Source organism: Mesoplodon densirostris, chromosome 10 (genome assembly GCF_025265405.1).
Source record: "Mesoplodon densirostris isolate mMesDen1 chromosome 10, mMesDen1 primary haplotype, whole genome shotgun sequence".
Classification (NCBI taxonomy): domain Eukaryota; kingdom Metazoa; phylum Chordata; class Mammalia; order Artiodactyla; family Ziphiidae; genus Mesoplodon; species Mesoplodon densirostris.
Window position 1 is genome coordinate 59,924,594 of NC_082670.1, and position 138,656 is coordinate 60,063,249.

General features: G+C 40.4%; 1 protein-coding gene across 15 annotated transcripts; it reads left to right on the forward strand.

The window, feature by feature from the left end:
• The first annotated feature begins 5,529 nt into the window (after positions 1-5,529).
• ARPP21 (cAMP regulated phosphoprotein 21) lies at positions 5,530-121,632 on the forward strand. Of its 15 annotated transcripts, none has more exons than XM_060109398.1 (19): positions 5,530-5,658; positions 6,652-6,693; positions 7,685-7,774; positions 11,679-11,823; positions 13,285-13,363; positions 14,033-14,092; positions 14,816-14,956; positions 27,933-28,041; positions 29,921-30,022; positions 36,003-36,040; positions 38,168-38,227; positions 42,041-42,273; positions 52,056-52,289; positions 59,623-59,804; positions 60,820-60,924; positions 61,859-62,119; positions 65,244-65,370; positions 120,073-120,221; positions 121,375-121,632. In XM_060109398.1, exons 1-19 carry the CDS (start codon positions 5,530-5,532, stop codon positions 121,630-121,632), a joined length of 2,544 nt encoding a protein of 847 aa, XP_059965381.1. The 15 variants fall into 15 exon arrangements, with proteins under 15 accessions (XP_059965381.1, XP_059965382.1, XP_059965383.1 ...); XM_060109399.1 differs by having other exon boundaries at positions 42,041-42,270; XM_060109400.1 differs by having other exon boundaries at positions 38,171-38,227.
• Positions 121,633-138,656: the final 17,024 nt, after the last annotated feature.

Below are 138,656 nucleotides of genomic sequence, written 5' to 3' on the forward strand. Positions count from 1 at the left end.
TTGACATCAGTTTTTTCCATTACTGAAGTCTGCCAAATGTTGATGTAGGTTATGTTAGTGCCCAATTTGCTATAATAATAAAGAAGAAAAAGTGATATTCTATGTATGAACTACTGTATGTTTATAAACTGCCTAGCTATCAAAGTTGAAATAAGAATATTCATGTAAAATACTTCTACCTTTAAACCCCTAGTATGAAAATTCCTTTTCTTAAATATCCTCCTAGGTTCTTCCTCCAAAACAGTTGTCTGATCACTTTGGCATTTGCATGGTGGTTCAAGAATTTTACAGAATGCCTGTGCATTGAGTTGACCAAAAAGAGTTTAATGAAAGGGTAGAACTCCTGGTTGAGTATTTCTTATACATGTATTGAAGAAGACATTTTTCTTTGGAAAGTAAACTTATGTGAAATTCTCTTATTGATGTTTTTCTTTCTTTCTTTCTTTCTTTCTTTCTTTCTTTCCTTCCTTCCTTCCTTCCTTTCTTTCTTTCTGGCTGCATTTTGGGTCTTTGTTGCTGCGTGCAGGCTTTCTCTAGTTGTGTTGAGCGGGGGCTACTCTTCACTGCAGTGCGCAGGCTTCTCATTCCGGTGGCCTCTCTTGTTGCAGAGCCACTAGGGAAGCCCTCCAATTACTTTTCTTCTCTCTTTTTTTTGTTTTTTAAGTCTTTAAACTTAATCTTACACGTTCAAACTAACTCTTTTTACTTTAACAGAATAACTGCTTTGAGACTAGGATGTGTCTTTGGTTGATAAGGGGTTGCAGCATTTAAATACCTTATGCAGCAAATTGACAGATCACTAATATCACAGTTTGCTAGTGGCTTACATTTGCAGAACTGCGACTAGCTAAAAGAAGAAGGAACAGTGCATAAGGGAAAAACATTTCAATTGTTCAAATAAGTAAATCTTGATTGTGTTGTCTCATCATAAAGTACCTATACTGATTGAGGGTAAGATTAGTCATCCTCTGCTAATTTTGAGTAGAAGGATTGTGACAAAAGTGACTAATAAAGTGGCCCTCCCAACTTGCTAATAGAATTTCATGTCTCATTTTAGATATCCTCTGAGAACTAAATGACTGCTGGAATTTGAATTAAACCCCAAGCTTTCTTTCTCCACATGACAGCCCAGTGATTAATATATGTAACACACACACACAGGTGTGCGCACACAATTAGGACATGCCTCTTTTGTTGGTGATGATGAAAGACAGAATATTTGGTCTTTTGCACGGTGCTTCTCTCCTCTCACCCTCTCTTTCTCATCCCCACAAACCCAGTTGCTACTACATGCAACTCTAAAGTCAACCAAAAAAATAAGAAACAACATAATCTAAAATGGTCATTATTTTACTCATTTTCCTCACTGTAAATAGCTGACGACACCATTGATCAATTTCCTATAGCTTACTTATTGCCTGCCTTTCCTCAATATCACCCCCTAAACTGTGGTTAAAATATTATTTCCACTGAAAGAACTGCAGTGACTTTTATTTTGTGCGTTTGTATAGTCTCCTTTTTCTCCCTCTCCACCTCCAACCATAACAATTGACACTTGGCCAGGATATCTATTAACCAAATGTTGGATAAAACATATTTGTTAGACATGATTTTGCTTCTTTGTGAAAAATGGGAGAAATTGGGACAAATGAAGATTAAATAGCAGTGGAAGAGTCAGGTTAGTTTGGGGAACAGAAAGCTGGACAAGGGTTGATTTCCTGGCACTGCTTTCTTAGCAAAGAGAACAGTTTTAATCAGTTACAAAAATATTTGTGATCCATATGTTCCTCCCTGCTCGCTCCCATATGCCCATATTCTCTTTTATCTTGGTGGATGATGACTTTATGATTCAGGGATGCAAGAATAATACCTCGCTGGCTTTAGAGCACAGTGCTATTTCCAAACGTGTCCTGGTAATTACGCACGCACATATATCCAGGCTGTTCATGCTTTGAGATGGTTACGTGAATATCAGTTTGTTCTTTCTTCGTGGAAAGAATTATATCTTGCATCCACCTACTGGGGCTGGAATAAGGCATCTAAGGCTTAGATTTGAAAACTGCCTGGCCATTTCACTTGCTGGATTAACCACCACTGTACAAATAGGAGCATCAGGAAAAGGAGACAGGAAGGCTGCGGTGATCGTTGATAACTTCATTTTCTTTGGGAAAAGGAAAACAGAATCCAAAAATCATTTGGTAAATCCATCCATCACAGGTGCCTATTCTAAGACTTGTTAGATATTGAGCTGGTTACTTAAATAGATCCTAATTTTAAGGCATGTTGACTTCTATTTAGTATCAAGTTTTCATTATGTGAAACTGATAAAAATTGAGAAATTAAAATTACTGTTGATGAGCAATGCATTTGATCCCTAAATTCATGTTTCCTTCGCAATAGTTATATAATTTTTAATGACAAAAGAAACACTTTTTACAGCCAAAGTATCCATTTTAATAAGACATAAATAAAGCTAGAAATGATTGACTGTATAAGTGATTGAATTTTCAACAGTTGTTTTCCTCTTACACAACAAATGGTGTCGTAACCCAATAGGCTGTTAATAAAGCTGCAGTAAAATCCGATGAGGAGCCAGCTGTGCTCATGTCAACTTGGGAGGGGGCAGCGAGGGGGAGGCAGAGAGAGTTTCTAAACTTCAGAGTAAATAACTGAGATGCATTTAGTGTTTTCAAAGTCGGGTATATGGTGGAACACGTGCACAAGCTGTTGGATTTAGCAGATGTGCGCCAGGGTAGAGTTGCAGCAAAGGGAGAGAGATACAGCTTGGTTTTGGCAAACGTTATTAGGAATCCGTCTCTCTCTTTGCATTCAAGCTGTATTTGCCGCTGCTCCTGTAGGAGTTGTAAGAAAAAGAAAGTACAGGTTATAGCAGGGGTTGTTTTCAACAGGCTCAAAGTTTGCAAATCTGTTGAATCCCTCTGACAGTGTTGCTTTGGTTTCAAACAGAATGCCCAGCTGACGGTGGCAGTCCTGATTGGGAGGGGCCAGTAGGTGGCGGGTAAATGATGCTCACACAGCAAAGAGAATATTCGGAATTCTTCTCAGACTGTCAGTGGAGAGGAAAGAGCTCTCTCAACAATACCGCCGTGAAAGTTTTCTTTTTTCTTTCTTTGTTTTTTTTCACTTTTATAGCTAATGCCTCATTAAGTCAAAAATCTTTCAGCCTTCTTAGGATAACTTTCAGAAGAAAAGAGTCACAGGAACAGCACTCAAGTAGATTATATTGATCTATAATTAAGACAAAAGCTTTCGTTAAAAACGGAGGCAAGACTTTTGCTCAGAGGTGATCTGGATTGCCATTGAGGCAAACACACAAGCTTGTTTTTTTTTTTTAATATAAAGTGCGAGATTTCACTAAAAAAGGTTAAAATTGAAGTGAGTAATCTTCGGTGCATAATGCAATTGTTAATTTTAGCTCGTTGCGTGGGTGCCGCTCTGACTTGAACAGCCGGCTGTAGCCTTCATTAGAGAAGAAGCAGGCAGCTCGGGACAGGTGGAGTGGATCAAGCCGTGAACGTGATTTGCTGGAGGCCGGTCATTAGTGTTAGAAACTCAGTCTTGTTTATTTCGTCCCTCACCCTTACCATGGTTATTGCAATTATTGTGACTGTTGACTTTTCGTCTTTTTTCAGGTGGATGATGTGTCAGGCTGTGTAAGGGAATCGCACGGAGATGGGCGTTTTGAACTGTTAATGGGGACATGGGACTCCCGCTGTCCCTGATCCCTCGTGTGGATTTTCCCGGCGTAGAAGGACAGAAGCCGCTCGTAAGTCACCAAGACCGACAGCAGAAATTCTGCGCAAAAGGTAAAGGGCTATCATCAGATGGCTGTCATCTCATCTGTATATTTTTCTCATTCTATAAATATGCCTGTTTGCATAAAACAGTTCATGAAAGGCAACCAAAACAGACAGGATCTGTATCAGGGATTCATCTGCCTTAGTGTTTGTAAAATTAGAACTCAATTTGTTCTTTTTTTTTTTAAAGCTGGCCACAATCTGTTTTTTATTGAAACCCTCTGGAAAAAAAGTTAGGGCAACAGAAGTCCCATCTCCTCCCCCCACTCAGTACATTGAGAAACAAACTGTTTGCTACTGGGAAACAGAACTTTTTGTTTGGTTAACTACACACATCCCCGGTGTCACTGAAATACAAGAGATCTGTCAGCTACACTGAATGGATATCCTCAAACCTCCCCAAACATAAGAGCCTTGCTCACCAGGCCCTCACAGACTCCCAAGTACCATCCTTGAGGAAAACTTCCTTTTCCATTCCCACAATCCTTTGTCAAGTGAGCTTGTCCTGTCATGGTAGGTCTTAGCAAATTTGCAACAGATATTACTGCGTTTTAGATTTTTCTTGTGCTTCCTATGTCCAGTTGGAAATAAAGTTACTGAACTAGTAAATGATAAACACTCCAGAGAAACATATCAAGACACTGATTTGTCCAGTAATAGTTACCATTGTAACGACTAGGAGCAGGGCAGTCATTACTTGGGAATTTTTGTGAAAAAACTGACTTTCTAGGCTACAAGGTCTTTCTCTATTTTTCTTTCTCCTTCCTTCCTCTTTTCTTCTTTCTTTTCCTCCTTCCTTCTTGTTTTTCTTAAAAAAAATGGAGGAGGAAGTAAATGCTAAATTATTCAGGAGCCCCCTTTGACAGCACATCAGAAGGGGAAGTGTCAGGGCTTTATGGAAGAAGGGAGAAAAAAGTACTAATAACAGGCTTACACTTTGAAAAGCCATTTCCAGTGTCTGTGTAGTCGTCTCTTGTGAGCCTGGAACATCGGAGTTCAGTTGTGATAGCTTCCTTCTGCAGAATCTCTGCAACATCAGCCACCGACAGGGCTTGGGGAGGGCTTCTGCTTTTAATAATGTCACTGTCACTTTGAAGCCTGAAACTGTTGTCCCTGAAAGGTTTATTTCCAAATTTAGATCCTATATGTATACTGAATTATTACCTCTTACTTTGACTTCTGCCCCTTGGAGAGTGTACTGAATCCTTTATACCCAGGAAGGTATGTCTGTGGTTGAAATTTGCAAATGATTTATGAGTCATCTTAGAGATGCTGCAGAACCCAGTACCACCTCCCGACTCAGAAGTGGAGGAAGAGTTGGAGAGATACTCTCCTTTTGCTTCTACTTTGTAGAGGAGCATAGGGACCGGGAGACGTGTGGGACTTTCATGTCTCATTTTAAGATGTATTGACCCACCTTGACAGCAAGGTGCATTCACAAGAGCATGTGTATGTGTTTGGAGGGGCGTGGACAGGGCAACTGAATCTGCCTTTTGTGTTTGTCTTGGGTACTTGATTTGATCTTGTTTTATTCTCCTTTTGTGTAAAATTGTCAGGGAGGCTGGAGTTGCTTATTTGAATTTGAGTACAAAGGGAGAAATCAAATATCTCAAGAATAATGGTCAAGACTTCACCCTGTGCTGACATTACTTTCTGATGTCTTAACCTTGTAGGGTGTCAAATCTTGTTATTTTAATTTGCATCTGGGAGAATGTCTGAGCCAGGAGACCTGAGTCAGACCATAGTGGAGGAAGGCGGGCCTGAGCAGGAGACGGCCACTCCAGAGAATGGCGTGGTTAAATCCGAAAGTCTGGACGAGGAGGAGAAACTGGAATTACAGGTGAGCCTGGAGAAATCCCATTTCTCATACCACTGTGTGCATCCCTTTCTTTCATTTTGAAGATACTCTGAAGGTTTGGGGTTTTTTTTGCTTGTAAAGAGTTTGACTAGTAAAATAAATAGGAAATCCATAAAACGAATCTTCTCCTTTCCCAATTATTAGTCTTCTTTTTTTTTTTTTTTTTCTGACCAAACAGTGCATTCTGGTCAAAATGCCCTTTGAAATGAAAAAAAAAAAAAAAATCCGAAGAACATATTTCATGACTGAATTTGCCCACAGCTTCTCCATATTAATTTCCAGATTACCTCAAGGAGTTTGTGGAGGACTTCTCCTGAGACAGCTTTACACTAGCTGAGTTATAAAGATGGGTTTGTAGTCCATGGAATACAGCTCATGACAGACTAAGAAAAATCAAAGACATGAGCTCTGTTGACCTTCCTGGGCAGGCTAAGCTTCAATTCTTATTAGCAGAAAAGCCTAGAATTCCCAGCCAGAGAGAGAGAGAGAGAGAAAAAGAATGCTCTAGAAGGGGTAGAGGGAAGTTTGGGAGTGATTGACGGTACTGAAAAAGTGTTATGATTAAATACTCATGATTTATGAGAGAAGGAGGTTTGGTAGAAGGAAAACAAACTGTACTTGCAAGTAACCTGTATCGATTCTCTCTAAACCAAACTACAAAAGTGTTAACTCTTTTTATATAAAAAGGGAACAGAGGCTGATAACAGCATAATGGCCAAAAGCCTTCAAGGCCGGCTTTTCCCCTCCCCAGGAACTGCTGTAAGGAGGGAATGAGAAAAGCTAAATGGTCAAAAGTTTGGGGAAGCAAGAGCTGGGGGAGCCCTCCCTGATGGTTATAATACCTTGTTGATGTTGTTATTGATTTTTCAACTCTGGTGACATCTTTTTCTCTCCTTCTCCCCTGTCCCCTCTCCTGGTTGTTGGTGGACTGTTTGTTTCTTTGTTTGTTTGCTTTATTTTGTTTCTAACATACAGAGGCAACTGGCGGCTCAGAACCAAGAGAGAAGAAAATCCAAGGTAGGGTTCTGGACTTCTACATTGACCTGATATCATGGTTGCATGTGGATTCACATCAGGGTTAGAGGATTTGCCAACGATTCACATGGCTGTATGTGGATCTTGGCTGCACCGGTGCTGCCTGCATTTAATGGGGTCGTGTTGATGTCTCTCTTTCTTTCCCGCTCTATGTGCTTTTTTTTTTTTTTTTTTTTTTTTGATGTGGACCATTTTTAAAGTCTTTATTGAATTCTGTTTTATGTTTTGGTTTTTTGGCCACAAGGTATGTGGGATCTTAGCTCCCTGACCAAGGAACAAACCTGTACCCCCTACATTGGAAGGTGAAGACTTAACCACTGGACTGCCAGGGAAGTCCCTCTATAGGCTTTTTAATTAGAGCATTTAGGGTTCACATAGCTGCAGTGTATATATTTGATCCTGGCAGACTTGACAGTGCTTTACAAACAAATAGCTGCTTGTTTTCTTTTCATTTTAAATCAAGTTTGGGGGAAATGTTTTAGTCTGTCTAATTAGTTTCTGCCTTGAAGTAAACAGGTTCTGGTGTTTAGTGCACAATCTTCAACTTTTAAAACATCTTCTCAGTCAAATCACTTCTAAACCCAGTTTTAGTAGAAATTAATTTGTGTTGTCTTTTCCTCCTTGTACTTTCGTGAAAAGGCAGCAATTCGTTCTTTGTACGTTTCCAGTGTGATGGGCACAGTTTGCTAGGCATGTTCCTTAAATTCATCCTTCCACATTCTCCTCCACCTGCATCTCCATCAACACAGGGGTCCGATGCTTTAAGCCAGTGTAGACACTACATCCCCATCAACACAGGGGTGTGATGCTTGGAGCCATTGTAGACAGCACTGAGCAGTGGATTTGAAGCTTGCTTTTAAAACTCTGATTTGAGAATGTCCAGAGAAAGTGGAGATGTTTCGACAGCCTGAGGATATTTCCTGGGTTTTTTTTCTTTATTTTCCTTTCCTTCTCGTTTCTTTTCCCTTCCCAGTCAGGAGCAGGGAAAGGTAAACTGACTCGCAGCCTTGCTGTCTGTGAAGAATCCTCGGCCAGACCAGGAGGGGAAAGTCTTCAGGACCAGGTATACCCCCTGTCATTATGGATCATTGCATGAACGGGATCTACCTTTGTGTGCATGAGTATTAATTTGGCATTAAATAGTGTTTTGGGGGAGCAAAAAACAGTTCAAGAAGGAGAAAGTCTTATGGCTTCATCCTCTGTTTCTGAGACATTCTATATTAGTTGAACAGTTTGTCACAAAGTATTACGTTTGTTTTTTTCCAGACCCTCTGAAAACTGCAAATGGAAAGGAATTCAAAAGAATTTAGATTAAAACTTAAAATGTAAGCACAGTCGTGCTGATATTCCTCAAAGGCTCTCTCTTGATAAAACTGAACCAAATATAGTTCCAAGTATCCCATCTCCTTCCTTATTGGAGATTCTTACCTCCCCAAAATGCACTTGCCTATAAAAACACAAATCTTGGCTTTTATGAAACTTCAGAAATAGTGAATAAGGTGCATTGAGCTTTGGAGACATACTTTTATGGCCTTTGGTGGAGATTTCTCACTACTGGAAAAATTGTCCAGAAATAAATCTGAGATGATGGTGAATTTGAGTTAATATTATTAATACATTGCTGCATATCCTTATACCTGTTTTTGCTCCTTATAGCAAGACTATTAAGCTCTAAAATTTCAAATTCCAACAAAACCCTTCTGTGACAAAATGGGAAACTTCACATCATATTTATTTTTGTTTGCCTTTCAGGCATCATATTCATTTTTATAAAAAATGGTCTTGCTGCTAAAAAATTTTCCTTATTTTATCAGAGCCTGAGAGCAGTCAAGACAAGTAAAATGATTTATCTGAGCCCAGAGGAGGAAAAATTGATTAAGATAGCATTATTTTTGTTGGGCCTTGTTTTGCTTTGCTCTTTTTACTTTAATTAAAATAGTCTAAATTCTCCTCATGGGTACAGAGAGCATTGAGCGCACTTTCTTTAAAAGGACCAAAAATAAATTCCTTATGGATTTTGTCCTAAGAGTATTTTTTTTCCCTAGCCTCATTTCCTTAATATGCTGCCCATGTCGTAAGGCATGGTCAGGCTAGCTTTCAGTAGCCATCCCTATGTTTCATACACAGGCTTTATTTTACTTGGGCTCTGAGAAATATGTGGCTTTTGTTCAGCATTTTATTTGTGCTTCTTCTTTTAAGGGAGATTGAAAAGGGGGAATAATGTGAATATCACAGCTTATATTATTCAACATTGATTGATGGCTTGTGATGTAATGCACACAATATATGTTAACTCTGCAGAATGACAGACTCTGGGAGAAGTAATGCCCCAGTGGTCCCCCACTTCTAAGGCCAGGCAGAGGAGGACAGCCTTTATAGATTTCATCTGCTTTTTATCCTATTTGACAAGTACCAGGAGGAAATTTTTTAAGAGATCATCTGTATCATTGTGCCCATCCTGGACCTAAGTCTAGGTTCTCCATACAATTGGTGCAGAGAAATAATGAGGCAAACGGTGCTTTGTTCCTGCTGGTTCCAAGCTGAGTAACTAAGACTAGCTTTGTAGAAATTAGAGCTTGCAAGCCTCTCTTTGGACTGGCTGAGGTGTGGTGGAAGCAGGGGGGCTGATAGACACACAAATAAGCGAGTGGCCGTGCTACTTTTTTTTAGAAAATAAAGAAGCAGACCTTTGAGCTTGAATGCAATGCCTTCATTAGGTACTACCGGCACTTAAACAAAATGTGGGAACTGAATCCCTGAGAACACTGGCCGAAGTATACAGTATACGGATTGTATTGCTTCCCCAATGTTTGTATATTCACAGTATTTGGAAAACTGCCTTCATTTTCCTGCGTGGGAAAAACTCTTGCTACCTGTATTACTTGATCTCAGACCCATAGCTGATGGTTCAGCCTGTCCTTAAGTTAAAGGAGTTTTGCTTTTCTAATGTTATACTATTTACCTATCAGTGTATTACTGCAACTTGAATCATTCTTTTCCTGTTGTTGGATATAAACTTATCCTGTACCGATGTATTTATTAATACTTGTATTTTATTATTGAGCATATCAATAAAAATATTAAAAAAGAACAGATTGTTTTTTACCAACTCTATAGCACTTTTGTGTGTTCTTTCAACACCAGAATGTGTAGAAAAGACAGATATTTTTCTGAGTATGGGATTTGTCAACACACGGCATGAGTTTGTACATTTTTTTGGTAAATGATGTCCTTTAGCCTGTGCTCTTACATTTATATTTCCAAGCCTCTTTGATTTTAGATTCAAACTTACCGAGGCTGGATGGTTCAATCGGTTTTGAAGAAGCAATGAGACCACTGCCATGGCCTGGTACCATCACTTTCCTCCCCTGATCCACTGTCGAATGGCTTCTTCCCCACTCAGAGCCAGAAATGTTCCAGCTGTTTCCTTAACAAGTGGAAGCAAACCGTAACCCCAAAGTCTGCCTCAATCTTTGCAGACTGAGACATTTCTGTCCCAAGTCCGGTGATAAAAGACCTTACAATCAAATTACACTCAGTTTTACATAATTTGTATATGTCCATCCCGAGGATAAACATGTGGATATCAGGAAACCCAGCTAAGATAAATATTTACCATGAGAAGTTGTTTTATTTCATCCTCTGTATCATGCATCTTTCCAAACATGGTGACTTTTTATTCCAGCCTGGAATACACAATGGAGCCCCTCCCAAAAAAGAAATTTGGCTTTGGAGGACTTTTGTTTTCTGCTTGTTAGATTAGCTAGATTTACCAAGAACCATTAAGAATCCCAGATTGACCATAATTTGAGGATGTAGGGGCATAGTTTAGTCACATGTAGAGGAGCATTAGTTTAGTTATCAGTGAGAAACACTATTAGTCATTGGGATTTTTTTTTTCCTACATCATAAATGTTAATGTCGCTAGTAGAAGAAAGCTTTCCTATCAAATCATCTCTTACATAAGAGCCAGTGGGCTTAATGTTGGTTCATTTGTCATAGTTTTAATCATAGTGTAGTTTTTTCATAAAACTGAAGAACATAATTTGGCTCATTCTTCTTCAAAACAGTGAACATACTATCAACCAAATGGCTGATATATGAGTTAATACAAAATGATCTGTTTTCAGTGAAAAATCAATAAATATAAAAGTGGATCCAGTCCCAATACTGTAAATGGTCAACCAAGCATCAGTTCAAGAGAATCTTACATCTTGGAAAGGATTAACTGATGCTAGAATTAAAATAATATTAAATATGTATCTATAACTGATGGAAAATATAGTCCTATTTTCTACCTTTTCTAAAAGGCAGTGCTTATTGTAGCCATATATTACGATGATTTGTTAGTAGCCTTTGTAAACAATGTATGATAATAACCCATACCTAGGATTCCTGCAATTCTATATCTTGAGTTTTCATAGTGATAGAAATCATTATTGATATGGTTCTAAAACAGATTTTTAATTGTAAGTTGGCTGTCATGGCCTTTATTTATGTCTGTTTTCTCTGTAATTATGATTCATAGTATCTGTCTGTCTGTGTTTGTGCCAATTTTTCCTTACAAGGAATTATAGAAAAGCACTGCAGAAGCCTCTTTTTTTTGAGACATAACAGGAGCTGTGATGCAAGCTTATTGATAAAGAAATTTTTTCCTAGGTGTTTAAAAATAAACCTGTAGAGAAAATAAGTGTTGTTATCTACGGGAATTTAACTTGCTTATGGTTAATATTCATGAGGCAAAGTTTTAGTACTATATACTTCTCATGACCTTCCATTGACTTCTGAAGTTTAATTCACCTTAAAGGGCAATTATTTTTCTGACAGGTTTAATTTTTTACCATTTAAGAAAAAAAAAATCTGCACCTGGCTTTCATTTTCCTGTTCTTAATAATCTCTATGCAAAATGGAAACCAGACAGAGATTCTTAAATCTGGCCCTAAATTATTATATTTTTTCCCCAACAGGAATCAATTCATTTACAGCTTTCCAGTTTTCCCAGCCTGCAAGAGGATGATAAATCTAGGAAAGATGACTCTGAAAGAGAAAAAGAAAAGGATAAAAACAAAGATAAAACCTGTGAAAAACCCAAGATCAGAATGTTATCAAAAGGTGAATGTGAAAATGTTTCCTTAACTTAATTTGGACGCATAAATAGTCACAGAATACATTATAGATTTTACACACATGTCACCTCCCACCAAATTCTGCATATAATTTTATATGTGTACGTATGTGTGTGTGTAAAAGGTGATGTGACCTTGATTTTTTTTTTCTGTTCATGGTGTCATTTTTGTGTATCTAGAAAGGTTATTTTTAGGATCACATATTTCTTTGGATATTCGTTTGGATATCCTATTTTCAATGAGAAGTTTGTACAGGGGAGTGAATATAAATATGTTCTTAATTCAGGTTTATTAGTCCAGTTAACTCGAACTGATGAACAGTAATAGTACCCAGTTTTATATCTTAACTTTCATGTTTATCTTAAAAGACAGATAGTGGATTAGCAGTTCTCAGTCAATAAGTGGTAAGTGTTGTTATCCCCAAAGCACAGATGTATATACCAATGTCAATGGAACACATATTAATATTTTATCTGGCACAGGTAAATTTGGTCTCTGCAACCCATATACTGCTCCATAATGTCTCATTTAAAATATACACACTTCTACTTCAATAAAAATTCTTCCCCAAAAGTTATTCCTTCTAAAACCCCAAATCTACAATCCGGGCTTTTCAAATTGTTGCCTTACATATAACTGCACAAAACTAAAACCAAAAAGAGAGAGAGAGAGAGAGAGAAACAAAACTAAGTTGAAATGAAGAATACCATGAATAAATAGCTTGGCAGTAGACTATTTTTTTAAAAAATAACTGAGAGAGCATAGGGCATCTGATCAGCTGAGAAATGACAACTACTTCTCATATTATGCTCTATAACCACATATCTGCCTATAATGATTATCTCTGCTGCTGAATATCTAAAATCGAGGTGTATCCAAGAGTAAAGAAGTACAGCTTCCTAAGATGGCTTTAGAAATTAAGCTTTAGCCAGCATCAAAAGACTTGAAAGACTTGGAAATATTTAGTGCCCTCCTATACTTTGTATTGATTATTATTTAGACAGTCTTATAACAGAACTTTCAGTTTTTGCCTTCTCTGTTTTAAGAGAAAGAGAGTTCCACGGTATCTCAAACTCTTGAGAGCTCTCTCTGTGGGTTGGGATTACCCCTCACTGTCACGGGGAGGTCGTGCCCTTGCTGATTGACAGCACAGAATGAACACATGACATTTGACTCCACCCACCCACCCAGACTGTGCCCACTTCCTCTCCTATGACAGTTGGGTCTTTCCACACTGGGAATTTACTGGGTGTTCTCAATCCCCAAATCTAATTTTCATCCTGATGTAATATTACCAGGTTGCTAGTTTTGTAACATGTATCTTTCACACCAATAGCTTCACCTAAAGTTTACTTGAGCAAAAGGGATCGGGAAAGGTTGGGAAAACCTTTTCCACCCCACCTCCCCATCAGCCTTTCTGACAACTCCATCCTGCTATTTGTTTCAGATTGCAGCCAAGAATATACGGATTCTACAGGCATAGACTTACACGAGTTTCTGATTAACACATTAAAGAATAATTCCAGGTAAATTATTAAGTAAACCTCTCATTTCTAGAAGAGTCAAGTAGAATATTACAATCAAACTCATTAATCCAAACACTTCTAAGAAGAGAGTTGTAAAAGGCAGGCTTCTTCTCTGATGTCTTAAACTGTCTCTTGTATTTTCTTTTTTCTGCAAATAGTTTGCATGTTTACTGTTTATAAATAGTCTTAATTCCTGGGTACTTATCCAATGAATAAATTACAGTTTACAAGTTCTGCTTTTCTGGTCACAAAGAGATACTGATTAAGGGGAAAAAATAGAGAATGAGAATCAATGTCAAATAAACCAAATATGCTTCAGTACAGCAATAGAACCAACTACTTAGGCTTAGCTTTGTTCCAGTTTTCCTATCAATTTAAAATATAAAATTTACTTGATGTGTTTTATGGGCCTAATACCTTGCATGCCTTAATTAATATTAAAAACTACAGGAGTTTCAATATTACAAAATACTTAACAAGTGAGATGAGAAATAATCTTAAACAGAATGGAATTACAGGTATTTGGACAGCATATTCCAGAGAAGAGTTAGATACTGATTTGTAGCCACATAGATTTAAACAATCTTTTCCATACATATACATGAAATTGTTAAGTCTTTGGGAATGGAAAGTACATAAAGCCTTTTCATTTTAACATTTATTTTGCAGAGACAGGATGATACTCTTGAAAATGGAGCAGGAAATTATTGATTTCATTGGTGACAACAAGTATGTTAAATTGCAATGCCGGTTAATTAATCTGATGTGTCTTAGTTTGGTATTTGGGTTTAATTATTCATTCTGGAAAGATTTAGGGATAGATAAAACATTATTTCATGTGTTTGCTGACTCATTAAATAGAGATGCTATTGGAGTTAGGAGCTATGTGCTGATGGGAATTGTTGCTTGGACCATGTGTGCTCCTGCTTGTTAAATTCCTGACAAAATGGCTATAAACAGGGGGCCACTGATTAGCATAGAGTAGCAGTAACAAGAAGCGACCCTTTTCATTTTTATTATAGTTTTTTAATGGGCGCCAGCTGGCTGTAGTCAGTTATGCCTGGAAATAATTGTACTGCTTTCAGTGTCAACCATGTAATGACATATCTCCAGATAGGCATCTGCAGTCCCGTATTATGTCATGTCATTTGTCCTGTGCCTGGCTCTGTTGATAAGGTATCCTGGACCAAAACAGAACACTTCCCAGTGGACATTAAGTTCTCTGTGGTCTGAGAAATGTGCAACTATAAAACAAAAACACTTATTGTAACTTAATCAATACATCTGTAAGTGGAAAATGTGTCTGGAAATGAGGACATCAAGTGATGCCAGAAATGAAACAAGCTTAATGGTTTGGATGAAAAAGAAATGGTTTTGTGTGCGTACCTCTAAAATGTACTACAGGCCAGAAACGAATATGCTGATTCTGCTGTTTCTTGTATTCCTTTCCAGTAATCATTATAAAAAGTTTCCTCAGATGTCGTCCTATCAGAGGATGCTTGTCCATCGAGTGGCAGCTTACTTTGGGTTGGATCACAACGTGGATCAAACAGGGAAATCTGTCATCATCAACAAAACCAGCAACACAAGAATGTAAGCCCCACCACTATATTTATTTAGCATTTGCTTTTTCTCTTGTGGATTCATTTATAAGAGCACAGTATAAAATTCAAAGTACATGGCATTTAAAATGTGCAGTGTTATTTATCTCTTGCTCTTATCAACAGTAGTGGCATTTATCTATAGAAGATTATCTGAGGACCAGGAAAGTTGATAAAATTTAGGCCATACTGTGTATTTATTGCCTGATTTTTTACATAACTCGTGAAACACAATTTTCTTCCTTCCATCAGTAATCCCTGTGATTACATGCAAAACATGGAACGTGTTATGTCAAATATACCTCCAATGAAAAATAACAGACATTTTAAAACAATAATGACACACATAGGATAATTGTCCTTTTCTTTGTTTTTCTGGTTTATAGACATCGACCTTACTGTGATTTTTAGAATAACAAAAAATTCCAAACCTGGAGACAAAAGTCCTGCCTCTAAGACCCAATTCTTTTACTTACTAGCTGTGTGACTTGAAACAAGTCATTTAAAATCTGCCACCTCAGTTTTTTCACCTGTAAAATGAGAGTTTTTGAGCTGGCTAATATCTAAGTTCTAGATCTAAAAGGAGGTTGCTTGTTTGGTTTTGCTCCTTTCAGTAATTGTTTGCTTCTATCTTAATGACTTTTCATGGTGCCACTGAGTCACCAAAAAGCATAAGATGAGTAGTTATTTGCTTTGGTAATGTGGCACTGTCTCTCTTGAACTCATGTCTCCTTTAAGTACAGCACAAACCACTTTCATAGCAAAAATACACATTAAACTCAAAAACTGTCCCTATATAAAGCATTCTCTTAAGACATCTGTGTATTATAATTTCTTTTTTCACAGTGTTTGGTAAATTGTGTAAACCGCCTGGTTTTTAGGAATGCCGTGTTGGTGAAGGGAACTTTTGTATCAAGCACAGCAGCATGGTTAAAACATTATTTTCTACTCACCGGAGGTTGGGACTTGTTGGGATGGAGATGAGACTCTTTCTCTGCTCAAGACTCAGTCTGTGTTCAGCAGACTGAGCGTGAAAGTCATAGTGGAGAGAACTCAGACTAGGAGATCTGGGACTGAGATTGGCTATTATCTCAGGAACACTGAACACTTCACTTCTCTGGGCTTCAAATTACTTATTTATCTGCAGGAGAGTTTGAAATGGATAATGTTTAAAGGCCCTTGGAGCTTCAGAATTCTTGGGTCCTATGGTTGCATTCTACTGTGCTGGCAAAATACATCTTAAAATGTATTAGCTTTCCACTTTATCTGATTGTTGGCACATGGACCTCCTATTCTGAACAGTAGTAGGAGTGAAAGATTACTGTCCTTTAATCCTTTACATCTTCCCTCTCCATCAAATACTCCTGGTTGTTGCTGCTGTTTTTCACTCTCCATTCTGGTTTTTCTTTTTTTTTCTTTTTTTTTTTTTTTTTTTTTTTGCGGTATGCAGGCCTCTCACTGTTGTGGCCTCCCCCGTTGCGGAGCACAGGCTCCGGACGCGCAGGCTCCGGACGCGCAGGCTCAGCGGCCATGGCTCACGGGCCCAGCCGCTCCGCGGCATATGGGATCCTCCCAGACCGGGGCACGAACCCGTATCCCCTGCATCGGCAGGCGGACTCTCAACCACTTGCGCCACCAGGGAGGCCCATCCATTCTGGTTTTTCTTATGACTTTCTGATACTAATGCAGGGACACACTGATTGCAAAATAGGCAAGCAAGTGCCTCTTTCCTTCTAATTTCACCTCTTTCTCTGTAAGGCCATAACAGACACGGAAAAAGCCCATAGGTCAAGTAGATTGGTACAGTTTCAACTAGTAGAGATAGTGCATTTATGTTTAATTCACTGTGATTTTGCAATCGCATCATCATAAATATTAATACACACGTTTGAGACCTGTTTCCTTGTATGATAGTTTTTGAGAAAATAAACCAGTGTATAAAGGCTCTCGGTAAACTCTGAGTGATGACTCTGAACTTGCTCAGTTTGATGTAGTAGTCGCTACTTATGTATGACTATTTACATTTTAAATTAAGTTAATTAAATTTAAATAAAATTTGAGTGTTAAGATTCAGTTCCTCAGTCAGGCTAGCCGCATTTCAAGTGCACCTGTTAGAGCATATATAGAACATTCCCATTTCTTCAGAAAGTTCTATCGGTCAGCTCTTTTCGAAATCCTTATGATTCTTGCAAGTTTCCTTATACCACTAAAGGACATAATTTGTCCCTTAAACCTTTTATTTTCTGCCAATGAGCATCATATTTTCATAATATCAGACTTCTTCCCTTCCAAAAGAGCACTAGATTTTCTTTTTCTTTTTTTTTTAAATGGCCAGTTTCCAATAGACCCCATGTGTTCATGCCTCCAGGAAGAGCAGAAGGAGAGTTTATGCAGGGTACACCTTTAGGTATTGCTGCTACAACAAAATGCCCAGGCTGCTAGACATTTTGCCTGGTTCCTGCTCTTGATCCTTACCTCTTGATCCTCACTCTGTGAGTCCTAAATAAAAAGAAATGACCGTATGTCATGGACAATCAAGATATTTTCTTAAGAGCCGAGCTTAATAATCTTTCATCCACAGTTGTCAAGGCCTACTGTCCTATTCCAGACACCTTTCTGACCGTCCTCGATTTGAGTGGCTCTTGCCAGGGTTGAGATGGGGATGGGGGAGGTTAATATCTTTTAGGACAAGAGAAAAGGATGAATTAAATGTCCTTTTACAAATGTCCTTAACAAGTCACATTTCCAGGACCTGAATCACTTTGGGCAGTTTCAGCAAAGGAGAAAGAAATATTGTTCTGTGGGAAATGATACATTTGATGTTTGAAGTCTGTTGCCATGTTCTCATGGAGTTGAAGTTTGAATGGGAACATCTCTTCAAGTTCTAGGTGTCTTGCATTTCTTTGACTCTGAAAATTTCAAGAGTTGTGCCATCAGCACAATTGGCATGTGATGGTCGTGGGAACCGTATTGATTTAGATATATTATTAGATGAAAATGTTTCCATTTCTATAAAGGAGGGAGGCTGAGACGGAAATTCCTCAGATGGTTCCTTGTGGGTTTTGTGTTTTAGGAATACCTTTTCAATGTGTACAGTTTTATGCTATTCTGAAGCAAATACATTACAAATGCATATTTTAAATGGCACTGCAGCTTGGGAGAAATGCAGAAAAACGTGGATGGAAGATACAAAAATGAACTAGAGGGCTGAGGGAGAGAAAACACTTTCTTACTTAACTTTTAATTTTTCTTTTTCAATGACACTGAGCTGGCATATAAGGTGTTCCTGTGGCGTGGATGCATATCAGCTAGATATTGGCTGGGAGTTATTTCCAGAATCCCTGTTTTTCTAGATTGTCAGCAGTTCAAGTAATGATAGAATGTGACTTGAAAATACTAAGTTTTGCATGGAGAGAAAATAGTTTCACCTGAAGTTCAAAATATTTAAGTCACGACAGCAGACTATGAGGATTATACATACACGTGTGTGTACCACACTCACTTCTAGTATTTTCTCTAATTTCTTCAGATATAATACATCCATCCTTTCATGATGGAAAAAACTTATCTCAGACTTCTCAGTTAGTTAAGTGGTATAATCTCTTATAAGAACATTACCTAATGTTTGTTCAATTGCACTGGGTACTTTACCTCTTATTTAATGTATATTATTTCATTTAATATTAAAAACATATAACATAAGTCATTAGAGGTTTATTTTACAGAAGAAGAACATTAAGCACAAACTCAAGTTCAATTTTGGACTTACAGAGAAGCAATGCTCAGTGTGGCTGGGATCTAAACCAGTGTGTCTAATGCTGAGAACAATTTTCTTAAATAATCTACTCTCTGTAAAGCAGAAACATCCAAAACATCTTGGGCAAAATCCTCAAGATCTCCGGGATTGGTTGGGATTTTCAACTCTTAAGTCTTTTGTTGTCTGATAAGAAACAGTGATTGAGGGAGAAGATCTTTTTGAAGATTAACTCAGTGGTATCAATAAATAACAGAGACTTCCTACAAAATGCTAGTTCTTGCCAGATTTTCTGTATTTATCACTGCTACAAGATGCGATATTTGGGGAAAAAAAGATGCAGTATTTGGTAGGGGGTGATAGCCATCCAGTGGAAACTTCCTATACTCCATTTCGATCTGTGTTTTCAAGAATGAAAAAGCTACACTTACAGATAATGTCAGTACAGGAGATAAACGTATCCATTGTGTTAATACAAAATTACTGCTCCAGGCAATTCATTTGTCCAAATGCATGTTTTCATGTCATAGCCACAGGAGCATGGGGTTAAGGATGTAGTAGTCCTGAGAGAGTAGAAAATAAGAATCATGTTCATTTGGGATACGTTCCAAAAAGGTACCTTCTTCTGAGTGAACTGATGCACTTTAGAGACTTCAGCAAAGGAAAGTCACCTTAGCCTGGCACCACTGCATCCTTGTTGATTCTCAGGGCTAGCCAGAGTGAGAACAGGTGAGTGTATGTCACCTACAGCCATCCAGCACATCTGTTGTTCCACGAATTGGATCTGAATGGCTGGGGATGCCTCTCATTAGAATTGACTGCTTTTTGTTGAAATAACGGAGTTTTTGAGCAGAGGCTCACTATGTGGGTTTTTTTTTTTCCCAGCTTTTGTTGGGCTCTCTTTCCCCCGTTTATTGCTAGAAATATGTTTCACTCTCTAGCACTTTAAAATTTTTTCTGTTGACATTCTTTGTTAACTGTCAGATTAGGTGGTGACACCAAATGAGCCCCTTGGAAATCTGGGGTAGAGGTACTAGGGTCTGTGCAATTTGGTAGTGCAAGTGATATTTAGAATGTATTTACTCTCATGTTACTTTTTTGATAAGTATTGAGGATTGAGGCTAAAAGATGAACAGTGCTTTTTAAAAAAATATTTAAATGCTACAAATATATGGGTCTGTTTTCTTTATGAGAAGCTTTATTCTCCTCTTTGTTTCTCTTTCTGATCTTCACTTTTTCTCTTTGCTTATTTTTCTACGTGTTTAGCCCAAAGCAGCTCATTTTTCTCTTATTAGATAACTTTTACCCACCCACCCCCCCCCCCATTTTCTCCTTCTTGGAGAAAAGATGTATGCTCAGGGTGTATCATTTGGAGACGAGAAACCATCTACTTTCACTAGTATTTTCCAAAGGGCCAAGATCAGTCATAGGCAGAGAAAATCCCACGTGTATCTGAATGTCTTCGCATATGTCAGAGTAACCATTTAACTAGCTCCAGATGATTTTCATGTTAAAATGTTGTCATCTAGGGCTTCCCTGATGGCACAGTGGTTGAGAGTCCGCCTGCCGATGCAGGGGGCACAGGTTCGTGCCCTGGTCCGGGAAGATCACACATGCCACAGAGCGGCTGGGCCCATGAGCCATGGCCGCTGAGCCTGCGCGTCCAGAGCCTGTGCTCCGCAATGGGAGAGGCCACAGCAGTGAGAGGCCCGCGTACCACAAAAAAAAAAAAAAAAAAAAAAATGTTGTCATCTCTTGAATTTTTTTTTGTCTTTCATATCCGCCCACTGTCATTGCCTCCAATCCCCTACTCTAAGAGTGCAAAGCAAGGAAAGGAAATGGCAGATCTACTGCGGAAAGAGGATACAGGCCCCTGCAACCATGAAACAAGAATAGTGGCTCAAAGGCAGAGGTTGGGGGTGACACCTTAAGAGTCCAGTGCTCAAGAGCACAAGGTCCCGATTCCTGAGAAGTGTGGACATGAGTATTGGCCTGGAGTGATGAGCGGAGTATAGTGACTGTGGTAGTTTGCTCGTGTGTTGCAGAAAGGATGATTCACTGAGCTGGCTATTAGGTAAATCACAAGAACTGTGAAACTTGTTCTGGTGCTAAACAAAGCCTCTCTCTAAGTGAAGCAGTTGAGCCCAGTTGACTTTGCTAAGAATCCCTGAGGTGATGGATGATGACTGCCCTCTGAAAAGGACTGGGGGACTGCCCCCTTCTCAGGGGGCAGACCAGAGAGGAGTGGCCAGCAGCACAGCAGGGTCAGTGGACATCTGTGCTGCTTAGTTTCCTGAAGGGACTCAGGTTGAAGATGGGAGTCATCAGTTCTTGACCCTTAAGCTCTCACTCCCTGCAGGTGATGAAGTGCATTTATACCAGAACAAACAAAAAAAAAACCCATACTTTTCCTCCCACATCTGTTGTATTTCTTTTCCTTTGTCTCAGAATGTGAGTGGCACCAGGAATAAACTGAACAGCATCCTGGTATGATGCTTGCTTACTAATCCTCTGAAGAGGACTAAGCATCACTTTCTTCAAGTGCCTCTTGGAAATCTGTGAGCGGTTGGTTGGCATCCTGTCATTTCTAAACAGGACACATTTACTCTGCACTTTTTATAGGAATAGCATTGAAAAATCATCTGACTTAAAGCCAAAGGTCAGAAACCTATCTAAGAATCATATTACTCTCAGGAAAACTGTGGGATTTTATTTATTGAACAGACAACCGAGTTCTTTAAACAATAGTCCAGCTCAAAGTTAAGACATTTTTTTATTAACATTGGTCAAACTCTGCATCATGTCTCTCAAAATATATTTTCTCATATTATCATTCTCAAATACCTCAGAGAACATGTGTCTATAGATAGACAGACATATATTGTGAGGACAGAAAATAAGTGTGCTGTGTTCCTTTCACAACTTGAAATTATTTATGGGCCTTTGAGTGTTGAACATATAATTTACTGTTTAATTTTGGAATCGAAACATGCACGTACCTTCTATAATGTTAATATCCTTAATATAACTTTTCTTAAAATGAGCTTTCCCATGCAGTAATAATACTTCCCAAATATCTGTATATCTATCTATCTATCTGTCTAGCTCGCAACATTCTAGGTAGATAAAGCTAGACTGTTTTGCAGAAGAGAAAACTGAGGTTCATGTCTTGATCTTACCTGGTCATTTCACAGAAGATCAAGACTGAAATCCACGGCTACTGCCACTCAGCCATGACTGAGGTTTACGTGGTGTGTAAGTGCAAGCCTGTGTGTATAAATGTATAAAGATGTTATCTGTATCATACAGTTTGGGACAGTTTAGAGGGAGGTTCACTATACATATAAATACTACATATAGTCTTTTCCTATATGTAGAGTAGTTTGGAGGGAACCAGATTATGGTGATTTGGTTCCTTCCATCAACACCTTGGCCTCCTGTAGGGAGAAGAATTAGGCCCAGTTTCTGCAGGCTCCCTTTGTTGCTTCTAGATCCACCTTTAGTAGGAGCAGTCATGTTAGCACTCTCCCTGGGGGAAGTTGTAGGGCATACTTGAAGGCCAGAGCCTGGTTGTGTACAATGAATCTTCTTGGTGTATTTTCTGTGTCTTATTAATCTTAAGATTTCTAGAGAACAAATGTATGGACACCAAGGGGGGAAAGTGGTGGGGGAGGGTGGTGGTGGTAGGATGAATTGGGAGATTGGGATTGACATATACACACTAATATGTATAAAATAGATAACTAATAAAAACCTGCTGTATAAAAAATAAATAAAATTCAAAAATTCAAAGAATAAAAATTAAAATGGTCAATAGAATGAGCTGAAATTCCAATAAAGAACATATACAAATGACCAAAAAAAAAATAGATTTCTGCTAGTGGAGAGGCCATGAGTGTGTCACCATGACTTCAGGATAGATGGAATTGGGGCATAGAGTAGAAAGAGAAGTTGTAGTCTGTTGGTTGAAGATGTTTGGTTTCCACACTTAAATGCTAGAATGCTGAATTTGTAAGGCGCAGTCTCATTTAAAAGAGAATAAAATGGTATAAAATGACAAGGTGGAAGTGGAAATCATGACATATGTAAAGAACATAGGACTTTCTTTTTTAAATAAGAGATATCAGTTGTCAGTATCGTAATTGAATATTTCCACGTGTTAAGGGAACAGGGCCACTTAGACTTCTGTAATATGTTTGACTATTAAAATATTTTTGACGAATGTCTTTGACATCAAAATATTTCACCCTGTTGTGCACAGCAACCTTTCATGCATATTGATGACCATCTTTCCATTATTCAGTATGAAATTCAAAGATGTCCCTTTGTGCTCCTCTGCATTTAGCAGAATTGAATTCTTCATTTGTGCGTATGTGAGGGGGAGGGATTAAACTGAACTATTTGGACGAGAAGTAATACATTTGGTTTCAAGAAATGGAAACCAAATGGCAGTGAGAGTAAACCACTGAAAATACTTCTAGATCAAAAAGTTTTTAAAAAATAATAAAGCATCCTCATCTTTTTTTAAGGTTCAGGTGACAGAAATCTAACTAAAATTGGAATCAATTGACTAGAAGATAGAGTTTGATGGTCTTACACAGTATTTCACTCAGCCATACTGCCTGTCAATTCATGAGCTCTGTCTAATAAGGAACAATGAAGAGTTAGTTCTAACTTTTGAAAGGCTTGACTGGGGATGCCAAGACAGACTGGAAATGCCAGTACTGCTTACCACACATGCTCAGTGAGTGTCACAGTAGACACCTGCTATGAATTGTGGGGAAACACTTTTTTTTAAAACTTAAGAAGAGGAAACTATTTGTTTTTTAATCAAGAAGAAACATTAGGAACTTCCCTGGTGGCGCAGTGGTTAAGAACCCGCCTGCCAATGCAGGGAACACAAGTTCAATCCCTGGTCTGGGAAGATCCCACACACCACGGGGCAACTAAGCCCGTGCACCACAACTACTGAGCCTGCACTCTAGAGCCTGCGAGCCACGACTACTGAGCCCATGCACCACAACTACTGAGCCTGTGCTCTAGAGCCCGTGAGCCACAACCACTGAGCCCACGTGCCACAACTACTGAAGCCCGCACGCCTAGAGCCTGTGCTCTGCAACAAGAGAAGCCACCACAATGAGGAACCCATGCACCACAAGGAAGAGTAGCCTCCGCTTGCCACAACTAGAGAAAGCCTGCACACAGCAATGAAGACCCAACACAGCCAAAAATAAATAAATTTTGAAAAAAAAAGAAACATTAAATTTGTTTTCTCTGCTTTTTGATAATGATAAAGAGACAGCTAAAAATAATAACTCATGGACTGAAATGTTCCAGGAAAAAAAAATGTAGGCATGTGTAATGCGTGGCCATGAGATACATAGTAAACTCTAGTTATCATTAATTTAATAAATACCTTGACCTTTTGAAGCCTTGAGGAGTTTTTCTTAGAGTTACATCCTCATCTTGATACATTAAAAATAATTCATTACCATTTTAAATAAAGGTCCATGATATATTACTTTAGTTCCATTCATTTTATGGCTAGGAAAAAATACTGCTATAATGTTAAATTAGTGGCAAAAAGGATTTTTAAAAGTGCTAATATAATGGTGCATTACCAGTAATTTTTAGTGTAATCACATATAATACTTCAGTAATAAACTACAGTCTGCATGAGTTTAAACCTAAAATTACTCCTTACCTCTAGGTAATTCTCTATAAAATCAACCTGGAAAAATCTTATTAGGTTTATTTTATTCCTTTTATGCAAACTTCAAATGGTTACTTTCTAACCTTTCAAAATATTTTTGGAAAATCAAGAAGGGATTAGTAATTTGGACTTTTAATTTCTAATGTTTGGAAACAAATTTAAACAAAATACTTGAAAAGCAGTCATGCAAGATGCAGTTTGCATAATTTATATCAGAGTAACAAATATTGTTGTTCTAAATAATATTTACATTATTGATTCAAACAAGCTCCTTTGACTACTCTTGCTTATGTGATGGATGTATTTTTCCTGCTATGAAAAAAAAAAATCAGCACTATGAAGAAACGCAGATGACATTTCAAAAATAATGGTTGAATAGCTCTCTCGTGACTATAATGACATTTTAACTCAGAAGTTCCCAAACTAGAAAAGCTAAAATTCCCATGTCCACCTCTTTTCCCAAGATATCCTCAAATGTGAAAAGCTTTTCTTTAATGACACAATTGACTTGAAGCCAAACATAAATCTGATTTTTAAAGATGCTCCTAATGGTCTAAATTTTTTTTTAAGATTTATTTATTATTTATTTATTTATTTTACTTTATTTCCGGCTGCATCGGGTCTTAGTTGTGGCACGTGGGATCTTTCGTTGCGGCACGAGGACCTCTCCCTAGTTGTGGCAGGCGGGTTTTCTCTTGTTTTGGCGGGCAGGCTCCAGGGTACGTGGGCTCTGCAGTTGTGGCACGCGGATTCCAGAGCGTGTGGGCTCTGTAGTTTGCAGCACACAGGCTCTAGTTGAGCCGCGAGAGCTCAGTAGTTGTGGCGCGCGGGTTTAGTTGCCCCACGGCATGTTGGATCTTAGTTCCCAGACCAGGGATCAAACCCGCGTCCCCTGCATCGTAAGGCGGATTCTGGACCACCAGGGAAGTCCCTCTAAATTTGAATTTATGCTCCTACTAACCAAACTCTCTCCTATTCTGTTTTATAATTTAAACATTTGTGACTGTATATCTTACTCAGTGATTCTTTGATCTGTCCCTGAGTTACTGTGATTTATATACAGCTGTGCTAAATTTTCATTCATTCATACATTGAGTCACTTATTCATCCAACCAAATGCCTCCCATATGCCAGGCATGGTTCTAGGCACTAAGGATTCAGTTTTTAAAAAGCAAGGTCCCTGCCCACATGGAACTTGCATTCCATCTCTGGTTACTAGGCTGAAATCTCACTCTAAATGATTTTCTGCCTAAAGAAGAATTTAGTCTGAAGCAAATTCACCTTGTACTCATGAATCCAAAAGTTCACATTCTTAGACCATTTCATTTCTAAATGAACATTTATAGATGATTAACAACAAATAAAAGAAATATATCTGTATATTTAGCAGTCAGCAAATCATTTCATTGACTAGAGTTTATCAGGTTTACAGAGCTTGGGGCTATTAGAAGAGGCTTAATTAGCATCGATACTATCAGCATTTGTACTTAAGTTAATATCCTAATTTTACATGCTACATAAAAAACAATACAACAACATCTAAGTGTTTGAAAATGTTGGGAAGCTTTAAAAAAGCTTTTTTAAAAAAAATTTGGATATCACTGGATTGTACACCTGTAACTTATATAATATTGTACATTAACTATACGTCAATTAAGAAGAAAGGAAAAAAACCAATATAACATCTAAGTGGTTGAAAATGTTGGGAAGCTTTTAAGAAGCTCCTAAAAAAAAAAAAAAGAAAAAAGAAAAGCTCCTGGAGAATTTTTCTCATTTACAGTGACCTGTAGCTATTCACGCTAGTATTGTCAGACTTTATATTGTAATAAGTAATTGAAGTGACCTGTGACTGTGCTCTACCAAAATATATTTAATTTCTCTACTGTAGATGACCTCTTCATTATAAAGTGCAAATTTACTCTGTTCTGATGTTAAAATGTCACATTCTCACTTCCAAATTGCTATATTTTATTACATCTTAATTTTGGTGGAAAACGTTTACATTGATATTGAAGATGATATGATGCAGATTTTTTTTTTCTTTATCCTGAGGTGTTAAGGCCCTCCAGCCCACTGAGTACAACAGAAGCAGAGAGAGACTGAATCACTTCTCTGCAAGGATGTGAATAGGCTGTTTGATGCCTGTGGCTTAGTGGGTGAATCTATAAACTGGAGTCAAAAGATTTAGCGAGGGATGGTTTCTTTATCTGTAAAAGAGGCAAAAAATATTTGCTTTTCCTACATCAAAGTTTTTTTGCAAGGATTGAGTAAGATAATGATATCACTTTGCAGAAATTATATACAATTCTAGAAGCTATAACTGGTATTATTTCAGTTTTCTGGTTTTGTCTGCTCCCAATTATTATTATACTTTATGTATGTGCGTGTAAGGAAACAATGCTTCTCATCAAGATTTGAATTATACAGTTAAACTGCTCCTTTGTTTTCAAAGTGCTGTTTGCTTATTTTGGAGCTAATGATGAGATTCCCTTAATTACTGGTCACCTTAATTGCTGGTCATATTAAACAATAGATGCTGTGACATGGCTTCCCAATGACTGGATACATACTGAACCCAGGGGACTTCAGAGTAATACATCAGACATGAGAGACACTTTAATGACAGCCGTAAATTACAACTGCTTCTAAACTGGGGAATGAACATTTTAGCACTTCCTCTGGGATGAACCCAAGCCCAAGTCATTCATTGAGTTCTTTGGTGTGCAGTGATGCCTGTGGGAAATTAACAGGGAAGTGGAGCCCTTTCCTGTAATAATACAAAATGATTAAGAGAACCTTAAAAAAATCAATTGACTAATCAATAGTGTATAACTGCTTGGAGCATTTTCCCCATGCTAATCAGACATTAAGTTGTTTAAACTAAATATCTCCAGTTTCCCCTATTACTGAACTGATTTATAAGACATGGTCAAGGATGTCAGAGTCTACTGGAGCCAGATTGCAGAGCATTTGTCATTAAAGAAAGATGGAAGTAATTCGTAGATGGTTCTCTCTCACTATAGATTCAGAAGGCTCTTGAAAGGGAAGATATAATAGGAAGATATAATAGAAATTGTTCTCCTAGTTTCCAGACATTGGTGAATTAATGTGGTAATCCCATATTCTAAGCATATATAGTTGCTTGAGAATATGGGCGGGGACTTGATTGAATTCAGGAGTGATGGAGGTCAAGATAACTACAGAAAGCATCTATACACTATATATTTTCAGGCCTTTAAAATTTTTTTTTAACTTCAGCCATGGTGAACAGCATGCAGCAAACAAGACTCCGAATTCCCAACAACCAAAGGTATTCAAACAACACCTGTGAAGTGACATATTATTACCTACCTGTATATTGCCAGCAGTTCTAGTATCAAAACCACGTGTACACTTTTTTTTAAAGTTCAATGCCACTGTGCGGGGTGGGGGGAACACTAAGAAATAACTTTAAACAGGGGGAAAAACTTTTTTTATTGATATGTTTTACTTTGCTGGCAGACCAGAGCAAAGGTTTTGTGAACATTTAAAAGATGAAAAAGGTGAAGAATCCCAGAAGCGGTTTATCTTGAAGCGAGATAACTCTAGTATTGATAAAGAAGACACTCAGGTTGGTTCTCAAGTTTGAGAGTGGCTGACGTTGTTGTTTTTGAAGGTGGGCTGCCTGATGTTCTTGTCATTCTGTTGTCCCCGCTCCCCCTCCCAAATCTCCCCTGCCTCTGAAACGACTGTCCCCCCACAACCTCCTGCCCCCCTCCCCCCTGCCTCCCTCTTTGGCATTCAATGGGTAGCAAAACACCATATCCTGGTTGCTTCAGCGATGGCTCTGTGTTGGGCTGCATGGGTGGTGCTTGACGCAGGCTCTGCTGCATGTCTTGGGGGGTTGGGATGCCGCAGGCTCCAAGCTGATGGGAAGAGCTTTGTCAGTTGCATTTCCAGGTGTCTGTGTAACTCTGGCAGTCGTTCCCCTCCCTACAGCTTTATCCTTCCGTTGTGCACACATTGAGCTGGATTGTCAATACGGACCGCTGATCAACTGATGTAGCTGTAAACAACAAACCTTGTTATGGTGAGGCCAGGTGGATTTTGCAAACTCTCCTAAAATAAGTCTTCACAACAAAGAATTGAGTTCAGGTTTTAGTCCCCCACCCCTTCCCCTTCCCATGTTTTATCGTCCATGTCAGTTGTCTGCTTGTTTTGCACGAACTGGAGCAGAACTTCCTCCTTACGTGTTTTTTGCTTGTGACAAAACATTACATTGTTCTAGAGTAGCCTTACTCATGGGACCTCAACAAGGCTAGAGAGACTTTTCTATGGATGGGTGGATGGAGGGGGTGGGATCCAGGGTGATGAAGAAGAAAACTAAGTAAATGGCAAAAGAAAACAAAATTTTAATGATAAGAGGAACAGTAGAAAGTCATATAAATGTCATTACAGTTACCCTTTATGTCTCTGACAATCAAATAGATTTTTTTTTGGCAATGACTTTGCTTTAGAATGCTGAAAGGTAAGACAATCTGCGTCTCACTCAAGTTATTATTTTAATTACCCACAGTGAGTCACCATGAGCCAGTGTGTGCATCTGTGACGCACTTTAAAAAAAAAAAAAAAAAACCCGTTCGTCATTTGTATCTCGTTTCCTGCCACCACCATCAAACCACACCATGGCTCGAGTTGACTCTGGAACATGTGCCCGTGTCCTGTACTTAGTGGGTGTTTGTTGAATGGATGGATGGACGTGGTTAGTGCAGGGCGTTTGGGGAGGAACAGCAAGAATGAGATGGGAGGGCAGTAGAGACACAGGAAGTGGCTCAGAGGGAAGAACAGCAGTCCTCATGCTGGGTTCTTTGAATTGTTAGATTTCTTGACATTGACCTTAATCAGCAGACAAGTTTTTTGAATTTAGTTCCTCTTTTTATCCCAGACGCAATTCACAGAATAAGTCACTGAGTGAATAAAAATACAAGTTAGGATGCAGAGCAATAGCATCCACATCTTCCATTCTGCCTGTTCCCTTCTTTACCGCCTTGCTCTGTTTCTCCGGTCCCCAAGTTTTCAAAGGCATTTCTTCTCTTAGCCGTCTTGAACTAGCCACTTCCTCTTTTCTCACCACCATTCTGCCTCCTTTTGGGGAGTCAAAATCACACAGGTTTGCTAAGGAGACGAAGCGCATGACTCATGACCCATCACCTAGCCAACTGACTGAATACCTGAGGCATATTCAGGAACTTACACTCCAGAAACTCCCATGCTACTTGCATCCAGCAAGGGAGCAAGCAGGAGTAACAAGCATCCCCTGCCGCCATTGCATGGCACACACACCACACACGTACCCCACCACGGCTTCCTTAGGGACCAGAGGGAGTAAGACTTTTCACGCCCCATTTGCTTAAGTGAACATTTATTATTCTCAGCTGAAAGTTTTTCTTAACTGCAGATTTCCAACAGCTCAACTTGGATAACCCTCCTGATTTCTTTTTTCTGTTCAGCAAAACAGAATGCATCCATTTAGAGATGACAGACGAAGTAAATCAATTGAAGAGAGAGAAGAGGAATATCAGAGAGTGAGGGAGAGAATATTTGCACACGATGTGAGTAGTTGTTTTCATTGCCTCTTGAGTGCGGTCCTTCCGTCAGCAGCAAGGCAGCCTCGTTCCCCAGACAGGGAGCTGGCAGGGTCGAGGGAAGCTGGAGGCAGGGAACAAACCGAAGGGCAGCAAACTAGAGGTGTTTCTGGAAGAGGACCTGCTTCAGGGAAGTGATGGAGGAGGGGCCGAGGGTTTGCATGTGTTCTCTAGGGTATGACCTGTGGGGAAATAGAGATACCATTTTGGTCAATGAAACAGTCCGTAAGTACAGAGAGAGGTTGCCAGATTTGCAGAAATCCCTTCACGTTCATATTAGCCAGCAGATACCACACTGTTGTCTTTTTAAGACCAACATTGTACACAGGAAAGAATTACAGAAAAGAAAGAAGAGTCGTTGATCCTACACACACACACACACACACACACACACACACACACACACACACACAGAGAATTTTCTGCAATCTTAGCAAGTATGGACATTTTAGTATATCAAAGTTAAATAGTGATATTCATCCCCCCCACCCCATTTTCAGATCAAATTAGTTCTGTGAAAAATTTTCAAGGGTATAGTCAGAAAACAATTTCTATTGTTCAAATCCCAAAGAAGATGTGGTTGGGTTTTTTTTTTTATCCTTTTCCTCAGTGTGGCCAAAATTAAATGCAATTAAATTAAATACAAATTAAAAGGTTTTAAAAAACTGGATTTAAATGCAATGAAATGAAAAGGACAAGCTATTGCCATAGGTTTTCCCTTCCATGAACTCATCTGGCACCCTCCTAAAATGCTGTGGCCTCTTCCCTCTGCAGAGGTACAGCCATGAGCACCTTTGTGTAGACTCTCTGCTGCCAACACCTCTGACGTTACTAAGTCAGGTGGAGCGTCTGACCTCCTGTGTGATTTGCTCCTGGAGGTTCTTACAAAGCCAGCCTAGCATGGAGGGGGACTGCTCTCCCTCGAGGTGTTAAGCCCAAGCCAGTCTCCCTGATCTCTAGATCCTCTATGCCTTTCTTAAAACACAATTTTCAGTTGAATAATCTGGCCCAGAGCTTGGGAATTAGAGGAGTGTGAGAGAAGGAGATGGAGGTAGCCATAGTTGGCTGATGTCCAGGTACAATTCTAGAAGATTCTAGAAAATTCTTTTATCATGGTCAGAATTATTGAGGGTGCATAGGACAGCAAGACACATGGTAGACCTTTCCTTATGTTTGCTGGATACAAGAATGCAGTAATGAGAGGATCTTTTCTAGTCATGATACTATAATGATGCCAACTGTGGACTGGAGGTAGAATGTTCCTGTCTGATGACCTTCAAGAAGAGAAATATTTCTGAAGGCTAGTTTATTTTCTATTTTCTCTCTCTCTTTCCCTCTTTCTCTTACACACACACACACACACACACACACACACACACACACATTTTCCCTCTTAGTCTGGTTCTGGCAAGTCATATAGTTTATGAATGAGTTGTTACATTGATAAACAAATACTTATCACCCACATAATATACAAGCAACATTATTCTTTTTTTTTCTTGCCAAAGCTGTGCCACATTGCCAGACACTCAAGAGCCAGGTGACAGTAAGTAACGTCACTGATGCATGCCTATGATGGGGGTGACACTTGCCCTGCTGTACTTCATTTGTGTATTCTCGTGTCCATAGGGAGGTCGTCGAAGGGAGAAGGGGTCAGTGTGACTCCCTTTACACATTGCATTTCCTCACATCCATCTTAAGGAGATTATTCGTAAGCGACCTGGGTTCCAGGCTAAAGATTGGAGGCAAGGGTTCCTGTTTAAAGCCTCTATGGCCACATGCTGTATTAACTTTTTTTAACAAGTAAAAGCAGACTTAAATGTGAGAAAGCTTAAATGCAAAGCTATTGTCATAGCCTTTTTATTCCATGAAATCAGTCAGCAGCCTTCTCTACAATGCTGTGGCTGCTTCTCCCTATGGGAGTGGAGGCATGAGCTCCTTTGATAGGCTCTCACACCTGGTGACCAGCACTTCTGGCTTTACTGATTCAGGTGGGAAACTGCCTGTTTCTGACACTGCTTTTCACTTGATCTCCTAGGGCAGTAGTTTTTTAATCGGCATGCTGTACCCAGAGCGTACTCGTAAAGGGCTTCAGAGATCAAATAAAATCCCTGATATTACCTGCAAAATATTATGTTTGTGAGCATATGTGCATTTTTCTAAGGATAAGCTCTCTAGCGTTTATCATATTCTTATAAGTTTTCATGATGCTTAAATGAGCCACTAAGAGCCACTTTCCTAGAGGGAAAACAAAATGTCTTTCTCCCTAGTCTGATAGCTCTTATAGAGAAAATGCAGTCATACCACTGGTGTTCTCTGTTTTAGCTACTAATATCCCCAAATTTGGCAGCTTAAAAAACAAACAAACAAAAATCTACTTCTCTCACAGTTTCCATGGGTCAGGAGTCTGGGAGCGGCTTAGCTGAGTGATTCTGACTCAAGGCTTTTCATGAGGTTACAATCAAGCTGTCAGCTAGGGCTGTACTCACCTGAAGGCTTGGTGAAGTGGTTATGTGCTTCCAAATTCACTCGAGTATCACCAGGCCTTAGTTCTTTGCTGGCTGTAAGCTGGAGATCTCAGTTCCCACATAGTGATGTGGGCTTCTCCATAGACTGACAGGTGTCTTCAGAGTGGCAACTAGCTTCCCCCAGAGCAAGTGATCTGAGAGGGAAAGAAAGAATCCCAATTGGAAGCCACAGTCATTTATAACCTGATCCTGGAAGTGACCTACCTTCCCTTCTTCTGTATTCTCTTGACACACAGACCAGCCCTGGTGCATGTGGGAGGTGCCACACAAGGCAGGGGTCACTGGGCGCCACCCTGTATTAACAGGATAACACAAACTCAAGGACATAACAGCAATATGAACTTTCTCAAATATATATAGTAACATAAAGACAGGACCCTTTAGGGGACCTTCACCTATTCAATTCCAGATTCCCAGATGATCATTACTGCTGCCCAAATTGTCGAGGTTCACAACATAATAATTAAAGTATATTAACTCAGTTGTAAAACAAATGCAAAGAATCCAGCATAAGGAAATTAAGTTACAGGCATCTAATCTTTTTTTTTAGCTGGTCTTTAATTTAGCATCTTCATAATTTAAAAACAGAGATAATATAATCAGCTTCCTTTGCCAATTATTAAGCAGTGGAGTAGTTCAAACAGGTTCAAATATCGATATACTTAAGTAGGATTTTTTTTTTCTACTTGAAGTTACAATAGAGATTTATAGAAAAATACTTCCTGGTATTTACGCTTTAGCAAAATCCAGATTTTTTTAAAAATTAGAAGGGTTCTTGAATATTTTACAAATGTATCTTCGTTTATAAGAGTGTGTGTGTGTGTCTGTGTGCGTGCTTTTGTACGTAGGTGCACAATCAATATATGCAGATTACTTCAGGGTTTTCTAGAAAAAGTTTTTCAAATTTAGTTTGAGAATTTTGGTATCTTGAAATAAGACCAATTTATCTATTATTTGGGAACTAAAATGTTGTTACTTAGAGCACACAACAATTTAGTTATCAAATAATAAATAAACGTACTTTTGTAGTCAGAAATACTTGAAATATAGCTCTTGTTTCCTTTGGCAAGAATTTCAACTTGTTTTATGATTAATCCTATGCAATGTTGTTCCTTTTAGGAAGGTTAAGTTGATAAAGCAATATATTTGAGAGAGACCTGTTTTGCCTGTAGGGTGATTTCTGAAGGGTATTTATGTATAAATAGGGATTTGGGGAGGACCTAATATTTGGTCTCCTTTGCACGTGCTGGGATTCTTCAGGGAGAGCTGATGATGAGGTTATGAGGCACCACCTGGCTTGGGGGTGGCATGTGGAAGAGAATTCTGTAAACCATCGGCAAAAACGTTTTCCTCCTTTAAAAAAAAAGACCTTTATTTACATCTGAGGATGCATATACCTGACAGCTCTGAATGCTGGGCTTAATTACTGTGACAATTTTATCTTTCTCTGCTATTAAAATTTGTAAGTTATTAATGCTACTTTACACACACACACACACACACACACACATATTTTCATCAGTTACTGAATCGTAGCCCATAACTGTCTCTTGTCTTATTTATGAAAATGTGGTAGATGGATGATGAGATGATTTTTTAGGACCTTTCCACAAAAATCAGGCAGATGCTGTGGAGGTAGGTTTTGGGGAACATCATCTTTGACTTGCAAGTAACTTATTTTTTAATTCAAAGAGTTTTGGGCTGCTTCTCTTTCCCCCAAATGCTATAGATTAATGAGTCTGAAGAGGTCAGCATGTCTTTGATCAACTCCTTCAAAGAAGTAATTGAGTCTCAGTTATTCAGTACCAACCAGAACATCCTAAATGTAATTGACCTCTTTTCAACCTCAACAGATGAGAAATAACAAAGTATTAAATTCATCATGGATATCTGACACAATCTCACTTTTTTCACATACCAGGACTTGGCTCAAACTTGACTCAAACCGGTAGGGAAACCAAACTAAAGGAAATAAAGACAATGGGATATTTAGCTTACTTTAAAGAGATCCTCATAGGAATAATGTCAAGGGCACATCATCTGTATTTGTTTCCTTTTATAAAACTAAATGTCAAATTTTTTAAAAAATATTTTTCTGAAAAGCTTTTTTCTTAGTTGGCTGTTTTTGCCTTTTGTTTAATAAAATTTTTGCACACTTGATTTTCGGGATGCATGTTAAAATGCACAGAGGCTAAAACAGAAATTGTTCTAGAGATGCCCCCATTAAAATGCTCAGGCCACTGAGAAAAACATTTATGCCCAATCTAGCCCTTTGGCTTAGTGGAAGGAAATGATTTCTCCAGTAAAATGTAGAAAGAAACCAATATCCTGCTGGCATCTCTGAGCAGTGGTTACATTAGCAGCATTTTTAATTCAAAAATTCGATAGTGAAAGGTCATTATTATTTCTTTAGTTTTATTTTATCTTAAAATCGACCTATTAAATCTCTATTTATCCCTTTAGCCAGGTGACTTATTCATCATTTAGAAAATCCACACGTATAATATGGTGTCTATATTTACATTTACAAACTTAGTACTTTGAACATGGTTTTATATTAGTTCCTAAACACAGTCGTATTTTAGGACTGTTACACCGTATTTTGTTTAGACTTCTGTTTCTCTGTTTGTTAAAATTTAATTTGATCTACCTTTCCTGAGCACATAATGATAATGGAATTTTATCTTCCCTAAGTTGTATATTAAACCCAAGATAGCAGAGAAATGTGTGCTAGGGAATGCAAGCTAAGAAGAAAGTCACTGGGTTTTTTGTGTGAAAAACTAAGATATATTAGATGGAGCTTGATATTCTTTCCCGATTAACTTCATTTTATTCTCACTTGTTTTATGAGCACCCCGCTGCCCCCGCCAACTCCCCGCCAAGATTGTTTGATAGCATCTCTTCAGTTTGAGAGTCTTGCAGGTCATCTGTTTATGTTGTGAGAGTTTATCGTTGCCAGGTCATAATTTCAGGATTGTGGCTTTACAGATCTCCCATCCTCAGGTGGATCATGCCAAATTTGCACGCTCTGCCTTGATCTGAACTTGTCCTTTTGGCTCCTGACGGCGGCTGCATCTCGGCAGCCCTAGAGGAAACCATTAGCTCAGAACCTGATGCTCACAGGTTTCTCCAGCAGTTTCATTCACAACATCTCTCTTCTGACCTTGGCGCTACACAGGCTAAATCTGTTTGAAACCTGGAGACACCATGACGGAAAAGAGCTGCATGAGAATGGTTTACACTTCTAACTCTAACCGTTTTTTTTCCTTTTTTTAATTTCCATGTTTTCTGAAAATGGTACATATTTTTCTTAATTCTTTTCCTCTTGGAGGGGAAAAGTAGTTTGAAAAGCAGGCAAGGATTTGGGCCCCCTCAGCATATCCAGAACATCTGATACAATGCTTTTTTTTATTTTTCAGTCAGTTTGCTCCCAGGAAAGCCTTTTTGTGGAAAACAGGTAAAATGAAATTTGCTTTTTCATGTCTTTAGAGGAACAAAGTCTGTCATGTGTCTTGTTTTTCATAGATATACATATGCCATATATAAGTGTGTGCTTGAATATATGTATAAATAAATACATATATCTATGTGTACACACGTATATATGTTATTTAGCATGTCTAAAAGCTATTTAACTTGGGGGAAAAATTCCCTCCGTTACTTCCAAACATAAGTTTCAACAGTTTCCTCATTTAAAGTCTCAACTTCTGGTCCTTCCAAAGGTATAATCCTGTTGCCTTCCCCAGGCATTAAAAAGTATAAATGTTGAGACAGGAACTTGCAGTTTCATTGGCTTATTGAATAGGCTGCTGAAAATACTTGTGTATTTGGTGTTATTGGCCACTTCCTGTGCCCTATCGTTATATGTAGCTACACAGATGATAATTTGAATAGTGTTGTTTTATATTTCTCATCCTAAATAATCTCTCAGTCTTCATAAAAGGCTGAACTTGGAAAACTTATCTAAACCAATCTAGATTTATCAGTGTACCTGGCTGGGTATTAGTAGAGAAGGTGGTGGTTATGACATGAATGTGTTAAAACATTTATACAAAGTCTTGAGTATAAGAGCAGAAGTTCTCAAATTTAGCATGTGCCTTTTAAAAATAGTTCTAAACTGATATAGATATTAAAATGCTCCATTGATTTAATTGCACCTTTTCAAGGGGAATTAAGGAATTCCTCATTAGCTGTACTGATCACATTAAAATGCATCACAGTGAGCAACTTGGATTGGAAATATGGTAGCCATTAAAAGAGTGGTGGTTAATTTCATTTCAGGTGTTGGCTTAATGGGTATCCCTATAAAATCGATTAAAATGGAGGCTATTTGGGGCTTCCCTGGTGGCGCAGTGGTTGAGAGTCTGCCTGCCGATGCAGGGGACACAGGTTCATGCCCCGGTCTGGGAAGATCCCACATGCCGCGGAGTGGCTGGGCCCGTGAGCCATGGCCGCTGAGCCTGCGCGTCCGGAGCCTGTGCTCCGCAACGGGAGAGGCCACAACAGTGAGAGGCCCGCGTACCGGAAAAAAAAAAAGAAAAAAAATGGAGGCTATTTGATTAAATTCCAGTACTTAGAGAAAAGTTAAACCGGGCATTCAAGAGGATTGGTTTAAAAAATGCCCTCATTCATAGTAGCAGTTAGAAAACGTCAAGTAACTACCCTCAACTGAATAACCTCTTGTAGAAGAAGGGATGAAAGTAGTGAACAGGTCTTTACAAGGCATCCAAAAGCATCCTCAAAAACCCATACAGTTTTCAACAAGTATTCCTTTTTTACAGTAAATTAAGAATCCGTGAGCTTTAACATCGTAGGGATGTTAAAGCAATCCAAAATTCTATATCCAGAATTGAATTTGGATGTTGGATGCAACATTTGGATGTTGAAGCAATCCAAAATTCTATATCCTTACCCAAAGAATAAAGTGAGCATTTAGAATTCAGTTTAGTAGGACATGTCATTCCCTAGTCTTCTAGCCAATCATTTTCCCTACTTACTCCCTAATCTTAGTCATATACTTGTGTTTTGTATGAAAAGACTGCTAGTGCACTTGTGTCCCTAATATTCAAATTGGATTATATTCATCAATACAATAATTTGTCACAAATATGCATTGCATATGTGAAGAAGTACTGATGGTCTGCAAAAGCAAAATTCTGAATAGATCCCTACAAAAATAAATATATTTCTTTGATACCTGCCTTTGGAAGGCATATTTCACTATGCCCCAAAAATAAAGAATAACTAATATTACCCAAAGAAAAAAATCTCAACTGATATATTTAATTAATTAAATGTCTATTATATCTATATCCATTTCTTTGATTCTCCCCTCCTCTTCCATTCCATCTGTTTCTTCTTCCCTTCCTTCTCCCTATCTAGCATCAGTACTTTATCCTAGGGTAGGGAAAAATCAGGCTGCCATTAATTTATTAGGGCAAAACTCTACATCTTGAAAATAAACCATAGCATATAGGGTTGATTTGCAAGACAGGTGTGCCATAGTTGAGTACACATCCATTTAACATAGGGCATTTAGTACCCTTAGATTTTATATCATAAAAATCATGTTTTTCATTTCCAGTAGGCTCTTGGAAGACAGTAACATATGCAGTGAGACCTATAAGAAAAGACAGCTCTTTCGGTTGGTATGGTTTACTTTTTTAAAACTGTTTTCAGATGATGTGGTGGAATCAATGTTAAATATAAGTGTATTAGTGTAAAATATCTCTGTTCATGAAATAAAATATGTTTGGTTATCTCTTTGTAAAGCTTGTTACTGAGCTAGTGTTGAAGCCATATGGGGTCCTGTGAGATACAGGACTGGGAAACCAAATGCTTTGTCTACAGTCCTTTAGGGTTCTTCCTCTGATTTTCTGGGGTTTTTTCCTCCAGGACTAACTTTGACAGCACACTGATTTCACATTCCCAAATCAACTTTGGTGAATTACACTGAGTTAAAATTTCTCTTATAGCTTGCAATTGTGTATATGTTCCCAACACTGGAAAACAAATCAATGATAACTCTATTTGAGTAGTTGATTTTTAGCCACTACTATCCATCATAATATTTCAAACAATATTTTTTCAAGCACAGATTTTATTTCTAAAGAAAGATATGGGATTGTTTCCAATTATAATGAACTACTTAAATCAAGATCTGTGTGGGATAAGGAGAATAGATTTTATATATATATATAAAATATATATATAATATGTATAAAGTTTTATACTAGGCTAGAGAGTGCCATGAAAGCAGAGGTAGTATACCCGCTCTCTCATTATTTTTTTAATTAAAAAATTTTTTTATCTCATTACTTTATTAAATGTGTCTCTACCATCCATTATAGGGCAATGGATACACAGTGCTATATATATTTTATATGTATATGTGTATATATATATATATATATATATTCAATACCTAATACATATATTTATCTAATATATATATTTAACATGCTAGTGCTTTTATGAATATTAGGATTCATCTCTGTTGTAGGAAAGGCAAAACAAACAAACTAACAAAACTTCTTGACCAGTGAGAAAAAAGGAAATACCCAAAAGTAAATGAATTCTGTGCTTAGAACATACCTTTTTGCTGTAAATCTGAACTTATGACCTCATCCTTAGAAAAGTTAGAGCAATTTCTTTTCTTTTTACACTTTGGCAGAAACAAACAAAAAAAACCAGGATCTATTTTTTTAACTTCCTTTACTTTTCTAGGCTGAACTATGCATCTAATACCTTCCTCTTGTATCATTAGACAGTTTATTTTCACACTTGAAGATTAAGAAAATAACCTTGCATTTTTTCCCTTGAAAGCCCAGAGAAGGACTAGAATGTATCTGTGCTCATGCAGTCATACACCATGACCTGGCTTGTTTAGACCAGTATAGATAAAATGTGGGTTCTTGACCCCTAGAGGCATTTAGTTTTACATAGCCCCAAATCTGGTCCCTAGCCAGAGCTACTGTCTAGTGAAGTCAACCATCCCAGATACGGATGCTATAACCCACCAAAATTACCAAGCACAGAAACTCAGGAATATGACTTAGCACAAAGCCATCCAGACACTGATAAAAGCAGTTCAAAATGTACATCATACCTAACTTGGTAAAAAAAAAAAAAAAAAAAAAAGTGTCACAGTCAGACATGAAGGACAATAAAAGTTATCAGTTATGTTAATTAGCACAGAAGCAAAACTTAGAGTATGTGCTTTATGACTACTCTGGGGTCAAATTCTAGTTATGCACAAGAGGGCCAACGCCTCTTGATGGCCAGATATTCATTATCATTGTCTTCCTGGTTTCCAATAGAAGAAGACTAGGACTGGGCTTGTTAGGAAGTATAGGAAGGCACTTGTGGATATGATACCTATGATTCCACACCCAGATAGATATGAAATTCAGTTCTGGACCTTACCTTGCCAGTGTTAAGGTGAATGATTGCTGCTTTAGAAACACACTAAAATGCACTTAGGAATAGTGGTGGACACCTCCTTTGCAGAGAAAGGCTTAGCCACTCTGGCATTTAGAGGAAGTCTAAATTCCTCCCAAGGAGGTGCAGAGTTGATAATTGAAGCAGACTTTAGTGATGATCGCCTCCATATGGAGAATTGCCTTCTGATGTATCCTGTATGCTGAGGACCACTCCAAATCTTTTCCTATAATAAATATTCTGCATTATCTACAGGGGAGATTATTGTCACACCCTTGGTACATTCATGGTTGCTAAATAATGATTTAGTCAGGCTTCCGTCAAGGGTGGATCAAATTAAACAGAATTATATGAGGAAAGAATGAAGCTGAATTTGGAGATTTAAAGGGAAACAATCAGGAATAGAGCACCTTGAAAGGGCTGGTTTTTCTCCACCCAGTCTCCTCTGGGGGCTGTTTGAATTTCATAGGTGTTTAAGAACTAAAGTCACCTGGCCCTTGGTGAGTGTCTGATACTTCCTACTCACAAACTAGTCTTTTTTTAAAATAGCCCTTGTTTCTAAAACCAGCCATCTCCGAGGTACAGAACACACAGAGAATGTTTGTAAGAAAACATTAAGAGAGGACAGCAGGGCGCTGAGTACTTTTTGTTTTGTGAATTTTCTGTTGCATTTCCTCCCCTCACTGTACAAAGTCTTTATCACAGACTTGCTGTTTCATTTTTATTATCTCCTGGATCCACTGACCTTCTTAAGTTTTCATAAAATGAAAGAAAACGTTTAGTAAGTAAAGTTGAAGCAAAACCTAAAATTTTCTGTATACCTTCTGTACAGTTTGGTGGGTGAGTGTTTCAATCAGATATGTATACTTCTAGCATCTCAACAGCCCATGATTGTCTTTAGAAGAATATTAATAAAACTGCTGTTCACCACTGTGATCAAGATTTCTATCACATTGCACAGTGATATGAAATTAGGGGTTATATCTATTGCCCATGGTTGTTGTCCCCTTTGCTTATTCATAATCCTTGAGAATCTTAGAATATTTTGATGATCCATTATTTCCAAACTGCAGAAAAGCCTTTGAAAAATAGTAACCAAGTCACTCTTTAAGCAGGTGGAAACCAATGAAAATGCAAATTTCATCAACTTTCTCTATAAAATACATGCAGTTGTGCACACTGCTTAGAAATACTCTGTAGTCTTCAAAAATGACTTTTGGCTATTGGATCTCTTCCAATAAGTTCAATCTTTTTCTATTTGAATTTTGAACAAATGTGTCATTTCATCTATGGAGCTATTTTGTTATTCCCATTGATCTCCTTGGAAAGTTTCGTGTCAGTGTAGTGTTTGCGCTGTTGTTATTATCACGAATTTTTCTATGTGAAAAGTATTAAAGGGCTCTTTCCTCTGCCCGTGAAGGTTAAACTCACTGGGCAAAATTCTCACCAAAGGTTAACAGAGGAATTCCTGTGATTTCTGTGCTGTCTGCCAAAGCCTTAATGAATCATAAAGTTAGCAGCTAAATTAGTAAATGGCTTCTTTGAAACTGTGTATTTTACCATGGTCCAATTACTTAATGCTAAGGGGAAAGATGAAACTCTTTTTCGGTGGGAGTTGCTTTTAGGATCATTTAACATCATAATTGCTTTCAAACATGGATTCATTGTTGATTTGGGTCAGGAGAATTTACCTTCCTCTCTCCTCTCCACAAGAGAAGTTACCAATTATATCTTATATCCTATTTTTCTTGTTTCCCCTTCACTGGCAGAGGGACCATGTGACATTTCTAGGTTTGGTTTTTCGTTTGTAGCATGAGTGTTTGTGTGACGTGTTACCTGTCTCTGTGTACATCAACAAGGTGTCTGTGCACTGTTTGTGAGGCGACAGGTGTCATGGAAAGGGTTGACCAGAAGGGTCTTGTGTAGACGGTTCTTACAAGAAAGGTCCCGCTCTGTGTCCGTTCTGCTTTCGGAATCTAATGCTGTGCCGTGCATCTTTCTGGTGGCCACGCTCCAGGGGCAACAGAGACAGCTCGGGGAGAACATCTGGAAGTCGGCAGAGCAGCTCGGAGAATGAACTCAAGTGGTCCGACCACCAAAGAGCCTGGAGCAGCACAGATTCTGACAGCTCCAACCGCAATCTCAAACCTGCCATGACCAAGACGGCGAGTTTTGGGGGCATCACGGTGCTGACCAGGGGTGACAGCACATCCAGTAGCAGGAGTACCGGGAAGCTGTCCAAAGCAGGTAGTTAGTACTGAATGGGTTTATGTCCCGTGGTAGTTTCCTCTGATTCCACCCAAGCTGTGCGGTCAGTGCTCTCACTGACTTCCCTGAACTAAAGATAATGATGTGAATGATATTAATCACTGAGATAGCAAAAAAGTCAGAAGGTGCAATTTAAATAACAATACTGCCTCTTGCGAGCTGTGTGCCTGGGTCCAATTATTAACCTCTCTAATCTTCAATTTCCTTATCTATAAAATGTGGGTGATAATAGAATGTTACTGTAACTCCCCTCAGTAGACTATTGTAAGTTTAAATTTGACCATTTATATAAAATCAGTTACCAAGGCACCTGCACAAGGCAGCTATTTAACCAAGGTTAGCTATTTTTAAAAATTCAATATTATGATTTATTCCTTAAAGATATGGAATAGGATAAGGAAAGAGAGCCTTGGAAATTTTCAAGTTTCCAAGTAGCTAGGTGCATGCATCTTCTTTTTTCCCGTTTTCGTCTTGTAAGTGAATAGTGATCTTTTGACATAGGTAGTTGGAGTTTGCATTCATACTGGTGCATTCATAGCCTGCATGTGCAGTGAGTGGGAGTCCAGGGCCCCGAGGGGCAATGAATGCTGAATGGACAACGCCAAGCAGAGGTTAAACACGGGCAGTCCTCCACTGTGAATACTTTCCCAACCAAGCTTCTCACTAATGCTGGGGAGCCTCTTTGTGAAATCTCAGCTCATTATGCTAATGGTTTAATATAATTATGTTGTTGACAAGTGCTTCCTAAGAAATTATCTTGTGTTTTCCTACATAGGCAGAAAATTAATAGCATCTAGTCTCAGCCACTACTTTATGTATACATCCTGCTTCTTGGAAAGACTCAGGTGGGCTCGCACTGCCTTCTGTCATTTTTATTCACCAATTGGAGAATTCTTGATTTCTTCCTCTAATTAATTGCTCTTATATCCCACTATTGCAGCAACTGAAGTCAAGAAAATCCACTGTGGTACACTTGAGTTCCTGTAAACTAAGAAAGGTTAAAGGGTTTTAAATCTCCTTCAAACGCAGAAACCAAGTACCTTAAATGGTGCACTTAAAAATTCCAGCACACCCAAAGAGCTCTTAAGATTTTTAAATTAATCGACCTTCTCCACACACCAACCACCAATCATCTCCAAAGCAAAGCTCTTTGGAAACATTTAAAACACTTCAAGAATGCGAAAATGCCATGTTCTTTGAAGAATGATTAGAAATTGTAAGTGCTTCAGACATTTTTTTTTTTTCTTTTCATCTAAGTGTCTCCATTTGAAAGCCTGTCAAGGTACAGGAATGGCAAGGAAAAAAATGAAAGGGGATCAAGATAGGATGTCAAAACAAACTTACAATCTCCCAAGATGGTTTTATGAAGCCAAGCTGTCAATTTTGCTGTCATGGAGCTTCAGAACCACACAAGTTTCTGATTTTTTACTTTATTGTTCACAGTGGAATGGCAAACTTTTTTTGACCTTTTAGAAACTAAGTCTGGAGTTGTGACGTTTAAGTTATTCTTCTCCTCCTCTAATTCTAGCTTCAAATAGTTAATAATGAGACTCTTTCCAGGTGGGAAACATGTTTTGCTACATTTGGGGAAAAGCATATTAACCGAAGTCAGAATGCACAAGCACATCCTCTTGAGATCTGGGCTGTATTTCCCTTATTGTATCCCCTGCACTGAGCACTGCAGTGGTCACCTATCAGGGGTCCAGTGCAGGCATGTGGAGACAGCTGATTTCATCACATCCTCATTGGGAAGAGGACTTGAATGGCGATTGCACCGCAACCCCAGCTGTTTCTTGGTAGTGGCGATGGGGTTGTGAGATAAGTGTGTGTGATATCTATTTCTTTCCACACTGGCCACACCATGTTGGGTTTTTTGTTTGGTTGGGTTTTTAAATCTAATTTTTATTTTATATTGGGATATAGTTGATTTACAATGTTGTGTTAGTTTCAGGTGTACAGCAAAGTGGTTCAGTTATACATATAACTGAATTCTTTTTCAGATTCTTTTCCCATATAGGTTATTACAGAGTGTTGAGTAGAGTCCCCTGTGCTATACAGTAGGTCCTTGTTGATTATCGATTTTATATATATTAGTGTGTATCTGTTAATCCCAACCTCCTGATTTATCCCTCCCCACCCTTCCCTCTTTGGGAACCATAAGTTTGTTTTCAAAGTCTGTGAGTCTGTTTCTGTTTTGTAAATAAGTTCACTTGTATTGTTTTTATAGATTCCACATATAAGTGATATCATATGGTATTTGTCTTTCTCTTTCTGACTTACTTCACTTAGTATGATAATCTCTAGGTCCATCCATGTTGCTGCAGATGGCATTATTTCAATCTTTTTATGGCTGAGTCTTATACCATCGTATATGTGTACCACATCGTCTTTATCTGTTCATCTGTCGATGGACATTTAGGTTGCTTCCATGTCTTGGCTATTGTAAATAGTGCTGCCATGAACGTGGGGTTGAGAAATAAGTGTGTGATACCTGTTTCTTTCCACACTGGCCACACCATGTTGTTTTACTGGCATCCTTCCATCTTGATGTCCAGAGCAGGGCTTCTCGACTTTAGCTGCATCAGACTCACAAGAAGAATTTGTTCAAGCACAGATGGCTTCTCTACAAACCAAGCTTGAGAAACAACTGCTCTGGAGAAGTAAGATAGCCTTCCGTTTTGTTTTCACCATTTTACATGGCCTGGCATCTTGTTTTCTGGAGGCAAGAGTATCCTTGTTGTTGTTACCTTCCAGGTCTGTGCCCTGGGGTATTTCTGGAGCCCGTGCAAGATGCCTCATCTTTCCATCACTTCCTCTTCTCTGTGTTTATTTTCGTCACTACACTAATGCATCCTGGATATTCTTTTTCCCTCGTAATTTCAGAAGCTTTTGGTTATTCTACTGAACTCTGACACTTGGATCTGGAAACATTTTCTCAAACTCAGAAGAAAAAAATACTCATGGTTCAGGGTCCCTGTAAAAGAAAAATTGTATCTGATGAGTTAAAGAGGCAGGGAAGACTTTACCCAGAACTAATTCAATAGAGGTCAAGACTGTTGCAGTAGGGGAGAGAAACTAAACTCAACCCCGCTGAAACAAAGGCAGGAGAGTCTGTAAGTGAGCTAGAGGGCCTTAAGTAGGTGATTGGTCAATTTCATTAGACCGCCTGTGTTTGCTGATTGGTGCTGACACTTGCAGAGAAAGGCACTGTTTTTCATGAGGACTTCACTTCAAAGGGACAGCTCCCAAGTCCTTAATAAAGACCTTCCCCAGTTGTAAAACTGATAAAAGGCTGGCAGAAGATTTGCATCTACAAAGCACCCAGCTGATCTTCCTGTGCTATGCTGCTGCTTCCCACTATCTGTCTATTTTACGTTTGGTAGTGTATATATGTCCATGCCACTCTCTCACTTTGTCATAGCTTACCCTTCCCCCTCCCCATATCTTCAAGTCCATTTTCTAGTGGGTGTGTGTCTTTATTCCCATCTTACCCCTAGCTTCTTCATGACATTTTTTTTCTTAGATTCCATACATATGTGTTAGCATACGGTATTTGTCCTCTTTCTGACTTCCTTCACGCTATATGACAGACTCTAGGTCCATCCACCTCACTACAAATAACTCAATTTCGTTTCTTTTTATGGCTGAGTAATATTCCATTGTATATATGTGCCACATCTTCTTTATCCATTCATCCGATGATGGACACTTAGCTTGTTTCCATCTCTGGGCTATTGTAAATAGGGCTGCTATAAACATTTTAGTACATGACTCTTTTTGAATTATGGTTTTCTCAGGGTATATGCCCAGTAGTGGGATTGCTGGGTCATATGGTAGTTCTATTTGTAGTTTTTTAAGGAACCTCCATACTGTTCTCCATAGTGGCTGTATCAATTTACATTCCCATCAACAGTGCAAGAGTGTTCCCTTTTCTCCACAACCTCTCCAGCATTTATTGTTTATAGATTTTTTGTTGATGGCCATTCTGACTGGTGTGAGATGATATCTCATTGTAGTTTGGATTTGCATTTCTCTAATGATTAATGATGTTGAGCATTCTTTCATGTGTTTGTTGGCAATCTGTATATCTTCTTTGGATAAACGTCTATTTAGGTCTTCTGCCCACTTTTGGATTGGCTTGTTTGTTTTTTTGTTATTGAGCTGCATGAGCTGCTTGTAAATTTTGGAGATTAATCCTTTGTCAGTTGCTTCATTTGCAAATATTTTCTCCCACTCTGAGGGTTGTCTTTTGGTCTTGTTTATGGTTTCCTTTGCTGTGCAAAAGCTTTCAAGTTTCATTAGGTCCCATTTGCTTATTTTTGTTTTTATTTCCATTTCTCTAGGAGGTGGGTCAAAAAGTATCTTGCTGTGATTTATGTCATAGAGCGTTCTGCCTATGTTTTCCTCTAAGAGTTTGATAGTATCTGGCCTTACATTTAGGTCTTTAATCCATTTTGAGTTTATTTTTGTGTATGGAGTTAGGGAGTATTCTAATTTCATACTTTTACATTTACCTGTCCAGTTTTCCCAGCACCACTTATTGAAGAGGCTGTCTTTTCTCTATTGTATATCCTTGCCTCCTTTATCAAAGATAAGGTGACCGGGCTTCCCTGGTGGCACAGTGGTTGAGAGTCGGCCTGCCAATGCAGGGGACACGGGTTCATGCCCCGGTCCGGGAAGATCCCACATGCCGTGGAGCGGCTGGGCCCGTGAGCCATGGCCGCTGAGCCTGCGCATCCGGAGTCTGTGCTTCACAACAGGAGAGGCCACAGCAGTGAGAGGCCCACATACCACAAAAAAAAAAAAAAAAAGATAAGGTGACCATATGTGCGTGGGTTTACCTCTGGTCTTTCTATCCTGTTCCATTGATCTATATTTCTGGTTTTGTGCCAGTACCATACTGTCTTGATTACTGTAGCTTTGTAGGATAGTCTGAAGTCAGGGAGCCTGATTCCTCCAGCTCCATTTTTCATTCTCAAGATTGTTTTGGCTATTCGGGGTCTTTTGTGTTTCCATACAAATTGTGAAATTTGTTGTTCTAGTCCTGTGAAAAATGCCAGTGGTAGTTTGATAGGGATTGCATTGAATCTGTGGATTGCTTGGGGTAGTAGAGTCATTTTCACAATGTTAATTCTTCCAATCCAAGAACATGGTATATCTCTCCATCTATTTGTATCATCTTTAATTTCTTTCATCAGTGTCTTATAATTTTCTGCATACAGGTCTTCTGTCTCCTTAGGTGGGTTTATTCCTAGATATTTTATTCTTTTTGTTGCAATGGTAAATGGGAGTGTTTTCTTAATTTCACTTTCAGATTTTTCATCATTAGTGTATAAGAATGCCAGAGATTTCTGTTCGTTAATTTTGTATCCCGCTACTTTACCAAATTCATTGATTAGCTCTAATAGTTTTCTGGTAGCATCTTTAGGATTCTCTACGTATAGTATCATGTCATCTGCAAACAGAGACAGCTTTACTTCTTCTTTTCCGATTTGGATTCCTTTTATTTCTTTTTCTTCTCTGATTGCTGTGGCTAAAACTTCCAAAACTATGTTGAATAAGAGTGGTGAGAGTGAGCAACCTTGTCTTGTTCCTGATCTTAGTGGAAATGGTTTCAGTTTTTCACCATTGAGGACGATGTTGGCTGTGGGTTTGTCATATATGTCCTTTATTATGTTGAGGAAAGTTCCCTCTATGCCTCCTTTCTGCAGGGTTTTTATCATAAATGGGTGTTGAATTTTGTCGAAAGCTTTCTCTGCATCTAATGAGGAGCAGAGATGCGCTAAGAAAAGGGAGGTAAAGGCCCTGTAATCAGAAAGAAACCTATTTAAAGTATAGTTAAGCTGAGGGGAACTTCAAGGGCATCATCCTCACCTCTACTCATCATTTAGTCTGGTGGCTTATATTTTACAAAAGAAGACATTGAGGTCTAAAGAAGATGTCACTTCCTGAAGGAAATACAACTAGTTCTGGAAGAACTGGAACCAAAACTCAGGGTGCTCCCTCCCTGGCAAGTGAATGCTTATTCCGTCCTCCAAGGGAATCTTCCCCTGCCCTTTCCTTTCTGCCCCATCCCTTTCCTGGATTTCCATTTTGCTTTGACTTATGATCTCTTTTCCAATCTCTTCCCATTTTTCCCTTTTCCTATGTCCCTCTTGAGGGTTCACCTGAGGCTTTCACCCAGCCACCCTGGTGTCTTCGGTCTACACCTCCCACCAGCTGCCCCTCAGGGTCCAGCTTCAATTTCTGAGCATCCCATTGTGAGTAGCATTGAATTTCTGTGCAGTATCTCCTAGAACTTGGCATAGGCCTGGTCAGGGCCCTGGTCTTACCTGGTTCTTGCTGGAGTGACTTTAGGGTAAAAACATGACCTGCAGGCTTCAAGGTTGGTCCCTGAAGTTGCATTGCCTGGGTTTGAACTCAGACTCCTCCAAGCGCTAACTGCACTTGGGAAATTTACTTAATGTCTCTGAGGATCAGCTCTCATCTGCAAAATAAGGTTGCTATGAAAAGTAGATTAGATAGTTTGTATAGCGTGATTAACACTGTGTTTGTCACATAGACATACTATTTAAATATTTGCCATTGCTGTCACTAAGTCCCTAAAAAAAGGAAGCACAAACCACTCTTAGCACCCAAAGTAGTAAAGTTCTCAAATATTAATTATTTTTTTAAATCTGTGAACACTTCTAATCCTGTGCCTTCTATCACCATTGGTAGCAGCTATTTTTGATCAAGAATTTCAGTAATGCTGGCTACGTGTCGAATACTGCTTTACCTGATTCTATGTGATGGATGTTTAGAAGCTGGTCAGAGCTGGTTATATGCCAGCCGGGCTGCAGGGTGATTGCTGAGCCATCCCTCCAGGGAGGTCTGACTGCCTCCATCTTTGCAAGTGTTGAGAGTTTAAGCCAAATTTACTTTTCCTTCTTCCCTTCTTTTAACCTGTGGGATCAAATCATTTCCATTATCTTTACCTTGTCTCCTCATTATTCCTGTTGAAGCTGCTGCTTTTTCTCAGCCAGTAGAAGGAAACATTGTCAAACAGTGATGAATGGCCATCTTCCAAAAGCCAAAATGAAGTCATCTTTTGGATTTTGTTGACTCACGTTAGTCTCTGTGTATCGATCTCCACCACCAGCACACGTGCCCAGGATGGTGCTAGATGCCTTGTTAGCCCCGACTTTTTCTTACTGTCTAACCCCTCAGCCTGGATGTGGGCTGAGTCAGTTGTATATGAGCTTCATCGTCAGGGGTCAGGAAGTGTTATTGTATTATTACTGTTCTTGCTGTTGTTGTTGATGCTGCTAAGTGTCAAACTTGGACTGTAGCATCAAATCATGGGCACAAGTCCACAAATGCACGCTACAGTTTGCACTGGGGCAGTGACTACAGGATCAGACGTGTCAGCCATGTGGTCTCAAAACTACTCTTAGTATTTCCACATTTCCTTTTATCCTTCATTTTTCTGCCCATACATTATTCAGAACCCCATCAGCGTTAGTTAGATGGAGCATCCTGAATTAATCTGAAACTTTATCATTCTGAATAATAAAATCATGGAAAAAGCAGAGAAGATTCCCACCCGAGAACACTGGTGGCAGTTGGTGTTGGGTCATGGTTAAATCTAGATCCGTCTGCCTGGATCACATCCCAGCTCTGTCACTGTCTACCTGTATGAGTTGGCTTGAGTTAGCTGCCTTTTCTGTGCTTCCATTTCCCTATCTATCTAGGCAGTATAGTCCTTATAATTACAGTGTTTATCAGGTACCCACACGTACTAAATGCTCAGTAAATATCACTGTCCTTCTTCTCAAAAATTACCACATTCTCCAATGGCCCCTCTTCTCTGCAATCACATGTTGTATTCCTCTCATGTATTTAAGAACTTGAAAAAGAGTAGGTACATGTATATGTGTAACTGAATCACTTGCTGTACACCTGAAACTAACACAACATTGTTAATCAACTATGCTCCAATATAGAATAAAAAAATTTTCAATAAAAATAAAACAAAAAGGTCTTCAGTTTACCATAATTTAGAACTCCATATTCTCATTAAAGATGACAAATCACTTACTATTCCTTTAATCACTTATTAGTACTGGAATAAGTTAGGGCTGTAGAGTTGAAATTCATATGTCAGCCACACTTTTTATTATTAAAAATGCTGAGAATTTTAGAAGGAACATAAGAAAAACAGATAGTAGAACTAAAAGCCATATCATTTCAAAGATAAACTTCATCACATGTTATTTTGTTACTTACATTCTTCCCAGTATCCACTGTACAGAATATTTTTCCTCTTTATGTTTTGCAGAAAGATAATTTATAAGGCATTATACTAAACATCACTTTGAAAAAATGGTTTAATAAAAGAACCTGTGTTCAGGAAAAAAAAAGGTCTTCAATTTAAGGGCACATTTTAGAATCTTCTAAACAATCTTAACTATTCCTTATATGTGTTAACCTTTAATGACACAGAATAATGCTTTTTTTTTTTTTTTTTTTTTTTGTGGTACACGGGCCTCTCACTGTTGTGGCCTCTCCCATCGTGGAGCACAGGCTCCAGACGCGCAGGCCCAGCGGCCATGGCTCACGGGCCCAGCCGCTCCGCGGCACGTGGGATCCCCCCAGACTGGGGCACGAACCCGCGTCCCCTGCACCGGCAGGCGGACTCCCAACCACTGCGCCACCAGGGAAGCCCGAATAATGCATTTTTAATGACATAAATCAATAATGTGAGCTAATAGTTTTTAAAGTTTCTTATACTCCATTCTTGCAACCTATGATGTCACTCAATCCATCTGTTAGTTTGAATTCACAGATACAGAAATTTTGCTCAGTGCATTTTCTCTCTGAGGCTCTGGTTAATATTCAGACCCCAGAACAGCCACAGTAAAGGGTGAGGGTGCTGGAGCTGCTTGGCTCTGGTTGTAGTGAAGAGTGGCTGGTGCCTAATGGACGTGGGCTATAGCTTTTCTTGTCCACACTGGAGGGGAAGGGAGATGATTAGGGCTGGATTCCATCTTGGGAGCTTCTACACACTGACCCAGTTACTTACATATTTGAGAAATCTACAGTCCACAAATCTCCCCATGATTCTACTCTTCTGTGTCATGTGAAGGATGCTCAGTCAATATCATGACAGCCAAGCCCTCCTTGGTTCACCTCTTGGTCGTATTAACAAAAGACTTCTGTGCGTATGGGAGGTACAGTGCAGCTCTTAAGCATTTCTAATAGGAATAAGCGAGTTCTTCTACTCACATTTGAGGGAAAAGATCGTTTCTGACCGTGACCCTTCAAAACGCAGCTTTACGGATGTTGGAGAACCAGTACTTTAGAACCATCTGCGTGACCACAGACTCCTCCTTAAACTGCAGTCTCTTTAACCTCCATCCCAGTCATTTTAGTGTCGTAACTCCAGCTCAGTGAGACATTTCCACTTCAATAGTTTCTCAGGGAGATGGGAGTTTTCAGGCCCTGAGTTCCCAGCTTTATGGAACCATTTACCAATTCATCACCCTAGTGGCATGTGAGAAGCCAGAAAGAGAGAGCTCATTCTTAATCTCTCTTTTCCTAGGAATCTGACACATCTGAAAAATATGCAGCAAATATTTCAATCAAATGTGGGAGGGGCATTAGTTAATCTCATGCTGCAGTGCTCACCTCAAATTTTTTAGTGATGGATTCTTTACACTAAGTAGTGGTTTCTCTCCTCTCCTCCATGTGTAATGATTTGTTGATTTGTGTCTCTCCGGTAGGTTCTGAGTCCTCCAGCAGTGCAGGCTCGTCAGGATCGCTGTCGCGTACCCATCCACCTCTCCAGAGCACACCGGTGGTCTCGGGCATGGCAGCCACTTCTCCCGGCTGCGTGACCTACCCAGAGAATGGGATGGGAGGCCAGGTCGCTCATAGCAGCACCAGCTACATCCTCCTTCCACTCGAAGCTGCCACAGGCATCCCACCCGGAAGCATCCTTCTTAACCCACATACAGGTTCGTTCATTACCTCTGCTTTGGCTGAGACATTAATGTCAGAGGTTTATTCTTGTGTGTGAGCTTATAAATTTGCTAGCAAGTGTTCTGAAAATTCCTGGTGCGTGGATTGTTGTGTAGGGTCTTGATTTAGGAAGAGCAGATCTATAGAGAGCTGGAATCTATATCTCTGTATCGCTATCAATATTGGTATGTAAATCAAAATACAGATACTTCCCAGAAATATCCACTTTTCTCTCTGTCCTCTCTTCCTTGAGCACGGTGTCTCTCACGTATTCCCAGGAGCTAAGATCAGAAACCACAGAGTGATGAATTGGGATGTACTAATTGAAAATTGATGTTTCTCAGACCAAATCCATGGTTAGCTTGTTGTTGTGTCAAAAGTATTTTTGCATCCAAGATATTTCAGGAACTTGAGATCTCGATCGGAGCACATAGCAGATTCTTCACTACAGAAATTGACTTCCCACCTTAGAACTCCCTGCAACTCCCACTGGGGAATAAGGAACAGCAGTGGCAAGAGAATACAGAGGGCAAGTTCTTATGTATTTTAGGGATTTTAGGATTAGACTGGTTTTGGTGGGGTTTGGAAAATTGGTAGCTTCATGACTATTGTTTCTTTCATGATGAATGGCCATTTTTTTACTTTTTTTAAATTGAGGTATAGTTTTACAATATTATATAAGTTACAGGTGTACAATATGGTGATTCACAATTTTTAAAGGTTATGCTCCATTTATACTTATTGTAAAATATTGGCTATATTCCCCGTGTTGTACAGTATATCCTTGTCGTTTGTTTTATACCTAACAGTTTGTACATCTTACGTTTTTTACTTTTTAAATTTCTCTTGTGGTCAGTTAACTTCCACACTAATTTCAGAGGACCCAGAGCTTTGGGCAAATAGACTGATGAACACCTGCTTCATGGGGGAAACTTCTCAACCAGAGGCAATTTTTCCACGCCTCCAAGGCCATTTGGCAATATCTGCAGATATTTTGATTATCATGACCTAGGGAGGAGGGGCTGCTACTGGCATCTAAGAAGGTAGAGACCAGAGATGCTACTAAACATCTTATAATGCACAGAACAGCCCCTGACACAGGAAGATTATCCAGCCCAATATGTTAGTCGTGCCAGGGCTGGTAAACCCTGGGTTAGAAGGCTTGATTTGACAAGTCACTTCTCTAGAAACCATTGAAAGAGATTGAAAAAAAAAAAGAATTTTCTCAAAATATATCTGAGGTTTGGTTTAGATTACTTAAAAATGCAACGCTGGATGAGAATCTCATAAAAGTGATCTGGCTCAATCTTCTCACATGTCTAGTGCTGCTAATAATTAGGAAATTCAGAGAAGCATGAGCATGACAGTAAAACAGTTACTTGAATAATTGCCACATTTTCATGAAAACATATGGCACATTCTTAAGGAATGGTGTTTGATTGAGACATTTTGAAAATGCCATAAGTTTGAGGGAAAAGGAGGCATAATCATTTTATTGAAAACCATTTGAAAGCTTTCAGATTAGATACTTCTAAGGAGAATATTAGATATCTGGATCAGTGTAAGCACTATAAAGGAAATGAAAGGAAAACCAGCATCATATTCATTACTCTGGGCACAGATCAAAGTATGATCTGACCCTGTCAGCTTTAATTCTTTCACTTTTAATTGAGATGGAAGGTTTGTAGACAAGAGTAGCCACTAAGCATAGTTTTGAGTGGTATGTTTTAACCAAAATTGCAGAGTATTTTGGGAAAGCTCAAAAGAGTATTTTTTAGGGTACAGCACAGGAATATGATTTGTAATGATAGTGTGGATGTGCGTGTGTATGTGTATATTATCATCTATAATCTTGTTTATAGAAAAGGAAAGAATGTGCTCTTGGTGCCAAGTCCCAATTACAAATTGGAATGAGTAATTTGGAGCTGTTATTAAAATTTATCCTTGGCAAAAGGATCCTAACTAAAGAAAAGGATCCAGTAATACTGTTGAACAACAGAGTTTCCCTACACATATCTCTGATCTGACAAATGCTAGACATGAAACTATCCCTAGACCAGGAGGAAGATGTACTGTTCTATTCTGTGATTGAGTGGTGGGATGTAAGGTGAATTGTGATGTTTCTTTTTTCCCAGAATGTGTTTATTTTTGTCAATTAAAAATATGCGTGGGGGGACTTCCCTGGTGACGCAGTGGTTAAGAATCCGCCTGCCAATGCAGGGGACACGGGTTCAATCCCTGGTCCGGGAAGATCCCACATGCCGAGGAGCAACTAAGCCCGTGCACCACAAGTACAGAAACCCACGTGCATAGAGCCCGTGCTCCGCAGTAGGAGAAGCCACCACAATAAGAAGCCCACACACTGCAACGAAGAGTAGCCCCCGCTCACTGCAACCAGAGAAAGCCTGCAGGCAGCAACAAAGACCCAATGCAGCCATAAATTAATTAATTAATTATTTTTTTTTAAAAATGAACAGGAGTTCCCTGGTGGTCCAGTGGTTAGGACTTAAGGCTTTCACTGCCGTGGCTCCAGGTTCAATCCCTTGTCAGGGATCTAAGATCCTGCAAGTCATGTGGCATGACCAAAAAAACCACATATATATATATATATATATATATATATATATATATATATATATATGCCAGCACATATGAATGTGCGTATACATCTATCACGTATCATATATATGTGTGTATATGTGTATCTGTGGTGAGTCATGTGCATGTCTATCTATCAGGCTATCTGATCACTTATTTGACTCTACTACTGAAACTGGAAATTTGTCTCCTTTGGGCTGGAACTCATCTTTCTCTGGCATTGCTGTGTCCCCCTAGAATCCACACCTCTTACCTTTTCCTAAATACCCTCTGCCAAATATGTGGTAGGAACACTTTCGTATAAGCAACCCAGAGCATATGACTACTTTGCTTCTTATGTGAATTGCCCTTGGATCCATTTCCCTGTTACCAGCACATTCATGAGCTTGTGGGGAGGAACCATACTTGGTTATATTTTTGGCCTCCCTAGAGTGGATAACAAAGGTCCTCAACAATTACATATATATATACATATATATTTTTTTGTTTTGTTTTGTTTTTTGTTTTGTTCTTTTCTTTCGGTACATGGGCCTCTCACTGTTGTGGCCTCTCCCGCTGCGGAGCACAGGCTCCGGACACGCAGGCTCAGCAGCCATGGTTCACGGGCCCAGCTGCTCCACGGCATGTGGGATCTTCCCGGACCAGGGCACGAACCTGTGTCCCCTGCATCAGCAGGTGGACTCTCAACCACTGGGCCACCAGGAAAGCCCTACATATTTTTGAAACAATATCTACTATTCATCATATATGCTAATGTGGATAATAGAGCAGTTTTTCATCCAATGTCATATATTTGAGAATGTCCCTCATGTGTAAAACGATGATTGATAAAATATCTGTCTTAAGCAATAATAAGACAAGCAATGATTTGAAATACTAAGGTGACTGCCAGTCATTTGTCTATTAAATGAAACAAAAATGAAACTTCCTTTGTCAGCACAATTGACCAGGCTCTTACTAGGAACTGAATATTTGGCAGCTGAAACCAACCCACCCACATACATTCTTGTGGTTCCCCAGATACAACCAGGACTTTTTATTTCTTCTGGCTTTAGACTCAGCTCCCATTTGGTCCATTTCTAACTCCGAACCTGCGTTGGCTGTTGTTTCTTTGCTTTGCAGGCATCTGGATGAGGGAGTCAGAGGCTCTTTCTCAAAGTTATCCCTGGACCACATCTTCATCCTTGCCAGGCAAGCCTGGGTTTGACTCTTGAGAATGATCTTCTTCCAACCGTCTTGGACTCAGCCTCCTTTTGGAAATTTCTAGCTGAAAGCTCATCTTTGGCTATTTTCTTTCAACTCAGTGCTATCCAGAGATGTCAACAGGTGTTGGCATCCCTCAAGTCCTCATTAGTGCCGTGTGTGTTGTTTTGCCATTTTGCTTTGCTTTCATCTGGCAGGAGTCCAGGAGCATGAGATGGAAGAACACGCCATCTGCAGGGACTTGACTTTGAGCCACCTTTGAGGTCTGGTCTCTTTCAAATGCTCCTGATGGGCTTCCATAACACTATGCTGTTTTTGTTTTTCACAAGACTTCTAGAATCGATTTATCCAAACTGCTTCCACCTTTCGATTAAATGCACCATGAAGTTTTTGTGTGCTGTCTAGAAACGTATCTTTGCAAGTCCTGAATCAGTCTTTGCTTATCCATAATCATCAGCTCCTTAATCATTTGATTGCTCACCTTCTAAGGACTAGGAAAGGAAAATATTTTTCCCATCATCCCCTCCCTTTCTTTTTAAATAATACCCTTCTGCCGGGTACATGGTAGCAGTGCTTTGGTATTGGAAACCAAGAGCATATGATTACTTTGCTTCTCGTGTGAACTGCCCTTGGATTCATTTCCTTATTACCAGCACATTGGTAAGCTCTTTGTGAGGAGTCCTACTTAGTTTCTCGTTTTTGTTTTGCATCCCTGGAATGGAAAACAAAGCTTTAGTCACCATGCAGGGGCTCGATCATTATATATTAGTAACATAATGTCTGCTGCACATTACACACATTGATGTGAGTAGTGGAGACGTTTTTCACCTAAAGTTAGGTATTTGAGGGCGACAGACACTCTGCATTCAATCCTTTTCTCTGCCCTGGCTCAGCTCGCCACACTGGCTTACCTCTGTCACTACACTCTCTTTACCTGCTAACACCCATTCCAAGGCCTGCTGGACACGCTTCTGCAGTTCTGACATGAAAACCTCTGCTAAGCGGAATAGTCCTAGAGCCAGTGAGTCTTTCTCTTTTGATTTTCAGCCACTGTCATTCAAACTAATTGCCTGGATTCAGTCGTAATTGCATCTGGATTGGTAAACAAGGTAGAATACCGAGAAGCCACCGTAGCCCGACTTGAAAACCAATAATCAGTCATCCCGGCCTTCTTAGAAAATTGTTTTTGGTCTCTTCCCTGGCATCCATCTGACTTCTTTCATTTTCCTCAGTTCTCTCCACCATTCCTTGGTGAGCATAAGAATCAACCTTTTATACTACCTTCTCTTTCTAGAAGAACCTGCCATCTCTCTCTACCCAAGTGATTTCTTAGTACTTTCCACACGCGGTTATTTAGAAATATTTCTTTCTTCTGGTCCACAGCACAATAATAATATTTTAAACAGAGGATCTAAAATTTATTGAAAATGGCATCTGAATATTTTTCTGTTATATTTTCACCCTAAATATGGTCAGTTTTTCACACTTCCTTAATTCTCACTGGGGTAAATCAAAAGTCACGGACATAGTAAAGAGCGTTTTCTTCTTAGTTTTCCATCCGTGTGTGTGTGTGTGTGTGTGTGTGTGTGTGTGTGTGTGTGTGTGTGTGTGTGTGTGTATGAGCTTAGAGTGAGGTTGACTTTGAAATGATTTTGTGTGAAGTTGCTGTGACAATTTTTTTTAAATGTTAGGTACCTAAAATTTTCCTCTTCCCTATTAAGATACAAAAAAGGAGGAGACAAGTAAGGATTAGAACCCCAAATGGGCTACTAGATTTTTGTAAATTGACCTGTTTTTTCATCCTTTCCCAAATTGCTGGGTTTTGCAGGGGAAAAAAAATGGGTTGCAGATTTTAAATTCAGAAGAGTTATTTTGGAAAAAAGAACAATAATTTAAAACAATAAAATATAGCTAAAATTAGGTAACAGTGATAGGAAAACAAGTGCTTGAACATATGAAGAACATTTTTAAAAAAAACAAAAACCTCTAAATTTAGTCATTGTTCTCTGACTAAAATTCTGGCACATTTGCTTTTCCATCACATCATGTTGTGATTGGTTATGAAACTGTTGTTAGAACTCCTGTGGTTCTGGCAGGTATGTTCATGAATATGCAGCATGTAAGGTTACTTGTTGTATACATACACACATACATATGTATATAAATATTTGGGAGGGTACTGAAAATTTGGGGAATGCTAAAGCTTTCATGTCAGTTCCTAACTGAGCTGCAATTAAGTCCACTGCTCTTTCGCTGTAAGCACTTTGCCAATCTTTTCCCCCATATTCTGATTCTTCTTTATTTACCAATCCTGGGGGTGATTCCACCTTGAAACATGGCTCCCACCTCTCCTAACTTCTCATGTGTTGATGAATAATTTTCAGTTACAATTGGATGTTTTTCATGGTACCTCGTTGTACCATGTACTCATTAAGCAAACTTGGATAATTCACTTAAGTTGTGTGGTATGATGGGAGGTGAATGGACCAGGGCCATTTCCTGGGTGTCTCACTGACTGCTTTGTGTATTTCTGGGCCCTCCAAACTTTGATTGTCTTGTCTCTAAAGTGGAATGAGATTGCACACCTGTGGGGCTCTTGGAAGAGAAGACCATGGATGTAAGGTGCCTGTCGCTGCGCCTTCCATATTGGAAATCCATTTCTTCTCTCCCTTACCTCCTTTCTCTCTCTTTCATTTGCTGCCCTTGTTCCTGTAATCTTCCTGGTGGGCCTTCATTTCCTCTTCTGAAACATAGGGAGATGATACCTACCTTCCTCAGAGGCCCAGTGAGGTTCCAGTGATATTGTTTTGTAAACCATAAAATACTCCTCAAATAGTAGGAACAATAACAGTGAACCAAGCCATTATCTCAGAAGGCAAAATAATGTATATTTGCTCTGCCATGACAAGATGATTCTGTGATGGGTTTATTATGCATCACCTTCAGAATCTCTGTCCCCTCCCCTGTGTACTCCTGCTTGCGTCTATTTAGAGAAGCGAGTGAATGCATGTGGTATATCCTGGTTGTATATATATTTGTGGAACTGATAATGATTCTAAGTGGGTGACCAGCCCAGTGGAAGCAAAACAAATATATTGGTAAATAATGTGTAACTGAATGTCGCCAGAGCCGTATAAACGGAAAGCAGCCCTTATATCTCAGTGTAAGTTATCTCTCTGGTAGCTGTGAGGTTCAGGGCAGCAAGACACAGGACTTGGTGAAGATTGCTTCTCCACAGGCCTTCTGCACTGGGCGCCACTATACAGATGCACTTAGCTTTGGCAAATTGCCTTGAAGGTGATGGATTCATTTGCGGCTTCTTTAAATTGCTGTGGGCTTACGCTGTTACCTCGCTCAGCCTGATGGGTCATAAACAGTCAAGTCTTCACACTGGCAAAGGCTCCAGTGTCCTGGACTTGCCCTGCCCCATTGCTTTAGGTTCCATTTTTGAGTATCTGTCAGAGTGGTTCTTTGTGCCAAAGGAGAGCTTGAGAAGTTCACCTTGACCAAGGTGCGATTCCACTGCAGGCCAGCCCTTCGTGAATCCCGATGGAACCCCCGCCATATACAACCCCCCCACCAGCCAGCAGCCCCTGCGAAGCGCAATGGTGGCGCAGCCCCAGCAGCAGCCCCAGCAGCAGCCCTCCCCGCGGCCCCAGCAGCAGGCCCAGCCACCCCAGACGCAAATGGCAAGCCCACTGGTCACTCAGGTAAGAGCTGGTGGGAAGGCAGGGAGGGGGAAGTGCTCGGAGATGCAGACTGCACCAGCCTCAGCAATGCGGTGCATCAGGAGGAGGCGATATTTTCCATGGGTGCCAGCCCCATCCACTCAACTCCATAATAAAACCTGGCAGCCTACAGCCCTTGGTTGCAGGTTGACAGGACTTCAGCTGGATCCTTAAGCTTAGGTAGAGATGAGGGCCCCGTCCAGTGACTTGCATGGTGAGGCATGGTAATGAGGCATGGAAATGAATGACAAGTCTTGTCTTAGATCTAGATGCTGCTTTTATGTGTCAAGGAGTCTGTACTGTCTTGGGGACTGAACTCAAGCCCATCCAGGCCATTGTGTCACCTTGCTCACCCATTCCTAATGCAGATCAGGTGGCCTGGCTGCTCATTTGTCCCTTGGAGAGACATAGGGCTGTCCTCCTTTTCTAGGGCAACACATGGAAATGTTCAGAAACCTGAAGTGTTCCAGGTAGGTTGCCAGGGTGAACCTCTTTTTTTTTTTTTTTGGCCACAGTGGGCGGCATGCAGGGATTTTTGGCTCCTGGGCCTGCAGTGGAAGCACAGGGTCTTAACCACTGGATGGCCAGGGAAGTCCCCTGAACCTCATTTTTTTTGTTTGTTTTTTCTTGCTTTTTAGTACTTGGACTATATTTTTAGACCCAGGGATCTGACCACCAACAACAACATGAAAAGTATCACAATAACTTCTTTTTTTTTAATTGAATGAAAGATTCTTTAAGTTCTATAGTGCTTTACAATTTTCAGAAGTTTCACACACAGGACTTCATATCTGAGCAGCAAGCCTCCCTCAAGGCTGGCTGGTGCTGGTCTGCCTGCTTTGGCTTCCTGTTGGTGGCTGGTGCCCCTGTCTCAAGTGCAGTGAACCAGGAGGACGTATGAGGGGGACGGTGGTGTGCTTCAGATGCGGTTGCCTTCCGGTGGGATTTCAACCCCCAGTACTTCCCTGTTACCTGACCAGCTTTTTCTTTCCTCCAGTCTGTCCAGGGGCTGCAGCCTTCCTCCCAGTCAGTGCAATACCCAGCTGTGTCTTTTCCTTCCCAGCATCTCCTGCCCGTGTCTCCGACGCCGCAGTTCCCCATGGTACTGTATCATGTGGGGATGACTTTTCACCTGGGAGAGCACATTCACTGGTTTTACTACTTTCTTGTGCAGGGCAGGCTGACGCTGGGTGGGTGCCCTGGGCTGACTGTAAGGGGGGAGGTGGTGTGTGAATGCCTCATTCTCCAAAATAATGCTTTCCTTTCTGTCATCTGTCCCATGTTTAGTGCCTCTGCAGTGGTACCCTTTTAAGAGTTTGCGAGCTAAGCGGGAATTGAATGTCCTCAGAGTTACATGTCAGGAACAGAGAGACACATGAACTTGGTGTGAGGGTTGGGAAATATCTTCAAAGTCAATGTCCAGATGGTAACCGGCATCACCCTGTGCTCCTGATACAGGTGTTCCCCTAGAATCCCAGTCCTCCAACGGCCTCTCATTTCTCCTCAATGTACTAGGTCCTTTTGGACAACAAGAGTGAGCATTGTCCCTGATCATCAGGCCAGGCCAGTGACTACATACTCCTTAACATGCAAATGAAACCCCACTGATGACACCACTTCTGGCTCGATTTTTGTGGCAGCCATGGGCAACACAAGTCCTTCTGCATCCTCCAGAAGGCAGAGCCTATGGTTACTGCTGGTAGACCAGATGACCCTCCAGGACAGAGCCCCAAATCCTTCTTGTCTCAGTGCTATCCTGAGGATCCCAAGCCCTCAGTGAACACAATAATAATTTGTTTCCACTGAAAGAGGGAGATACGGGTCAAACTGTTTGCCATCTCTAATCCTCAAGATGATTAAAATCTGTCTTCTCTTGTTATGTTCTTTTGGTGTTCTGAACAGAGAATTTCTTTCGTTTATTTTTTCCAAATTGTTCTCCCTCCGTCTCCCATAAGGACAAGCCTGTGTCCTATGTCTGCCGCTCCCATTCAGCAGCCACTCTTGCTGACGCCCAGGTTTCTCTCCATGGCTTGCAGAGAGAGGATGTGACCACGCAGTTTGGCCAGATGAACCTGAGCCGGCAGTCCTCGGGGGAGACTCCTGAGCCCCCAGCCGGCCCTGTCTACACACCGTCCCTCCTGCCGCAGCCCACCCAGCAGCCAAGCTACGTCATCGCTTCCACAGGCCAGCAGCTCCCAACGGGGAGCTTCTCGGGCTCTGGCCCTCCCATCTCCCAGCAAGTCCTCCAGCCCCCTCCCTCGCCCCAGGGATTTGTGCAACAGCCTCCACCCACACAGGTAAGTGTGCTTTTTCTCACACCTGTGACCCAGAGCTGGTTGCTGGTGCATCTTGACCTCTGTTTCCATGTAGAACATCACCAGCTCAACTCATCTCGCTCTTCTGGTCCATACTGATATTCCCAGCCTACAGGACCCGGTCTGTCACAATCATCAGTTGTGTGAAGTCTTGGGGGCTCAGAAAGTAAGTTTAATGACACAGACCCGTGTCCCTGGTACCAGGGGAAGTGGCCCATTTTCCAGACTGCTGGTGCAGAGGCCATGGGAGAGCATTGCCCTCCAGCAGGATGTCAGCTCACTGGGGTGATTGCCCAGGGAGGGAAAGCCTCAGGGAAGGAAGGGGAAGGCCAGCTCCTGGGGGACTTTCATCTCTCTTGCTGCTGCTCTGGAAATGTGTTGTTTCCTTTCTTATCCATTCATAAGCATTTCCTGGAGCTTTTCTGGGGCTCCTCTCTGAATATAAAGGAGGAAGCTAAGCCCCATCCACTGTCCTCTCCACTCCCCTGGGGAGCGGGGCTCCTGCACATGCTCACAGGTAGCCATTAATCATATTTAATTGACTTGAGCATGTAAGACACCACAGATCACTGATTTTTACTGTCTTCTCAAAGACTGATGATGTGTTACTCTTCACCACCAAACATCTCTGGGGCTCTGCTGGGTATCCCTTGCAGAATATTGCAAGTGATTACTGTCAAGATGTAAAATGCACAGAAGCGTTTTCTGGTCCATTTTCAAGGCATGCATATCCCAAGCAAATTCCATCCTAATTATGAAATATTGCATTGGATGAGCTGTTTAAAGTACAGCGTCACCTTCGTATCATTTGTGGTGTGGCACTGCCTTAACATCTTGAATAAATTATTTTCTTTTCCAGCCATGCAAAATCCTCCACCATGAAATGATTTTCACCCAGTTGTTCATTTTATTTTGAGTGATAATTAATAGTCCATCTTTAGTTGCTTTCTCTGTAATGTAGTAGTGTTGCTGGTAGGGTTTAAGGTGATGTTAAAAATAATTTCAAGTTACAGGAGAAAGGGCCTCATTGATATATTAATTATTTTACTAATAAATGTTTACTTTAATTATCAGGGAAAAATATTTTAACTCTTTTAGCCTAAATAGCATCTAAGTGTCACCCTTTTCTGATGTCAAAGAGAAGAGTTGGCAGAATATTTAATTGAAGACATTTTTTAAAAAATGCCCTTCCTTGATTGAAGGAATTTCAATAATTAGTGCACTACAAGAGCAAAGACAACTCAGAGCTTTGGTGTGTCTGCAACAGAAATGCTTTCATTCCCTCTCCAACAGATTTAAAAATAGAAAGAGGGACGGAAGAAAAAAAGAAAGGGAAACAGATTCTCATGAGCAGTCTGGACATCTGTGAACTTCTTTGTAAAAGAACCACAGATAAAGGTATAGGATATAACCCACAGTGATTGTCAATTTAGTAAACATTTTAAAACTCAGTTACTCAATTATGTATAGTGTTGAAAAGAACACTTGAGATACAGTCCATGGGCATATATGGAAATATGTTATGTTTATGCAGAAAATGACCTATTTAATAACCTTAAAGATCAGTCTTGTCTGATTTGGGTGAATGCTTTCTGAACGCCCACTGGAAGGGTGAAGCAAAAATGTATGGACAAGTCAAAGAGGGAAAATAAAATAGCCATAAAATTCACAGTTCTCAAACAGGTGGCTCCTAATGTTATTCTAAGCAGATAATCCTTGCAGGCTGTGTACTGGCACATCTCTGCTTACACTTTAAAGAAGCTGATAGAAGAAAAGTCAGAGACCTGTAAATAAAAAAAGTAATTTATTAATAAGAAAACAGGGCTTCCCTGGTGGTGCAGTGGCTAAGAATCCACCTGCCAGTGCAGGGGACACAGGTTCGAGCCCTGGTCCAAGAAGATCCCACATGATGGGGAGCAACTAAGCCTGGGCACCGCAACTACTGAGCCTGCGCTCTAGAGCCTGTGAGCCACAACCACTGAAGCCCGCACGCCTAGAGCCCATGCTCAACAAGAGAAGCCACCACGATGAGAAGCCCGCGCACCACAAGGAAGAGTAGCCCCCGCTCGCCACAACTAGAGAAAGCCCACGTGCAGCAACGAAGACCTATCGCAGCCCAAAATAAATAAATAAATTTCTAAAAAGTAAGAAAACAGCCTTAATATAAATGACCCGAGGCAGGCAAGGAAGTCTTTCCAGGTCAGGAGACATTTGATTTGAATCTTATTGGAAGTAATTAGAGTATTTTCAATCATTCTTAGTCATTAGAAAGTGACAGAAGGTGACATGAACAATATTTTTAACATATGTCCCTTTTAAAACAACATCCATTTTTTGGGATACCAGCTATGTGCCAATCACTCTGAAAAGTGCTTTGCTGGGCCTGCCCATGTTTCATGATTTCATCCTCTGATTCTTTTAGGCTGGAGATCAGCAGATTTCATGACCTCCCTGTGTTTCCATTAGCAAAACAATTCAAGTTAATGATCATATTTAAAACTACCGTAAAAATGTGTTGTTGTTGTAGATGACTGTTTCGTTCACTCTTGTTTCATTTAAAAAGCACAAAATTCAGCACCTTAAGACAATCACCATTGTATTGTTCACAGCCAGGTCGGCAATTTGAGCAGGACTTGGCAGCGATGGCTTGCCTCTGCACCACATGTGGCTTGACTGGGCCTGGAAGATCCCAGGTGGCCTGACTGACATGCTGCAGTGTTGGGGTCTTGGCTGGGCTGCCTCTGTTCTCCACACGGCCTCTTTCTCCAGCTGGGTAGCCTGGACTTATCCTGGTGGCTGGGTTCTCTCCTGAAGGAGTGGAAGCTGCAAGTCTTCTTAAGGATCAGGCTTACAAGTCTCAGAAGTCATCATTTCTGTCTCATGGCATTGGTCAAAGCAAGACAGAGCCAGCTCAGATTCATGGCTTTCGGGTGTAGATTTCACCTTTTCACGGGAGGAGTAATGCACACACACACATGGAGGCATGGTGGCCGTCTCTGCAACCTACTGTACTCACATTATGTCATAAGATGACAATATTTTACGTTTCAAAATGTTACTCCATTTACAGCTCTCATTTCTTGCCATTGTTCCCTTTCTTCCGCAGATGCCTGTATATTATTATCCACCTGGTCAGTACCCTACCTCAACCACGCAGCAGTACCGGCCCATAGCCTCTGTTCAGTTCAGTGCTCCGAGGGGCCAGCAGATGCCACAGACAGCACAGCAAGCAGGTACTTGGAATCCGTTTCCCATTTTCTCCTCCAACCCAGTTATTTTGCACATAAATCTCTCAGCTGTCCTCTCTGGATGAGTATCCAAGCTTGGCAATTTAAATCAGCTCATTTCCCTTCCGCAGAGAAGATAAAGGAGCATTTGATTAACTCCGTGTGGAAAAGTGACAGGTCCAAGGAGGAGAAGCCCATGTCACGCCAGCATCCCTAGCATCCCCAACATTCCTAGCATGCATGTGAAACGCGGTCTCCGTAAATGACCTGAGGATCCTCTTAGTTTTTCTGAAAGCAGAGAGCCAGCTACATCCCTATCTTCCTAGTTCATACTTTTTCCCCCCTTTTCAACCTAAAGAGACTTCTCCCCTGTTCCTAAGACTAGGGCACCACATTAGGTTGTTTCTGTAGCATCCTAGAAAGCAGCGTTTTGAGAAGAAGGCCACTGACACTGCAGCCTGTGTCCCGATGGAACTCAGACCCTGGCTTATGGTCTGGAGGGCCACAGCCTCCTGCGGCAGCCACTGTGCAGTGGGAAGGGGGGCCGAGGCACTGTCCGAGAGTGAGTAGCAGGTCTCACAGTGAACCGGTCTCTTTCCCTACTGTGTCACACTCCCGATGGGATGCCGCGACCCCGACGGCAGCAGGAAGCCGGCAGGCCTCAGTGACCTGTGCTAGGGAGACATTTGTGTCCTTTCTGCTGCCCACACGGCAGAGAAAACTGCTGATGGTCCTGCTGAAGACCGCCTGGCTGGGGCACCCTGCCTTCCGTGAGTAGGGCAGCATGTTAGAGCCCACACTCCCATCTGCCACCCAATTTCTGCACTGGATGTATGTATGTGCATCTGTAATGTGTACAGTATGCCTGTGTGATATCTACAGGAAATGGACAGTTTTTATACGTTATGACAAAAAGCACCATCCTTGCCAAGGATGAATACCAATCCCCACTAGAATACTCATGCTGATGCTGTTGGCATTTTGTCACCTTGGAGGGGTCATTTAATTCCTCCGTGTTGGGGATAGCTGTATATTCTTTAGTTCATCTCATGGCTTAAAGTCTGGGGGAGAAGAAGGAGACACATATAGCAGCCAACCAGACTATGTCTTATTTTCAACACTGTATCAGTTTGGGGAAGAATCTATTTTGACCTCTGAATTGGCTTTACACTTTTACAGTAATGAGAGCACTAAAGGATTTCTAATTATTAGTTACTTTAAGACAAGCATTTGGCCATATTTTCTCTGACTGTTGGAAAATGGTATTATCGCTATCATTCTGGTGGTAACTGTGCTATCAATTTAGATATAGACTCTAATGACGTGTTGTTTGCATTCTTGAACCGTCTTTTTTTTTTTTTCCTGCTCATGTTATCAAAGAGTTAATTTATAATCTTCTAGCTGTTGGTCCAGAGGCTATAGCAAAGTTTTCCTTTTGGTTGCCACTGCCTTTAGAAGAAGAAAGATGCCAATATCTAATTATAATGATTTTTTAAAAATTTAGTTTAGTGCCACTGTTTGAGAGTTTTCTGAAGGATATTTCAGTCTTGTGTTAGGGTATAGTTCACGTACAGGAATGCAGGTCCAGACGTGCGGGATCCCACTATCCTGTGAACTCTGGGTCTGTGTGAGGTGCTGAGAAAGTTGGATGAATATGTTAACTGGGCAACAGAATAAGGTTTAGAACAAGCCTCGGGCTCCCCACTGATTCTTCCCCGCTACCTTCACTGATGCATGTCAACCCAAGGGAGAATCCACGTGACCTTTCTTACTCTTTTTAAAACACTGTAGGGGAATTTGGGGATGCAGAAACCACCCTCCCCATCTTGGGGAGACCTAACTGGTGGCTTTTGAGACAACCCAGTGGCTCTGACTTGTCCCATGCCCCACATCACCAGGGAACTGCCACCCCGAGGCAAGTTAATGACACGTAATTAGAAGAAAGCATTCTAAGTCAGTATCTTGCTCAAAATAGCAGCCGGTGCTTCAGGTGTCAAGGAAGTGAGTGGCAGCTAATGTGCCTGTGAGGGTGGGGAGCTGAGAAATACAAAATGATACATGCACAGTATCTTCCCTGAGAGTGATGACATCAGCATACACATGTAGACCCTTGTGCTCCTAGTGTGGTGGCCATCACAGCTGACATCAGGCCTAAAATCCCCCTGTGGTTTCCACCTCTGCTGAATTTACTGAGTGTTTGGGAAGGCAGATCGTGTCCCCACATCTCACTGAGAATCACCTCTGCCAATAAAATCCAAGGAACACAGCTTGGCGATGGCTCTGTGACGGTAGAAGGGGGCTCTGGGCCCTACAGCTGGGAAGCTTTTCACTGAGCTTAGTGACACCATCAGCAACTTCCCAAAGGGACATACATAGAGGAGTTATCTGGGGGAACAACTCCATGTCCATGGACTATCTCATAGAGGAAAGAGCCTCTTAAGCCTGTGTGTTAACCAATGTATCATAATGACATAAACATACTTACTAGTTTTGCCTTTATTTCCTGGCATGGATGATCCTATAGAACTTAACATGCTGTAACTAAACCAGCATGTTACAGAGGTAGATAACATTTAATTAACTATTCAAGTACACAGGGTGGCTTAATAGCAGAACACATTGAGAGCCTGGACTTTTGTCTCCCAGCTTCCATGGGCTTCCATGTTATTTTGCAGAGCTGGTCAGTAACAAACGGCAGAGAGCAGCTGAGACATTTGTGCACAAATCACACATTGGGAAGGAAAAAAATAGCGTTCCTTTTACATCATGACTCCAACTCCAAATTCCCTTTTCAGTTTGACTTAAAAGTGTGCTCTCTCTCTCTCTCTTTCTCTCTCTCTCTACATATATATGTATATAGCTTCATTCTTTGTTCTCCAAGATCTTGGACATGTCCAAAAAACAACAAAAATGAACTTGTAAAGTCCCATATACTTTCCTAAATGGGCATTTGGGAATGAATAAATCCTAATTTTGGTGTTAGAATAATACTGGTTTCATAAAATAAATTAGGAAGTGTTTCCTCTTCTTTTATTTTTTGTGTGAAATTGTGTAAAATTGGTGCTAAATCTTCTTTAAATGTTTGGTAGAATTCTCCAGTGAAACTGTCTGGGTCTGGGGATTTGCAGAAGCAGAAATTTTTTTACTTTTTATTTGAAGATAATGTGTGCAGCTTTTTAAATATGAATTCATTATGGTTATAAGACTATTCAGATTATCCATTTCATCTTTGCTGAGTTTTGGTAGTTTGTGGTCATTGAGGAATTGGCCCACTTCTTCTAAGTTGTTGAGTTTATGAGTATAAAGTTGTCAGTAGTATTCCTCTATTATCCTTTTAATAGATACAGGATATGTTGTGATATCCTGTTCTATCTTGATATTGGTAATTTTAAATTTTCTTTTATTTTCATAAATCTTGCTATATTTATCAATTTTTATTGATCTTTGCAAAGAGCTACCTCTTTGTTTCACTGATTTTTTCTATTGTTTCATTGTTTCAATTTTATTGATTTCTCCTCTTGTCTTTATTATTTTCTCCCTTCTGCTCATTTTAGTTTTATTTTGCTCTACTTTTTGTAGTTTTGTGAGGTAGGAAGTTAGATTATTGAGTTAAGACCTTTTCTCTTTTCTAATATAAGAATTTTGTGCTTTGTTTCCTTCTCAGCCCTGCTTTAGCTGTGTCCCACATATTTGTATATGCCATATTTTGATACATGTTTATATATTTTTTCTTTTATTTGAGATTTTTCTCTTTGACCGGTGGATTTTTTAGAGGTATGTTGTTTAATGTGCAAGTGTTTGGAGATTTTCCTGTTGTATTTCTATTATTGATTCTAGGCTGATTCCATTATTCTCAGAAAACATACTCTGTATGATTTCAATTCTTATAAAATTGTTGCAGTTGGTTTTATGGCCCAGGATATGGTCTATCTTGGTGAATGTTCCTTTGAGCACTTGAAAAAAATGGGTATTCCGCTGTTGTTAGGTGGAATGTTCTATACATGTCAATCAAATCCTGTTAGTTTATTTTGCTGTTAAGATCATCTGTAATTTTGCTGATTTCCTGTTTACTCATTCTGGCAGTTGCTGAGAGGTGGATATTCGTGACTCAAACTATAAGACTTCCTAAAGTCCTGAAATGAATCTCAAGATAAAGGTTGCCCCCGTATCCCTGAAGTCCAAGGATCAAGGGGAGACTGTAGCTATTTGGAGCATATTGGTTCCTTTCCCAAATAAACAAGAAATGCTTCATTCCCTAAAAGAAGCTAGAAACATTCCATAGAAGTGGTCTGGAAGGTAAAAGCCCTCTGACCAGTGAAGTTTGGGTAAGGTCTTCCTATAAGCTGCTGTCCTGTCTCTCACATGCCAGGCTTTCAGCCCTGTTGCTTAACGGCAGTAATACTACTTTAGGTTTGGGTAGAAAAATCATGTAAGTGACTGTTTACAACAGACAGTCCAACAGTTTTGCTTTCCTAATAGAGCAGATGTTTCTGTATTCTTGAATATAATGAAAATAGAACAACAGGAAGAGAACATGGATGGCTTCAGAGCAGAGCAGGAAGGGGGGAAAACATGAAACTTGCATGAGCCTTATATTAGATTATAACTGCAGTAGATCATTTGATGTAGATTCTGAAAACTGTGGGGATGCCTCTCACCTCTGCTTTTCTAAAATCCCATTCCTCTCCCACCTTCCCCCACTCCCAACCATCTGCCGAATGATTCATTTTTGGTAAAAACCAATTTCATAGAGCGTTTTCCAGGACAATGTTTTACTTTTCAAATCATAGTTTAAAAGGAAGCCATGAAAAGGAAATCTTAAAAATGCATCGTATTGCAAAACTCCATGCAGCTTTTGTGGGGTTCTGCACGCCTATTTACTTCTGCTCTGCTCAGTTCTCTGGATTGGGTCCATGAGGCTCCAACCTGCCTGGTGATGGTAGAGTTGGAATGTCTTACAGGAGGCAGTGGTGGAGGTCTTCAGAAGTTTTTGAACTTTACTCACTCTTTTCACTTGTATTTAAGATAAACCTCACTTGGACTTTCTCTTACGCTCTGCTCGTCAGCCATCATGATATTTAAATAGTGGAAATAGAAATGGAAGGTAAACACTCAGTTTTGCTAAATGAGGAAACTGAGGAAGGTCAGCCTCCTACCCGATGTGAAGTCTTTCTCATCAGAGCCAGAAAGGGGACTTCTGCTACTTCAGTCTTTACAGATTTAGTAACAGATGCAGCTCTCAGACACTCAGCAGGGTTATTCAGGCTGACTGAGTCTGACTTGTGAGATTTTGCCCTTGACTATATGAACTCAGAACCAACTAGCACGTGCAGGTGGTAAGGAGGGCACATGAACAGGAGTAAAAATAACATCCAGATAACTCGGAGCAGTGTTATCATCCCTCCCCATTCATAGGAGAAAAACTGGAGCTTCCCCACCTCTTAGGGCATCATCTCTCCCTGCCCTGAAAGAGAAGCTGGAAGTAAACCTTGCAGCAGGCCTCTTAGTGTCCAGTTAATCAGAGTGAAGAATGATGGATGCAGATAAAGAAGGTTGCAATTTATTTAAAATATATGTAAATAAAATTTATACAAGAAGAATGGTGAGGGCAGAGGAAACCAGGTGAGGGAGTAGAGATCCTGTTTGTTTTATTTTGCTAACTAATGACAGGATAACAGTAGAATCCAGGAATCTGTTGGGGACACTCTGACCTTTGGGATATAGATTTCATTGATCCAAACCTCCATTCTATCTAGGAAGAAAACCATTTATATGTAGAAAGTTCTTCAGTGAAGAAGGTAGAATTCAAGGGGGTCAGCCTGTCAGAAATACAAATGATATAATAGGCCATTCGATTTTTCTGTTCTTCTCCAGAACAAAAATCCAAAATATCTTCTACTCTTTAGTTAGAGCAATTCAACTCCCTGTAGCTCCTTCCACACACAAATCAACTCTAGGTCTCTGAAGATTCCTTAACTAGATTTTGTAAATGCAATGTCTGCCCCCTCATCCGTTTTGGACATTTGGGGGAGGGTGACTGTAGACAGTGTGCCTCCAACTTTCAGGTATATACATAGCACCTAGGATCCTGTTCACATGTGTATTTTGATGCAGTAGTTCTGGGTGACTCCTGAGATTCTGCATTTCGAGCACACTCCTAGGTGATGCTGATATTACTGCTCTACCATCTTGCGAGCAATGTAGTAGATGGTACATTTTTAACCACAGCTATCTTGTAGACCAGCTACTGACAAGAGAAAGGACCTACCGAGATTCACTCTTTGATTCAACATTATTTATATCTCAGGCATAAATCTAATACTTCATGGTCAGCATATATGATCTTATGAATTATAGCTAGTGAGTATTTAGAATAAACAGGTTAAAGCTTACAGATGCAAATCTTGAGATAGAAGATAAATAGAGCATGATTCTACTACATAGCAGGTACTCAGAGGTGCTGAAAGAATGAATGATATGTGTGCCTATTTTATGGAGCATGTGCTTATGAGTGAGAGAGCAGAGAATGTGGGAAAGTTTAAAACGTTAAATGAAAACCTGTCAGCCCTCGAATTTAAATATCAAAAAGAGCAAATTAATTAAATGTTATGAAATCAAGTAAAAGACAGCCTAACCAACCAATCCATGTTAACAAACGAATATACACATTTTTTTCAAAGATCAAACACCCAAGGACTATGTCACAGATCCACATTCAGGGATATAGTATGTTTGGATTTTCATATGTTTAGCAATTTGGGAATTTCTATACATTTAAAGTAATGAGGAGCTTCCCTGGTGGTGCAGTGGTTAAGAATCCGCCTGCCAATGCAGGGGACGCAGGTTCAAGCCCTTGTCCGGGAAGATCCCACATGCCACGGAGCAACTAAGCCCATGTGGCACAACTACTGAGCCTGCGCTCTAGAGCCCTCGATCCACAACTACTGAGCCTGCGTGCCACAACTACTGAAGCCCGCACACCTAGAGCCCACACTCCGCAACGAGAGAAGCCACCACAATGAGAAGCCCGCGCACTGCAACGAAGAGTAGCACCCGCTCACCGCTACTAGAGGAAGACCCAACGCAGCCAAAAAAATAATAAAGTAATGATACTTCCATCAAAACTCATTTTATGTGACTAGTTTTTTTGTTTGTTTGTTTGGTTTTCTTTCTTTTTTTTTTTTTTTTTTTTGGCTGCATTGGGTCTTCACTGCCGCGCGCAGGCTTTCTCTAGTTGCGGCGAGCGGGGACTACTCTTCGTTGCGGTGCGTGGGCTTCTCATTGCTGTGGCTTACCTTGTTGTGGAGCTCGGGCCCTAGCTTTCCTTTAATCATTTTAGTTGCCTTCTGAATGCACAATGATGGAATGGATTGGGTGGCATTCCTGGCAGGAAGATAGAATTATCTGTGTCCCGTGTATATTTGAAAAAGGACAAAAGCCTCTGTTCCTGATAGGAAAAGCAACGTCTTAGCTTTTTATTTCTTTTAGGAGTAATATTTTTTGTTGCAATAGAATGTTGTTCATATTAACAGCTCCTAGTGAGAAAGAGGATTGCTGCCTCTTCACTGTTGCTCTGAAACACATTTGGGATGGGGCAGAATGTACCTTAATGGAGTCTATAAATTTATCTAATCAGTGCAGTTGAGTAAACTTGACAGTGAATTCTGTATTTTTAGCCTGACTTATTAAGCAGTCATTGTCAATGTAATTGAGAGGGATTTTATCTTCAAAAACCTTTTCTCTGTCTTTGTTCTTAGGATGATATTCTTCACCTTGACTTCTTTCCCTCTTAGGATTGGCTCAGATGAGGAGAGGGAGCATTAGAGATCAGAGATAAAGAAAGAATGTGGTACACCAGTGTGACCAATAAGAGATGTTCATTTATAGACAGTGGGATCTCCTCTTTTTATCTTAAAGTACCTTCCCAAATTTGATGATTTTTTTTAAAAGAACTATTTGCCTAATTACCCTGCATATAATTTCCATACATTTTAATATTTTAAATCCCATTAGTCTCTATTTTTTTTAGTTTGAGAAAGAATATATAACTGATAATCACTCAGAGAAGCGATGCAAAATTTTTTACACTTGACAACTCTAAGGAAGTGATTGCACTTTGGATGTCTGCATTATTATGTTCCTAAAAGCAGAGGGGGTAAATTATCAAAGAGTTACAGGAGGATTTAATTGTCTGATTTCTGTTAACATCAGTGGAAGTCACATGGATAAATCCTTGCGGAACACGCTGTCCTGAAAATATTGGTCTGGAAAAGGTTTCTATGGAAATGTTCATGTGTTTCTTTCATTAATTGGTCTAATTATTCCATTTACAGAAATGGGAATGAGAAGTATTAAGCTGAGATTATGAGAAAGGTTAACACTGTTAGGAGCATTAATAGGAATTATGCTATTTTTAGGTCTGAAAATCTTACAGGTTCCCAAAACAATATAGATGGCCAGGTCCCTCTGTCTCCTAGGAGGTTATGGTAAAAGAATTTATTCAACGTGTTTGAAATCGTTAGTTTAACACTTTGCATTTTATATACCTTTGGTGTTAATATACTCATTTGTTATGTAGTTAAGCGCTACGGGATGGTTAGGATTTCTGCTTTTCTGTAAAGATAGGAAGTAAGACAGATCATAGCATTATCTGTTTTCTTTTTTCTTTTTTTAAAAATCTGTTTCCTTTGTCTTATGCAACAGAAAGTGGAAAGCATAGCTTGTAAGGTGGCAAGAAAAGCATACAAATACATGTGTTTTTGAAAACTCTTAACATCTTTCCTAAGAGAGATATAATTGTCCTAAGAGAGAATCTGAATGCATTAGAAAAATCCAAAGAACCCAAACTGCTTGTTCCAAAGTGTCAGTTACCTGATGGTTTAACCAAAGTAAATTAAGAGAAGTTAAGATGTTTTGTGCCATGTGTAGTCTTGACCCTCCCTTTTTGTTCTGCTCTTTTTATGTCTTGTGAATTTGTTGCCAACAATTTCTGCCGTCAGCTGTCACCTAGATCTATGGATGACCTCATTTTTCAGCCCCACTTTTCTTTAGAAACATTTTTTTAATTCCTCAAGGTCTCTATTTCCTCCCCATCCCCAAATCTGTGTTCTTATTTTATTTTCTATCTTTAATTCTTATTAACTCTACACAGTTTCCCTCCTTCTCTCTCTCCCTCTCTCGTTTGTTTTCCTTTTTCTTTCTCCTTATATTAACTAAGATTTTCCCTCCAAACTCTGGGTGCTTGGTACCTTTCATCTCATGTGTTCATTGTCTGCATTTTCCCCTTTATTTTTTTTTAAAGTCTTCATTGAATTTGCTACAATATTGCTTCTGCTTTATGTTTTGGTTTTTTGGCCACCAGGCATGTGGGATCTTACCTCCTCCACCAGGGACTGAACCTGCACCCCCAGCATTGGGAGGCGAAGTCTTAACCACTGGACCGCCAGGGAAGTCCCTTCCACTTTATTTTAATTTATCAGTCTCATTTCTTTCCACCCTACACATCCCTCTCCATTAAGAGATAGGACACTGCATTCTTTCAGAGACATTCACAATCTAGCATTCAAATGATTAAGAAGAATGTTCTAGATTTTCCCAACCTTCTGGAAGCAGAGCATGGAAAGTACTACGCTATTTTTTGTCCCCGTTGCTGTCCCTAAAGCCAGCATCAAGTTAGCCCTCAGGGTTTGACTCCACTTAGAAATCTGTGGTGATAAAACAGTGAAGAGCATCTTGAATTATGTTATTTTTATCTTGCTTCCCAGATTCCAAGCTGCCATGGTATCTACAAAAAAAATGATTAGGCTGGTATTTAAATTTGTCATTTCCAAGGGGTTTACTATTGCTTAAAATTATTGATTTTTTTTTCTAACTTTGAATTGAAAACAGTGTGCAGATCACTAAATTCAAAGGACACTACCTCCAAGTAAGTAGCCGTGAAATATGTTCCTTTCTTTTTTCCACTGTCTTCAGATGTGACCATTTTCTGTAGGGACACCAATATCAATTCAGCCAAGCCAATCAGCATGGATGTACTTTATTCACGACATCCTAGTTTGCCTCTTCCCTGGACCAGCAGCGCAAGAACAAAATTTTAATCACCCCCTCCAGCTCTGAAATGCCACTGGCCCTTCTGTCCAAACGATGGCATATGAACATGATAGTTCTGGGTCTAGACAGCAACCCAGGAAGGCTGCAGGATTGTAGGAGCCTCGAAAGTTAATATAATTCTCAAAGAAGCACAGTGGCTCCCATACCATCTTTAAAGCAGGTGGAGGTCGCATGCTTACATGTAGGGTCACTAGTTCAGTTGTTACAGCCTGATTCCATGGCAGAGGCATTTTTGCACAGCTGTTCATTGGAAGAGCAACATGCAATAGGCTTCATACTCATGTTCTTGTTCAGATCCCTGAAGAGGCCACAGCCCCACTGTGTGGTTTCATCCAGGTGCACTTCACAGTTGTCAGCCCATCTTCCCTGGCTGTAGCCAGGATTTTGATGCCCTTCCAGGACCGCCACCAATCCCTAATTGCCCACTGACATCTTCTCCCTGATTCCCACACCATTTCCTTGAAGGCACCTAGAGACTCATTAAAATTTCATTTTTAACGTTTTCTCAGATGCTCTTACTCTGTCATTTTTTGTTTTTGTTTTTGAAGTAGGTCCAACACCATTGCACTTTTTATGAGCCATTGTGGGTCATAACTGTTTGAGAACAAAAAATAAATGGCAGAAAGAGGAGTTAGAATAGAGCCCCCAAAATGCAAGATACTGCAATGGAGTACACATTTCGAGGCATTGTAAGAAAACGCAGTAGGCTATGTCAAACTAGCTCCAAGTGGGTTTGTGTGTATTTCTTTCCCAAGGAAAACAGTTTATAGATAAATGTCACTCTAAGTACTCATCTTTGCATGGATGGTGTTAACCAGACTGGGGGGTATTACATGATAGAGGTCAGAGGGCTTGAGATAATCTTTAGTGAATTTTGATGAACACCTTGATTTCCCCAGTTGAGACCACCTAGATCTATTTTGGAGGAAAGGCTCAGTTTTTACTGGGGAGATGAGTCAAAGAGAACAATCCAAGGCCAAAAAAAAAAGAGAGTAAATCTCCTGCCTAGCTGAAAATTGTGGCAATTTTCAGTCCTAATGTAGTAATTTTTGTCATTTTATTTAGAATATGAAACTTTTTATAAGTTGTGAAAACAACACAGTACTTACAGGGAAGGAATTTTTTTTTAATTTATTTATTTTTGGCTGCATTGGGTCTCCGTTGTTGCACGTGGGCTTTCTCTAGTTGCAGTGAGTGGGGGCTACTCTTCGTTGACGTGGGCAGGCTTCTCATTGCTGTGGCTTCTCTTGTTGCGGAGCACGGGCTCTAGGCGTGTGGGCTTCAGTAGTTGTGTCGCATGGGCTTAGTTGCTCCGCGGTATGTGGGATCTTCCCGGACCAGGGCTCGAACCCATGTCTCCTGCATTGGCAGGCAGACTCTTAACCACTGCGCCACCAGGGAAGCCCAGAATTTTTTGAAAGACACAAAAACTCCATGCTAACAGAACAATGATTTTTTTGCCTTTTTTTTTCTGCGTTTGAGCTTATATATATGCATGTTATAGGCACATAATCATAGATCATGCCACTTTCTTATTAATACAACGTTTTTATTTATTGAAAACACCTTATTATTTTATACAGGCATGTAAACTGATTCTCATAACAGTTCTGAACACTATATTTCTATGCAAAACTGTATTTGCAGGTGACATGCATGTTTAAATAAAAAAATTCAAGACAGTCTACAAAACAGCTACTAGAACTAATAAGTGAGTTTAACAATGTTGCAGAATACAAGGACACAATATAGGAATTAATTGTATTTGTATATACTGGCAGCAAACAAATGGAAAATTTTAAAATGTAATTGTAATAAAATGTGGCATAATTTTAATAGCAATAATGAATCACCCTGCTCCCAACCTTGTAGGTCCAACCTTGTCTCATTCATTCAGGACTACTTAGGAGAACCCCAAACACTCGGAAATATCTCGCACAGTAACAGCAGTTTACAACGTGGAATGTTTCCCAGAGCAGCCCTTGCACTCCTGGTTTCCTGTTTAATAAGAAAGTACACGTGGTGGCAGAACAAAAGCTTTCAAATCTTTCATTTATCTATCTTCTTTAACGTCCATATCCCAGGACTGTTTCATAACAGACTGTTGTTATTGGCTTCGCTTGTTCTCTCCCCAAACAGGGAAGACTCCACAGAAAGTTCAGGGTATTTCTCTGCCTTCTGTCAGGCACTCATGTCTTTTTAATTTCCCATTGTTAAAGCGACAAAATTCAAGGAGCTCATACTCTTTGGGTTGGAGTCTACCTCAAGAGTCTCTGGGAATGTGCCACACGGAGGAGAAGGTTTCCTTGGCAACAGGAATGTGGGGGAAAAAACATGGAAACATTTGCTCCCTCCCTCCTTCCCTGGGGCTCCTCAGCACTGCTGTTTGTCAGGCATAAAAACTACACTTGTCCTCGCTGTCAATTCATTTAGCCATTGACCCCACTACCAACCACTTGCTCTGTTTTCCCATTCATGAAAATAGCTCATCTGTGAAATGGACACTGTTTCATTATTGCCTTTAGCTGGTCTTTTCTAGACATCCAAATAGAGAAAGGGAAATTGGGTTTTTAAGAAGTGTGTGTGTGTGTATGAATGTGATTGTCCAAATAAACTGAATTTAAATGACTGAGTGGTAGCACTTATTTTTACATTTATTTTCAGTTCTGAAATTTGCATAATAGGCATTTTCCAAACTCTGGCAGGATGTAATGGCATATCTGGTGACTACTGTGAAAATTAATGTATTAATTTGGCAGAACTTAATGACATACTTTCTAGGTATGCTTCTAAATAAGCCCCCAAGAGCTCAAAATGTTTTTCTCCCCCTCTTAAAAATGGCAAGACAAATATAGGCATGTGAATTTACAGATAGGTGAATCTAGGAAGTCCGATTCCAGGGACATGATTCAGCAAGTATGGGAATCAGCTGATGTGATTTTCAGTCCTAAGCTCTCACTATGCCACAGGAAATCAATAAACCTGTATCAGTCTGGATGCAAAACTCAACCTCTTCCTAACCCACTTCATCCCTCTTATCTGCATTTTTTCCTTCCTCAGAACAATGATAGAGAATATGCATATATAGTTGTTGATTTCTAAATCATTCTGCTGCTGAGTTTGTCAGCTATTGAAGGATACTTAGTGTGCTGTAGGCTTTTGCTTCTTTTTCCGGGTAATTGAACCACCTGTTCAACTTGGAACTTAAGGAATTTAAGAGTTTGCCAAGAGATTTAGTGTCTCTTATTCAGAAACAAGTCTTCAGCGCAAGTAGCAAAAATAAGAGCGCTAGTATGTGTGCGTGCGTGTGTGTGTGTGTGTGTGTGTGTGTGTGTGTGTGTGTGATAAAGAACTGGCATTTATTCCTCACCCCTCTGGAGGCTGGAAGTCCAAGGTCAGGTTGTTGGCAGGTTGGTTTCTTCCGAAGCCTCTCTCCTTGCAGAAATCTGTCCATTCTTTCTAAAGTGAAGAATTGAAAAAAGATACTAAGTGCAGAAAATCAGTGTGTTTTGCCAAAGAGTTCTTATAATGCTGTCAACAAGCACTAGCACGTTGGATTGTTTCACCCACCACTGGCTAAAATTAACCAGAACAAAAACAGGGATCCTGTGTTGCTTCCCATTTTGAGTTACTCTAATGTTGCAGTAACTACCTTATCCCTTCAGGACCTAGATGGCATATATTAAACATCACATTGTACCTGTGTGTGTTTATAAATGGAGATTTAAAACCTAAAAGGGCATGCCAGGTTTATTCAGGAGGCTGTGAAACAGAGTAAAAAGACACCAAAAGCTTTCTTTTTCTTTTCCCCCCTTTGTTGTTGTTTGTTGTTGGTTTGTGGTGACAGCAACTGACTATAAATTATGTGAGTCAGTAATTCCAGCTCTCAGCATCCCGCCAGCTCTCTTCCTGTTCCAGCTCACACTGGTGGCCCTGAGGGTCCGCAGGATTGTCGGGAAGAGTGGCTACTTGAATCCTGTAAATTTGCCTGGTGGTGACAGCCAGCACTTGTACAATGACACCTGCCATCTGGCTCTTTCTGCTAGATTTGCAGCAGAAGCCTCTGTAGGGTGGAGGGGATGTGAGAGTCTCCAGGCAAACCAGAACCTCTGTGAAATCACTGCAGATGGCTTTATTTTGGGAACTAACAGGTGTGGAAGTCGAAGCAGGAAGTAGAAAAATAAATCAGCTGGGAGTTTGATGTCTGCTGGTCTTCAAGGGGCTTGAGATAAATTTCATTGATTTATTAGGACAATATTATGTACCTGGAAAAATTTGGAAGCAATTTGAAACTTTAAAGACCCCATCACGGAACTGTGGCTACTATACTCATCTTCAGGAAAGGTGGTGATGTGATAGAAATTTGCCATTGGAAAAATGCACTTTCATCACTCCTAAATCACTGTTTCTCAAGAGATGTTCCATCGGCATTAGGCTGGGGAGGGGAGCTTATAAAAAATGCAGATAACTGGATTTTCCTGAATTGTTGACGGCTAGGCACCACCTCTCCCCAAGGAGTACTCTCTTTTTGTAGGGAAGGTGCATTTCTTCAGTCTCTTTAAAAGCTTTTTTTGATTTTAACTAAGTGCAATTTATTCTAATGCTCACACAGATCAGCTTTTCCAAACTGCATTCTCAAGCAACTAATGTGCCATTAATCTTTTTTTCTTCTTAACATCTTTATTGGAGTATAATTGCTTTACAATGCTGCATTAGTTTCTGCTGTATAACAAAGTGAGTCAGCTATATGTACACATATATCCCCATATCCCCTCCCTCTTCTGTCTCCCTCCCACCCTCCCTATCCCACCCCTCTAGGTGGTCACAAAGCACCGAGCTGATCTCCCTGTGCTATGTGGCTGCTTCCCACTAGCTGTTTTACGTTTGGTAGTGTATATATGTCAATGCTACTCTCTCACTTCATCCCAGCTTACCCTTCCCCCTCCCCGTGTCCTCAAGTCTGTTCTCTACGTCTGTGTCTTTATTCCTGTCCTGCCCCTAGGTTCTTCAGAACCTTTTTTTTTTTTAGATTCCATATATATGTATTAGCATATGGTATTTGTCTTTCTCTTCCTGACTTACTTCACTCTATATGACAGACTCTAGGTCCATCCACCTCACTACAAATAACTCAGTTTCGTTTCTTTTTATGGCTGAGTAATATTCCATTGTGTATATGTGCCACATCTTCTTTATCCATTCATCTGTCGATGGACATTTAGGTTGTTTCCATGTCCTTGTGCCATTAATCTTTAAGAACCACTGCCCTAAAGCTAATCTACTTTGAGAATTCCTCTGATGTTTATTTCCTTCTCTATGTTCTAAAGAATCCTTATGGGCAGGAATACCATCGGGTTCAAATTGGCGGCAAATTTCCATCCACATCTCCAAGGATGTCTTCGTTGTCAAGAATACTGTCGGATGCAGCAAATGTTTGCTTTTTCTGTATTTCGGGATGTGTTCGGAGGTGATTAAGATGAAGAGGTGGCAGAGTGGTTAGGGTAGGCAAAGGTACATGAAAAATGTGACCAGCAGTTTTTGACTGCTTATCAGGCAAAGCTACTTATAAACGACTCACGTGACCTCTGTGCCTTCATGGGTGTTTCCTCTCTATATAGTAACAGGATACAGTTATACAGCCACCGGTCACAGGAGCCCAGGGACTTGCTATTGGAGAAAACTTCCTCCTGTATCACCTCCTCCTCTCTGTGCCTTGATGCCCATGGAGCTGTCCCATTGAGTCTGTCAGCAAAGTTGGCGTTCTAGTCTGTTTCTAAAGAGCATATTTTAATCTTCTCTGAGGGAAAACTTGTCTGAGTGGCATTAAGAACCAATGTGATTTTTTTATTATTAAATGGTGGAAAGTGGGAGCTGAAATACCGTGGATTTCCAGCATGTGGAGACCGGAGAGATTAGCACGAATGCTAATCAGTAGAGCTAACACTACTGATATCACCAGTGATGTGAATGACCCAAACGTTTGTCCAGGTGGATCACGAGTTCTGCTTGTACAGGTTTAATTTCCAGGTGGTTTTGTAATCAGGCATTTATTTATTCAGCAAATGTTTACTGAGCCCCTGATAGGACCAGGCAGGAATCCAGTGATATTTGGAGACACGGACCTGGTGTCATCTCACACTGAGGCCATTTGCACCACCCACCCACGCATCTTCTCAAATCTGTTGTGATTTTACAACCTGGTTAAATAACAAAGAGCTTCCTCCAGACACAGAGCCCTCAACATCAAAATCAAAAACTATGATACCTGCACACACACAGAGACACACTCACATACCACACACACACACATATGGAATAGATCATTATTCTTACACATTAAACTTACACATAATTTTTTTTCCAAAATCAGTTGTTATTCCTTCACATATGTTTTAAACTAAAATTACAGAGAATCAACTATATGCCAGTATAAAATAAAAATGAAAATAAATGAATAAATAAAATTACAGAGATACTCTGTCATGGAAAATATTCTTATTTGTGTTGATAGCCAAGGTAGACTATCCTTTGAACACTGTAAAAAATGATATTTGTGATGCTAATAAGGAGATGCTGATACTCTCAGTGTTTACTTATTTACTCTTTCACATTCAGTGTTGGCAACAGGCCCTGCCTATGTGTACATATGTGATACTATTCACATGTGATACACAGGGGAGATACTATTCGGTTATTAGTATATTTGAACCCTCAGTCTGAGACTTTTAGCTCCTCATATATGTTCTCTCATCATAATATCTACTTACTTCTGATAAAGAATAGATTCATGAAGGCTGAAGGGCTGGGGAAAGAAAGCATCCTTGACCTCTTACTGCCAGTTGAGACCAATCGTGTCAATATAAACCTCACATAGCAGGCACACAATCAATCTTTTTTGAATGAATGAACGGATGGCAACATTTTCTAAAACAATAAGACCAAATGTTGAAGATGGTTCTAAGTGTCTAATTTAACCCCAATTTAAAGACCTGCATATGTTGAGGTTTTGTGAAGTCTTAATTCAGCATTGTATTGATGGCCAGAAGTTCAGAACCAGAATTGGCCTCTGGAGCCAAGAAAACTATAAAGCAGCATCATTTCCCAGGATCACTTGGTTCTAGTGAGGAGGGGTCATTTCCCCTCTGTCCCTCAGTGACTTCTTTTACTAAATGTTATAGATTCTAACGCTTAGACAGACCAGGTTCTCTGAAATATCTTTGAAATAGCCACTGGAGAAGTGAATCAGAGGCCTCAGTAGCAGACACAAATATAGAGCCAAACAATTAGATGTGGTAGAGAAAAACCCCAGGGACATAGTTCTAAGGTTAGTGGTGCTGTATGTCTTTTTAAGGCTGTGATTACACAGCTAGGGGTGGGGAAACCTATCAAAAGTTCTCTAATATAATTAACTGACATACTTTGGTTATATTAACATCCCAGTGATTCTGATTGAGTTCTCCCACTTGCGTCATTCCTGCCCCATGTAACCAGGATCTTAGTGGAAGGTGGGATGCTGGCATAGCCTCAGGACAACTCATCAGAGAGTCAGCACCATAGTGTGACTTGAAATCCCGTGGAGGAAATCCTGCCCAGCACCACTGGTTGTACATCTGATAAAGTTCTTTAAAAGTCTTGATGTACGTGTAGCATCCACCTGCCTCTCATTGACGTGCCACGTGAAGGGTGAGGAGGTGGGTAATGGCTGCCTCCCCCCACCATGCTTTTCCATCTGTGAAGGGAGAGAGCTATTTCTTAATCCCATGGAACCATGTGGAGCTTGTCCAATCACCAGAATGGTAACCCAGCAGTTCTAACCTGGCAATCACAAGTCCTTTAGGGATCACCCTAAAATCTAATACATTTTACAGAAGTGAATATAGCATATTGATCTTGAGTTTGAAGTCATAACTGACATCAGTGGAAATGTAGAGGCCTAGGTAGGGGCTACCCCCAGTCCAAGTATAGAAATCATGTGCTAAGTAGTATCCTTTCCAAATCTTTCATCACCTTCTAATATTTGTGGAAACATTCAGAAATTGTTCATCAACAGTAAAATTTTGTCAATGACTATTGTGTAGTCCAAATAGGATTTTCAGAAGGGGTTAAATTGCTACTGATGACTAAAATAAAAAGGTACATTTTTTAAAAAATTAACTTGTTTTAGGCAATTAAATGTTAGTGTCTATTCTTGTCCCATGAAAGACTATGGTGAACCTTTTAACCTTTATTGGTAAGCTAAAAAAAATAAGGTTGATGAAAAAGAATAGTTTCAATCCCCGTGAAACCTCTTAGGCATACTTGTCAAGAAAAATTAGAGCTGTTTTACATGCATATTTTTGCATGATAAATAAGAGCATTTTTAGGAATATTTATTTTTAATATTGTGGCTTTGATTTTAAAAGCTGACGCTTGCACTAGAAATGTAACAGTTGTAACCTGCGTACAGTGGTGTGGCAACAGATTCTAGCAGTTTTTTTCCTCCATGTATTCTGTTTTGTTTTCTATTCCAGGGCTGATATACACTCCCAGTTTTCTAGGTTAAATGTGGTTCTTTCGGTGCTTTCCTCCATGCATCCTTTGGGGAGGTAGCAAAGCAGGCCACAGTGGGTAGAAGTCAAGAACTGATCTCAGAAAGTGTCACACCTTCATCCCTAATTCCAGGTGACTGTCTCAAGCACAGACAGTTTTCTTTGGTCACGAAAGAGGTCAGTAGGAGCACAGAACTACTGGGCAAAAAAGGGACCTTAGATAACATTTGGGGTGGGGGGGCTTTAGTTTTCTGTTTGCATATACATGCATTTTGGTTTTCTAAATGGTTGCAGAGAGACAAATGTAAGTCTACCACTTTTACTAAAATATTACAGTTCTCTTATTTGTATGTGAAAGATCAAAATCCATATACATATATACATAGTTACAGAGTCTAGAGTGGATTTTTTTAACTACTTATTGAGTTATGGCAAGGAGTTTAACACTCATTATTTCCAAAACCGCTTCACTTCTCAGGATCTGAAGTAATTCTCTTTGTTCTATTGGCTGAATACAAAGCCACAGCATCAGAATTAAAATCATGAGAAATGCATTATTGTCTCATGTATGTACTATTGGTGAAGGGCAAGGAAAGTTCTGCTTAGGTGAGTTAAAAAAAAGAAAAGAAAAGAAAATTATCCTTTTAAGCCATTGAACTAAAATTTTGGATAGAAATTTTGCAGAAGTAATTTCACTTTCTCACCTGACAAAACAGTATACACTGAACATAGCATTGTTCTCACCCTAAATATCCCAAGACTACACTTCTTTTTGCTGATTTTTGTCTGTCAAAATGTCAAATTCTGAGCAGGATTGCCTCGGCCCCAGTTTTTTTTCTTCTCCTCTGACTTGGGTTGAGAGAGTGGTAACAAGGCTTGTTAGAGACATGTCTGAGATTGATTCTGAGTGATAGCTAAGAGCTTAGCTAAGAACAAAAAGCCTGGGGTTTAGTACAGAAATGCTGTAACAAGTAGTTAACTGGGTCCACTCTTTTGCCCTGGGTCCTTCCATTTACTGCCTAAGTGAAGCATCAGTGCACTGAAAATCAATCACCAGTCCTTCTCGTTAGTTAGGCATAGCTGGGATGCAATTTTGCATGCTTTCTAGACAAGGAACAAAGCTCAGCCATTCCAAGAAACAGAGGTGACATGAAAATGGAAATGAAAGTAAAGTGCTTTCAATGCTTATTCAATTAATTGAGTGTTAAGTAGTTTCTTCCTACAGAGATCAAAAATGGGAAGGATGGAAAAAAATGGGAAAGATGGAAAAGATAAAAATTAGTCCTTTAAAATAGATCAGTCTAAATAATTGTTACACATAAGTAATTTGTCCTACATAATGGAATGGTTAGTAATAAGAAGTTAGATTACCTGGCTTCAAATCTCTGCCATTTATAGCTGTGTGACCTTGGACAAATTAACCATTCTGCCTTGGTGTTCTCATCTGTAAAGTGAAGGGAATCCTAGCACTAGCTCATCAATCATTAATGCAGTAATTAGAGGAGACTGCTTAAATTGTGGGAACTAAGTGCTTGATACACAGATCACAGTGACTGATGAGTCATGTAGCTCTGGGTACCTCATTGAGCCTGTGGAAGAAATGGGCACTGATTCTGAAGACTTTCTGTCCTAAGGTACCTCTTTTCTATGTAGGGGGAATATCTAATATCCAGTGCAGTGATCTTCCATTAGGAATTTAGCTTTCTAGATTTTAAATGCTTGTCACACAGCTGGAGTCATGTTTTCATTCTTTAAAGAGGAAACTGGGCATTTTGGATTCTTTGGTAAAATATAGGTACATGGCTCTGCCAAGTTTAATTCTGGAATCAACTGATAAACCCCCACCAGTTACAGTTTTAATGGCACCCAGTCCTAAGCAATGTTGAATGCAGTATGGGGGTGCCAGTCTCTTTACTGATAAAAAGACAAGAGAAGCTTCGTTATTACAAAACAAAAACACTCTCACAAAGTACAACAATGAGGCACTAATTTGTTTCTTTGCCCACCTTAGATGCCACTGTATGTGAGAGATTATCATGGAAAACACATCTTGCTATAATTTGGAGCCTTTAGGCATTTGATGTGCCAACTGCCTTCACTTGGATCTGGTCTGTAATTTATCATTGGAGTGTCCTACCTTGCTCAAATGCACCCTTTGTGGGCAGAGGCAAAGCTAATATACTTTCCAAGTGTATTTGAATTGCTTCAATAAATCACAGCTGCCACTGTAAGCAGCTTTATCATTTGCCAGAACAATAAGTTATCTTCATGCTTTATAGACGCAGTGCTCTCCAAGAATTTTATTTGTGTAAATTGTAATGCATCATAACCCATTTCCTAAAATGAAATTAGGAAGCCATATATATATATATATATATATATATATATATATATATATATATATATATATATATATATATATATATATATGTTTTTTTTTAAGATTCAAGGAAGTATTCCAAGGAACTCGTTTAGGCTCATCAAGAAATGGGGAAATTTTTATCCTGCTTATTTTATAGTAGCAATTTATTTCTTCATTATTACTGTAATGATGTGGGCATTAAATGCTTGCAATTGGGGTTAAACTTCATTTAGCTCTTTACTGCTCCAGTGTCTCAGTAGAACCAGTCCACAGAGAAATAGGACTGAGCACAAATGGTTCCCGTTGGATCAGCCAGGCACAAGTTGGAGAAACCTGATATTTCATAAATATTTGTTTCTATTGACAGCTCTATTAGCAGTCATTCCAATAAATCAGGCTGTAGAATCAAATTTTTGCCCATAGTGATCTTTGGGACTGACTTCCAGTTTCCTCTTTATTTCACAATGACCAAACCCGAATTCAAACCTGATTTGAACCCGTTAGACGCCTGAGAGGGAAGTGTATTACATAACAATATTATGCCTGAAGATCCCAATGAGGAAAACATAACCTAATTTTAATACTACTTCAGGACTCTAATCAACATGATGAACAATAAAATGTGCTCTTTTTTATTGGCTTGACTGAATAACTGCTAAATATTTATAAGCTTATTTGCCATCACTTCTTCCATGATAAGAAAATACTTTTGTTCATAATTGCCTCAGTAGCTCACTCCAAGCAGAGAAAACAATGTTTGTCAAGAAGCCAGGTTTCATAATTAGAAACTGATTTATTTGTTTCAAAGCCAAGTGTTTTCCCATGCATATTACAATATTTGGATTAGCTTTAATTTTTTCTGTCTTTATTACCAAGAGGGGACTTATACATCCTGACATGGAATTTTAGATTTTGCCATCCATCTCTCGAGTTTACAACGCTGTTTATTTTTATATCAAACTGCCCAATAGCTATTATTAAGAGCGTCATAAACCCCTCCTTTTTGCGTGATTACAGGATCTTTAAACCAGTGTTTTCCAACCTATCAGTAGTGGTCCCATCCTGCCCCTTAAGCAGAACTCCCTGCTCACCAGTTCTCAATCATCAGTGTCCAAGTCAGCATCAGTTCCCCCAACATCTGCAGTTTATTCAAGATGCATCCCCATGACTCTCATCTTCTCATTACTTCCATTCCCTTACATGTTTTCTGGCTCCACCAGCCACCTCCTTGTCTTTCTGATGCCAAACCCTGGCAAACCCACCCCAACTCCGGGCTCATACCCTGCTAGATGACCATGCATTCCTGTGTGCGTGGGGCAGGGGTGGGGGTGGGGGTAAAGGATGGGGAGGATGGAGGTAGAGATGGGACTCAGATTTAAGCAGGTAGAACTTTGCCTCTCTCCTTCCTATTTCTTCCTTTTTCCCAGGCCCTCAACACATTGCCTTCTTTCTTTTTTTTTTTTTTTGTAATTTTAAATTTTATTTATTTTTTTATACAGCAGGTTCTTACTAGTCATCAATTTTATAAACATCAGTGTATACAAGTCAAAACCAATCTCCCAATTCATCTGACCACCACCACCACCCCCTGTCAGTTTCCCCCATTGATGTCCATACATTTGTTCTCTACATGTGTCTCAATTTCTGCCCTGCAAACCGGTTCATCTGTACCATTTTTCTAGATTCCACATATATATATATGCGTTAATATATGTTTTTTTCTTTCTGACTTACTTCACTCTGTATGACAGTCTCTAGATCCATCCACGTCTCTACAAATGACCCAATATCATTCCTATTTATGGCTGAGTAATATTCCATTGTATATATGTATCACATCTTCTTTATCCATTCATCTGTCAGTGGGCATTTACGTTGCTTCCATGACCTGGCTATTGTAAAGAGTGCTGCAGTGAACATTGGAGTGCATGTGTCTTTTTGAATTATGGTTTTCTCTGGGTATATGCCCAGTAGTGGGATAGCTGGGTCATATGGTAATTCTATTTTTAGTTTTTTAAGGAACCTCCATACTGTTCTCCATAGTGGCTGTATCAATTTACATTCCCACCAACAGTACAAGAGGGTTCCCTTTTCTCCACACCGTCTCCAGCATTTGTTGTTTGTAGATGTTCTGATGATGGCCATTCTGATTGGTGGGAGGTGATACCTCATTGTAGTTTTGATTTTCATTTCTCTAATAATTAGTGATGTTGAGCACCTTTTCATATGCTTCTTGGCCATCTGTATGTTTTCTTTGGAGAAATGTCTATTTAGGTCTCCTGCCCATTTTTGGATTGGGTTGTTTGTATCTTTAATATAGAGCTGCATAAGCTGTTTATATATTTTGGAGATGAATCCTTTGGCAGTTGATTCATTTGCAAATATTTTCTCCAATTCTGAGGGTTGTCTTTTCGTCTTCTTTGTAGTTTCCTTTGCTTTGCACAAGCTTTTAAGTTTCAATAGGACCCATTTGTTTATTTTTGTTTTTATTTCCATTACTCTAGGAGGTGGATCATAAAAGATCTTGCTGTGATTTATGTCAAAGAGTGTTCTTCCTATGTTTCCTTCTAAGAGTTTAATAGTGTCTGGTCTTACGTTTAGGTCTCTAATCCATTTTGAGTTTATTTTTGTGTATGGTGTTAAGGAATGTTCTAATTTCATTCCTTTACATGGAGCTGTCCAGTTTTCCCAGCACCACTTATTGAAGAGACTGTCTTTTCTCCATTGTATATCCTTGCCTCCTTTGTCATAGATTAGTTGACCATAGGTGCATGGGTTTATCTCTGGGCTTTCTACCCTGTTCCATTGATCTATATTTCTGTTTTTGTGCCAGTACCATACTGTCTTCATTACTGTAGCTTTGTAGTATAGCCTGAAGCCAGGGAGTCTGATTCCTCAAGCTCCGTTTTTTTCCCTCAAGAATGCTTGGGCTATTAGGGGTCTTTTGTGTCTCCATACAAATTTCAAGATTTTTCGTTCTACTTCTGTAAAAAATGCCATTGGTAATTTGATAGGGATTGCATTGAATCTGTAGATTGTTTTGGGTAGTAGAGTCATTTTCACAATATTGATTCTTCCAATCCAAGAACATGGTATATCTCTCCATCTGTTGGTATCATCTTTAATTTCTTTCATCAGTGTCTTATAGTTTTCAGCATACAGGTCTTTGTCTCCCTAGGTAGGTTTATTCCTAGGTATTTTATTCTTTTTGTTGCAATGGTAAATAGGAGTGTTTCCTTAACTTCTCTTTCAGATTTTTCATCATTAGTGTATAGGAATGCAAGAGATTTCTGTGCATTAATTTTGTATCCTGCAACTTTACCAAATTCACTGATTAGCTCTAGTAGTTTTCTGGTGGCATCTTCAGGATTCCCTATGTATAGTATCATGTCATCTGCAAACAGTAACAGTTTTACTTCTTCTTTTTCAAGTTTTATTCCTTTTATTTCTTTTTCTTCTCTGATTGCCATGGCTAGGACTACCAAAATTATGTTGAATAATGGTGGCAAGAGTGGACATCCTTGTCTTGCTCCTGATCTTAGAGGAAATGCTTTCAGTTTTTCACCATTGAGAATGATGTTTGCTGTGGGCTTGTCGTATATGGCCTTTATTATATTGAGGTAGGTTCCCTCTATGCCCACTTTCTGGACAGTTTTTTGTTTGTTTGTTTTTTTGTGGTACACGGGCCTCTCACTGTTGTGGCCTCTCCCGTTAAGGAGCACAGGCTCCAGACACACAGGCTCAGCAGCCATGGCTCACAGGCCCAGCCATTCTGCAGCATGTGGGATCCTCCCGGACCAGGGCACGAACCCGCGTCCCCTGCATCAGCAGGCGGACTCTCAACCACTGTACCACCAGGGAAGCCCTCTGGACAGTTTTTATCATAAATGGGTGTTGAATTTTGTCGAAAGCTTTTTCTGCATCTATTGAGATGATCATATGGTTTTTATTATTCAGTTTGTTAACATGGTGTATCACATTGATTGTTTTGCGAATATTGAAGAATCCTTGCATCCCTGGGATAAATCCCACCTGATCATGGTGTATGATCCTTTTAATGTGTTGTTGGATTCTGTTTGCTAGTATATTGTTGAGGATTTTTGCATATATATTCATCAGTGATATTGGTCTGTAATTTTCTTTTTTTGTAGTATCTCTCAGATTTTGGTGTCAGGGTGATGGTGGCCTCATAGAATGAGTTTGGGAGTGTTCCTTCCTCTGCAATTTTTTGGAAGAGTTTGAGAAGGATGGGTGTTAGCTCTTCTCTAAATGTTAGAATTTACCCGTGAAGCCATCTGGTCCTGGACTTTTGTTTGTTGGAAGATTTTCAATCACAGTTTCAATTTCATTATTTGTGATTGGTCTGTTCAAATTTTCTATTTCTTCCTGGTTCAGTCTTGGAAGGTGATACCTTTCTAAGAATTTGTCCATTTCTTCCAGATTGTCCATTTTATTGGCATAGAGTTGCTTGTAGTAGTCTCTTACGATGCTTTGTATTTCTGCGGTGTCTGTTGTAACTTCTCGTTTTTCATTTCTAATTTTATGATTTGAGTTCTCTCCCTCTTTTTCTTGATGAGTCTGGCTAATGGTTTATCAATTTTGTTTATCTTCTTAAAGAACCAGCTTTTAGTTTTATTGATCTTTGCTGTTGTTTTCTTTGTTTCTATTTCATTTATTTCTGCTCTGATCTTTCTTTCTTTCCTTCTGCTAACTTTGGGTTTTGTTTGTTCTTCTCTCTCTAGTTCCTTTAGGTGTAAGGTTAGATTGTTTATTGGAGATATTTCTTACTTCTTGAGGTAGGTTTGTATTGCTATAAACTTCTCTCTTAGAACTGCTTTTGCTCCATCCCACAGGTTTAGGATTGTTGTGTTTTCATTGTCATTTGTCTCTAGGTATTTTTTGATCTCCTCTTTGATTTCTTCAGTGATCTCTTGGTTATTTAGTAATGTATTGTTTAGCCTCCATGTGTTTGTGTTTTTTATATTTCTTTCCTGTAATTGATTTTTAATCTCATAGCGTTGTGGTCAGAAAAGATGCTTGATATGATTTCAATTTTCTTAAATTTACTGAGTCTGGATTTGTGACCCAAGATGTGATCTATCCTGGAGAATGTTCTGTGCACACTTGACAAGAAAGTGTAACCTACTGTTTTTGGATGGAATGTCCTATAAATATCAATTAAATCTATCTGATCTGTTGTGTCATTTAAAGCTTGTGTTTCCTTATTAGTTTTCTGTTTGGATGATCTGTCCATTGATGTAAGTGAGGTGTTAAAATCCCCCACTCTTATTGTATTACTGTCGATTTCCTCTTTTATAGCGGTCAGCAGTTGCCTTACATATTGAGGTGCTCCTGTGTTGGGTGCATATATATTATAATTGTTATATCTTCTTCTTGGATTGATCCCTTGATCATTATGTAGTGTCCTTCCTTGTCTCTTGTAACATTCTTTCTTTCTTTTATTTTCTCTTATTTTTTTTGCAGTACGCGGGCCTCTCACTGTTGTGGCCTCTCCCGTTGTGGAGCACAGGCTCTGGACACGCAGGCTCTGCGGCCATGCTTACGGGCCCAGCCGCTCCAGGGCACATGGGATCTTCCCGGACCGGGGCACGAACCCATGTCCCCTGCATCAGCAGGCAGACTCTCAACCACTGCGCCACCAGGGAAGCCCTATTTTAAAGTCTGTTTTATCTGATATGAGTATTGCTACTCACGCTTGCTTTTGATTTCCATTTGCATGGAATATCTTTTTCCATCCCCTCACTTTCAGTTTGTATGTGTCCCTAGATCAGAAGTGGGTCTCTTGGAGACAGCATATATATGGGTCTTGTTTTTGTATCCATTCAGCGAGCCTATGTCTTTTGGTTGGAGCATTTAATCCATTCACATTTAAGGTAATTATCGGTATGTATGTTCCTATTACCATTTTCTTCATTGTAATGGGTTTGTTTTTGTATCCCACTTAGAGAAGTTCCTTTAGCATTTGTTGTAGAGCTGGTTTGGTGGTGCTGAATTCTCTTAGCTTTTGCTTATCTGTAAAGCTTTTGATTTCTCCGTGGAATCTGAATGAGATCCTTGCCGGGTAGAGTAATCTTGGCTGTAGGTTCTTCCCTTTCATCACTTTAAATATATCACGCCACTCCCTTCTAGCTTGTAGAGTTTCTGCTGAGAAATCAGCTGTTAACCTTATGGGAGTTCCCTTGTATGTTTTTTGTCATTTTTCCCTTCTTGCTTTCAATAATTTTTCTTGTCTTTAATTTTTGTCAATTTGATTACTATGTGTCTCGGCATGGTTCTCCTTGGGTTTATCCTGCCTGGGACTCTCTGTACTTCCTGGACTTGGGTGGCTGTTTCCTTTCCCATGTTAGGGAATTTTTCGACTATATTCTCTTCAAATATTTTCTCAGGTCCTTTCTCTCTCTCTCTTCTCCTTCTGGGACCCCTATAATGCAAATGTTGTTGTGTTTAATGTTGTCCAAGAGGTCTCTTATGCTGTCTTCATTTCAGTGAATTCCACCATTCTGTCTTCCAGGTCACTTATCTGTTCTTCTGCCTTAGTTATTCTGCTATTGATTCCTTCTAGTGTATTTTTCATTTCAGTTATTGTATTGTTCATCTCTGTGTGTTTGTTCTTTAATTCTTCTAGGTCATTGTTAAACATTTCTTTCATCTTCTCGATCTTTGCCTCCATTCTTTTTCCGAGGTCCTGGATCATCTTCACTATCATTATTCTGAATTCTTTTTCTGGAAGGTTGCCTATCTCCACTTCATTTAGTTGTTTTTCTGGGGTTTTGTCTTGTTCCTTCATCTGGTACATAGCCCTCTGCTTTTTCATCTTGTCTATCTTTCTGTGAATGTGGTTTTTGTTCCACAGGCTGCAGGATAGTAGTTCCTCTTGCTTCTGCTGTCTGCCCTCTGGCGGATGAGGCTATCTAAGAGGCTTGTGCAAGTCTCCTGATGGGAGGGACTGCTGGTGGGTAGAGCTGGGTGTTGCTCTGGTGGGCAGAGCTCAGTAAAACTTTAATCCACTTGTCTGCTGATGGGTTGGGCTGTGTTCCCTCCCTGTTGGTTGTTTGGCCTAAGGTGACCCAACACTGGAGCTTACCCAGGCTCTTTGGTGGGGCTAATGGTGGACTCTAGGAGGGCTCATGCCAAGGAGTACTTCCCAGAACTTTTGCTGCCAGTGTCCTTGTCCTCACGGTGAGCCACAGCCACCCCTCCCCTGCCTCTGCAGGAGACCCTCCAACACTAGCATGTAGGTCTGTTTCAGTCTCCTATGAAGTCACCGCTCCTTCCCCTGGGTCCCGATGCGCACACTACTTTGTGTGTACCCTTCAAGAGTGGAGTCTCTGTTTCCCCCAGTCCTGTTGAAGTCCTGTAATCAAATCCCACTAGCTTTCAAAGTCTGATTCTCTAGGAATTCCTCCTCCCGTTGCTGGACCCCCAGGTTGAGAAGCCTCACGTGGGGCTCAGAACCTTCACTCCAGTGCGTGGACTTCTGTGGTATAAGTTCTCCAGTTTGTTCTCCAGTTTGTGAGTCACCCATCCAGCAGTTATGGGATTTGATTTTATTGTGATTGTGCCCCTCCTACCGTCTCATTGTGGCTTCTCCTTTGTCTTTGGACGTGGGGTATCTTTTTTGGTGAGTTCCAGTGTCTTCCTACCGATGATCGTGCAGCAGTTAGTTGTGATTCCAGTGCTCTTCCAAGAGGGTGTGAGAGCATAGCCTTCTAGTCTGCCATCTTGAACAAATCTCTCCTGCCTTCTCTCTTTGAATCCATGGAAGGGAGCTAATTTCCTGTTCCCCAGAATAAATTCAGTTGGCAAATCCTGCTCCCAACAGTTTAAGTGGAAAGAGAACTATAATTTTTGGAAAAGCTGCTCATTTTCACCAAACACTGGGCAATGGCTAACACTGAGATTTTAATGATTCCTCTTCTAGAAAACCAGTTATTTATGGGACTATCACTATTTTATAAATACCCATTTAAAAAAGAAAAACAACTGATAGTTGCTATTTATATCATTAATTTTAATAGTATATCTTTGGAAGAAAAGAGCTATACAATATAAACTATACTATAAAATATAGCATGCCATCATAGATGCCATCATAGATGATTGTTTAGAAAGTTAATTGGTAACACTTCTATATAAAATCCCATTCAAATATTTGCTTTTTATTTTAAAAATCTCCATTTGAGCATGTTGAGTTTTACATTTTTTCAAGTGCTGAATTGAGCATGACTCACTCTCGTTTATCTGTCTCTTCACCAAAAGGCTGCCTGTGTCCTTTTCTAAATTATTGCAGTGTTACAGTATTATTACTATAATTATTTTATCATTAAATGCTTGTGATTTATTATCATATTGCCATTGTGTTCTTTAAATCCTGGCACGATATTTTTCAATATCCTGAGTTCACTGTCTAGGCATAGTTTATTAAATAATGTTTATGGATGTTATGTTTATGAATGTTATGGAAATGAGAAAGGGCTAGAATAAAGGAATTTCTCCTTGGGGGTTTCAACCTGTGTTAAGCCAAGGTGGAAGGTTAAGGGAATGATTATTGAGATACCATGAAGAAATGATGCATTCTCTGTCTCTCTCTGTCTCTCTCTCTCTCTGTCTCTCTCTCTCTCGTTCTATTGGGTTGGTCAAAAAGTTCATTCGGGTTTTCCCATAAGATGGTACAGAAAAACCCGAATAAACTTTTTGGCCAACCCAATATATGCTTATATATCTATATTTTGAGAGAGTAAAAATTAGCCCAGGCTGAGAAAGTAAAACTGCACAGCCATTCATTAGGCTGGAATAACAGACACAGAGAACAGCAGGGGCAACATTAACAGAATATGTGTCTCCTAAGGACAGGGAAGTCTAGAGTCCCAATAACCCCCTTATGTGAGTGACTGCTGCCCGCTTATTCACGTAGAAATCTTGTCCTCTTACATTATGGACTATGTAAAGTTACATCAGTGAAGAATAAAACTTCCCACTCCCACCTGGAAGACCTAAGTCACTGTAACATAGAGAAGCAGCCTTGATTTACAACCCATGTGCAGGGGTTCAGACAGACGCTTCTGGACACAGCATTTCACATCTATCCTAACCTTGTGGTTAAGAGAAAGGAGACAGGACCCTAGGTCCACTGTGCAGTCCAGAGAGGGGGATGTTAACTTCTTACACAGCTCTGCTTTGCTTTAAACCGATTAAAACTGCTTCACTTAAATGCTGTCTCAACTCCCTATGAGACCTATGTTTTCCTCTGTCCTTTGTTGGTAAGACGCCCTGAAGTTCCTCTGTTGTGTGGCCTCCCTCATCGCAACGGGTAATAATTTATCAAATTACAGATTCTTGGTAGTTTTAGGCTGATTGTGCTAAGACAATCTCTATCCATCGACCCAGACCCCTTTGATGATAATTTGGGGCAAATTTTCTTTGCGCCTGCCTAGAAAAGTATGCATTCCTGTAGCCAAAGCAATGCTGACTTGCCAAGAAACAGGAAAGGCAATTGATATGGAAACATCATGGGAGTAGAGGTATTGCTTGGAAAAACATGTGGTCATTTGGTTTAAAAACTCACAAAAGTTTCCCCCTAACTGCAAAAATAAAAATTGTACAACTCTGCAGGAGTGTGGTGGTATGGAAACCACTAAGGAGAGGTTTCACAATCCAGGGGACTCACTACTTAAATTTGTGGTGTTGTCACAGTTCATGGAACCCATTGCACCCGTGTAAACATAAAGGCAGCTGGAAAGCTTCTCAACCACAGCATTCATTGACTGCCAAATGCTCATCTGAAATGTACTTCTTTTTTGTTGTCTCTGGGATTAAAACCAAACCTGTTTTATATGATGTTCTTCTCAGCCTAACCCCAAATTGGCCTTCTAAATTCTCTTAAAGAAGGAATGCCCTTAGTCTTCTGGATGTCTCAGATGACTCCTTTTACTCGTTGCTTTTCTTTTCACCAGCTTGGTGTAGGAAAGAGTGGCTGGGTCTTACCAACAGTAGTTTCTTTAAGGGTGTATGTTAGTAAGATTAATAACTGGTTCTGAGTCTTGGGAGTCATGTTTTTATAGCTCAAGCTGCCTCTACTGTTGGAATGGTGGCCTTTCATCTCCATGACTTGGGGACAGAGCATTAGGAAGTAGCATGTGGTTCTTTTTACCACAAACAGCATTGACTGTTTGTGGTGAAACAGTTCTTGCCACGGTTTTAGAAGATTCTTAAAGAATGGCCCCAGCCCTCAGAACACGAACTATTTGATTATGAGTTTTCACAGGTGGGCAGTGACTCTACCAGCTTCCCTTGATGCCACATCATTTTTGAGCCTGGTAGATAGCCTACAGAAGAATTAAACATAAAATGTTAACATCACAAACAGCAGACTGCTGAGTCTTCCCATGCCATGATTCTTTATACCCTAATAGGCAGTTTGCGTCATTCAGGTAATTTACTTGACAATGGGAAGGTTCTGTGGAGGAATCACTGCTGTAATATATTATTTCCGTCAGCAGATGGTTGTGTGGTGTGGCAAATAGAAATAATCATCAATAAAGACCAAGGGTTTTCAAAGAGAGCAGGAGAGTGTCTGTCAATATTGGCAAAACGTGAAGGTCCTGAATTGTTGGAACTGGAAGAATTGTCCAGCGCTCTTCATTCTTCACCTATGGGGTGTGGTGAGTTACATGCTGTGCTCAAAGCCAGTGTTCATCTGTGTGTGACCTGACCTTCCATTGGGAGAGAATTGCTTTTCTCTTACTTTTGTTGGAAACTGCCTGTGCCTTGGAGCTAGAGTCACACTTAGCCAGGTGGGAAGTCAGAAGAGCTAACGACCACAGTGTTTCCCAGTCTCCTTGCCCACATGCACATTGGTGTCTGTCGTCACCGGTTTTACTTGTTGGCCTCTGGGTGCTACTCTTTCGAAACAAGATGTCTGGGTGGAAAGTTACATAACATCAAGGCTTAATGCTGTTTTATCTATCAACTTTCATTTAACGATAACAATACATTTATTAAGCATCTGCTGCGTGCAGGAGTTTTAACTGCATGGAGAGTATGGGGTAAGTAAGCAAAGTGGGAACCATGTAACAAAGATAAATAATAACATAGAAGCAGTCTCTTAAGGGGACTTCAGTCAAGAGGAAGAAAAGTGACTCTTAAAATCATTGCATAGTCATATACATTAGCAAAATATTTTTAAAGGCCTTTTGGACTATATTCAAATCAAGAAGGTTTTTTTGGTCTGTTTATTTTCTCCCAAAAAATATTGATGTAAACTGATCTGAACAGACTGACCTTAACAGACTCCATGAAAACCCAACTCACATTAGGCAAAAAAAATTTTTGTAAACAAACCTAATATCAGATTTGGTTCAGGTTCAATATTATCTTTTCAAGTAGCAAATGTAGCTCTTCTTTGAATCCATCAAAGTTCTAATTTTGGTTGCAGCTGGTTATTGCACCCAGTGAGAAATGTAACCTTTGATGAATTTGGCAAGTTGAATTTGAAGCATTTGGAGGCATCTGTTGAAGTATCCAATGTCCATATCAGCTATTCCTGGAAGTGGGATAAAAAGAAAGGGTATTTAAATAGGAAACATCTTCCAGAGCTTCAAAAGTTTGTGACAGAATACTTATTTACTAAATTGTCTTCCATAAAGCAATCCTGTTTAAATATTAGAATGTTAGAAGAGCTCTTAAACAGATCCAATTTAGCTCAGGGTCCTAGCTTGACAGTCATATTCATGGTGAGGAAACCAAGGCCAAGGGTGGTTAAGTCACTTGCTCAGAGCCATACAATGGAGTAAAAGTCGAGAGCTGAAGCTCAGGTTTCCATACAACTGGTCAGTGACCAGCACAGCCAACCTTGTTTCAGAGATCAGGATGTTTTCTGCATCCAGACGTGAGGCCGTGACCTCCTGGGTGGTTCCTACAGTCTCAGACTCACCAGCACATTTCAGTCTTGCCTTTCTCAAAGCCAGTCTGTTTTCTTTCCAGTCCAGTGGATTTACCTCTACTAGATATAATCCTTCTCTTTTTTTATTCTATTTATTTTGGGCAATCATCTGCGTGGTGATCACAGATTTCCTAGCTGCAGATAAATTAAAGGGCTTTGGATGCCCGAGAACAGCTGCACAGGCTTCGGCTGGGTTAATGCATTGATAGAGCTCAGCCCTGCAGTGCAGGGTGTGAGCTGGAACCTGGCTCAGCTGCTTTTCTTTCTGGAAGGGCATCTCTGTAACAAAGCCTTGCAGTAGATTACAATTATTTTTGCCTACAGCCACTGTTCCTCACAGATATTTTACTTTTTATGGAAATGAGAAAGGAAGGATTTTATACTTTTAAAAGACGGCTTTCTTAGCCATATCTTCAGCATAAGCCTTGAGTTTCTTTTTATTCAGGGACTCGAAACTGTGTCTTGAAAAATAAGTAGAAAGTGTATCATCTTGAGGGTAAAGCATCTTATTAGAGTGTGATGCCTTTTGGGCAAACCCTGCGGGGTGGCGTACTCTTGGCAGCAAGTGAATTTCTAACTTCACATCATTTTTAAAGCTATAAATTAAAGCAACTTGAGTGTTTTCTCTCTATATTCCAGACAGTGTGCTTAGGGGTGTATTACTACTTAATCCTCACTCCAGTCCTGTGCGATTGATGTCATCAATTGTGTCACCTCCCCCGCTTTCCAGATGATGGAAGTAGAGGTCTGGCAAGGGGAAGTAACTGCCCTAGGAGACACAAGGAGTCTGTCACCCAAGGCGGGGTCTTTACTGTAATATATACTGCCTCCTGTGATTTGACAGCTGTACCTACAAAATAGAACAGTAATCATCTTTGCTTTCTCCCAAAGAAATGTTTTTACTGGTCTTCGGATGAGATATTTGCATCCACTGAGACATCATTAGGTGTGTGGTCCTGGGTATTAGATATCAAATAGCGGTTCTTTCACACCTAGGGAAAGCAGTTGTAATCATCTATTTTTAAACTGCTCAGCTATGTCCTTCATCATGATCTTGTTAGTAATGCTAGGCTGCTCAGGAGTTATCAGTCATGAAATTTCATCATATAAGCTTTCCAGGGGCTCTCACTTGCTGAAACACCAACTCTCCTTAATTAAAATTTTATTCTCAAGAGAAACAGCTCTATGTGTTTTTTTGGTGAGTTAATAATGAAACTAATGATCATGGTTGGCTGCGTCTTTGGCTACATCTATTGAAATATGACATCTGTAGTCTTGGGTTCCCCGGCAGCATTATGAAGACACACTGTCAGCTAAGCGGATGCTTTGGGGAGAGGTTCTGCCCACTCCATTTCAATCGAACCCTTTTGGAAGATGGTGTCTGTGTCCTGCCTTTGCTCGTAGACAGTTTTATTGATGGGGAGGTACAAAAGCCTAACAGCCCAGCAGGGTGTTTTTATTTTAATGTGGCTGAGGTAGGATGGAGAATGTTCCCCCAAAATGTGCTTACCAATTTAATAACAGATTAGAAAGGATTTCCCTAAGGACAAGCAATTTTTTTAAAAAACATGGCTGGAAATTTTACTAAAGGAGAAACATTTTATTTTTTTTTTATTTTATTGAAGTATAGTTGATTTACAATGTGTTAATTTCTGCTGTACAGCAAAGTGATTCAGTTATATATATATATACTTTTTCATATTCTTTTCCATTGTGGTTTATCACAGGATATTGAATACAGAGTTCCCTGTACTACACAGTAGGACCTTGTTTATCCATTCTATATATACTAGTTTGCATCTGCTAATCCCAAACTCCCAATTCTTCCCCCCACTCCCCTTTTCCCCCTTGGCAACCACAAGTCTTTTCTCTATGTCTGTGAGTCTGTTTCTGTTTCCTAGATATGTGCATTTGTGTAGTATTTTAGATTCCACAAATAAGTGATAATCATATGGTAATTGTCTTTCTCTTTCTGACTTACTTCACTTAGTATGATGATCTATAGCTGCATCCATGTTGCTGCAAATGGCGTTATTTCATTCTTTTTATGGCTGAGTAATATTCCATTGTATGTATATACCACATCTTCTTCACCCATTCATCTGTTGATGGACATTTAGGTTGCTTCCATGTCTTGGCTATTGTAAATAGTGCTGCTGTGAACATTGGGGTGTGTGTATCTTTTCGAATTATAGTTTTGTCCAGATATATGCTCAGGAAAGGGATTGCCTGATCATAGAGTAGGTGTATTTTCAGTTTTTTAAGGAACCTCCATACTGTTTTCCATAGTAGCTGCACCAATTTACATTCCCACCACCAGTATAGGAGGGTGGAGCATCCTACATCTGTTGGTAGTCTCTCTTGGATTAGTCATAGATGCCTGGACTTGTCTAAGACACTGAACTGCTCTTCATCAATGCAGATTTATTTCTTGTGAATTCCTCAAGCCCCCTCTTCCACTCCTATCTTCCACTCCTTTTTAATAGTTAGGATCTTGCTGGAAGAGTGTATTGAGAAGTTGACTGCTTTGAATCATGTTTGTTACATTTGAATGATTGATAAAGAATGAGAAGTGCTCATTTCTCCCACTAGATCAGGAGTTTTAAATTCTGGGTTTTGTGACTGGGTTTCTGGAGTTCCTGAAACCAGTGGAATTTTATGTAAAATGTTTTTTGTATGTGCCCAGGTAAAACTGACTAGAAAACGGGTTCAAGACTCTCAGTAAATTATCAGTGTGATCCATAATCCTCGGTAACTGTTAAATGTCAGTGCCCTTGATCGATAAACTTCCCAGCGGTGCTATTGTTTTGTTGCCTCCCTTTCAAAGGTTAGTGAGGAAATGAAGCAGCAGTTCCCAAACTGTGGACATTAGGGCTTCTGTAAGTTTCTGCTGTTAGAAACAGCAGATATGTCAATCTGAAGAAGATTAATACATCAAATTATTATAAGCATCCCCCATCTCCCACCCTCCCCCCAACAAAAGGAATTCAGCAGATGCGCTCTGAGTGGGAGGAGAGCTCAGATGAGAGAGCTGCCATGACTCAGTCACTCATTCTTTTTGGCACTGTTTTGAACCCAGTAATCTGCCAAACTGATTTAAATAGTTTCAATTTGAAGCTATACATTGTTTAGCTTATATGCATAACAGAACAGGAAGAGAGAGAACAGCCTATGTTGCAATGCAAGATATGCAGAGTACAAAAAGAGTGACATTTCTCTAAATTCATATCATAAAAATCTTCACTCAATTCCTAAAAAACTATATTTATGTATACATATACATATATGCATATGCATACACATGCAGACACATATATATGTATATATGTGTGTAAATGTGTACCGTATATGTATATACCTATATATAGTAAATGCAAAATTTCTCATCTGAACCCATACTGATTTGAGAGTGAAAAGGAAGGCTATTAATAATTACACTAGAGTAACTGGCATTAGTAGACACATGTGGTCACCTTATATATAAATGCAGTATTTGCTCGGTTATTAAAAAAACAAAACAGTTTTAGAAGTGAGGGAGTTAGATTTTAATCTTAATTTTGTGCCCCTTTGGACAATATGTATTAAATAAAAACTGATGATTAGAAATAAATAAATACATGCCAAAGTTTAAGAGAGGGAAATAATGACATTTATATCTAATTTGGTTTTTTGTTTGGGAAGGATAAAGGATGTCTATAATCTACAATGTGTTTTTTGTTGATAAGGGCTTGCAGTGAGCAGCAGGAATCCTTTTATCTCATCTCATCAATTAGAAACAAAACACAAAAATTATCAAAATGAGTCAGTTGATTTTTTTTAACATCGTTATTGGAGTATAATTGCTTTACAATGGTGTGTTAGTTTCTGCTTTATAGCAAAGTGAATCAGCTATACATATACATATATCTCCATATCTCTTTCCTCTTGCGTCTCCCTCCCACTCTCCCTATGCTACCCCTCTAGGTGGTCACAAAGCACCGAGCTGATCTCCCTGTGCTATGCAGCTGCTTCCCACTAGCTATCTATTTTACGTTTGGTAGTGTATATATGTCCATGCCACTCTCTTCACTTTGTCACAGCTTACCCTTCCCCCTCCCCATATCCTCAAGTCCATTCTCTAGTAGGTCTGTGTCTTTATTCCCATCTTACCCCTAGTTTCTTTATGATCCTTTTTTTTCTTAGATTCCATATATATGTGTTAGCATACAGTATTTGTTTTTCTCTTTCTGACTTACTTCACTCTGTATGACAAGACTCTAGGTCCATCCACCTCACTACAAATAACTCAATTTCGTTTCTGTTTATGGCTGAGTAATATTCCATTGTATATATGTGCCACAACTTCTTTATCCATTCATCCGATCATGGACACTTAGGTTGCTTCCATCTCCTGGCTATTGTAAATAGAGCTGCAATGAACATTTTGGTACATGACTCGCTTTGAATTATGGTTTTCTCAGGGTATATGCCCAGTAGTGGGATTGCTGGGTCATATGGTAGTTCTATTTGTAGTTTTTAAGGAACCTCCATACTGTTCTCCATAGTGGCTGTACCAATTCACATTCCCACCAGCAGTGCAAGAGTGTTCCCTTTTCTCCACACCTGCTCCAGCATTTATTGTTTCTAGATTTTTTGGTGATGGCCATTCTGACCTGTGTGAGATGATATCTCATTGTAGTTTTGATTTGCATTTCTCTAATGATTAATGATGTTGAGCATTCTTTCATGTGTTTGTTGGCAATCTGTATATCTTCTTTGGAGAAATGTCTATTTAGGCCTTCTGCCCATTTTTGGATTGGTTTGTTTTTTTGTTATTGAGCTGCATGAGCTGCTTGTAAATTTTGGAGATTAACCCTTTGTCAGTTGCAAATATTTTCTCCCATTCTGAGGGTTGTCTTTTGGTCTTGTTTATGCTTTCCTTTGCTGTGCAAAAGCTTTTAAGTTTCATTAGGTCCCATGTGTTTATTTTTGTTTTTATTTTCATTTCTCTAGGAGGTGGGTCAAAAAGGATCTTGGTGTGATTTATGTCATAGAGTGTTCTGCCTATGTTCTCCTCTAAGAGTTTGATAGTGTCTGGCCTTATATTTAGGGCTTTAATCCATTTTGAGCTTATTTTTGTGTATGGTGTTAGGGAGTGTTCTAATCTCATACTTTTACATGTAGCTGTCCAGTTTTCCCAGCACCACTTATTCAAGAGGCTGTCTTTTCTCCACTGTATATTCTTGCCTCCTTTATCAAAGACAAGGTGACCATATGTGCGTGGGTTTATCTCTGGGCTTTCTATCCTGTTCCATTGATCTATATTTCTGTTTTTGTGCCAGTACCATACTGTCTTGATTACTGTAGCTTGTAGTATAGTCTGAAGTCAGGGCGCCTGATTCCTCCAGCTCCATTTTTCGTTCTCAAGATTGCTTTGGCTATTCGGGGTCTTTTGTGTTTCCATACAAATTGTGAAATTTTTTGTTCTAGTTCTGTGAAAAATGCCAGTGGTAGTTTGATAGGGATTGCTTTGAATCTGTAGATTGCTTTGGGTAGTAGAGTCATTTTCACAATGTTGATTCTTCCAATCCAAGAACATGGTATATCTCTCCATCTATTTGTATCATCTTAAATTCCTTTCATCAGTGTCTTATAATTTTCTGCATACAGGTCTTTTGTCTCCTTAGGTAGGTTTATTCCTAGATATTTTATTCTTTTTGTTTCAATGGTAAATGGGAGTGTTTTCTTAATTTCACTTTCAGATTTTTCATCATTAGTGTACAGGAATGCCAGAGATTTCTGTGCATGAATTTTGTATCCTGCTACTTTACCAAATTCATTGATTAGCTCTAGTAGTTTTCTGGTAGCATCTTTAGGATTCTCTATGTATAGTATCATGTCATCTGCAAACAGTGACAGCTTTACTTCTTCTTTTCCGATTTGGATTCCTTTTATTTCTTTTTCTTCTCTGATTGCTGTGGCTACAACTTCCAAAACTATGTTGAATAAGAGTGGTGAGAGTGGGCAACCTTGTCTTGTTCCTGACCTTAGTGGAAATGGTTTCAGTTTTTCACCATTGAGGACGATGTTGGCTGTGGGTTTGTCAAATATGGCCTTTATTATGTTGAGGAAAGTTCCCTCTATGCCTACTTTCTGCAGGGTTTTTATCATAAATGGGTGTTGAATTTTGTGGAAAGCTTTCTCTGCATCTGTTGAGATGATCATATGGTTTTTCTCCTTCAATTTGTTAATATGGTGTATCAGGTTGATTGATTTGCGTATACTGAAGAATCCTTGCATTCCTGGAATAAACCCCACTTGATCATGGTGTATGATCCTTTTAATGTGCTGTTGGGTTCTGTTTGCTACTATTTTGTTGAGGATTTTTGCATCTGTTTTCATCAGTGATATTGGCCTAAAGTTTGCATAAATGTAACATTTCGAAACATCAAGTCAAAAAGCATTTTAAAAATCTGTTTTGGCACTTTAACATACCTTTAACTTAAATGCCCATTTTAGTATTCATTTGGTTCCCAAGTTGAATATTTTGAAAGATATTTATTCACAAATCATGATTTTTTTCCCTCACATAGTTAAATAGAAAACAAATGAAACATCACGTGTCATTTGTTAAATGGGAAGAAGTAAAATTGGTCCAGATATATCATGAATATTATTAAATATTGCATTTGAAAGAATACTGTGGTATAATCAATAATATATTCATTGAAAATATACTTTTTTCCTAAAAACTGCTTGCTTAATCATCTTGCATAAAAAAATAGTATAGAATGGTTAGGTTAGAAATATTCCTAAAGTGGAAGATTCTCTGTCCCTCTGCAAGGATCTCAGGGGTTCTTGGTGCTAGGAAGCATCGTAATAGTCTAAGGAGTTAGGAGATGGGCCCCCAGTGAGAGCAGCGGGCGGGGGGAAGTGGAGGAGGGGTCACCGCTTTGTATCTTATCTTTGATGTGATGAGAGGGGGCTCCATTCATTAATAAAGTCACCAAAAAAAAGATGGAAAGGCACATGCTTGAACCCAGATTTCCCCCAGTCTTCCTTTTGCTCTGAGACAGCTTTAGATTAGGACACAAGAGAAGAGGGAAACTTGGTCTGTTTCTTATATAGGAACAAAAGGAAGCCCCACATTTCTCTGAGTCTTTGGGGATAAACATGGAGCAGAGCCTCTAAACAAAGGATAGGCAGCACCCTGGCTGTCTTAAAGTTACAGCCTAGAAACCGGTGCTGCGCCAGTGCTTGGAGTCTGGACGCACAGGCCTTGGCAAATGATTCCCACCTGCACACAGCCTCCCCAGGTATGATTAGCTTGCCTCTTCCACTCCCTGCTATACTGAGTGCTTTGCCTACCTTCACGTTCAGAGCAGCTTCTGCTGCTTTTTGCTACTAGAGATTACACTTTCCTCATAAACTCAGGTCAGAAGAGCACATTCATTGCAGCGCCCATGGTCATGTCCAGGTGACTGTGTCTTGGCTCATAGGAAATTTGGGGTAGTGAAGCCTGAACATTGTGAGCTAGATGGGGCAGTTCCAGGAACTTTTTTTGGCATTTGGAGTCCTTCCTGGTACTAGCAACACCCAGTTTGTTCTTCATGTAAGGTACAATTCTGCAGGGAGTGAAAATACTTTCACTTTACATAGCAGCATTTGGTGAAGACAAATGCCAATTACCATGTAGTCAATGCCGTGTCTGAGGACGGGTGACTCATATCTACTTGATCTTCATAAAAGCCCTGGGAAGTCGGAAATTAATAGGCAAGCAAGACAAAGCTCAAGGATAATAGATAACTTCCCAGTCACGGAGCCAGTGGGTGGAAGACTTAGCAATCAGCCTCTTGTCTGTCTGATTACGGAGCCTGTGATTTTTCTATTAGGAAGCAGAAACTCAGATTTAACACCAGAAGGCTAATTTGAAGTCTCATTTAAGTATTCTTTTACAGTATTTCATCTTGCTGATAATTCCTTTAAATATCTGAAACAATTATGGCTAAATGTATTAAACTTGAGATTAATATATAGCAGAACATTTTCTAAGCCAAATAAATATGCTTGAGGAATGCGGGGATCAGTTAAGGTCATTGTGGAAATAAACTAGACCCTCCTTTTTTCTTTTTCATTTTCTCCCGAAATATCCTTTGCCTATTGTTATCCACTTGATCTCAGCCATCTGGTTCTGCAGCCAGCAAAGGAAAATGTCAAATTCAACAAAATGAGTAGTACTGCTTGAGTTGAATCATAATTTAACTTTTTTTCTCTACCCTACAGGATATTTAAACAGTAACATAACTTAATAGTACTTCCTAAGTTATTATCAATTCCCTACGAACAATGCCATTTCCTCAAAATGGAAAGGCAAGCATTAGGGCTGAGAGTCAAATATTCTGCCCTAATAGCCAATGACATCTAAATTTGAGAGTTAACATTTACTTAATTGCTGAAGCAGTCATGCTAAGTGCATAGTCTGACACATCATCAGGTGTTAAAAAAAAGATAATTTCCGAGGGTAAAAAAAATATCTATAAAACCAAGAGACAGTACTCTGCTAAAATTATCATCCACCTCTCCTTAAAATCTTCATTTGATCAGGTTGGCACAGTGGCTTGGGGAATACCGCTTGACATAGGAGTGTATTCCTTGTGCTTTTTTTTTTTTTTTTTTTTTGCAGTACACGGGCCTCTCACTGTTGTGGCCTCTCCCATTGCAGAGCACAGGCTCTGGACGTGCAGGCTCAGCGGCCATGGCTCACAAGCCCAGCCGCTCCGCAGCATGTGGGATCTTCCCAGACCGGGGCACGAACCCGTGTCCCCTGCATCGGCAGGCGGACTCTCAACCACTGTGCCACCAGGGAAGCCCTCCTTGTACTTTTTGAAGGGAAGGGGTGTGCTGGTTATTCTGTTTGCTTCTCCTCTCATCACATAGCCATTCTGCATCCTTCTGTTAGCTTCCTTTGTCCTTTGGCTTCCAGGTGGGTTTTGCTAATGGAAGGCATCAAGAGGGCAGAGGAAGAGGGAGATCAGTCTCTTCAGCTCCTTCCTCCCTTGCAGTGCAGTTGGTTCTCCAGGTGGCCCCTAGGCTCTTACTGGCTTCTGGTAACACTGGCTCCTCCCCTGAGACCTACAGGCTGAAGGGAGAGAACAGTCCTTCCTGTTGTTAGGCTCTGGGTGCCTCCCTCGCCTGTTGGTCACGTAACTTGCCTGCTCATTTGACAATAATCTCTTTATTAACACCTCTTCAGATGAATCATTGGAGTGCAATTCTGTTGCCTGCCAGGACCCTGAGCTGGAGGTGGGAAGAAATTAGTAGATACCCCGACTTAATTCTGGTTCTTCTAGGCTGCATGGCCCTAAACAATCCACCTGGATTCCTTGTGCTTCATTTTCATTGTCTGTAAAATGACAGTCATAACGGCACCAGCTCCACAACTGCTTAACTCAGTAAGGCATAGGCCATAAACGTTACTATTAGCTTGGATGAAGAAAGAGGAACAAATGCTTGTTCTCCTGGTTTGAGTTAATGCAAGCATGGTCCGTATTAACCCAATATATGACCTCCTGGGAATGTTGCCTGTTGGTAAAATAACTGCTAATATCTGTACCTAAACATCGAGATAGAGTCAGGCTGATAGTTTCAAAAGAGCTGGTTTGATTCTGGTTTTTGCAACTCATGATATGTTCCTTGAATCTCCAAACTTTTTTCTTTTTCCCTAATGCCCTACTGTGGGTTATCTTAGAAAAGTCTGTTGGTAGCTGCTAGAAACAAGCTTGGTGAACTCCAGTTCACATACACGAGTTATATTCTCCAAACTCTTAGTAATAACATGATAACAGCAACAGAGCCGACGCATGTGTGCCTAGGAAACAAAACTATGCCTAGTAGTCCAGTCTGTCTTATTTGGAGGAAGCAGTATATAGCATGTATGCCAGCAAAGGGACTAACAGGAAAATGGGATTTAGTCCCCAGTTTATGAGAAATTCTGTGTGCGATCCTGTGCCTTCTCAGCCCTCTAAACCCCAGCTTCATCACCCAGAGCTTGTTGGGCCAGGAGATCTCCGATCCATTGTTCCCACTCAGGTTGAAGGACTTCAGGCTTGGGGGGCGCCAAGAAGAGATTTAGAAAAGCAAGGAATTCCAGCCGTATGCTGTAGGAGGGAAAGTAGGTGAGGTCCAGGTTTCTTGCTTGCCTTTTTTTTAGGCCAAATGAAGGTCGAGACACAGTCACAAGGGAACATAACCACGGGTTAGCAAACTCACAGTTATGTCCCAAAGACACGAGGCTACAGAAATCTGGTTTGTTTTCCTAGATGCCTCACCAAGTGCTAGCAGATAGGTTTGAGAAGGCCAAACAGTGTCTCCAATGGGTTTTCCTTCCCTCTCCCGCTCCCTTTTTCAGCTCCTTCCCGCATCTTCTCCTGTCCTTTTTTGGACCTCTCCCTATGCCTATCCCAGTAGCATCAGGTGGAAGTGGAAAACTGTGCTGCACCCTCTTGATTTGCTGCTGGAAGGAACTTCTTTTCCAGAGGCAAAGGGGCTAAGAGAAAACATTTGGCAACAGGTGGTCTTTGTCTTTATTCTACTGTGATGGTGATAAATTGTTTCCCTTTGGCCATGCCTCACGCATGGGCAGGGCTGGGGGCTCTCTATTCTGAGTGCATTTGCTTCTTCATTCTTTTCCTTGAGGTTTTTGTTTGTTGGCTTATTTTCTGTAATGTGGCATGGTAAGAGTCGTTTAGGGTGAATGCAATGAGGACGGTTTTTTATCAACATCATTGATAAAATGTTCTTGAGACACTGCATGTAGAATACGGGGCTAGGCCCAGATGTATAAGATACGCGTCCTCTTTTAGAGGATTATAATCTACCTGGGAAGCAGGACCTAAATCAGTAATAAAATTTAATTCAAGTTCATACAAGGTGGAAAGTGCAAAGAGCAGGGGCAGGGCGGTCACATACCTTGGTCATTGCCAGGCGCTCGGTCCCTGGGATTTGTCTTACAAGAGGTGCATCTTGGACCATCCTAACACCCCTTGAGAAAGGATGGTCCCCATTTTACAGATAAGGAAAATGAAATCAGAGAGGAGAGATGGTCCCCCACAGGATGTGATGTGCCAGATTCCATCACCCACTCTATGAAGGGAAAAGTAAGCGGGTTAAACGATAGGAATTCAAGGAATTCAAGTATTTATTGAGACCCAAGGTCCAGCAGTGATTCCCAAAGGGTGGTCCCCAGACCACTGGCATCAGCATCCCATGGGCACTTGTCAGGAAGGCACATTCTCAGGCCCCACCCAAACCTACTGAATCAGTACCTCTGGGGGTTGGAGCCCAGCAATATGTGTGTTTTAACTTGGTCACTTTAACCAAGTTATTCAGAGACAGGAAAATGTTGAAAACCATTGAGCAGGGAAAAGAGTTCCAGCTGGATGGGGAAGCAGGCACTCAAACATGGAGACAAGATGATGAGGCCGGACTAAGTGGCAAACCTTGAGAATCCAAAGCTCCAAGAAGGCAGCATACACACCTTGCTGGGAAGGACGGCCCTCGTTTCGCACACTCTCAGCACAGCCTGGTGTCCTGCCACAGACAGAACCTGAGGCCTTCGCTGGTTCTCTTAGACCCAGCGTATTTGCATCATCTCATTACATTGAAGTCAGCAGGCAACAAAGGTTGTGACTATCTTAAAATGCTCATGCTCTATTTGGGTGCTTATAAAGCATTTAACCATGATGGAATGTGAGTTTTACGCTTGCAGGCCTTGGGTGGAAGACCATTTGTCCCTCAATTTTATTTTCACTCTTAATTATTGTGAAATAGGATTTAAGTGTGGACCATATACTCTGATTCCAGCTAAAAAGATAAGCACATTTGTATTTGTGTGGACAAGCCTGTAGATTTCTAATTGTTGTGTCAACCCAGATAAAAGCAACACTTTTAAATAACAGTTCCCCACATGGTGAGATTAAAGATTGTTCTTATTGCTGTTAACAAGGATAATCATGGGGTGATTATGTAGATGAACAGAATGTATCTCTTTATTGTTGCTTAGAGTTGTGACATCATCTGGTGCCCAGCAGCTTTACTTTGGGGCCATCTGTCGGAAAACTGATAAAGAGACAGTGAACAAGGGAATCAGGACTTATGTCCCCTGAACCCTATGATGAGAACTTTACAAATGTTTATCCCCGTATTTTCTCCTTGGAAAACATTAGTTATGGGTAGAATACATACATTTATACCAAGTTCAGTTGTGGGTTTTTTGTTTTTGTTTTTGAGCTATACATTATATAATTTAGAATCACTCACTCTTTGGTTGTAATAAAATGTAAGCAAGTTGACATTTAAACTTTTTTGGCATCTTGAGATTGAAAATGGAATGATGTGTCTACTGGACTTCAAGGAAAAATCAGAAGAAACTAAATCCTGAAATCAATTAGAGCTTGGCATTTTGCATATATGTGTTCAAAGGATGTGTGTCCACAATGTACCAGAAAACATCATGCTGGTGCTTCAGTTTCTTCACAGTCCAGTGTACATCTCAGTGTACATATAGTGTACAGTCCAGTGTACAGTAGTGTACAGTCCAGGGTACATTCCAGTATATAGTGTACAGTCCAGGGTATATTCCAGTGTATAGTGTACAGTCCAGTGCATATCACGTGTACAGTGTACATCTCGTGTGCAGTCCAAGGGCACATCTGGTGTACAGCCCAAGTGCAATCTGGTGTACAGTCCAGTGCACATCTGTGCACATCTGGTGTGCAGTCCAAAGGCACATCTGTGCACATCTGGTGTACAGTCCAGTGTATGTCCAGTGTACCATCCATTGTACAGCCCAGTGTACACCCAGGGTACGTCGTGTACCATCCAGGGTACATTCCAGTGTATGTCCAATGTACAGTCCAGTGTAAAGCCCAGTGTACATCCAGTGTACATCCTAATGTATAGTCCAGTGTCTGTGCCTGTCTTCTCCATGTTCATAAAATCATATGAATGGCTTTTACAGTCATTCTTACAAGAAATGTCAAAGAACAAATAGTCAATAGGTTTGAAGAAGGAAGGATAAAAGGAACAAAATTTAAATGAACTGAAAATTGGATTGCTTGACATTGAATTCAGGTCAGTGGTGTACCAGAGCTCTCTTGTTCTGGCCCACACGAGCAACATTCAAAACATCAGGAATTTTGCCAGCTGACTCTTAAGCCCTTTATAGCTTGAAATTGGCCACAGTGGGAATAGTTACACCAGGGAAATCAGCAAGCACTACAAATCAGGGCTTTTGTTTATCAGAGAGTTCGTGTTCTAGTGGACACGTGGACGACTGACATTCATGACTATGGTACAAACTCATCCAACATGTGATGCCACTAAAACTCCTAGATGCCAGTGTCTGGCAGTTCACATGCTAAGTATTTCCCCAGTGTGTCCCTTCTCTGTCATCCTACCATCTCTGCCTGAGCTCCTGTCTCTACTGTCTCTGCCCTAGATTATTGCTTTTGCCTCCCAGCAGACTCTACCAGTGGAACAATGTTATTGTTAAATCTACCAATAGAATAAAGTTTAGTTAAGAACCCTGCCAGTCTGGAATTGAAGAAAAGAAGATAGTTATCTTTGACTATTGGGAAAAATAACATATAACACTTTCCTATATAAACAGAGCACTTTTGATTGACTCTAAAGTAAGTGGTTTTTGGTTTTTTATGTTTTTTTCTGTTTTGATGTGGGTTTCTACAGATTGAATCTATGAACATAGAACTTACTTTCAAAATAGTTTGGCCAGGGACTTCCCTGATGGTCCAGTGGTTGGGACTTCGCCTTCCAATGCAGGGGGTGCAGGTTCGATCCCTGGTTGGGGAGCTAAGATCCCACATGCCTCCTGGCCAAAAAACCAAAACAAAAAACAGAAACAATATTGTGACAAATTCAATAAAGACTTTAAAAATGGTTCACATCAAAAAAATCTTTAAAAAAAATAGTTGGCCAGGGCTAGGTTACAGCCTGTAGCTATGTGACAGTGACAGTAATATGATCACAATGGTATTGACCCCATGACTTTTGTGTGTGTGTGTGTGTGGTACGCGGGCCTCTCACTGTTGTGGCCTCTCCCGTTGCAGAGCACAGGCTCCGGACATGCAGGCTTAATGGCCATGGCCCACGGGCCTAGCCGCTACGCGGCATGTGGGATCTTCCCGGACCGGGGCGCGAACCCGTGTCCCCCGCATCAGGAGGCGGACTCTCAACCACTGCGCCACCAGGGAAGCCCAACCCCATGACTTTTGACCTCACGATTGTCCTGTTCTGGCCAGCTGATCAAAAGCAATTCGTCAGTGAAAATATCCACCAGAGGGAATGCTACTGTGGGGAATGATTAGACCCATCTTTGTCTTGACTTTGCCCCGAGCTTAGTCTGGGGAAAAAACTCCTCCAAGTTGCCTCAGCAACAATTCGCTGTCACCCAGCCTGGTGTGAGCACATCCGTAATTAACACTGGTAGATGTGCAGAAACGCAAGAATGCCGCATTATCTTCTAAGCCACATGGCCTCATTAAGAAAGTAAAATGTTTGTGAGGCTCATGCAGGTTTTCTCCCTCTGGGCTGTGGAAGCTCTCTGGCTGTCAGCACAGCACTCAGGGCCAGGAAAGTTCAGAGAATTACTTCAATAATATGACAGCCTCGTCCTTTTAAAATGGAATTCAGTGCCGGCTTCCCTCAGAGGCATTCATTGAAATTCCATGCATGAGCCATTCCTGTAGTCACTTAACAATGTCTCTCATGTTTGCCCTGATTTAACAAAAAAAAGAAAGAGAGAAAGAAAACCAACTTTGTAGTTGCGATAACATGGATCTGGATGGTCTAATTACAGTGAAGAGGCCCCGAGCTTGCAGTAATAGGATGGTTCATCTGATGTGTACGGCCATTAGAAAGTGACCCACGCGTGGACGTTCAAGGGGGACAGTAAAGAGGCTTTTAAGAATTACACTCTGTGCAGCAGGAAAGCTAATGAGCAAAAGAGCAAGTCAGAAGAAAAACTACTGCTTCAGGAAGCGTAGTTCCACTTACGGCCTGTGACAGCTTTCCTCAAGTTCATTAGGATGGACTGGGCTTCCCTCTGTTCCCATGCAGCCTCCCCACGGCTCATTCTGCATCTTGTTTTTAAGGAATGAAACCACTGAATAATAAATGGTGAGGAAGAGAAAGGGGATGGATGCAGAGACTGCCAGTACATAAGATGAAGGCAGACACACAAAGATGAAAGAAGTCATAGTGGGCTTCAAGAGCCCAAAAAAAAAGCAATTTTTTATACTCCTCTTTTTGACTTTTTTATGCTATTTTACTTCATATATTAAGAAGAAAACAGTATCTTATTATGATGTCCAGACTAGATATTTTTATCCTATATCTTAATTTTGGGACACGTTTGAAGAAAAGTGTCTTTGGATGCAGTCTGTACGGCTTTCTTGTTTTAAAAGTCCTACATGGGGTTTCCACATAATTTGGGAGGTTGACATAGAGGCAGAATGCTTCAAAAGATACACACCTTGGGCTTCCCTGGTGGCGCAGTGGTTGAGAGTCCGCCTGCCGATGCAGGGGAAATGGGTTAGTGCCCCGGTCCGGGAGGATCCCACATGCAGCAGAGCGGCTGGGCCTGTGAGCCATGGCCGCTGAGCCTGTGCATCCGGAGCCTGTGCTCTGCAACGGGAGAGGCCACAGCAGTGAGAGGCCCACATACCGCCAAAAAAAAAAAAAAAAAAAAGATACACACCTTGCTTTTCAAAGTTGACCCCCCCGCTTCACCTACACTGTCACACCAGGGAGTCAGCACCTAGGAGTAAGAGTGGGACAGTGTCTGTAAAGGCCAGTGAAATCAGATGCCTCCTTAGTCCCAGAGGACCCCCTGGTTCTGGGAGGCCTCAACGTCAGTGGAACTGTCGAGGGCATCTTCCACTCTGCCTGAGGTGGGCGAGGGGCTATCAGTACCCCACATCCACTTTCTGAAGCATAAGGTGGTAGTTCCTCTTTCAGGAAACCATAGCGATATCACGATACCATAGGATACATCTGTTCCCCCTACTCGAGCCTACCTTGAGCACCAAGGTGCTGTAGGTAGATGAAGCCAGAAAGGACCCTTGTCTTAAAAGACAGTGCCTTCATAACGAAGTAAAACTGGGGAACAAATCCATAGTATTCATAGAATTAGAACACTTGACGAGAGCAGTCTATAGACTCCGAGAAAGTACAGCCGCCTCTAAGTGGCCTGGGGGATTTTGATTTCTCTGACATCCTAGGCTGTTTCACAGAGTTTCTGTGTATCTTCTTTCTCTTACCCACTTTTATCTTTTAAATACTACAGATACTATTTTTGTTTCCAAAGGTCAAGTGACTTTCCTAGGGCCAGCAAGTTGCCTGGTGCAGTCAAATAACAGAACTGATGTTACACTTAATGTGCAGATAAGTTATTTTTACCTTATATTTTGAGAAAACAATCCAGAGTAAATATACAGAGTCTTCAAAGATTGTGAGGAGAGGCGTTATTTGAAACGGTCTTAGTAATTGAAAACTGTAGTTTCCACTGATTAGAAACTAATTAAGTCAATGAAGGGACTAGAATCCATTTGACCCTACTCCAACCTGACTGCCTGTCTAGTGTCCCAGTATCTGAGTAACAAACCTTTAAACCGTTATTATGTGGTCTGAGTTGATTTTGCCGGGCAATTATGCTTTACCTTTGATTTTTTTCCTTTGATATCAGCAAGATCTTGTTCAACAGACTATGGATTATATAACTCTTGTCCTCTTTACTTAATTAACTATTGAGAAAACAATTAATGCAATGAATAGCCATTGAGTACCTGCCATGCTAAGGGGATTTATGTTAAGCTCTGAAAGTTGGAAGAATGTATAATAAATAGTACTACAATTTAGGGAGTAAAAGCAGGGATGCCCAAGTGAGAAAACCACAACTTAAATTCTAGCTTTCCCTCCTACTAGCTGTCTGACCCTGACAATGTCTACATCTAAGTCACAGTTGTCTCTTTGGCAAAAGGAGTTTAATAACACTGACTGCCTCCCGGGATTCTTGTGACAATAAAGTGAAAGTGCTTAATTTACTGCGTGGATCGGAGTAAGTGATCAACAAGTATAGCTTGTTAGCTCCTTTAAAATGGAAAATCTTTAAAGAAGGTGAAAGTGTAGAGGAATTGATAGGAAACCAAGAAACCGAACCAGGCAGATATTAGGCAGTGGTGTGTGCAATGCATGACCTATAAAAATTCGGCAAAGGGACAAGCCAGCCCTGGATAAGCATTTTTTTTCTTTTTCATAGTCTTCACCAGCCGTGCCACAACTGAACTACTGTAATTCCATCTCAATACCATGTACAAAGAACAGAATTTGAATTCAGAATCAGCTAGCGGGTTCCTTAGAAACCTGGAGAAGTGTGTGTATGTTGGTTCATCCAAGATAAGTCATATTTTCTGTGAAGCAGATTATTAACTTTAATCATTTGAAAAGGCATTCTACCATATTAAGAATACTTAATAAACCCAACAGGAAAATTACACTGCTTGGGTGGGTTTGGGGAGGTGATGAGAACTGTCTAGCTTCTCAATTACTTTGCTCTGTAGATATTTGCCCTCTTAACTACACCCTTCCTCGTCGTCAACCTTTATAACCAACAACAGCCAGGGAATCAAAACCCTGAAAATACAGGTTACAACTTTGTCATTCATTCATTTCCAAAATGTCGGCTCTGTAACAGTGTATTCCAATAAGAGTTAAAAGAATGTCCGTCATAATCATGCAATTTATAATTCCTAAATTGTAATCCCAATTAACATTCTGATTTTTCATAAATATGCTACATCCAGCGAAATGTTTCCTTGACAGAATATTAATGAATTATCCTCTGACTACAAATAGTATTCAATAACTGCTGTATTTTAGTCAACACAATATTAAATTTTCAGAGTTGTAAGCTCCAGACATCTTAAATGTTATAACTCCTCCGTCTTCGTGGAGGGCACTCATTTATTTGCCAGGAGGCATGTGTCCTTTCCTAACCTTTTTACCTTCAGAAAATAAATGATGCATGTGACTTGAAAACTGAATTAATCTCAACTGAGAAAGGAATAATAAAAATAGCTCATGTCTTTATGATCACCATAGCAAGCCTACAGGGCAGTTACTTTTGCTATTTCTGTTTTGTCAGATGCATTCTATCTACTAATCCTCAATAAATATGAAAAACTGATCATCTCACAGCTAAGAATTGACAAACTGGAACACATTTCTCATTTGAATAGATGAGATAAGCAGGTTGCCACCAGCCAGCACCGCCACCTCTGCCTTCAGGCGAGCTGTGTCCCCGGTAGACCCTGTTAGTTCGTGCTTAGGTCACTGCTATCACATTTCTATTTGTCTATTCCTGGACCGGAGCTCAGATTCACATTCCAAATAGCCTCCTGTCTCAAGGACCATTCTGCAGCCTACCTTCTGTAGCATCATGTAAAGAAATGGAGCCCTCCAATTAAACCATTCCAGGTGTAAATTTCTTGCCTGGAGAGCGAATTGAGAAATGAATGGGGTTCATGAATATAAATTGGGCTTTCCTTACACTTAAGTTTTCATTTGGAAATTGTATGGCATGATTCGCTCCCCACATAAATCTTTATTTGTGTGTTTACCGTGGGAATCCCAGTGCACAGCTGGTAGCCCATTGCTATGCATGACTGAATATTAAAGTTCACAAATCATCAGGCAGAGGGGGGCTTGGGGAGGGCGACATTGCAGTGTCCCTGCATCTGTGTGCTCAACAAAGATGAATCACACCCTCCCAGGCCGTGTACCCTTACTGGGACGAGGCCACCCAACCTCACTCTTTTTCTCTCCTTGAATATTATTTGACAGTTGCTTCCCCTTTCTACCAAGACATTCTGTTTTCTGTATGTCTTAACAGCTCTGTTATCATCAGAGTTATTTTTCCTTTCACCCCAATTTTGGTTTATAGAACTGATGTAATAAATGAATCTTTCATAGGCCACCTCAATTTATTTTTGAACAGACTCTGTGAAACAGAGTCATTTTGAAGATGACTCGGTGAAAGGATGGAATGATTCAATAAGCAAATACATCATCTTTAGATGCAAGGCCACTGGACCTCTCCTGCCCTCCCCTCTCCCCTCCTTCCCTCTCCTCTTTTTGTTTACAAAAAAGCCATGTGTATTCTGCAACAGGACCATTGAGGCCAACTGGGCTTTCACCAGAAGACCAAATATAAGTCAGACTTTTAGAAGACATTTCTCTCATTTTCAACCTGTACTTTGAATCTTCAGCCAGAAATAAGGCACCATTACATGGACTTGGAATTGTGTTCACATTGCCTGCTCTTTGTTATAGAACTAGGAAATGGTAAGGAAGGCTGTGGTCATGAATTTTCTATAGTCATGCCAAGTTATTTTTTTAACATATACAACAATTCACATGACAGTGAATTTGACGTGGCTAGGAGTAATGTCATAATAATAGTAAAACAGCAACAGAATTATTTTAGGGCCAACGGGTATATGAATAAGAGTGGAAGATCTAGACAATGGGAAATCATAGAAAACAGTTTTTTACAATTAATGTTTAATTTCTCCCTGCATATGAGGCATTCTGGGAGGTAGTAAGGGTCATGACATGACAAAGTCACATTTCTTGTTCCCCAGTCTGATGATTTTTCCATACTGTATAAACTGCAAACACTTTGCCATATTGTATAAACTCTCTGAGCTGAGGTTACTGGTATCAGTTAAGACCCGCAAAGCATATGTATGGGAGGCTTTGACTGTGTTACCACCGACACAATGTAACTGGAGGAAAGGTGGTCAGGACGCTTAATTACATTCTTAATATGCAGTGTCTTTGCAAGAATGTAGAATAACCTAGTAAGGAAAACCACTATGACAGTGGAGTAGGGAGAGTAATGTGAACATGAAAAAAATGGGACACATAAAGGAGGTCAAAGGATGACTTTCCAGATTACACACCTGCTCCACTTACCAATCGATGCAGGCACAGTCCAGGCCTCCCAACTCGGCTCATCCCCAAGTTTGCTCTCTTGGGTGTTCCAAACTGACCACACCTTATTTCCATCTCCTTAGATGAATAGAGTTTATCTCTAACTCAGTGACTATTTGCAAGACACGTTCCGCAGTATTTCTAAGATGAGTGAAAACACATTTTTGCAGAGCAAAGGACAGCAAAGTAGTGTCTGTTTAAACTTACATTATAGGGCTTCCCTGGTGGTGCAGTGGTTGAGAATCTGCCTGCCGATGCAGGGGACACAGGTTCGATCCCCGGTCTGGGAAGATCCCACATGCCGCGGAGCAGCTAGGCCCGTGAGCCACAACTACTAAGCCTGCGTGTCTGGAGCCTGTGCTCCACAAGAGAGGCTGCGATAGTGAGAGGCCCACGCACCGCGATGAAGAGTGGTCCCCACTTGCCGCAACTAGAGAAAGCCCTTGCACAGAAACGAAGACCCAACACAGCCATAAATAAATAAACAAACAAACAAATAAAGGAATTCCCTTAAAAATTTTTTAAATTACATTATAGTCTTTATGTAATTTTACCCTTTCTCAGTTAAAACTCTCACATGTACTCAAAACAAGATCTATTTATAAACAATGTGGATTGATTAGGAATCTTTTACCCTTTGTTTCAATGTTTTAAACCTGGTTGTAAAACTTAGTGTCTGCGTTAAGAGAATCTAGGATTGTAAAGACTTTCTCACAGGGAATTGTATTAAGACAGCAGTTCCACTGATTTCCAGGCACTCGGTACAGTTAATAGTATGAGCTCTGGAAGGACCTTATTTTACAGCATGAAGTAAATCTGTTTTATTTCTCTATCACCATGTCATCTTCACCTACATCACAACTTTCTTCCCAATATTTGTAAGAACAATTCATAGCCTTCTTTTAAGAATGCATTTTAAGCCACATCTTGTAGTAGGGATTAAGATAATTAGAATAAATCCTGGTCCACTTAAAAAAGAAGGAAAAGAAAACCTACCAACTGACCCATCCAGAAGGCCATAAACACATACCTTCTTTACATGTTGTACTCTGCATTATCTATGATATGTACACGATCCCTCACGGGAGTGTTTTGCCAGAACATTTCCTTGGGAGCTAGCGGTGGCACAGAATAAAAGCGTGACACACCTGCTGTCGTTGCCTTTTGTCTAAGTCAATGAACGCTGAATTATGTAGAGTAGGGAGTCATTCTGTTCACTAGGGTATGGAAAACAGAATGCATCCTAAGTTAACAGGATGTTTGGTGACCTCTGTGTGAAGTGAGGTGATGCAGAAAAGCGAGAGGGTAAGAGAATGAATCAAATTAATTCAGAAAAAACTTGATAATGTGTGACTTCTCCAAATATCATTGAAACCAAAGCAAAAGATAAATCTGAAAGGTTTCATTTACAGCAGTCAACCGATGTCAATACAGGTTCCCGTCTTTGCACCATGAAGAATTTACCACTGTCACAACCTGCTGATTGGACCACTCTTATGGATGGAAGTATCAGTGAATTTTTTGGAGTCATACCCTTGTCCACCCCAAGAAGCAAAACATGCGTTATTAGGAAATACACACTCCTGATACAGAGATTGAAAGGTCTGCAGGTTGCCTGGTGAAGAAGCGCTCTCATCCCGTACAATATCATCATTGTTCTTGGTACAACCAGTTCAAAAGGTGTTCTTTCTTCACAGGTTACCAGCCGCTCTTGTCTGGTCAACAGGGGTTCCAAGGCCTCATGGGGGTGCAGCAGCCGCCTCAGAGTCAGGGCATGATGAGCAGCCACCAGGGAACTCCAGTGCAAAGCGTGATGCTCTCCTACCCAACCGTGTCTAATTATCAGGTGCATATCAGTAACTTGGAAAATTGTGTTTTATAAAGCAGAACTTGCCTAAGTACAGGCTGTGGGTATGTCCCCACATCGGCTGGTTGGCTGGGTGGTAGGTGCTAGGCCCAGCCAGTGCTGAGGGCTGATTTTGAGTCAAGATTATAATAGACAAGCAGAAAATGGGAACTGTATACTTCTGTAACTACTGTGGCTTTTGAATGCCCTGCTAAGTGTGCTTCCATATAGACTTTCTATTCATGGAAGAAAATCCTTTAAAGTTCTATTCATGAAGACCTTCGGGCATTCTGTTGAAATTGTACTTACTGGGAGAAAGTCTTCACAGCAAATTTTCATTTGTTTTTGGTCACACCCAAAGAAACTTCATTTCACCACAAATTTATCTTATAAGGGATTTTTAAATGGCATCTCAAGATTCATTTAAAGGGCATTTATTGGACCTGACAGCTGCATTTTCCAGACTAAACCCACACTGGGTATTTAAAAAGTGTCATGCCCCCTTCTGTAATGTATATCCTGAAATACCCTAGCAGGGGGTAGTGAAGAGTTGGCGAAATACTTTAATCATTAAATTTAGCTGCACCAGGTACTTCTGGCCCTGGAGAACTTATCCTCGGTCCTCCTGCCCTGACAATCCTTGTTCACACTGCATCAGTTTCTACCTCCAACTGGATAGGAGATGTTTCCTAAGGCTGCAGGCTGAGAGTGAGCTGGTGTTCCTGGGACAGAATCCCCTTTTACTATCGATGGCTCCAGACCACTTGGCGTAAAACTGGAATGGGAGCGTGGCTTTTCAAAACGGAGAGAAATCCGGAGTGGGAGGTCCAGGTGGCAGTCCCCGGAAGGCCAGGAGAGGAAGGAAGGAGGCTCAGAACTAACATCTTCTGAGCATGTACTTCTAGCCAGATGTGTCCCGAGAGCTGTACACCCCTGCAGTCCTTTCAGGGGCACTTTGAAGGAGGTTACATTATGCAGATGGACTCAGAGAATCAGAGAGGTTAAGTGACTTGCCCAATGTGAAACAGCTGATAAAAGGGAGAGCTGGGATTCCAACCTAAAAGCATGACTGTTTTTGATGACACCACTGTAGCTCATGGGACACCCCAAAATACCCTCTTCATACAGGCTTCTGTCTTGTGTCTTCCTACAGGTGCCAATGACCCAGGGTTCTCAAGGACTGCCCCAGCAGTCATACCAACAGCCAATCATGCTACCTAACCAGGCAGGCCAAGGGTCCCTCCCAGCCACTGGAATGCCTGTGTACTGTAACGTCACACCGCCAACCCCTCAGAACAACCTTAGGCTGATGGGCCCTCACTGTCCCTCCAGCACTGTCCCCGTGATGTCAGCCAGCTGCAGGACCAACTGTGCCAGTATGAGCAATGCTGGGTGGCAGGTCAAGTTCTGAGCACTCTGGCCACGGTACATGTCTTCAGATACTACTCATGGCCTTTTAAGGGAGGAGGAGCAAGGTGCGAAAACTCACTGAGGACTTAAGTATTCACTCAACACCCAAATGACTGCTGCTGGTATTCTGTAAAAAACAAAACAAACAAACAAAAAAAACAAAGACTAATCCACACACTAGCTCGTTAATGGTGCATATTTCCGTCATGTCTGCTAGGTATGCCTTTCTAGCTTAGCTAGTGACATGAATTCATCAAGGTAAGATTTTCTCCTACCACTGAATACCACTGTGTAGATGATAATATCCCTAATTTGGATTATTAGTTTTGTACTTTGTGTTGACTTTGTGATGCTAAAAGTATTTAAAAATTATATACTGAAATCACATTGTACCAAAGCTGTAATGGAAAAGAATTGATGAATGGAAGGAATAATTTATATACACTATAGAGTTTTCTTTTTTTAATGGATATATACTGTATTGTAGTGTTTAATCAAAATAAAACTATTTGACCTTATGGAGGAAGGTCATGTTTTTACCACCAGTTTGCTTCACTCTCTGTTCCAATATATGTTGGCTTATGTGTCACTGTTATCCCTTTTGAGCACTATTTCATGAATAATGCACAGAAAAGATGTTCCAGGTGTTTGTAGATGAACTGGCATCACCTTGGTAGGCAAACACTGAACCAACTGTAGTTTCTTGTCATGAATACTACAGGGGTCCTGAAAATCAGGCGACATCCATCTCATCTGTTTACTGACTTCACATTTTTGAAATGTGTACCTTGCTTTTAGTTTTAGGCCCATTGAATGCATGTAGCTATACTTCACCAACTAGGAAAACCTGAGTATCCTTGGTAACAACAGCTCTACACCAAACTCTATACCAAACCCTGATCCACCTCCATTCAAATTCCATCACCTACCTGGAAAACAAGATATCTTTGCTTAGAGGGAGATTAAAAGAGGCACAGTCTAATTTAACCCATTATACCGGGTCACACAATGTAACGTACCACTAATATTGACAGTAGGTCAGTATCTCTAAGGTGCTGTTTGTCCCAATAATTTAAAACAAGGCAAAATATTGCAGTTTGTTTACAAATACTCAGAACATTCACCAAAAAAAAAGAAAGAAAATTAGAAGAAGGCTGTTCCTGTCTAATCCCAAAATGTTTAACTCCCTATAGATTCTTCAGGTAAGACTGATTTATGACAACCTTTGAAAAATAATATCAGAACCCTGTATACCATCTTTGGCCCTTCCAGGGGATATTTAATGAGGGACTAAAACCCCACAGCTTTCACTTTGCTACGGCAGTACAATGACTAACAGTTTTGTATTTTATACTCTCTAACTAAAAACCATTATTACCAATGAGAAGTATTTGGAAAGTATATCTGGATAATTACCATTGTTTTTCATATTATCACATTCTCTATATTAGATTTTTCCATGTTCATGTTGTTTAGCTGGAGACAGAGTTAGGCAGCTAGTTAAAAACTCAACCGACCAGATTACCATTCCTTAATTTTACACTATTGTTTTATTTTTCCTTTAAAGGGGGTTTTTTACACATACTATCATTAGTTTTATTCCTTGTGAAAAGTCTGTCCCATTTCCCCAAATCTCAGCCTACTGATTTCTTTTTTTTTTTTTTTTTTTTTTTTTTGCTGTACACGGGCCTCTCACTGCTGTGGCCTCTCCCGTTGCGGAGCACAGGCTCTGGACGCGCAGGCCCAGCGGCCATGGCTCGCGGGCCCAGCCGCTCCGTGGCATGTGGGATCTTCCCAAACCGGGGCACGAGCCCGTGTCCCCTGCATCGGCAAGTGGACTCTCAACCACTGCGCCACCAGGGAAGCCCTCAGCCTACTGATTTCTTCATAATAAGTAAACGCTATGAAAAACATTCTAAAAAGAGGATGTTGCATTTTTTTAAATTGAGCCATTAAACCAATAGGCTGAGTAGCTTTTAAACCAAGAACTGCTCTGAGAAGAAGCTATGTGTCTGCCTAATTAATATCTTCCCCTAATAGAAGGAGGGGGCTGACAAATATAGATTCATTTTTAAATATATTCACCATGTAGCCCTCTGATCTTGGCAGTGATCCCAAACTCAAGGATCCAAATATAAGTCTGAATGTTTATTTTCTTTTCATACAATTCTGAGAAATTTTGAGCATTTCTTTAATGATTCTTAGAATTATTGAGCCTTCTTTCCCATGGATTTGAAACATATGTCATGCTAATAAGAATAAAGACAGACCTTCTTTCTTGTTGGCCCTTCTTCTCCAAATGTGTTAACACTCTTTCATATTTAGACATTTGACTTTATTGCATAAACCACTTCGGTTACTGTTTCCAGCTGAGGCATCTTCCTTACTTTCACTAAATATTTGTATCCAGCATTACCTTATTCCTAATCTCATGTTATGCTTACTGTCTTTTTACATTTGAATATTCAAGGTGGTTGTGTAGAGTGCGGGTCCCCAACCCTACCAGTCCGCAGCTTGTTAGGAACCCGGGCCGCACAGCAGGAGGCTCCCCATTGCCCTCATTACCGCCTGGCCATCCCCCTCAGCCCCACACCCACATCCATGGAAAAACTGTCTTCCACGAAACTGGTCCTTGGGACCAAAAAGGTCGGGGACTGCTAGTGTAGAAAGACACCAGTGAAGCACTTATTAGTGAAGCACTTCCAGAATTTAATTTGCCTTCAGGAGAACATTCCGTTTTTTTCACATTAGTTAAAATTTTATTACAATCACATTTTGAAAATACATATTACATATGTCTATAAACTTATATATTCATACATATGCAAATATACAAATATACATAGTCATCCCTAATGATGAGAAAAGAGAACACAAGTGACTTATGCAATCATTTATTCAGCAAAATTTTATTGCATACTTCATTATATCCTAATTATGTGGCACAATTTAAAATAAAAGTGCAAATAAATTTCATGCCCATAGATTTATTCTTGTAAGTTTTATCATACATTTGGTTATTCTGTGATAGTTGTAACTAAATGTGCTAACTAGGATACTGATGAATTTCAGCCATAATTATTTTATTGTTTTAATATCGTTCCCCAGGATGTGGGGTAGGATAAGACAGTGTGTTTATATAACATTATGGAAATGGATTTATGTCATTAATTATAAGTATAGTTGGAGGATTTAGATAAAGTCGTAAATCACCATAACAAAATAAGTGGGGTACCTCTGAGCCAGAGCAGCTTCACAAGAAAGGATGGAAGGACAAAGCAGTTGTAGCTCTTAACTCTTAGCAATTCTATTTTACATGCAGCAAAGCTTTAGCAGCATGTATTTTCTTTTTCCCTCTTGGACAGAAACTTCTGTATATAAGTGCCCTGTCTTAAGCTGCATCACAAGGCACAGTTCCTATAACCCATCAGGATAAAACAAATGAGACTGAACAGAACATGGAGACAGCACAGGAGGGCTACCAAGTCTCCATCACGACATATTCTGTACCAATATCCAATATGCAATGAAATCGGATAGTCCCTCTTGTTTAAAAAAAAAGTGGTGAGGGCTTCCGTGGTGGCGCAGTGGTTGAGAGTCCGCCTGCCGATGCAGGGGACATGGGTTCGTGCCCCGGTCTGGGAAGATCCCACATGCCGCGGAGCGGCTGGGCCCGTGAGCCATGGCCACTGAGCCTGCGCGTCCGGAGCCTGTGCTCCGCAATGGGAGAGGCCACTACAGTGAGAGGCCCGCATACCGCAAAAAAAAAAAAAAAAATGGTGAGACATTTATCCATTCTGACTCACAAAACGTTTTTTGTCTTCTGTACTTTGCTGGATGCCACTTCCACACAAGACCAGAAATCTTTGCTTCTTCCCATACTATTCTGTCCAAAACCCTCTTTACTGACAAAGTTGTTCTCTTTAGGGCTTTGACACTGTTTTCCAATAGTTCTCAGTAGTGTTTGTTTCAAGTTCAAATCTTTATCACTTGACTTCTGTGCAGTTTTGTAACCTCTGGTCTTCTCCCCACAAAAGAACTGCCACTATTCTGTGTCATCAGTGGCAAGAGCTTTTCACTCTTGGAGCTAGGTTCTCTGCTCCTCTCGGCATTGTGTACACAGTGGGGGTGAGAGGCATCTGATACTATTCTTCTGAAGAGGAAAATCATTTTCTGACTGATGTCCTAACAGAACCGAGTCTTTTACTGGGCATGAGGTTGCTTCCTCTCAGAAAATAATAACCAGCTCCCTGACTGCAGCAGCTCAGGGAATGCTTTGAAATTTGGGTTCGTTATTTGATTTGTTTTACTGCCTTATTCCATATTACTCTCAGTATTGTCATAGAAGGAGAAGGAAGAGGTCAGATACTGAGCAAATAGGAGGAGACGTAAATCTGAAGGGGGTGAGCCCTGAAACCGGATTCGATGGACAGTCAAGGAGCAAACCCAGCAGGCACTCATGATAATGTGTGTGCCACTGATGCACTGGTCAGACCAATTCAGCATCCTGTTGGAAGAGAGTCACTTTTTGAATGTTCAAGACTTCACTCCTTTGGTGTCTGGTATATACAGAGGATGGGGGAGACATGCAGGGGTTCAGGGAAGAAGATGAGGCATAGAGTATAGAGATTCTGGAATTAAAAGTAGGGCAGCTGGGACTTCCCTGGTGGCACAGTGGTTAAGAATCTGCCTGCCAATGCAGGGGACACAGGTTCAAGCCCTGGTCCAGGAAGACCCCACATGCTGCGGAGCAACTAAGGCCGTGTGCCACAACTACTGAGCCTGCACTCTAGAGCCCACAAGCCACAAGTACTGAGCCCACACGCCACAACTGCTGAAGCCTGTGTGCTCTAGGGCCCGTGTGCTGCAACTACTGAGCCCGCATGCTGCAACTACTGAAGCCCATGTGCCTAGAGCCCGTGCTCTGCAACAAGAAAAGCAACTGCAATGAAAAGCCTGCGCACCGCAATGAAGAGTAGCCCCTGCTCGCCGCAACTAGAGAAAGCCTGTGCGCAGCAACAAAGACCCAAAGCAGCCAAAAAAAAAAAAAAGTAGGGCAGCTTGTTTGAAGTTCTGAATCATGTTTCTTGCTAAAAGATCCAGCGTCCCCATAAGAATGGCCCAAGAAAACAGATCTGGTTAAATATGGGGGCAACTTAGGGCCTTATTGCTCTCTGTACCCCCAAAGTTTTCATTGTATTAATAGCTTGGAAACCATTGCTCTTTGCATTGCCGTAATGCTATCATAAAACACCCCCCTTCTTGTAATTCGATTCCTTTGCGTAGAGTTTGCAGCTGACTCTTCTGGGTTCTCCAGCAAGTAAGTCAGTAGGACCTCTGTCTGGGCACTTACAACATCCCCCTTTTGCTCATATAGAATTCACATTTCCTTGAAGAAACGAATGTGCATACCATCCTATTATGGGGTGACTGGAAGAAACACCAAGCATATAATGCCATCTGGGTCACTTATATCCGTCCCATGAATTGTTTCTAAACTGATGAAAACACAGAAGCAGGAAAATCACCTGGTTTTTTTTTTTCTTTTTAAGAAACAAAACAATCACCTGTCATTTTCAAGTGTTTAAATTTTTTTGTCTACAAGAAGGAGACCTCATTTCCAGATGAAATGCACAAGCCAATTTCATCGTTTTCAAAAGAGAGAGGAGTTACTTAAGGTGCTTAATGGTAATGTAATAGGGAGCAATGGCCTGAGACAGAAAAAGCAGCAATTTAAATTGGACATTAAGAAAAATTTCACTGGAAGCAAGGGCAATTATACAATGAAATAATTTCCTAAGGGAGAAACAGAGAGGCACCATTAAAAAGAGTTGTTTAAAAGAGAGTAGATTAAAAAACACTTGCAGCTGAGGCTGCTGGAGGATCGTTTTATGATTTATTGCTTTACTCTGCCTGCGTGTCATACTCACGAGATTTCCCAGGCTCAGCTAGCTTACCTTCCATCAAGGAAGGATCTGCATGGTGCCAGAGGACTATGATGTCTGTATTTTATTTTTCTTTATGCAAAAATGTAGACAGAGCTCTAAATGGAGTATCAGTGAAAAAGGCAAGGAGAACCTAGAGGGCTCTAGCTGTTCAAAAACTACTCTGTGTCAGTGTCCGAGGATATTTTACATACATGCACACCTCTCTCTCTCTCCAATCTTATTTAAACCTTCCCACAACTAACTGGTTGACCTGTTCAAACTGGTGGCCATTAATCAGTTAGTATTACTGGCCATGAGGATACATGACACAATTATTCCTTCACACAGACATATTGCTATGCATGCAGCTTGGGGGGTAGATAAAGCATCTGTCCAATGTCTTGCGTTTGAATCCTAGCTCCCATGATCAAGCATCCTCAAAAACTAACCTCTGGGTCCCGCCTGTACAGTTCTCTAATCATTGCTATTCTTTTTTTTTTTTTTTGCGGTACATGGGCCTCTTACTGTTGTGGCCTCTCCCGTTGCAGAGCACAGGCTCTGGATGCGCAGGCCCAGCGGCCATGGCTCACGGGCCCAGCCGCTCCACGGCATTTGGGATCTTCTTGGACCAGGGCACGAACCCGTGTCCCCTCCATTGGCAGGCGGACTCTCAACCACTGCGCCACCAGGGAAGCCCCTGCTATTCCTTTCTTAATCTCTTTCCTCCCTTATCAGGACCAGCAATTTTCCAGCCAGTTTATATAAGGAATTAACACTAGTTACCAGCCTACCAGCCAGGAGAGGAAGGGAGACTGTCTGCTGAGGGGGAGAAGGGATTTCACGGTGCTTCCCAGCCCAACGCTGGGGAGAGGCCACCTCCATGAACTCTGAAGGTCCAGAGGGACCTGCAGAACCAACAGCCCCCAGTACATATATCAAGATGCTCCCAGGCCACATTTCGGGATTTCTGGTTTTCTTAACCAGGGCCCTGACTTTAGCACGGCAGACCTTTTCAGCTGAGCATTCGATGTCTCTGGAGCTCTGAAATTGTGAGATCTTATGTTTGCTGTTTCCTGCTCAGCTGTGTCCCCTCTTCTACAACACAAGCTTGAAGCCTTTTTGTGTGCTCCCAAAGAGGCCCTCTGGCTCTCACCCTTAAGACTTGAACTGTGAATGGTCTTTGGTTCTTTGTTAGCCCTATGCAGAGTGTCCGTGCAACTCAGCAATAATTGTAGCCACCTCTCCACTGCCTTAAAGGCATTTTCTCCTCATGTCTTTCATATGCTTGAATCATCATCCCTTCAAGGGCATTTTCCCCCACAGGGATGCTTTGCCCCATCACACCAGGGCAATATTTAGCAAGGGAACCGTGTGTCAAGGGACTCAGGACAGCATATTACACCACTCTTGGCACCACTTGTATTAGTTCAGGCCTCTAAAAAGCAGATGCCAAGATGGAATTAGACTTTTAGAGATTTAGAAGGAAAATTCGGTAAGGAAAAATGTGTGGGGAGTTGCAGGAAGCCATCAGAGTCATCTGACTTGATGCAAGTCTGACCTCTGTGGAGGAGAGAGGAAAAGCCTTAGAATTCAGTGCAATTAAAGAAAGTTTCATCGAGATCTACAGGGGGGTCCTCAGGTCAAAGTCTCTGTCAGAGACCCACATGTCTCAGGAGTGAGCCTACCGTAGCATCTCTGCTGAGCTCTTTAGTGTCTTGGGCAGTGTGTTTGCCTTGGTGTAAAGGCAGAGATAGTTTTCAGAGTCCCCACAGTCAGAGATATGAGAGGTGCATTCCTATGGCTGCCACACACAGAGACCCAGAGTCCTTCCATCTTGACAATTCAACCTTCTGTATGGCTAACGTCCTCTGCATTCAGCCAGTGGATAAGAAGAGTGAGAAGTGACACACCTCACGGAGGGAGGGAGGGAGATGGATGGACTGAGAGTTTGGGATTGGTAGATGCAAACTATTATATTTAGAATGGATAAACAACAAGGTCCTAATGTATAGCACAAGGAAATATATTCAATATCCTGTGATAAACCATAATGGAAAAGAATATAAAAAAAGAATGTATATATGTGTATAACTGAGTCACTCTGCTGTACAGCAGAGACTGGCACAACATTGTAAATCAACTACACTTCAATTTAAAAAAAAAAGAAGTGACACACATCCCTCTATTCACAAGGATGCACTTCATTGAACGGAGAGTCTGAGAAATGTGTACCTGGTTGGGGGGCCGCTTAGCAGCAAGAAGTCTACAAAAAAGAACAAGAAACGCAAGCCTTTGATGGACAGCGGGTCATTCCTGCCACTTAGAATAAATAAAAGTGAGTGGAAAGCTAACAAAAATGTCCTTATTTTGATGGCATGAATGATGAAAAAATAAAGAAAAATTAAACAGTATTAGAAAGGAAAAACAGGGCCTAACGACAAACACACTATAAATCAAAAATAAAGTATCAATGCTCTGAACAACTTTATGCAGATAAGTTTTAAAAATAGACACTGTATTTGCAAAATATTGATGACCAAGAATGACAAAAGTAAATGCAAAGCCTGAGTAACATCATAACAGATTAAAATAATGTACAGTTAAAGATATTCCAATCCCCAAACACCAGACTCAGAAATATTTACAAGGGATTCCCACAAAGCCATCTTATATACATTCTTACAGATTTTTTTAAAGGCCATTCCCAAAATAGCATACGAGTCTGCTAAAACCATGAAATCAGAACAAAACAAGGAAAGAATAAGACAGTCAAATCACAGTCAAACTCATTCGTGAAAACAGATGCAAAATATTTGCAATGAAATATTAACAAATGCTACCCAACAATATGTATATGTGTGATCGCATCAGAAGAAACCAAACCTGCTGACATCTTGATCTCGGGCTTGAAGCCTCCAGAACTGTGAGAAAATAAATCTCTGTTGTTTAAACCAGGGTTCCCCAACCCCCGGGTCATGGACTGGTACCAGGATGCAGCCTGTTAGGAACCAGGCCACATAGGAGGAGGTGAGCAGTGGGCAAGTAAGTGAGGCTTCATCTGCCGTTCCCCATCGCTGGCATTACCACCTGAACCTCCCCACTCCCAGTCCGTGGAAAAATTGTCTTCCACGAAACCAGTCCCTGGTGCCAAAAAGGTTGGGGACCACTGGTTTAAACCACCTCATATGAGGTATTTTATTATGGCAGCCTAGCAGACTAATACCTCAGTTCTCCACATATTAAGCTAAGAACACAAACTGATTATAAACAATGTTTCAACCTATTTTTAAGGAACTTCTAAAGTGTACCCTAAAATTCATGTTGAATAGCCAACAGCTAAGAACATCAAATAAATATGAAGGAACAAGATGAGAGCGTTGAGAGACCTTCAAGATGGCGGAGGAGTAAGACGCAGAGGTCACCTTCCTCCCCAAAATACATCAGAAATACATCTATATGTGGAACAACTCCTACAGAACACCCACTGAACGCTGGCAGAAGACCTCAGACTTCCCAAAAGGCAAGAAACTCCCCACATACCTGGGTAGGGCAAAAGAAAAAAGAAAAAACAGAGACAAAAGAATAGGGACAGAACCTGCACCAGTGGAAGGGAGCCGTGAAGGAGGAAAGGTTTCCACACACTAGGAAGCCCCTTCACTGGTGGAGACTGTGGGTGGCGGGGGGAGAGCTTCGGAGCCATGGAGGAGAGCACAGCAATAGGGGTGCATAGGGCAAAACGGAGAGATTTCCCCACAAAGGATCAGTGCCTACCAGCACTCACCATCCCGAGAGGCTTATAAGCTCACCCGCCGGGGCAGGCGGGGGCTCGAGCTGAGGCTCGGGCTTCAGAGGTCAGGTCCCAGGGAGAGGACTGGGGTTGGTTGCATGAACACAGCCTGAAGGGGGCTAGCGTGCCACAGCCAGCCGGGAGGGAGTCCAGGAAAAAGTCTGGACCTGCCTAAGAGTCAAGAGACCATTGTTTCGGGGTGCGTGAGGAGAGGGGATCCAGAGCACCACCTAAACAAGCTCCAGAGACAGGCACAAGCTGCGGCTATCAGCGTGGACACTAGAGATGGGCATGAAACGCTAAGGATGTTGCTGCAGCCACCAAGAAGCCTGTGTGCAAGCACAGGTCACTATCCACACCTACCCTCCCGGGAGCCTGTGCAGCCCGCCACTGCCAGGGACCCATGATCCAGGGACGATTTCCCCGGGAGAACACATGGCGCAACTCAGGCTGGTGCAACGTCATGTTGGCCTCTGCTGCCGCAGGCTTGCCCCACGTTCCGCACCCCTCCCTCCCCAAGCCTGAGTGAGCCAGAGCCCCCTAATCAGCTGCTACTTTAACCCCGTCCTGTCTGAGTGAAGAAAAGATGCCCTCAGGGGACCTAAACGCAGAGGTGGGGCCAATTCCAAAGCTGTGCAAACAAAGAAGAGAAAGGGAAATTTCTCCCAGGAGCCTCAGGAGCAGTGGATTGAATCTCCACAATCAACTTGATGTACCCTGCATCAGTGGAATACCTGAATAGACAATGAATCATCCCAAAATTCAGGCAGTGGACTTTGGGAGCAACTGTAGACTAGGGGTTTGCTGCATGTGACTGACTGGTTTCTGGTTTTATGCTTTTCTTAGTTTAGTATTTAGAGTTTATTATCATTGGTAGATTTCTATATTGATTTCGTTGCTCTCTTCCTATTGTTTTTTTATATATATAGATACATTTTTTTTCCTTTTTCTCTTTTTGTGAGTGTGTATGTGTATGCTTCTTTGTGTGATTTTGTCTGTATAACTTAGCTTTTACCATTTGTCCTATGGTTCTGTCTGTCCGCTTTTTCTGTTTTGTTTTGATTTAGTATAGCTTTTAGCTCTTGTTATCATTGGTGCATTTGTTTTTTGGTTTGGTTGCTCTCTTCTTTTTTTCTTTATTACTTTTAAATTATTTTATTTTATTTTTAATAATTTTTTTTAAATAACTTAATTTTTTTCTTTCTTTTTTTCTCCTTTTTCTTCTGAGCCATGTGGCTGACAGGGTCTCAGTGCTCCAGCCAGGTGTCAGGCCTGTGCCTCTGAGGTGGGAGAGCCAAGTTCAGAAATATATATATATATATATATATATATATATTTCAGAATATCCACTTTTATTTTAGAATGCCCATTTGATTCTTTTCTGTAGGTTCCATATCTCAATTGAAATTCTTCATTTTTTCAGCCATTTAAAAATCTATTTTTTCTAACTTATTTATGTGGCCATTTTAAACTTCCCTATGTACTTCTATATCTTATCTTTGGATTTGCTTTTATCATCTGATTATTTTTTTAAAAATTCTTCTTGCATGTCTTTTTAAAATTTAATTTGGGCATTGTCAATAAAAAAATATAGAGACTGATGATGATGTTATATTTTTCCCAGGGAGGGAAAAATGATGAAGTAAATTCATTTTACTTGATTTATTTATTTTTAAATTTTTGGCTTCATTGGGTCTTCGTTGCTGTGCTCAGGCTTTCTCTAGTTGCGGTGAGCGGGGGCTCCTCTTTGTTGCAGTGCGCGGGCTTCTCGTGGTGGCTTCTCTTGTTGCAGAGCACGGGATCTAGGCTCATGGGCTTCAGTAGTTGTGGTGTGCAGGCTCAGTAGTTGTGGTGCATGGGCTTGGTTGCTTTACGGCATGCGGGATCTTCCCGGACCAGGGATTGAACCCCTGTCCCCTGCACTTAACCACTATGCCACCAGGAGAGGCTTGAAGTAACTTCATTTTAGAATGAATAACTACTAAGATGAAAACTAGAACATCTGGATTCTACTCCTGACACTGTCACTGTGAGCTTTCAGAATTCACCCTCAGAGGCCTCTGCTAACATTAAATGCTCTCTGCAGTCTTGTTAGTTGCAAGAGATTACAATTCAGTGATTTCCTCCTGCTACAGTGATGTGCCATATCTCTTGGAAAGGAGAAGAATAAACAACGTTTAAGTTTAATAATACCTTTCTGAGATGAGAAAACTCGAGCCCCAAACATTTATTAACTCGCCTGCAGTTGTAGAAATTACTCAGAGCCTTCAAAGCAGCTTCAGTAGTGGACATTTGGGTATATCAAGAAAATCAATCAGGACCCCAAAGAAGCACATTTCTTTCAAGAAAATCCTAAATATGGCTAATTCAGTTTTTCTGTTAGCCTATGGTATTGGCATTCAGTGGGCATTCAATGAGTGTCTAGTCACTGTTATTTACAGCAGTCCTAGAAATAGGGATGAAATGTTATTTGAACTCAGCTAATATACTGCTTATTAACTGAGAACTACTAGATGGGTAGAAAGATACACTGAGCAGAAGACAGAACTAGTGAACCCACAAGCAGATACATAAATATATTAAAATTAAAACATAAACACACAAAAATGATGGAACGGGCAGGACAGCATAGGAAATGTGTAGGATGCAGACGGTCTGACATACAGGTAAATGTAGTCCTAGAAGATCTTAGAGGACAGCGAGATGCAATAATTAAAGATTCAATTGTCAAGCTATTTCCTAACATGCTAAAAATGATAAATCCACAGATTCAAGAAGCTCAGCAAAAGCTAAACAAGATTAATACAAAGAAGATTACACCATGTTTTAGGTTATTTAGCTGAGCTGATGGATCAGCTTGATCAGCTGCTGGGTCGACAGGGCTGGAAGGTGCATGATGGCCTTAGCTAGGATGGACTGTATTCGCTCCATGTGGTCCCTCATCCTCCATCAGGCTATCCTGCTTATTCTCAAGGCAGCAAGGAGGTGCCAAAAGAGGAAGAAGTAAGGCTCAGAACTGACACACTTCCACCACATTCTATTAGCAAAAGCAACACACAAGGCCAGACCAGGTTCAAGGAGGGGAGAATAGTCTTCACCTCTTGATGGGATGAGCTGCAAAGTTACATCATATGGAGTATAGATACAGGAAGGGGAGTAATTGCAGACAATTTTGTAACCATCTACTGATGCTTATCCCAGAAACCCAGAGCTCTTTGCACACACATACCACTTATTCTAATTGGCGACCATAGTTTGGGTTAGGTTTTATGAATGAGAAAAATCAAAGAAAAAGGATGTCATGTAATCTATTTAAGATTACAATGAGTGATGGAGACTGACTCTTTTATAATACGCTGCCTTCCAAATGCCTGTGCAAAACCATCTATTATAAAGTTCTACATGACTGATCACACCGCCACCTAAATATATCTTAAAATGTGCTTTATCTAGTCCTTACAGTGTTTTCAAAGTTTTGCACTAGTTGCTGAAACTTTCAAGTAAAGTCCAAATTCCCACCTTCTCTGGAGCATCAGAAGATCCCCACCACCGGACGCCTGCAGCTTCATTGCAGCAGCTGTGGGAAAGAATGTTTCCCCAGCCTTTACCTCCCCCAGCACTCCCCATCCCCTCACCCATAATCAGCTGCCCACATCCAGGTGACCTTCCTGGCCTTTGGAAGCATGAGACTTTGTAACTTCCTGCTCTATACCAAAGGCTCGATTCTCTTGCCAATTAATTTAATAGCTACCAATATTAGGTGGATAATTAGTTTGTATATTTAGCTTAGTGCAGAAGAACAAAACAGAAGAACTAATTATCTTTTGCACCTCCCTATTCCAAGAAAAATTAGCAATGCCTTGAGCCCCAGAGTTGGAGGTCTTGCAAAAATGCTGATTCTGATTCAGCAGGTCTGGTTGGGGTCTGAGATTCTGCATGCAATTTTTTTAAATTGAAGCATAGTTGATTTACAATGCTGTGTCAGCTTCTAGCATTCAGCAAAGTGATTCAGTTATACATAGATACACACATTCTTTTTCATATTCTTTTCCATCATGGCTTATTACAGGATACTGAGAAGAGTTCCCTGTGCTCTACAGTAGGATCTTGTTGGTTACCCATCCTATATATACTAGTTTGCATCTGCTAATCCCAAACTTCTCATACTTCCCTCCGCGACCCTCTTTCCCCTTTGGTACCCAAAAGTTTGTTTTCTAAGTCTGTGAGTCTGTTTCTGTTTTATAAATTCATTCATTTGTATCAACGTGTAGATTCAACCTATAATTGATATCATATGATATTTGTCTTTCTCTTTCTGACTTACTTCACTTAGTATGATAATGAGATTCTGCATTTCTAACAAGCTTCCAGGGGATGGCTTTGCTGCCAGACCCCACTGAGCCCCACTGTCACAGAGAACCGCCACCTCCCTAAGCTTTGGGGCAAGCTGAAGAGGCTCTGCTCCCACAACCTAAAGTTCAAGAAGACAAGAGCAGGATTGTCCAGGGGGAGAGCAGATTGCTGCTGCAAGAACAGGGTGGGGGAAGGGGAGGAAAGTTTCCAGAATGAAGGGAAAATTCCTAAGCCTAGAAAAGAGGAGTTGGGTTTTGTGGATCCTGGAATTAACAAGAACCTACCTATTTCCTTAGAGAGCCAGACTCACAGGAACTCTGATCGGGTGACTAGGGATGACCCAGAGTTCTAACGTAAAGCACGGGAGTGGCAAGGCAGTCTCATGGAAACACCATCTGTGCAGCCCTGCAGAACCCCGTGCCTAAAAGGCCTTGCACTTGCTTTAAAACTCTGCTCTTACCATCTTGAAACTCTTAAACAATTTAAACCAGAAACCCTGAATTTTCTTTTTGCACTGAGCCCCACAAATTATGTAGCTGTTTCTTAGTAGCAGTGAGATTTACCTCAAAAGATGCCCATTTAAGAAGCAGGGGGCAGGCGAGAATTCTATCACTGAATTTGGAATTTGAGAGTAACAGATACACACTAGCATATATAAAACAAACAAGGTCCTACTGTATACCACAGGGAACTGTATTCAATATCTTGTAATAAACCATAATGGAAAAGAATTTGAAAAAGAATACATACATTTATATATACATGTATAACTGAATCACTCTGCTGTACACCTGAAACATTGTAAATCAACTATATTTCAATAAACAAATAAAATTTTTTTTAAAAGCAGGGGAAGCCATCTTTGAGGCAACTCCTGAGTTCAGATAAGAAGCATTTAAGAGACAATGATAATGAATTTATCTCTAAACTCATCTACGCCATACCCTCATGTCACTCAACAATTTTGGGCAGCCCCAGAAAAGGGGAATCCTCAAACATGACTGGGTTTGAATTTCTTGTCACCCAGGGGTGTATAGGTTCAGAATTCAATCTAATTTAATGTAGATAAATAATGAGGCATTTTTTAAACCTTGGACGGCAGAACAAGGAACCTAACCCCTGCACATTTCAACCAACCGATCAATCTGATTAAGAATTCTACAGACAGTTGAGAACAGTTATAAGTACATAAACACCTAGCCAAAAGGACATCATGTCAGCTGAAATGACTGACTGTTAAATGGAGGGTAGCTTGTGATGACATCTGTTCAACAGACTCTGTTGTACCCACATCATCAAAGCAGTGTTAACGTGGGCCGTGAGCCAAGAAGGGAAGCTAGCTGCATTACAGGGACCGGGCGTTCTGGTGGCGTTCATTAAAATCGGATGCTGTCACACATCTTGCGTGATTAACTGGAACCGGAAGCAACTGACATTTGTTCAGATCTTTCAGGGGAAGCTGGATGTGTGAACAAGAAGAGTTTGAAGAAGATCTTCATTAGTGGTGAAGTGATGCATCAAAGCTTACAGGGGGAGCCTTTGATGCCCAGAGGCCCAAGAAAATACACGTGTCAAAATCAGAACTGAAGCCCATGTTGATTTTTTTGTTGTTGCTGTTCCTTTGACATCAATCGCCTTGTTCATGGAAAATTAATCTCTCAGGGTCCAGCTATCCTGTATGGTTAGGAATTAAGACACAATTGAGAATGTCTGTATAATCTAATAGAATCGAACTATGCTTTTTCCTTCATAAACTGAGCAGGTAATCTATTGAATACCCACCATTTGAATAACTCTCTGCTTTGTGCAAGGGGCTGTGAAAGAATATAAAGATGAATCAGCCTTGGGTCCTGCAACCAAGATTATACTTTTCAGAGACAAGATAAGACCTGGACAAAAATGAGAAAAAAGTCATGCCATGTGAAAGATACTGTGAAAAATGCTTACAGTTACGGTGAATTCAGGGGCTTTATTCCTACTTGGGAAGATTGGATGGGAGGATTAGGGGCAAGTGGATGGAAGATGATGCAGCCTTCTTGCTGGGTCTTAAGATATTGGTATAGTTTAACTTCTCACTGTTACTGGGGAAGGCTATTCTTAGTACAAGAAGCAACTTACATAAAGACGGGGAGGCAGTGAAGAGTGAGCATATATGAAAACTTTTAGGGAAAATTCGCAACCTAACATTCTAGAATGTGTGGTTCCGAAACACATCGTGGAATGAGGGATTGCAATAGTGAGAAAGTCCTAATCCCTTGGGTGGTACTAATGCTTTCCATTGTCAGTTTGTTGATTTTTGGAGGGCTTCTTAAAGATCTTAATATTCTATGTTCATATTAATTCCACAAAGGAAGACACTGTAGAGTTTGCTGGGGTGTTTTGTTGTTGTTGTTTTTTTTCTGTTTTTCTTGTTTTTGTAGTATGCGGGCCTCTCACTGTTGTGGCCTCTCCCGTTAAGGAGCACAGGCCCCGGACACGCAGGCTCAGCAGCCATGGCTCACGGGCCCAGCTGCTCCATGGCACGTGGGATCCTCCTGGACCGGGGCACGAACCCGTGTCCCCTGCATCGGCAGGTGGACTCCCAACCACTGCGCCACCAGGGGAGCCCAAGAGTTTGCTGTTATTTAATAAAATTTTATTTTGGAACAGTTTTAGATTGTCAGAATTATTGAAAAATAATACACAGAGTTCTTGTATATATCACACCCAGTTTCCCCCATGGTTAATATCCTCAATGAGTATGGCACTCTTATCACAATTAATGAAGTAGCATTAATATATTCTTATTCACTAAAGCCCATACTTTATTCCAATGTCCTTAGTTTTCACCTATTTTCTGTTCCAGGATCCTGTCAAGGATACCACATTAATTTGGTAGTTGTGTCTCCTGAGGTTCCTTCTGGTTATAACAGTCTGTCAGTCTTGCCTTGCTTTTGATGACCTTCGCAGGTTTGAAAA

Bases quoted from the DNA above. Each gene is read 5' to 3' on its own strand.
- ARPP21 (XM_060109398.1), top strand. From the start codon at position 5,530: ATGTCTGAGCCAGGAGACCTGAGTCAGACCATAGTGGAGGAAGGCGGG. The intron at 7,775-11,678 runs GTATACCCCCTG...TTTCCCCAACAG, and splicing joins GGGAAAGTCTTCAGGACCAG to GAATCAATTCATTTACAGCT. The intron at 38,228-42,040 runs GTTGGTATGGTT...GCCACGCTCCAG, and splicing joins AAGAAAAGACAGCTCTTTCG to GGGCAACAGAGACAGCTCGG.